Source organism: Panthera onca, chromosome C1, assembly GCF_046562875.1.
Source record: "Panthera onca isolate mPanOnc1 chromosome C1, mPanOnc1 haplotype 2, whole genome shotgun sequence".
In the NCBI taxonomy this organism is placed as follows: domain Eukaryota; kingdom Metazoa; phylum Chordata; class Mammalia; order Carnivora; family Felidae; genus Panthera; species Panthera onca.
Window position 1 is genome coordinate 147,215,240 of NC_138346.1, and position 144,179 is coordinate 147,359,418.

Sequence of the window (144,179 nt, forward strand, 5' to 3'; positions counted from 1 at the left end):
TTTGTTGTCTGATTGTTGTGGCTAGGACTTCCAGTACTATGTTGAATAAAAATGGTGAGAGTGGACCTCCTTGTTTTGCTCCTGACCTTAGGAGGAAAACTGAGAGTTTGATGTTGAGTATGATGTTAACTGTGAGTTTTTCATACATGGCCTTTATTATGTTGAGGTATATTCCCTCTATCCCTATTTTGTTGAGAGTTTTTATCATGAATGGATGTTATACTTTGTCAAATGTTTTTTTCTGCATCTATTGTAATGATCATATGGTTTTTATCCTTTATCTTGTTGAGGTAATGTATCCTGATGATTGATTTGTGAATATTGAACCACTGTTGCATTCCAGGAATAAATCCCACTTAATCATGGTGAATGATTTTTTTAATGTATTATTGTATGAGGTTTGCTAATATTTTGTTGAGGATTTTTGCATCTATGTTCATCAGAGATATTGGCCTGTAGTTTTCTTTTTTGATAGTGTCTTTATCTGTTATTAGGGTACTACTGGACTTATAGAATGAATTTGGAAGCTTTCCTTGCTCTTCCATTTTTTGGAATGATTTGAGAAGAATATGTATTAACTGTTCTTTAAATGTTTGGTAGAATTCACCTGTGAAGCCATCTGGTCCTATACTTTTGTTTCTTGGGAGTTTTTTGATTACTGACTCTATTACATTGCTAGTAATCTGTTCAAATTTTCTGTTTCTTTTTCAGTTTTGGTAGGTTATATGTTTCTAGGAATTTCTCCATTTTTTCTAGGTTGTTCGATTTGTTGGCATATAATTTTTCATAATATCTTATAATCCTTTGAATTTCTGTGTTGTTGGTTGTTATTTTTCCTCTTTAATTCCTCGTTTTGTTTATTTCAGTTCTCTCTCTCTCTCTCTCTGAGTCTGCCTAAAGGTTTATCAATTTTATTTATCTTTATCTTTTCAAAGATCCAGCTCCTAGTTTTATTGATCTATTCTATTGTTTTCTTTGCTTCTATTTTGTTTATTTCTGTTGTAATATTTATTATTTCCTTCTTTCTACTGATTTTGGGTTTTGTTGTTTTCTTCTTTTTCCAACCCCTTTCGGTGTACAGTCTGGTTATTTATTTGAGATTTTTCTTACATCTTGAGGTAGGTCTGTGTTGCTATGAACTTCTTTCTTAGGACAACTTTTGCTGCATCCCCAAGTTTTTGCACCACTGTGTTTCCATTATCATTTGTCCCCATGTATTTTTTTATTTCCCTTTTAATTTCTTAGTTGACTCATTCGTTGTTTACTAACATGTTATTAAACTTCTATGTATTTGTGTTTTTTCCAAAAATTTTCCTTGTGGTTGATTTCTTGTTTTTTAGCATTGTGGTTGGGAAAGATGCATGGTATGACCTTAATTTTTTTAAATTAGTTGAGACTTGTTTTGTGGCCTACCATGTGTTCTGTTCTGGAGAATGTTCCATGTGCACTTGAAAAGACTGTGTATTCTGCTGTTTTAGGATGGAATGTTCTGAATATATCTGTTAGATCCATCTGGTCCAACGTGTCATTCAAAGCCACTGTTTCCTTGTTGATTTTCTGTTTGGATGATATATCCATTGATGTAAGTGGGATGTTAAAGTTCCCTACTCTTATTGTATTACTGTTGGTTATTTCCTATATGTTTGTTATTAGCTGCTTTATGTATTTGGGTGCAGCCATGTTGGGTGCATAAATATTTACAAACATATCTTCTTGTTGGATTGTTCACTTTATGATTACATAGCATCCTTCTTTGTCTCTTGTTACAGTCTTTGTTTTAAAGTCTATTTTATATGATTTAAATATTACTACCGTGGCTTTCCCTTCACTTCCATTTGCATGATAAATTTTTATCCCTGCACTTTCAATCTGCATGTGTCTTTAGGTCTGAAATAAGTCTCTTCTAGGCACTGTATTGATGGGTGTTGCATTTTTATCCATTCCATCACCCTGTGTCTTTTGATTGGAGTGTTTAATTCATTTACATTCAAAGTAATTACTGAAAGATATGTACATATTGTCATTTTGCTACTTGTTTTATGGTTGTTTTGTAGCTTTTCTCTGTTCCTTTCTTCTTTTGCTCTCTTCTCCCAAGGTTTGCTGGCTTTCTTTAGTGATATAATTTATTTCCTTTCTTTTTATTTTTTTGCACTTCTCTTGTTTTTGATTTGTGGTTACCATTAGGTTTATACATAACATCTTCTACCTATAGCAGTCTATATTAAGTTGATGGTCCCATTCTTTACTCCTCCCCTGCCCTTCTTCATGTTTTAGGTATATGTTGTCATACTTTATATCCTTTTACTTTGTGTGTCCCTTGATTGATTTTTATAGATATACTTATTTTTACTGTTTTTATGTTTCTTACTTTCTTATTCTTTCTTATGGTCTTTCTTTTCCATTCAAAGAATCTCCTTTAATATTTTTCATAGGACGCATTTAATGGTGCTGAATTCCTTTAACTTCTGTTGGTCTGGGAAACTCTTTATCTTTTCTTCTATTCTGAATGATAGCCTCGCTGGATAGAGTATTCTTGGTTGCAGATTTTTTCTTTTAGCACTTTGACTATATCATGCTACTCCCTCTGGTCTGTAAATTTTCTGCTAAAAAATCAGCTGATAGCCTTATGGATTCCTTATATGTAAATGTTTCCTCTTTCTGTTTTTAAAATTCTCTCTTTATCACTACCTTTTGCCATTTTAATTACTGTATGTGTTGATATTACTGTATGATTGACTTCCTTGGGTTGATTTTGTTGGGGGACCTCTGTCCAGATCTGGATATCTGGTTCCTTCCCCAGATTCAGGAAGTTTTCAGCTATTATTTCTTCAAACAAGTTTTCTGCCCCCTTTTCTGTTTCTTCTCCTTCTGGGATCTCTATAATGCTTGATGGTGTCACTGAGTTCCCTGTATCCGTTTACATTTATTATTATTGTTATTATTTCCTCTGGTGTTCAGCTTGATTGCTTTCTGTTATGCGGTTCTCCAAGTCACAGATCTGTTCTTCTGCTTTCTCTAGTATTTGGTCCTTCTAGTGTATTTTTAATTTCAGTTATGGAGGTCTTCATCTCTGATTGGTTTTCTATCTCACTGGGGTCTTGCACTCTTTTCTCAAGTCCAGTGAGTGTGTTTATGACTGTTACTTTAAATTCTCTATCAGGCATGTTACTTAACTCTGTCATTTATCTCTCTCACTCAAAATCTCAGGATTTTGTCTTGTTTTGTCATTTGGTACATTTTCCTCTGTCTCCTCATTTTGTCTAACTCTCTGTGTCTGCTTCTGTGTTAGGAATGTCAGCTATGTCTCCTGCTCTTCAAATCAATGGGCTTGTGAAGAAGAGGTCCTATAGTGTCTTGTAGTGTAGTGTCCTCAGTTCACCAGAACCTGGCACTTCAAGGGTGTCTCCTATGTGTGTGCATGTTCCCTACTTTTGTGGCTGAGCCATGTTTCCCTTTAGTCCAGTCATCTGCAATGGCTCTCTTTGCCTATTGTGGGCAGGATTTGGTCCCTCTGTTATTAATGAGCCAGTCTGAGGCCACTTTGGGCTTGAGTTGAGTCAGACTAGGCATTTGCCAGAGTTGTGGTAGCATGATATGCAGGATGCTTTCCCTGTGTTGTCCCCTGAGAAGCTCTGTTGGTGTCTGGGGCCTGCAGTCAGACCACATGTCTTCCCCTAGCCCACTTCTGGGGCCACAGCTGGAGTAGTGTATGTGATTATCTTTCCCTTTCCCCAGGGCAGGAGTCACATTGGAGTGGTGATGGTCCCTTTTTGGGCTGCTTGCACACTTTGCCAGGCTTGTGCCACCACTTTGGATGGGCTCTGGCCAAAGACCAGAGGGCGTATTAGATGAGGCAAGTCTGCCAGAGAATGCAGGGGTGGGGTGCACAGTGTTAACGATATTTGTGGGATCTAGAGCCACTTTAGAAAACTCCTGCCACAGGAATAGAGGGAGGAAGTCCACAGGAGAATGTGGGGGTGGGCACACTGTGCCAGCAAGATTTGAACATGTCTGCTGCAGGAGGAGACCTATAATGGAGGCCTGGCTGGAGGGATTGTGTCAATCGGAGAATATGGGGGGAATGCACTATTAACAAGGTAGGTGGTAAGTGTCGCACTGTGCTGGTTCCTGCAAGTGTCCATGTGTTTTGGCTGGGGGATGGGAGGGAAATGGCACCGGCCATCTACTTTTTCTTGAAGAAGTGTCCTAAAGATCCCTGCCCCATCATCATAGCTCTGAGATTAGTAAATAAATCTCCTTCTCAAGTACCCCAGGCATTTTCTAAACTGCTGCTTCTATGCTGTATCTCTGCAGGGCTGTTTGTTGTTCTCTCTCATTAAGGGCAGGAACTCAGTTTCCCATCACCCTCTTGACTCTCCCAGAGCTGACCCCTCTGGTTTTCAAACCCAGCTGTTATGGGCATTTGTCTTTTCCATGTGGGTTCCCTATGCCTGGGGTGCTTGGTGTGAGGGTCTATTTTTGTTGTCTCTTCAGGCCTGTGATATCTCTCCCTTCCATGAACAGTCACATGGGTCCATTTAGGTCCTGTGTCTCTGCCCTTCCTACCCATGAGGCCTCTTCTCTCCATTTGGCTGTGGAGAATCTGTTCTGCCAATTTTCAGTCATATTCTGGGTAATTTACACTGGTGTGGGTGTTATCTAATTCTATCTGTGGGAGTGGGTGAGCTTAGGATCTTATTCTGCCATCTTCTCTGGAGGTCAAAAATTTTATTTTTTATTTCTGAGAGTGAGATAGGACAAGAGATAATATTATTTCCTTTTTGTTTTTTTTAAACTATATACATTTTTTTTCCTGATGTGCTTTTACTACTTTAAGAGGAAAAAAAATGGTACTTAACTATTGGTTTAAATTTGATAGGACTCTGTGACGAGATACTAATTGAGAGCAATTTTAGTCAGACTTTAGACACTTGGAAGGTGCTGCACCAGTCCTGGTGAGATGTGACCAGGCTTGAGTTAAGTAAGACAGTGGCAAAGGGGATGGATCCAGCAGGTTCTATTGGATTGACACTCAGGAAAAGTGAACAGGAATTGGTTAGCAATTAGATAGGGGACATGTCAAGGATGACTCTGAAGTTTCTAGCTCTCTGATATTTTACTTATCAGCTCCTAAATTTAGGTCTGAAATAACTATTATATATGCCCTTCTAAAGAAATGTTGTGATACAAAAGGCAGATATTTATACTGCATTTCCAGCAGCTCCTCTATGAAAGCACTTTTGAAGCTGATTTGTATGTACACGTACATTGTGAACTACAGATATCTTATTTTCAAGAAAAACATGTTCTACAAACTCTTTCCCCACCTGTGTCATTAAGCAAAAGCAATTGCTTTATTCACCACTAACCTCTGTCTGAGTTCTTTTGAATGCAGGTTCAAAGGCACATTCCATGAATATATCTTTTTTCCCATGTGTGTTGAAACCTGCTGGCAAATATTTCATACCCCTATGGAAAACTGGGCCAAGTACATGAATAGACAATTTACAATAGAAACACAACAAATGACAAGTATCCATAAGAAAAAAATGTTCTGTTACCTAAGTAATGAAAATTAAACCTAGTTTCAAATTAGCAAAAATAATCTCCTTAAAAAAATCTCTTAAAAAGATAATGTGCATTGGTTTCATGATGTTGGTGAGAAAAACATTTCCTTACATGGCTAGTACACTTTCTGGAAAAATTCACTACATGAGAAAATTAGGCATACAGTTAAAGATTAATTAATGTCTAAAATGGGCAACAATATGATAATGGCTAAATAAATTCTATATCTACTAAAGGCACATTTTCCAAAAAAATGTTTAATGACAGGATAATATTCATGCTACATAAGTGACAAACTTTATATGTCACAGAATTTCTATTTTTATCTATTTTTGTTTATTTAAAAAAATTATGTTTATTTATTTTTGAGAGAGAGAGTGTCAAGCAGGGAGGGGTAGAGAGAGAAGGAGACACAGAATCCAAAGAAGGCTTCAGCTTCTGAGCTGTTAGCACAGGACCCAGTGTGGGGCTCGAACTCAACAATGGTAGATCATGACCTGAGCAGAAGTCAGATGCTTAACTGAGCCACCCAGGTGCCCCGAGAATTCTTATTTTTAAAGAATTTATTTGTGCATTAAAAAAAAGGAGAGATGGAAAAAATAATCTGAAATATTGAGTATTTCAATATTCAAATAATCAGTATTAAGTATTTCAGTTATTGAGTGTCCCTAAATGGTGGTATTATTGACAATTTTTACTATCATTATTCTGCTTTTTTAAGTTTCTAAAATGAAGCACAAATATTTTTAAATCAGACAATTATTAAAAACAATCTATTTCTAATATAATTTCAGTTATGTTGAATATTCTTTTAAATTCATCTGGCATTTTTTTTCTTTGTATACATAGTACATACATAAATAGATAACCGGCACAGAAGCCAAAATCAGTTCAGTAATTTGGGAAAATTAGCACATGGCTATAGACATGTTTATTTAAGTACAGTGTTGTCTAGGAATTGCTCACCATTTAGTCAGAATTTACTGAAAGGCATAAATTCATAGCATATCAGAGATGGAAGGGACTGAGAAGTGATATAGTACAAACCCTCATTTTGTAAGTGGGTTTTGTGAAAATTTACTTTCATCGTGAGACACTGGGAAGCCATTGAAGGCTTTCAAATGCAATAGTGAGATCATTAGATAATTTTGGTAATAATGTGGATAGTTGATTGGTGAGGTAATAGTTGAGGGACAGGATATCCAGATAGAAGGCTACTTTAATAATGCAGGGAGGAAGTAATAAACCCTGAATTGGGAAAGTAAACGTGGAGCTGGAGAGCAGATGGGTTTGGGAATGTATTTAGGAAGTAGAAATGACATGTTAGAGTCAGATTAATTATCATGAAAAAGAGAGAGAAGAGTTAAATATAACTGGGTTTTGTAGGTTAGGGAAGGCAGTGCCATTGCCTGCGATAAGCTATCAAATGCTTGTCCCCAATGTCACCACATACTGGGCTTTTAATAAATATCAACTCATTGACTAATTAGGCTACATTTATGTCTTTTTTAAAGGAACCTGAGTATGAATTAATAGGTATTTACTTTTAGCTTTGTGCAGTTTTGAGAAATATTAGAGGAGACCTATAAATCAGTCACAGGACACGTGCACTGAGCTTTAAAGATGCATTAATAAAATTTACGCCAATATGTTCTGTGCCACTTTCGTCTAGGCCATCATTTTCATAGCAACAACACCAAAAGCAAGTCCTGGAGAAATAAGACTATTTTTAAGTTTTCTACTTTATATCAATTAGAAACTAATTTGAAATGTTTTAGTGTAAAGGTAGAAGATATTTCTGGTCCAGTCACCAGTTTTAATTAGTTGTTTTTAAAGCAATATATTTTCTTCCTTTCTTTGGGCTCCATATGTTCTTCTCCACTGAGATGTGGATTTATACCCTCACAGAGGCACAGTAAACAGGCATATTCATAGAGTGTGCTTTCTTGCAGGCATGTCCTGTTGACAGCCCCATGCATGTTAGAATGATCTTAGGAAAAGAAGATTAAAAAGTAGGAGACGTAAGAGTCCATTATTCTGTTTTACTGAAGCAGAGATTCAGCTACACATTAGAACAATCTCGAAAGTATTAGACCACAGCCATCTACCTACTGCTTCTGCCACATCCTTACCAGGTGGTCAAGTCCTTGTTTGAAAATCCCACAAAAGTCCTATCTGCTCCGTAAACATACTGTAAAAGCTGATCTTTTAACAAGTTGAAATTTGTCTTCTCGTAGCTTAATATTTATTGATCTTAGTACAATGAAGCCAAGTTCCCATTATGCATACCAGCTCTTTAACTGTTCTTTAACTGGTCCTTCTTAGTGATTTCTTCTTCATTCCCTTCACTTGCTCTTAATGTGCTTTAATCTTTTCATTATCCTGATTGCTCTGTTCTGAACATGCACTAGTTTTATCCATATCCCTATTTTTTGAAGTAAATTTATGTTTTAATTATGAAAATAAAAGCCTTATTAATACAATTCCTAAATTTGATAAATGACTATGTAAAACACATTTTTAAGAAAGGCCTTCTTATTGATCTCGTGGCTCCATTGTGTTTGTATTTAATTGAATTTCCAATCAGCCACTGGAGTTGTCTGTCTAAACTGCATTTCCAACTGCATGGGTTAAGGTCCCCAGATAAGCAACGTCAAATAGAATTATAAGTGCAAGAGAGCTATTAGAGGTATTTCCTGTCAAGTTGAAGTGGAGGGTGCTGGAGAAGGCAGTGAGAGCCTTCAGACTGAGAAGCAGGACTGACACTTGTGAAAGGAAGGGGGAACAGAAGGTGAGAAGTGAATAGGAGAAGTCTTAGGCTTTATGCTGCAAAAAAGCAAACAAAATAAACAGAATACATACAGTGTAGTAAAAATCTTGCTAATCTCAGGTTTCTACTTCCATAAAACAAAATGACAAAATATTTGGAATAATATCTACAGTGTTCTAGGGCAAAAAAAAAAATAAAATAAACTATTTGAACTAAGAATTAGTCAAAGATATATGTATTACTCAGGATTCATTTGGGAAAACAAAAATTCACTATAGATACATCCGATGAAGGGGATTTTATATAAAGAATTATTTATGAGTGTTGGAAGGGCTGGGATAGCTAACAGAAGGAAAGACGGTTTGAAGACCAAAGATATGAAAGGGTGATACTGAGAGAGTGGGAGCTGGAGTCAAAAAGCCTGTCTTTCCTGCTGCCTGTTGGAAATGCTGTTGCACTTGGGCCAAAGGAGTGCTGCTGAAGGAGTGCTACCTGGACCAAGGCTAAAGCCAAGGAAAAGAGGCTACCTGTGCCCAGTCTGCTTGAGTCTAGAATCATCCCATCCCTGCTGTTACCCATCTATAGCTACTGATGGCAATTGCCAACAACTGCCAGTATTGGAGCCAGAGGAAGAAACTTGCCCTTTTCTGCTGTCTTATCTCCCACTAGTATCTTCCATTAGTAGCACTCATTAGGAAGACAGCTGGCAAGAAGACTGAGAAATGTAGCTTGCAGACATCTAGCCTTTCTTAATGTACAGAAAAAGCACAGAAGGATGGGAAGAGGGGCTGAGGGCAAATAGGCAAATTATTGGCACAGTAGAAGGCCAGCATACTGGAAGTTATATTATAAATTACAAGTGACAATTTAGACTACATGAAAATACTTTTTTTGTATCATAGTAAGATTTTTTCCCTATAATTTTAATTTTTTTAAATAATGCGATTGTTTTGAGCTTTAGCATATGAATTTGATATATTTTTTTTAAAGAACTGATATCTTTTAAAAGAACTTTGCTTGTGGTGTACAAAAGATGCAAATCACAAACGCACACAAATTTATCTTTAATTCCCTTATTGCCTTCATCAATAATTGCTTTGCTTTGTCTAAGCAGAAACATAAATCACTATTTCCAAAGGAGGTCCTGGTCACTTGGGCTGGGTTGGAGGATGGAAATGAGTGAATCATGGGCTACAAAGCTTGTAGATCTTGGAAGATGTATCAAAGGAATAGCAGGTTCCTCTATCCTGAGTAACACCCTATTGGTCTCACCTCTGTTTGCATGGTTGTGACAGACAGTTCCTTGAACCTTTCATCCATCACATGCTGACGGTGACTTGCTCAAAGAAAGACGTGGAGTCTCCATGTCCTTCACTTTCTTCCTAGGTATCTCTCACTTTTTCAGAAGCTCATAGGAGTAACCCGCCTGTAAAACCAAGAGATATCAGAGTTAATGCCCTCAAGGGTATCTCCTGATCAATAGGAAACAGGGCTGATATATAGATAATTCTGGTACGTCCTCTGTAAAGGTATTGTGAGTTATTTTCTGTGCTCCTCTGAAAGTTCTGTTCGGAACGGAGCCCCATTTATCCTTCATGGAGGGCAGGACAAACATTACACTCTTATATTGTTTTTTCCCTCCTTTTTTTTTTGTTTCCCCTCCCTCATCTGTCCCTACTCTCTGAGATTACCTCATAAATGAACTATTTGCACAGAGGTCATTGTTTTAGATTTGGCTTTCTGGGGAAACCCAAAGGTAAGTTACAGGGCAATTCATAATAGACACCCAGGTAAGCAGCATTTTGAAGCATGTGGGCAAAGGATAAAATGCCAATTAGACATTAAATATAAAACAAAAGGCATTGGTAGATTTGGAATAGGGCAGAGAAAATGGGACCCAACAGAACCTTTCTAGGTTTCCTGCACCTTTCATATCAGAAGCAAGAGAGCTGCTAATGGGCTTCAGAAAACTGCTATTTTCTTTTTTTTTTTGCCTCCTTACTACTCTTCCACCTACAAAAGTCTTGAGTGACTATTCTGTAACTAAAAGCAATAACACATGCACACTCCATCTACCTATAAACATATGTAATATATGTACACACTATTTTTGTTATATATAGTTCATACATATATGCATGTATATTCTTTATTGTAGGCTACTTTTACAGTTAATATTTCACTTAGTGGATTTCAATATACTACTTTGAATTTTTAGCCTCACCTATTTTTTTCTCCATGGTGGTTGTCCTCTATGACTTTATTTGATTTTTAAATTACCAGTGAGCTTTTTAAAAAAATTTTTTTTAATGTTCATTTATTTTTGAGACAGAGACAGAGCATGAATGGGGGAGGGTCAGAGAGAGAGGGAGGCATAAAATCTGAAGCAGGTTCCAGGCTCTGAGCTGTCAGCACAGAGCCCGATGTGGGGCTCGAACTCACGGACCGCAAGATCATGACCTGAGCCAAAGTTGGGTGCTCAACCGACTGAGCCACCCAGGTGCCCCGAAGTGAGTTTTTTTTTTTTTTTAATGTCCATTTATTTTTGAGAGAGAGAGAGAGGGAGAGAGAGGGAGAGTGTGAGCAGGGAAGGAGCAGAGAAAGAGAGACAGACACAGAGTCTGAAGCAGGCTCTAGGCTCTGAGCTGGCAGCACAGAGCCCAACGCGGGCTCCAACTCACAACAGTGAGATCATGACCTGAGCTGTGAAGTCCGACACTTACCCAACTGAGCCACCCAGGCGCCCCACCAGTAAGTTTTTTTTTAACTGCTTTGTTTTCTTTCCTGACCTCTAATTTTGAGAAAATGTCTAAGATCTCCAAAGCACTTTTTTAAGCAATTTTTATGAGCTATAATTTCTTAGACTTTGAAAAAACTTGAGATTTGTTTCTGTTACTTTTGTGTACAAAAAGCAGGTTATTAGTGCAATCTTAGAGTCATAAAACATTTTTTTTAGCCATAGTGCTTTTTTTTTTAAATAGCATTTGTTGCAGAGGAGAACCTGAGAGCAACTTGATTTTAATTGTGTGGTTGAATATATATTTGGCTCTTACACCACCACCGTTCTCTCTCAATCCTGGGTTGGGTTTATTTTTTAATTAGTTAAAAATTAGATAGTTCATTCCATAGATAGTACATATACAATATTTATTTATCAGGCAGGATTTCAGGTGGTGGGGGATACAGCAGTGAATTAAAAAAAAATCCAGCTTTCCTAGAGCTTAACCTGTAATAGAGTGAAAAAAAGCAATATAAGATATGTAAATATATGTAATATAATCTAACATAAATGCTAATGATACACTTATTAAATTTAAATATATTATCAGGATATTCTGAAGTATAAGTCTCCTCTCACTGATCTACCTTTAATGCCACTTTTCATTTTAACTCTAAAGTCTTTTATAAAGTCTGGAAACCCTAATCCTTTAGTCTCTCTCTCTAATTTTAAATTTCTTTTCACTTTTTCTTCATTTTACAAAAAGTTTTTAAGAATGTCCTTTGAGTTATTTATTTTATTTTCTGCAGTATCAATTAGTGACTCCCAGATTCCAGTGGTGGTTTAATCTGTTAGTATTCATTCTCATATCATCTTAAAGTCATCTTTTTAAATAAATTTTGTTCATTCATTCATCCATTCAAAAGATACTTGAATTTATTTTGTGCCAGTTGCTAGAGAATGCTGAGATGAAAATACTCTGAATAATATACTCTTATAGTGACAACAGGAAGCAAAAAAAAAAGAAAGAAAGCAATTTTCCTTTTCTGTAATGGTCTACATCTAATTGTGGGAAGAATTTGCACTTCTGTACTGGACAGTTCTTTTTTATGGGTTATCTATTGGCATTTTGTGTTTACTTAACTTTGAACAAAAGATTTCTATTTAGTCTACAGGTTTGAGGATAGCCAGGATGGAGGGAGTAGACTCAGTTCATAACAGACCAAGATCCTGGCAGGCAACCCACCTGCTCATTGACACTGGAGGGCCCCTGAATTCATAAAGGGATGAGTTCCTGGCTTCACTAAATTATATTTATGTATTCATTTGTCCATATCTTTTAGTTATGTATTTGTTCATCCAACCAATTTTTGCCGTGGAGTCCAATTTGAAGAACACGAGAAAGAGTTGTTAAAGATTTATCAAGTTGCTTGTGGAACTTTGAAGCATATGGACCATGGGAACTGGTGGAAACCTAGGCAGAACACGTTGCTTGTGTTTTTACCTTTAAAATAGATATTTTCTTAAGGAAGTTTGTGATGCTGGCACACCCTGAATTTGTGGCTCAGTCTACATGAAGAAATGGTCTAAGTGAGGAAGAAATGAAGTGAGAAAAATGGAGAAGTCTCTGAATAGAAATCAGTTCTTAGTCCTGACCCATTGGAAAAGAATTTCGAAAGCATTTCTTCCAGAATCAAAATACTGATTTCTCATTTCATAGTGGAATTACATTGAATATAATTTATTTGTCAGGTAGTTTCATAATTATATTAATGTTCTATTGCTTATTGGCTCTCCAAATCTTTACATGAGAAATTTCCCAGTCTATTAGTTTGGAACTCCAAAATATTATTCATCACTTTATTATAAAAAATAACAAAGTAAAATTGAGACTTTGTAGTAAACAGTAAACTTTGCTGTATGTTTGAAATTAACATTTTACTCTACTTGGTTTATCACATATAAAGTCATTTGTCATCCCTTCATTCATTAACCCATCTTACTTTTTTATAATTGCAGAATTCCTTTTCTCCCTAAATACGTTAGCATTCATAACATTAACTAGGATTTAATATTTTTGCAGTTGTTAATGTAAAACTCACATACAATGAAATGCACAAATTTAAGTGTACATTTGGTGGGTTTTAACAAATGTTGTATAACTCAAGCCTCTGTCAAGATATGGAGCATTACCATCACAAAGTTCTTTCATGGGTTTCTCTGTCAGTTTCTCCCCTGGGCCTGTAGTTTTGTGTGGTTTTTTTGTTGTTCTTGTTGTTTTGGGGTGTGTGTGTGTGTGTGTGTGTGTGTGTGTGTGTGTGTGTGTGAAGTCTTTTGATGGCTGATTTAATTTATTAAACATAGGCTATGTCATATTTTCAGTTTCATTTAATCAGTTTGTTAAACTGTCCCGCTCTCCCCAGGATTTATCTATTTCATATATGTTGTCAATAATTTTTTTGACATAGAACTGATCATAACATTGTTTTATAATCCTTTTTAATGTCTGTGTGATCAGTAGTGATGATAATTTTTCATTCCTCTTATTTGTAATTTTGTGTTCTTTATGTTTTTTCTTGATCAGTCTAGCTAGAAAATTTTTATTTTGCTGAGCTTCTCAAAAAACAACTTTGGCTTTATTAACTTCTCTGTTGTATGTTTTAATATTTCATTAATATCTGCTGTTATTTTTTTTTAATTTTTTAAAAATTTATGTCCAAATTAGTTAGCATATAGTACAACAATGATTTCAGGAGTAGATTCCTTAGTGCCCCTTACCCATTTAGCCCATCCCCCCTCCCACACCCCCTCTAGTAACCCTCTGTTTGTTCTCCATATTTATGGAGTCTCTTCTGTTTTGTCCCCCTCCCTGTTTTTATATTATTTTTGCTTCCCTTCCCTTATGTTCATCTGGTTTGTCTCTTAAAGTCCTCATATGAGTGAAGTCATATGATATTTGTCTTTCTCTGACTGACTAATTTCGCTTAGCATAATACCCTCCAGTTCCATCCACATAGTTGCAAATGACAAGATTTCATTCTTTTTGATTGCTGAGTAATACTCCATTGTATGTATATACCACATCTTTTTTTTTTTTAATTTTTTTTAACGTTTATTTATTTTTGAGACAGAGAGAGACAGAGCATGAACGGGGGAGGGTCAGAGAGAGGGAGACACAGAATCTGAAACAGGCTCCAGACTCTGAGCTGTCAGCACACAGCCTGACGCGGGGCTCGAACTCACGGACCGCGAAATCATGACCTGAGCTGAAGTCGGCCGCTTAACTGACTGAGCCACCCAGGTGCCCCGAATACCACATCTTCTTTATCCATTCATCCATTGATGGACATTTGGGCTCTTTCCATACTTTGGCTATTGTTGATAGTGCTGCTATAAACATAGGGGTGCATGTGTCCTTAGAAACAGCACACCTGTATCCCTTGGATAAATACCTAGTAGTGCAATTGCTGGGTCATAGGGTAGTTCTATTTTTAGATTTTTGAGGAACCTCCATACTGCTTTCCAGATTGGCTGCATCAGTTTGCATTCCCACCAACGATGCAAAAGAGATCCTGTTTCTTTGCATCCTCGCCAACATCTGTTGTTGCCTGGGTTGTTAATGTTAGCCATTCTGACAGGTGTAAGGTGGTATCTCCTTGTGGTTTTAATTTGTATTTCCCCGATGATGAGTGATGTTGAGAATTTTTTCATGTGTCAGTTGGCCATCTGGATGTCTTCTTTGGAGAAGTGTCCATTCATGTCTTTTGCCCATTTCTTCACTGGATTATTTGTTTTTTTGGGTGTTGAATTGGATAAGTTCTTTATAGATTTTGGATACTAACCCTTTATCTGATATGTGGTTTGCAAATATCTTCTCCCATTCTGTTGGCTGCCTTTTAGTTTTGCTGATTGTTTTCTTCACTGTGCACAAGGTCCCTGTAGTTCATTTTTGCTTTTGTTTCACTTGCCTCCAGAGACATGTTGAGTAAGAAGTTGCTGTGGCTAAGATCACAGAGGTTTTTGCCTGCTTTCTCCTCGAGGATTTTGATGACTTCCTGTCTTACATTTAGGTCTTTCATCAATTTTGAGTTTATTTTTGTGTATGGTGTAAAAAAGTGGCCCAGGTTCATTCTTCTGCGTGTCGTTGTCCAGTTTTGCCAGCACCACTTGCTGAAGAGGCTGTCTTTATTCCATTGGATATTCTTTCCTGCTTTGTCAAAGATTAGTTGGCCATATGTTTCTGGGTCCATTTATGGGTTCTATATTCTGTTTCATTGATCTGAGTGTCTGTTCTTGTGCCAGTAGCATACTGTCTTGATGATTACAGCTCTGCAGTACAGCTTGAAGTCCGGAATTGTGATGCCTCCTGCTTTGGTATTCTTTTTCAAGATTGCTTTGGCTATTCGGGACCTTTTCTGGTTCCATACAAATTTTAGGATTATTTGTTCTAGCTCTGTGAAGAATAACACGCTGATGTTATTTTGATAGGGATTGTATTGAATATGTAGATTGCTTTGTGTAGTATCAACATTTTAACAATATTTGTTCTTCCTATCCAGGAGCATGGAATCTTTTCCCATTTTTTTGTGTCTTCTTCAATTTCTTTCATAGCTTTCTATGGTTTTCAGTGTATAGATTTTTCACCTCTTTGGTTAGATTTGTTCCTAGGTATTTTATGGTTTTTGGTGCAATTGTAAATGGGATCAATTCCTCTTTCTGTTGCTTCATTGTTGGTGTATAGGAATTTTCCTTCATTTTACTTCATTTTACTTACTTTGCTTTTATTTTCTCCTTCTTTGTGTAGCTTCTTTTTTTTTAAATGTTTGTTTACTTTTGGGAGAGAGACAGTACAAGTGGGGGAGGGGCAGAGAGAGAGAAGGAGACACAGAATCTCAAGCAGGCTCCAGGCTCAGAGCTGTCAGCAAAGAGCCTGACTCGGGACTAGAACTCAGGAACTGCGAGATCATGACCTAAGCCAAAGTCGGATGCTTAACCTACTGAGCCACCCAGGCGCCCCGTCTTTTTCTGGCTTCCTAAGGAGGACTCATGCTGTTGACTTTAGACCTCTTTCTTTTCAAATATAAGCATGTAAAGTTATAAATTTTCCCTCAGGTGTTGCTTTAGCTGTATCTCATGCATTTTGACATGTTGAATTTTCATCATTGTTCAGTTTGGCATATTGTTTAATTTCCCTTGTTATTTCTTTTTTGATTCATGGATTGTTTAGAAGTCTGTTGTTTAAATTCCAAATACTTGATTTTTTCCCTAAATATCTTATTTTTATGGCTCTCTAATTTAATTTCATTGTGATCAGAGAACATCCTTTGTGCGATTTCAGTTATGTTAAGTATATTTTATGGCCTGATTTGTGATGCATTATATGGTTGTCATATTGAATGTATAATTTGTGCTTGAAAAAAAGTGTTTATTCTCTTATTGTTAGATTTGATGTTCTATACCTATTCACTAGACTAAGATGTTGAACATATTGTTTAGATCATCTCTATCTTTACTGAATTTTTGTCTATCAATTACTAAAAGATCATTTTTTAAAATTTCCCACATTGTTTTTGGAATTGTATATTTCTCCCTTTAAATGTGTTTATTTCTGTTTCATGTATGTTAAAGTCCTTTTAGTAGGATTGCATACACTAATGATTGTTATTTATTCCTGATAATTTGATTTTATCATTATGAAATTTCTTTATTTTTGGTAGTACTTTTTGTCTTCAAATTATTTTATCTAATGTTAGTTAAACTAGTCTTATAATGCTTACTGTTTACATGGTATATCTTTTCCATTCATTTACTTTCAACCTATCTATATCTTTTTTTTTTTCAGTTTATTTATTTATTTTGAGAGAGAGAACGTGCAAGCAGAGGAGGAGCAAAGAGAAAGGGAGAGAGAGAATCTCAAGCAGGCTCCACATTGCCAGTGCAGAGTCTCACATGGGCCTCCAACTCAGGAACTGTGAGATCATGCCTTGAGTTGCGATCAAAAGTCAGATGCTTAACCAACTGAGGGTACCCCCTCAACCTATTTGTATCTCTATATTTAAAGTGAATTTCTTGAAGATAACAAATAGCCGAGTCTTAATTTTTTATTTATTTTTATAATCTCTGTCTGTATTTATTTATTTGTTTGTTTATTTATTTATTTATTTATTTATTTATTGAGAGTGAGAGAGGGAGAACACACTCAAGTTGGAGAAGGACAGAAGAAGGGAAAGAATCCCAAGCAGGCTCTACACTTAGCATGGAGCCTGACACAGGAGCTTGATTTCATGACTGACCTGAGTCAAAATCAAGTGTTAGATGCTTAACCAACTGAGTCACCCAGGCTCCCTGGTCTCTGACTTTTAATAGGAGAGTTTCATCATTTGTATTTAACACAATTATTGATAGGGTTAGATTTAGTTTTCCTGTTTTATAATGTGTTTTCCATTTATCTCCTCTGTGTTTCGTTCCTCTGTTTCTATATTTCTGTCTTCTTTTGGGGTTTTGAATATTGTCAGAATTCTATTTTAACATACCTATTGTTTTTTTAATATACCTCTTTGTGTTTTTTTAGTAGTTGCTCTAGGGATTAAAACATACATCTTTAAGTTTTCATAGTGAGCTTAGAGTTAACCTTGTGCCATTTCACATAAAATGCAGAATTTTGCACTTATGTAAATCCATATAATGCCCCTCACTTTATTCTGTCATGGACATATGTTTTACTTCTATACTCATTATAAACCCCATGAGACAGTATTATAATTTTTACTTTAAATAGTCATATGAAACTTAAATAAATTTAAAGGGAAAGAAAATATTCAAATGACTAATTAAACTTCTTATATTTGCCATTTTCAGTACTCTTCATTCTTCCTGAGAATATGAGTTTCCAGTTGGTATAATTTTTCTTCAGCCTCAGAACTTCCTTTGACAATTCTTCTAATTTATGTCCAATTTATCCTCTAAATTCTCTTATATTCTATCTGAAAATATATTTTCCCTAAATTCTAGAAGGATAATATTGATGGACATAGAATGCTTGATTGACAGTTTTACTTGATATTGCTTTCTTCACCTTAATGATATTTATTTACACTGCCTTCTGGGTTTTGTAGTTTCTGAAAAGTAGGTAATGTAATGATTTATTTTTCCCTCCTTATGTAACGTCTTGTTTTTCTTTGACTTCTTTTGAAATTTTTCTTTGGTTTTGTGCAGTTTTATCTTGACATTTCTAGGTGTGGTTCTCTTCCTATTTTTTCCTGCTTGGGGATTGCTAAGTTTCTTAAATCTTTAAATTTATGTCTTTCACTTAAACTTTGAAAAACATTCAGCCATTATTTTTTCAAAATATGTTCTGTTCTATTTTTTCTCTTTTCTTCTGAGACTCCAATTACACAAATAAATAGATCTCTTGATATTTCATAAACCAATAAAGCACTGTTAATTTATTTTTAAATGTTTTTTATTTCCCATAGATTGGATAATTACTATTGACCTCCCTTCAAGTTTACTGAATATTTTTTCTGTCTTCTCCATTCTCCTGTTAAACCCATACATTTTATATATCAAATATTTATAAGTTAGATATTTTCAACTCTATAATTGCCCTTTTTTGAATGATTATTTTGCTGGATATAGAATTCTTGATTTACATTATTTTTCTTTCAGCATTTTTGAGTATATTATCACACAGGCTCCTGCCCTTATTTTCTATTAAGTAAATTGTACCTCTTAGTAAAGACTTTTTGTACATGATGATTTGTTTTTTTTTTCTCTCTCTCCCTTACTGCTTTCAAGATTCTCTCTTTGTCTTATGAAAGTTTGACTGCTATGTGGATGGGTCTAGGTGTAGCTTTCTTTAGTTTATCCTATTAGGAGTGTTTTGAGATTCTTGGATGTGTAGCTTAATGCTGTTCATCAAATTTGGGAATTTTCAGCTATTCTTCAAATATTCTTTCTGCCCCTTTCTCTCTTTCTTCTTTTTGGGGATTCCCATTATACATATGTTGATATACTTGATGGTATACCACTGGTCTCTGAATCTCTGATCAGTTAAAACAATTTTTTTTCTTTCAACTGAATAATTTCAACTGAACTGCCTTCAGGTTTGCTTATTTTTCTTCTATTGGCTCTTATGTTTTCCCCTATAGTGAATGTTTCATTTTAGTTATCATATCTGTCATCTCCATTATTTTTACTTAGTTTCATTTTATAAGTTTAATCTTTTATTCATATATTCTATTTGGTGTGGTATTATCCTACTTCTCTTTAGTTTTTTAAGTGTAATTTTATTTTATTATTTGAACATATTTATGATATCTGATTCAAAATTTTTGTCTTGTAAGTACAGTATCTGGGCTCCTCAGGAACAGTTCTTATTGTCTGTTTTCTTTCTTATGTATTAGATGTATTTTTCTGCTTCTTCATGAGTCGTATAATTTTTTTTGTTGAAACTTGGACATTTTAGATAATATAGCATGGTAACTCTGGGTATAAATCTCTGCTTCCTCCCCCAGACCTTGTTGTTATTATTGTTGCTGTTTACCTGTCAGTAAAAAATTCTGTAATATCTGTATTCAGTGTTTTGTGCAGCCACTGAAGTCTCATCTCTGCTTAGCTATCTTAGTGGTCAGATAATGATTGCACAGAGATTTGCTTAAATTTCTTGAACCAGTAAGTCTCTCACTCTCTGCCAAAGGATGTAATGTGTGGGTTGGAATAGGCTTTCAGTGCTTCATTAATTTACAGTTGTGCCTTAATCTTCACTTCTTGCTTACACAGAGCCTCATGGTCAGCTATGGATAGAGATTAAAGCCTTTTCACGTCTTTTTGTGTCATATTCACAGCACTGCACATGCAGATAGTCTTCTAGATTCCCAAAAACTTGTTAGATCTTTTCAAAACCCCCTATCGAGATCTCATTCCACTTATTTTCCTGACTTTTTTTTTTGCCACTTAATTACCCCAACTGGCACTGATGCCCTAGATAAGCTATGATCTTAAGCAACTGCCTCTAACTTTTTTTTTTTTGGCAAATGCACTGTAGATACTGCTTTCCTTGTCCAGTGAGCTCTGAGTCAGTTGAAATAATGTCAAACTATCAGAATGGGATTTCCCCAAGGAATTCCAAGGTGGGTCAAATAATAAAAATTCTTAAGGGTTAGATTTTTAGGGGAGTTCCAAACCCATTCTACCCATTCCAGTGGCTTCTAGACTTCTGTTTCACTGTTACTACCATTCCAAAGTGGATGCTTTTCAAGGCTACTATAGAGATGGGAGTAATGGGATGAGAGTAGGGCAACTTAAAATGCCACAATTTTAATATTCTCATTCAGCCAATTTAAGTATTTTCTTGAGTAAACTCTCTTGAACAACCAATCCTTTGGTTAATTTTAGTAGCCCTTAAAATGATGACTTGACAATTATTTACCAGTGTTCTCATTGCCTTTATGGAAGAGTGGATTTTTGGAGGTCTTTACTTTGCGAATGCTGCTTTCTAATAAAGTGACTAATTTATTGAAATCATAAATATTTACATGTACTACAGTACTGATTCTTTAAGTATATCATAAATTACTTGAAAATATAAATTTAAAACAAATGTAATGAAAAGTAAATATAAATAAAAATTGTAATATTCCCTATTTTACTTCAGTAGATAATTTTCCTGGCATATGAGTTGTTTTTTTGAAGACTTTTGTAAAATTTTACTTCTGGTGTGAATGAGGGTGCAAAATGATACATCAGAGCTTATAAGTTCTATTGATAATGAATACTGATAATAAGTGTAACTATCAGTATATTTTAAAAGCTTTTAGTTTAAATTTTATAAGGAGTATATGTTTAAACCTTCAAACATTGAAAGGTATCCAGCAATTATATCTTTTTTAAAGCAAGAGCTTTAAAGAGCATAATACTCCATGGATTATTGGCTCTCACAGAGTAGATCAGGAATCAGCAAACTATAGTGTGTTGGCCAAATCCAGCCTGTTGGGGGACAAGTCTAGCCAAACCCATTTGCTTAAGCTGCTTTACTGCTACAAAGACAAAGTTAAGTAGTTGTAACAGACTGTATGTCCCAGAAAGCCTAAAATGTTTAATATCCCTTAACATAAAAAGTTTTCTGATTTTTGAAGTAGTTTTCACTGGATGTTAGTAGTTCTTGGGATGCATCCAAATCATTAGCCATATTTGTGAATAAGTACAGCTATCTGAATTCTACCTTAGGCATTATAACACCAATGAGTTACTTGTTCTCTGATTTTCAGTTGAGTTTGGTAGGTGGGAAACACTACTAGGAGACTGTTAGAAGGGAGGAAGAAAAGTGAAGTCAGGTGTTACTTCCCTTGTTTCTTCCCTCCAAGCTCCTCTCATTTAGATGGCTCTCTTCATGCATTCTTTGTGTATCAGTGGTTTCATAATCGGCCCCTCTCTTAACACCTTTAAGTTGTAGAGGGACTATTTGAGCACTTACTGTTTTGGGGGTATTTAATAATGCTTTTTAGTTTCTTTAATCCCTATTAATACTTTTGTGAATAATTCCTTTTTTAACTTTCATAAATTATATTCATTTTAATTTGCCTTCCCTTTCAAGCTGGAACTCTAACTAATACTGTAAATCTTTCTACTCTTCTTTTTTTAGATCAAAACTTCAGCCCATCATTTCTTCATATTGAACTCCTGTCTTCAAACATATCTCTTCCTCTTAGTTTTGTGCTATTTTAAATTAAAAATATCTACCTTCTATTTCTTTAATCAAGTTGTTAATAAAATTATAAACCATTTGGGGCTAAGAATGCTATCTGTGGATGGTTACTAGAACACTCCTTCCTGACTGATTTGATCCATTTATAACATTATTTGGTGTTATTCAACTGGTTTCTAATCTATTTTAAAAGCCCCTGGTCCTCATGCCTGCATTTTGGCCATTCTTTGATGTCCATGCTCTCTGACTCCTCTTAAGTCTCATATTCATAGGGAGTACATGATTTCAGTGATTATACATATCTGTTCTTGCTCCAGTCTCTGATCTTCAGTTTCTGACAGGTGGCAGACAGAAATTCAGATGTACTTGACAAATGGCAGTCTAATAAAGTATTTCAGTTTTCTAAAACTTGGCTTCCCTTTGAAGGATCCTATAGGAAGCCTTTGCTCTATGACACTGTTGATGTTCTTGTGACACTTGCTTCTTTACACTTGATCACACCTGTTAACATTGAGCATTTTAACAACAGACATTAAAATGTCTGTTAACCAGCATTTTAACAACAGACATTTCTTGGATTTCCCCATTTGACCAGTCTATATCACATAAGCACCCTAAACTAGAGAATTAAGATCGGTCCAAGGTACCTGATGAAACAGATCCATTTGATATGACGGCATACTACATAATATTTAAATTATGTAATACATGTATATCTCCTGTTTGGGAAGTTCTTTATATCTTTATTGGTGGTGAGCATAGCAAAGATAGGTTTTTCAAAATTTCTCCATATATAATATGCTCATAATTTCTTTTATGGAATTGCCCATCAGAAATCTGCCATTAAACCTCCTCCAGAGAGCATAACACAAGTGATCAGAAATAAATTGCTGTTATTATAGTGTGTATACAAAGATATTGTTCTTTTTTGTATAACTATTTTTGGTTTCTGAATACAATATTTTCATGAATCAAACTCAGCTTTAGTACTAATATCTCTTTATGAGAAGGACTCTGATATAAGAAGTAGAGAAAAGAATATGTAAATTTTATGGAAGAATGGCCAGGAAACACATGCAGGCTAATTTCACTGCTTGTATTTTCTCTTTTCTTTTCTTTTCTTTTCTTTTCTTTTCTTTTTTGAAGTGAACATAACTGCAAGATTATATTGTCTTCATAATGTAACAAAATATGAGGCTTAGAACTGGATCACTTGGCTCTTTCTCTTCTTATCTCCTCCCAGTTCAGAATGTTTGCATCCCTTAATAGCCAGCATTCTCTTAGATCTGCAGTTGGGCTCAACACATTCAAGCCTCAGCACAATCTTCTTTATAGTTTTAGCCTTTCTCCGGAAATTCAGCTTAGTTTGCCTACCATAACCACTCTGCTTCCTGTCATAACACCGCTTTCCCTGGGCATAAAGAGAATCTTTGCCTTTCTTTTACTGGGTAATTTTGTGGGGTTGGAGCTTGCCATACTTCTTGCAGAAAGTTTGGCGGGTTTTAGGAACATTCGCTGTGGTTGTGAAAGCACTATCGACGCGGAAAGACTGCTTGTATTTTCTTAAAAAATTGAGGCATGTTAGTAAGCTAATAACAAAAGAGAGCACTAGGGAACCACAAATGGAAGAGAATCATTAGTTCTAGCTAGTGATTCCTCTACCCTTACTTCTGGTGCCAAAATGTGATTATATAAAAAATGATAACATAGTGGATTGTGAAATATCTTTAAAAAGTTTTTCCTCTTAGACCATAAATAGTAATAATAAACATTTAATAATCACTTACTATAGGTGACCAAAAACTTGGAAACACAGGCAGATGGGCATAATAAGTAGCTATTGATATTACAATATATGATTTGTTCAGTGGGCTTTCTGATATACTCAGCATATTGTCTCTCATCGTGCTGGGTATCACCCTCAGATAAGCTCTGAAGAACTTACAACTTGTATGGTTAAAGGGCAGGTACTTTGGAAATCTTTTGAACGGTTCTACAAGGCACCTCCCATCCCTTGGGTGTTTGGCAAGGCCAGTTTGTACTGGCTACAACCTTGGCTATGACTGCTTCCTTCACCTTCTTGGAAATGGATCAGAGTCGACAAGAGTTTGTACAACAGACTGACTATATCTTTGAATGTTTAAACCACCTTTCTAAGTGTGCTATGAGAAATGGCAGCTCTTTCAAAGTAATATGCATTAAAAGGCTCTGCTATTTATTGTCAGGATCAGCCCTTCATCTGCTTAGCAGTATCAGCTCAACACATTCAGCTTTCATCAATCTGTAAAAAATATAAAATTATGGTATTTATATTTCCAGATTTTATGGATGCCCTGTATATATTGAGGAATCTTCTTTTTTCATGTAATTCTCATAACAAATCTATGAGTTGCCTTCTATTATTATTTCCATTTCACAGAGGGAAAAGTGGAAGAAGAGGGAGATTAAGTAACTTTTCCAAAATCACAGAATTGGTAAATAGAAAATTATAGGTCTTAGGTTTAGGGAATGAGAACAAATTAGAGGGAGAAAATTTGGTGAAGAAATACTATGTTAGCTAGTAGAACACAGATATTTTGCTGTATGTTTGTGTAATCTCTCTGGCTTGCACATCAGATATCAGATTTTAAGGTACACCAAAATGGCTTCCAGAGAGCTTTTCTGATAACCATACCTCAACATGGAAGTGCTAGGTGGCCTTTGACAAATTTTTAGCATCTCTGTGCCTTCAAAAATGGGGATGATTATTTTAGCTATCTACCTACCAGGTGAGTTGCTATTTGGGAATTCGAACACAAATTGTTTTTTGACTTCCTTGGAAGAAAGTCATACTATAAAAACAAATTTGGGCTATTATAATGACAAGTGTGTGAGTGTACATTAATTTCCCCCTTATGTTGTTATTGCCAGCAGATGGAGGTCGAAATTGAATTGCTGCTGACTGTTGTCCCTTGTTATGGCCTGTGGAGATATGACAATTGAGGAAGAACTTAGAGGAATGCCAAGTAGCAGAGCATGAAGCAGTGGGTGTGACCCACTGCCTTGGACATTTTATGGCTGATAGCACTTGGCGAGAAAAAAGTCTGCAGACTCTATAGTAGTCTTGCAAATAGATCTCAACATTAACCATGCCCTCACCCTCACCCCTACCCCTATTTGATTCGCCCTGTAATCTACACATTTGCCAAAATCCACTCTACTAATTGTCTGCTAACTCACTGGTCCCCTCACAAAATACCTAAAAACTGAATAAATCACGCTTGAAGGAATTTCTTTGTTGCATTGCAAATGTGGGCACAGAAAGTCGAGGCAATGCATATGAAACTTCCTGTTCTACTTTGATTCCTTTTGGGCTCGTCCTGGTTCTTCATTTTTTAAATCTTCTTGTTTGTCCAGAGATTATAACCTAGGGAGTCCTTGGATGATCTTCCAGTGGTGCCTGACTCAAGGGAATTAGAAGCACAATATCTGTGCATGCTATCATGCTCATTTTTGTTTTTTTCCTTTAGGAGAGTCTGTAGCTTTCACAAGATCCTCGAAGGGGCTTAGGACTTCAAAAAGCTTATGAATTCCTGCTTTGGATCTTTGGTTTATGGGGCAGTGAAACTTTGTATGTTTGCTTTAACGATTGAGACACAGCATTTTATGTGAATGAGAACAAGGGAGTGGTGGAGAAAAACAGCTTGGAGGGCATTATTACCTTTCCCAATCTTCATTTCTTGTCATGAATTATTAATCATGAGGTAACACTTCATCTGATGCTTTGAAAACTCTCCCCCTGGTAAGAACAGCCTAATTGAATTGGAGGAAGTGGAGCAGGAAGAACTAAACGTGGACGTTGATGGTTTCACCAAAAGCAATTATACACCCTGCAGCCTTCTCCACCTGTTTGAAAACCCAAGGCCCACTAATTCTCATGCCACAAGGGAACGGATGGGAAAGTAGAGGAAAAATTAAAATTGTGGAGTTTCAAACATATCTTCCTTGAGAGTACTTCATTTTGGCAAAGGGGTGTATGGGGGGATAAGGGAGGATAAGTGGTGTGGACAGGGGTCTGATATATGGGAGATAAGAGCATGAACCAGTTCAGTCTCTGTGGAGTGCGTTCTGGCGAGGTAACAAAAACTTTAATACAGGCATACGTCTACCCAGTAATTCCAACTGCAGCAATGCATATATCTCAAACTTTAAAATAAACATGCATAATGGAATATGAAGGAGTCATTAGAAATCACGATTAAATACATTTTGATATGAAACTATGTTTTTGATATTTTGTGTAAAAAAGGCAATAAACCAATATGAATGTATACGGAGTATAGTATAATACGCATTGAAGAGAAATGTAATACTTCGGAATTGAGGAATATGTACCTTAAGGCACATTTTTATGTAATATAAACATGGAGGAAGTCTGGTAGGATATGCACTAAATGATAAAAATGGCTCCCGATGAGTGCTCTGATTGCAGTTAATTTATTTTTGCTTATCTTTATTTTCATTTTATTTTCTGTAGTAAGCATGTACTTTTTTTGGTCATTAAATGTACTAATACAAATTCAGACATTATCTTCTTTTGAAAATACAGACTCCAGGTTGAAAATAGACGGTTATATCAGCAAAGGATCATTCTTGGCAACTCCCAGAAGTTGGGTCCCACCTATCAGAAATTGAAGCAGGGGTGTGGGTGCCTGCATGGCTCAGTTAGTTAAGCATCCAACTCTTGGTTTTGGCTCAGGTTATGATCTCATGATACATGGGTTTGAGCCCTGCTTTGGGCTCTGTGCTGACAGTATGGAGCCTGCTTGGGATTCTCTGTCTCTCCCTCTTTCTCTGCCCCTTCCCATTTCATGCTCTCTCTCTCTCAAAATAAATAAGTAAACTTAAAAAAGAAGAAAGAAAAGAGGCTGAAACAAACCGAGATGATGGAGAATGCCCTTTCTCCTTCCAAATGACTAGGAGAGGCCGGTCTGGGCTTTTTCCCTGGATCTGAACCACTCCTTCCTATCCACAACCAGGTCAAACCAAGGGAGTTTCCACATGTTAAATAGCAAACAGAAAGGCTTTTGAAGACATTTGAAAATAAAAGGAAAGAAAATAATCTCAGACCCTACCAGAATTTCCTACTTCATGCTGCCTTCACGCTGACTTCCCTTTACCCCGTGATTACTCTGATCGTAGCATCTTCCAAACTATGCCAGAATTACCCAGCTTGATTTCCTTACACAATGCACACTCTCTCTGTCTTGGTTTCCACTGTATCCCCAGTGCTGAGCACAACACTCCATCAGTAAGTGGTGAGTGAGCAAATGATTAAATGAATGCATGTGTGAAGAGTAGCAAAGAACCACCAACTTGACTACATTGGATTCCCCAAAAGCAAGTGCAGTGAAATCCCAGTCTGAGAAACAGATATTTTTCCAAAGATAGCCAGAGTGGAGCAGGCATCTCCAAGGGATAAGAAATGATGACTCAAAACAGCACTTGTGGGGATTTGGAAGGGCTAACAAGGAGAGAGGGGGTGCCACAAAAACCAGGCTGAAATGAACAGGCAAAGATGGGTTGTTGCAGTTATATTGTACAATTGTAAATGACATTACTCTAGGCATGGGGGAACAAAGGTTGTTGAGTTTGCAGAGAAGTGGATTCTTGAATGGGTGAAAATTAAATCTGCAGGATGATTTTACGTGGAGACAGCACACAGGACAATTTTAGCCACATAAACAAGAATGGCCGCGTGCAATGATTTCTATTCAACCCCCCTGGCTTCCTGGCCTAAGCTGATTATTATTAAGCATTTATGCGGCATTTCATATGTACAAGTGCTTTACAATCATTTATTATTTATTCCTCACAACGTGAGAAAGCCACAAATCAAGGGCAGGGATAAAGTTAATACAATTTTATTAAACAAGAGGGGTGTGCCTAGCAGCAGGCTCAGCTACAACCAGGGAGTGTGACCTCACAGGAAAGAAGCAACAAGACAATTCCTTTTTCTCTTTTTCTGTTGCAATTTACACTTTTAATCAGTATTAAGTCAGGTGACCCTGCACACCTGGGAGAACTCCTGGGAGCCTGGAAACCTGGTGTGCCAACTCAAGGGAAAGCCTGCCTCTGAATCTGTCCTTTCTATCGCCAGTTTCCTCCCTTTCTCCCCCTCCCTGCTGGCTCCATTTTATTTCGTGTATTTCATGGATTTTTTTTTCTTTTTTTCCATCATGCCCCATCTCTCCTTTTGTTTGTTCCTATTTCTTTGTCCCTCATCCCAGTCTTCTTCCCGCTTCCTCTCATCTTTCTCTGACTCTCCTTTCTCTTCTCTGCTTCTGTCTCTACTTCTCTGTCCTCCTCTCTCTTCCCACAGACACACAGAGACGCACGGACACTACAGACAGAGAAAGAAGCAAAATCTAATTGTAGGAGGTGCAGAAGGTCATTTCCTCTCTAAGACAGTACTCCTTCACTGCCTTCTTCTGAGACCTGACACATGGAAAATTTTAACTCGATTTGTACAGGGAGAATAATGCCAGTGTTAATCCAAGTTGCTTGGAAGGTCATTTAAAAACCATTCCAGGTTGTTTTACTCCCACTGCTAGTATTCTTCAGGCACTTCTCATAAATGCTAATGAATAATTCACCTTGGTAGTATAGACAAACACAGGCTGGTGGTGTTATTTGGAAATCATTCAAATTGACTAATTAGTCATTTCCTTTAGATTTTATTTAACGAAGGAAAAAACATTTTGAGATATTTGGTAAATCATTATGTTACTAAAATCTTAATAATGTATTAATTTGGGGAAGGGTTGATCACATTTAGTGAAAAAGCCTGAATGGTTGCAATTTTTAAAAAATTGTATATAAATTTATTACATTCTAGGCAGAATCTTATTAGTGAACAAAAATATCTTAGCTAGAGGTCTCACTGGTCTCATTTTGAGGAATAGATAAGAATCATTTGTTGTTAATGCACATATTGAAACAAAGGATAGTAGATGAACACTCTCCCAAAATCCCTTTAAGTACTAGTTTTCATCCATGACCCCCTACTATGTGTAGGATACACTGTTCTACATGCTAATGATAGAGCAGGGAACCGACAGGAAAAGCACTTGCTTTTATGGAATTTAGATCCTATTGGGGATATTTTATAAAGATTAAAAAAAGATAATTATTAGATGATTAGATAGATAAATAGATGATGGAAGGAAGGAAGGAAAGAAAGAAAGAAAGAAAGAAAAGAAAGAGAAAGAAATGGATGGATGTCATAAAATGACAAGTGCTAGGTAGAGAATAGAAAGTGATTGGGTATGTTTTGGGGTATATTGGATACTATTTTTGGAGCAGTCAGGAAAAGCCTTTAGGGATGGGGACAATAGAGCAGAGACTAAATATTGAAAAGGAATCACTGTGTTAAGATCCAAGCATTTCAAGGAGGTAGATAAGCAAGATGTAAAGACCTGAGGTGAGAACAAGCTTGGTGCATTGAAATCTCATGTGTTTGTAGCCTAGTGAAAAAAGAAAGAGTGGTGAGAGAAAAGCTCTAAGTCTGGTCAGGGACCAAACTGCATTGTTTCTTTCTTTTGCTCATTAAACTTTTCCTAGCTAATAAAGGGAAGTTTCATCCCAGTGACTAAATCATTGCAATTCTCCATTATGGTAGGAGCAGGATGAGTTTCTTCAGTGTGACAAATGTATTTCCCCTCTACACATTTCCTTTTAAACCTATAACAATCTCTTCTTCAGGCCAGTAGATATAAGGCTTCAATGTGCCAATGAAGAGGAACCACAGAGAACATAGAAGGAACTTTCTTGGTTTTTCAATTCAGTGAAAGGCAGAGCATAATTAAAATGTGTAATAATGCACATCTTTGGATTTTATTCTCAAGATTATATTAAGATCCTCTTAGTTGGATAGAAGGAAGATTTCTGCACTCTACTTACCCCCTTTTCAACCAAGACCAAGCTGAGGAGAGAGAAGATAGCTGCCTGACTTGACTAGCCAACATCTTTGGAGCCACAAGCCCTCTGCCAAAGCTCTTTTCCGTGCTTTACTCCTTCCCTAAGAAGTGAGGGCCTTCCCAGTTCAAATTGGGTCCCGTCTCTGCTCATCCAGTGGTCACCAGCCAGTGGCCTGAGTTATAACACATAGACTTAGTGGGAGATGTGGCTGAAAAGACATTTTGGAGTCAGATAGGGATGGATCTTAAAAATAATGTCAGATGGGGCGCCTGGGTGGCTCAGTCAGTTGAGCGTCCAACTTCAGCTCAGGTCACAATCTCACGTTCCGTGAGTTCAAGCCCTGCGTCGGGCTCTGGGCTGATGGCTCAGAGCCTGGAGCCTGCTTCCAGTTCTGTGTCTCCCTCTCTCTCTGCCCCTCCCCCGTTCATGCTCTGTCTCTCTCTGTCTCAAAATAAATAAACGTTAAAAAAAAATTAAGAAAAAAAAAATAATGTCAGATGATGTTGGCAGCCTAAATAAAGAGGTAAACTAAGGCAAGTTCAAAATTGTCAAAATTATGAGCTTATTCAGGAATAGCAGGGGAATTGCAATTCAGGCCATGAAAACTGTATCAAGCTACAGATGAGTCTGTTAAGGTCTGGGGCAGGCTATATTTATGGGAATATAAAAAGGAATGTAAAGAGGGGAGAGTTTAGTTAGGTCTGTTAAAAGAAAAAAAAAATCGTGGCCAGCTTTGAAAATTCTGCAAGCAGACAAAACCAGCCCAGTCATACAAACAAAGATCAATTTAGCTTACTTTGTGAGATCAGCCCAATCTGGATCATTTCTTGTTCATGTCTCTAAAAACCATAAGCAAAAATTTCCTGGGTTGATATGAAGCAACTCCTTGACCATCTCCATATTATTTAAGAAAATTCCAATACTATCAGTTTTCTATAAACAGGCATTTATAGGAAATTAGTTTCCCAGTCCTTAAATTTTGTTTTCCTGAGGGGACATATGTGAGATTTTACATTTTATATCCTCTGGTCCCATTTTACATTGAAATCCTTTCATGTTTTCTCCCTTCTCTGAAGATCCTTCGCACAAAGCGTTGCTGATCAATTATGGTATTCAGATGTTGTTCATTATTATTTTGTCAAAGGTATAATTCTTTATATGTGGATTTTTTTTTGTATGTTCTATGAAGCTGAGGAGGACCATCAGGTGTCTTTTTCCATGAAGCTGAGGAAGGCCATCCTCAAGAGTCTTGTCCCAGGAGGGGAAGGAAATGATATGGAATTTCACTGACCTCATTTGGGCGACACGAGGGTTGAAAATGAAGAATCTCATCTATGTCCCTCTAAGATGGACCATTTAGTTTCCATGATCAGTTGAGTTTCAGGAAAAGCCCTTGGCAGGACAATAATTTTATTTGTACATACACTCAGGAAGAAGGCATTTGTTTACTAATGCAAAACAGTAGAAATTTAGTTAAAAAGGTTAAACTGAGGACCAGAAGCTCAATGACACCTACTGATTGAAATACACCTCTCAACCAGTTTCCCCACTTGCCTATGTTAAATAGATCAACAGTGTCCTAAGTTCTGGGAGTTTGGCCACCTTCTGCTAGCATCTTGATGTTGTCCTTCATTATTTTTAGTTCTTATGTTACTTTCCCTGACTTATTGACATAAAAACAGCATTCTTCCCCAAGTAAGGTACAGCTTCCCCTTGTGGAGCAGTGAGGAGGTTTAGGGCTCTGTGGTTTTGTAGGGTTACTTCTGCAAGGCTGTCTATTTGGGTTTGTTGATATTCAGAAGCTTGGACAGAAATATTGAAAGTGGTAGACATGACTATAGAAATATTGTGAATTGCTTTTTCAAGGTTTGCTATTCCAATCCAAGGGAAAAAAGCTCTATCAAAAGTATGCCCCAAACCCTTTCTGTCTACTGCAGGGTTATATGTAGGCAGCCACCCAAATTATAGCATTCCCAGTTCCAAAGCATCCTTTTAAGTTGATAGGACAGACTCCAAATAAGCTATAAAAGCAGCAGAATGAAACATTTTTCTAATTTTTGTGTCAAGGGTGAGGACAATGATCCCACAACATTCCTTCCTATTAAGAGGAAGCATAAAATATATATATTTTTTCTCCTCAAAAAGAAATACCTAATGTCTTCCAAGGGTAACACATAGTTGGGTCTCTTTGCTCAGATTCTTTTCCCTGGAATGAAAGAGGAGATCTCATAATTAGAAATACAGGCTTTTATACAGAGCACATGATAATCAGTTTCACTAACATTGTGGAGATGGTTATGTGATGCCTTAAATTTCTAAGTAGAAACACTTATAGATCTAAAGTAACAAGTGAGCTGGTCTAGTATAAGTAGGATTTTGGTGGAAGTTTGGAAAATCTCTGGAGAAAAAGCAAATTAAGTTTCTCCATCATTTACCATATTTTTGGTCAATTCCTAATGGAGTACCATTGAGTGGGAGCACATAAGCTTTTCATTTCCTGGTCTTGTTATGGCTTTCATTGTTCCATTGTAGAGATACATTAATGGATGAGTTGATACAGTCTTCTGTATTTCAATGGGATGTGAATTCATGTTCATCTGGGTCATACAAAATAGTATCGTTACAAATATTAAGTGGGAGATATCCTAGAGTTTTGACATTCCCATCATCGATTTTGAAACAAAGAAAATTTTGGGGTAATATTCCAGAACTGACTGAGGGATAACCATTTATCCAAAAATGGAAAGCCATAATATTTGGTGCCTTTTTCCAGAAGGAAGGAAGGAAATGTGTGGCTCCAAAGTTACCAAAGGAAAATCCTACATGTTTATCAGATAAATTTTGCCATCCTTCTCAAGATAGTGACCAGGCCACCAATTCAAGTTTATCATGAGTAATATTTGCTCTGGCACAAATCTGACAGTATGTTTAGCAGAATCAAAGTTTTTGTAAGGTGGGGATAAAAGGATGTGTTGAAAACTAAAGTGAAGAACAATGGTAAAACTAGAAAAAGAACAGTTGAAGGCCTGAATTACCTAATTTAACTAAACACAGAGTAATTAAAAAAACCAACCAAACAGGAAAGTTATATAGGCTTGGCTCAGGTATTTTGAGTAAGCTGTCTACTTCAGATGCCATGAAATTTGGCCTAGAAATTTTCAGTTTCAGGTCACCAGTTGGTATATAGGTTCACTCAGGTTTGGGGGCTTTCTTTAGATGTGATGCATGAATCTAGGAGTTTATTCCTTTAAATTTGTCTTCCCAAGGGTTAGTTAACAGCACCTAGTAAAGGCCTTTCCAGTGATGTTGAAAAGAGTCACTGGAGATGTCTTTTCCATGAGAAGAAATCTCTGGGCTATAAGGTGTGATGTTTGATGCCTCTGTTTCCAGGGAGTGCTCTGTATAAAGATTGTTCTACCAGATGGTGACTATTTTCTATGGATTTGAACAGGCTTTTGCAAAATTGAAGTATATCCCTCTTTATTAGTTGTGGGTCAAAAAAAAATGGGGCTAAGTGTATCAGTCATTGTGTAATTATTTCAAAAGGTGAAAGTTTATGAATTCCGAAGGGAGTAGATCTAAGATTTAGAAGAACTGACAGTAATGTTTTTGGCCAGGGTACTTGAAGGGTTTCACCTAATTTAGCTGAGTCTTAATTCCATTTGTATGTTAGACAATCCCTGAAGATAATAAGCACAATAAAAGTGCCACAAAACTGGTCAGAAACCACAGACTTGTCTAAGTATCTGACCAGTAAAGTGAGTTCCCTGTTCACTATGAAGTTTAAGGTGGGGGTGGGGGGAGGGGGGAATATTTTCTAGTAGGATTTTAGCTACAGAGGAGGTAGTTCCTTATCTATACAGGAAAACTTCAGTCCAATGTGAATACATGCATACCATTACTTAGAACATATTTATATCCATGAGATGGAGGCAATTGTATGAAATTCATCTGCCAAACCTCAAATGGTCCACCGGGTAAACTAAAATGCCTCAGGGGCAGTATGGATAGTCTTCCCTGGGTTAAATTTAGCATGGTGAAATGACCAAGGTAAGTGCTTTTCGTGGCCTTGCAGATGCTTTCCACCAATGTTGATTCATGAACATTATTTTATCACTTGACCAGTGATTTCATCTATGAATGGTAGTTAATAATGGAAATTTTAGATTTCCTGACAGTACCAGTTTATTATTGGGTCAGAACCAAAGTTTCATTTCTTCATGATACCAACAGCTTTTAGCTCTCAAATTATCTTTTTCTCTTTCAGAAACCAATTGTTTGTATTTGCCTGGGTAATTTTCTTAGGTTATCACTAGGGGAAGTAGTTTTCTGGACCATGACAGAAGTGTGGTCTATGGATCCCATAGGAACAGCATTTTTTGTGGAGGCATCAGTGAGTGGTTTCCTTTGGCTTCAACAGACAGACTTAGAATGCTTAGGGATTTTAATAAGCTTTAAGAGCCGCTGATGGGAGTATAGCATCTAATAAACTTTGGACATAAGAACCATCTTAAATTCTGTTTCTACTGCAAGTAGGAAAACCTTGTTGCTTCCATAAAATCCAAAATCATGGGTTATTTCAAAGGCATATTGACTATTAGTATGGATGTTAGTAGCTTTAGCTTTAGCAAGAATACATGCTTGAATAAGAGCATGTAATTTGGCTTATTGGGCTGAAGTAGGCAAAAGTCATCATGAGGGGTTAATATGTGATTCATCAAAGTCAAACAGTCATGGAGATTTCATCCATGGAAGAAGTGAGAAAGGGAGCAGGTTTGAATTTGTTACAATAAATAAGAGTGATCTGAGGAGCAGTTAGCAAGAGAATTTCATAAGAAGTAAGATGGCTTCCTGAAAGGTGTTAGTTATGTTGTGAGTTCAAGAGAGCAACAATACCTTGAGTTACAAAGATGGTCAAAGAGGATCTCATAACTATTTCTTCAGTGATCTTTACCAGAAAGGCAGTAGCAGGGATAACCTTAAGGCATGGAATATGACCTCAGTCCATGGGATATAATTGTTGGCTGTCATAACCTAGAGATTGGTGGTAGACCCCATGTTTTGGGGTAAATACTTTAAAGAAATTTCCCTCTTTTTCATATACAAAAAGGAAAAGAGTTAGCTGATAGTTTGGATGTTCAAGAGTATGTGAATTTATTAAGCTTCCCTTCAAGGTTTTAAATGTCAAGTTATCTTGGTTTTCCCAGATAATAAGATTAGGTTTAGTGGTTTTTTAATAAGACATATAAGGGTTGTGCCATTAAGGAGAAAACTGGAATTCAGTTGTGACAATAACTCAGCTAGCCCAAGAAAAGCCTGTAATTGACATTTTGTTTTAGGTTTAGGAAATCTTAAGATGCCATGAAGCTTGTTGGGATCTAGGTATAACTCTTGTTTTGAGATTAAATGCACTAAATATCCAGTTTCAGTTTGAACAAATTGCAACTTTTCTTTTGAGATCTTGTATCCCTTACGGGCTAAGAATTTAACAGGTAAATACTATTTTCTTGTGAGGAGGCTTGGGACAGTGAACAGAGAGAAAAGTCATCTCCATATTGTAGTGAGATGGAGCCTCCAGAAATTTTTATATCATCTAGGTTTTAAAATTTGTGAGAACTTTCAGTAAAACCCTGGGCCATTGATGTCCATGTATATTGTTGTCCTTCCCAGGTAAAAGCAAAAATGTGTATCAATATTAACAACTTCAGTCTTATCAACTGAATGCACTGCATAAATCAATCACAATGAAAAATTTACTTTTGGTAAGGATAGATGCTTGTATGGGAATTAGGAACAACAGGATAGTGAGGAATAATAATGTTTTTTATTGCTTGAAGATCTTGGACAGTCTTCATCTGCAACCATTAGGGGGTTTTTTACAGGTAAAATAAGGGTGTTACAAGGATTGGTGCAGAGGATAACAACTCTATGTTGTATAGTCTTCTATGATAGGTCTTATGCCCTGTAAAGCTTCTTTGTCTATATGGTATTGATTAATTCTGGGGAGGGGTTTTAAGGGATCTATTTGGATCTTTTTTTTAAAAAAAAATTTTTTTTAACGTTTATTTATTTTTGAGACAGAGAGAGACAGAGCATGAACGGGGGAGGGTCAGAGAGAGGGAGACACAGAATCTGAAGCAGGCTCCAGGCTCTTAGCTGTCAGCACAGAGCCCGATGCAGGGCTCGAACTCATGGACCGCGAGATCATGACCTGAGCTGAAGTCGGCCGCTTAACCGACTGAGCCACCCAGGTGCCCCATGGGATCTATTTGGATCTTAATGCCAGGGGGAGTGAGTGCAGAATGAATTCTGCCTATGTTCTTGGAGGTTTTTCCCATAGAGTAGGGAACATTAAATCTAATAATGAGAATGAATCTGAAGTTTGATCTTCCCTGGTTTGTAAACTACATGTGAAAGAAAAAGAGTTTGGATTTTCCTGGTGGGTAGATTCAAGGGATTTAAATTTAGGGGATTCAAACTCAAGGGTTATTCTGTATTTTATTTTTTTTATTACTTATTTTAGAGAAACAGAGAGCAGGAGGGAAAGAGGCAGAAGGGGAGAGAGAAAGAATCCCAAGCAGGTTCCATGCTCAGCGCAGGGCCATATGCGGGGCTTGATCCCACAAACCTGGGATCATGACCTGAGCCGAATTCAAGAGTCAGGCATTCAAATGACTGAAACCACCCAGGCACCCTGAGGGTTATTCTCTTTTGGAAGAAAGAAACGACAGCGTACTTATTTTTTAAGGAAATCTTATCCTAGTAAGTGAATAGGTACTGCTTCACTGAGAAATGGGTGTTTGTTTTGCAAAGGTCTCAAACAAAAGTGTATAGATTTAGAATAGGAACCACTGTGGTTTATTTGACATGACTAATATTTGAATAAATGTATTGCTCTGAGGAGTAGCTCCTGTGTCAATTAATATTTCAAGGGATTGGCCCCCAATTTGGAGAATAGTTTCCCTCAGTCTATTTAACTGTAGAATGGGAAACAGACCTTGTGTTTCCTTAGAGCCCCATCATTAGGATGAGTCTGATCCTTAGCTCTTGGAAAACTCTAATTATCGTGATAATTAGATAAAATATTTTTTATTTCTAGCAGTCATTTCTCCAAAGGCCAGGTTTTTAACAATTATGACAGAGTCCAGTGGGGAGAGTTTGCTTAAGATATTCCATCTGTTGAAATTGAATCTTTAAAATTTTAGTTGCTTTTCTTTTGGATTCATTGTCTATGGTGCAGGCTCACTGATTAGCTAGATTGACAGATCAGGTGTGGACAATGTTCCCCATTCTATGTAGATTCTCCTGACTAACAGAGATAGATCTCTGTTTAAAACATTTATAAAGATTGACTTAAAGCCTACCCTGCTGGATTCAACATTTATAGGGAGCCCAGAATTTTCTCTAAAAACACTGTGGAGTCTGCTATGGTAATCATGAACAGATTTGGCAGGCTTTTGGGTGCATGCCTGAATTTTGTTCCAGTCTACTGATTTAGGGAAAGCCCTTGGGATGGCAAGATGCAGCCTTCTGGCTATGGCACAAGCTTGGTCATATAAAAGAAGTGTTGGTTGAATTATTTGGAATTCTAAAGATTTTTCAAGTCTTTCCCAGTTAACAGATTTCATCCAATGCTGGGCTTGACCTTCTCCAACAAGCATGTAGACTAATTGATAAATAGATAAGTTTGAATTAAAATATTGAATTCTTGAGGAAACGTGTGAGGATGCTCATTGTTACTTTGGGAAAAATCTTGTGTTATAGTCTAAGTTCAGCTTTGGTCCATGAGATGTAGGAAATTGATGATTTATCAGGATCTTCAGAAGACCTAATTTTAAAAGGGGGAGTTTTAATAGGTTCAGTTGGTATGTTTCAGCAATAGAGAAGACGGAGAGTTCAGATAAGGGAGAGGATTAGAAGAGGACACAGGTGGATCTAGAGGAGGTGGAGCAATAGATTTAGGGGAGATCTTGGCTGGTGTTGAGTTTTCTGCAAATGAAGCGTTTATGGGAAATCAGTCTCAATCCTTAAGTTTTGTTTTCCTGAGGGCACATGTATGAGATTTTCCATTTTATATCCTCCAGTTCCATTTTAGATTGAATTCTTTTGCAGTATAGTGTGCCTTTGATTTTAGAGAAGTTACCAAAATATGCGAGACTAAGGCACTGATAGGGATTGAAGCATAGCTCTTCTCCATTATTTCCCTTTTTATTTTCTTTAACTTTTTTCTCCTTTCTCTGCTCTCTCTTTTTTCTTTCCTATTGCATTCTAAGTGTAGGCTTTATTACATTCTAAGTGTAGGCTTTAGTGACCCACGTGGCATAATGAGAACTATAATGCCTGGGTCAAACTTTTGGATTTTTACAAATCCCCAGTTTGCAAAGATCACCTTATCCTTGTCCCACTGGTAATGGGACACTTAGCTTTTCCATCTTCCAACACCCCTGAAGAATCTTGGGCTTATCTTTTCTGTAGAAATTGCTGCTGCTTCTAAACTCCCAATCACTTCTCTGCATGTAATCACCTGTATACACTGTTTAGTTTTCATACTATATCACACTGCTGGACACTGATGTAATCTCTTTACTTTCCAAAATACCACCTACTGAAGGCTATGTATATAGTAGATTTTATTGAGGATTTGGAATCAATGGATGAGAGATGGGATAATGGAGTGATTAAAAGGTGGATAGGTCACAATGTGTACAGCAAGCTATGAAAGAAAATTAGATGACTTCTTCTTAAAAGCCTTCCTTTTGTTTGAAGGAGTTCACACTTTAATTTTACTTAGGCTTACAGCTTATTGGGTGAGATCCACCCACATCATCTGCTTTACTTGAAGTCTACTTATTTAAATGTTAATCTTGTCCAAAACGCCTTTATAGAACATTTAGAATAACATCTGACCAAATATCTAGGGCACTGTGGCCCATCAAATGGACACATAAAATTAATTATCTCCCTATACAAAACCTAAAGACATGGGAATGTTATATCTATTAAAGAAAGTTCTCTCCTCTGTGAGTTTCTTCAGCCAGTTCTTAAACTTATTTTCCTTCTCCTCAGTACAGAAAATTCCTTGTTTGTCACCACTTCTTGGTTGTCTCTCTCATTTGACAAATCAGGAGCATGGATGGTAAAGGGGCATGTGTATGTGTATGTGTATGTGTGTGCACATGCATGAATGCACATGTGTGTATTTCTGTGCATATAGTAAAAATGTAATTCTATTTGGAAGGGTCACTTTGACATAAACTAGGAAAGCACTGATATGTCATTCTGTACAAGCAGCTTTCCTAAAATTTTGAGTACGCTTAACCCAATGACCACTTTTTTTTTTAATGTTTAATTTTGAGAGTGAGAGAGACAGAGCACAAGCAGGGGAAGGGCAGAGAGAGAGAGGTAGACACGGAATGTGAAGTGAGCTTCAGGCTCTGAGCTGTCAGCACAGAGCCCAACACAAGGCTGTAACCCACGAACTGTGACATCATGACCTGAGCTAAAGCTGGACGCTTAACCGACTGAGCCACCCAGGTGCCCCACCCATCAACCACTTCTCTATTTTGATGTGAAGATCTTGTAGTCAAAGAATAAAGGAACTTTGCTCCTTTCTTTATCCTTACACCTTACTTCCCCAAAGAGAATTTATATGTGGTAGGTCCAAAGGAACTGTTGGACTCTTCTATCTTATGCTAAGAAAAGGATTTTCATGGCAAATGAATATGATTGAGCACTGGTAGATTTAAGAGTTTAAAAGTGTATTCTAAAGGCTAACATAGGTCTAGGAATTTGTTTTTAAAATAATGTGCTATGTTGGGGCTCCTGGGTGGCTCAGTCGGTTGAGTGTCCGACTTTGGCCCAGGTAATGATCCCGTGCTTCTTGGGTTCAAGCCTCGCATCAGGCTCTGTGCTGACAGCTCTGAGCCTGGAGCCTGCTTAAGCTTCTGTGTCTCCCTCTCTGCCCCTGCCCCACTCTGTCTCTCTGTCTCCCCAAAATAAATACACATTAAAAAATAATAAAATAATGTGCTATGCTGAAGAATTCATGAAAACAAAAAGAGTGGCTAAGTCTAAGTCTGAAGTTTCACAGAATAGCTCCCACTGTGAAGTGCCGCCATCTTAGCGAGTCACTCTCTTAGTGAGTGTGAAGGATAATGTGTGCTCCACTTGTACTTGACCTCATTGTTTTCATTATATGCAAATTCTCTGACCGAAGTTGGGTTAATAATATAAAAGTGTTTGTTGGAGATTCTTCTATTCTTATTTTCAAGGCCTAAACTTTTGTTTGTATGTGTATCTGAGTGTCTGTTATACAAGTGGGCATAACTTTTAAAATATACACATACATATATACACAAAAGTCTAAATTTACAAAACATAAATTGAGAAAGCAATTTCTTTTTGTAGCACAATCATGTAAATACAATATAGCTGAAAGGAGAGCTTTTCTTGCTGAAGAGGGAGCAGGTGTTGATGGAAAAGTTGAGGCGGAAAGTAGAAACTTCCTTGGTTTACATTTGCCCATTGGGGCAACCTCCTATAAATTCAGCTTACAAATTACTTAAGTAGAAGGGGCTAGTAGATACAGTATCCAGGAAAACAGTCCTCAATGTGGTTTTTAATAGCTGAATATGGAGTTCATTTAAAATAAATTTCGGTATCTGCTCATTCTGATTTCTACTCATTCTAATAAACTATCATCCCTGTGAAGCCCTTCCCAGTGTTTTCCTTGAAGGGAAGGAATCATTGCTACTCATAATGTTCCACTAGCATGTAATTCCTATATCTGTTAGTGCTACCCATGCAGCATTTTATTTAATTGTGGGCTTCTTAAGCCAGAGTCCTGTATCTTTATATCCAAGAACTTAATACAGTGCCTGGATCAGAGTTATGTGTGACCAGTGAACGTATCTATCCCATAGTTTTAGAATAAATATGTTTTGAACAAAAGCATTGGGTTGATCCATACAGCATAAAGTAGTCAACCTTGATTTTAGGTTTTCAACAGCATACTATTTCTTCCTTTCACATTCAGTTTGAGTAGCCAGATGTGTTATCAAATTAAATAAATGTTCTTCATTTACAGAATAAATTAAAATTAAGTTTTTTCTTAATGCTTAGAATTGTATGTGCTTCATTGAAATAAGTAAGATGTTTTGAGAGATTAGAATCTTAGACCTGTCAAATAATTAGTGTTAGAATCATTGAAATTTTTTTATTATTTTAATATGTTTCAAATTAGAAATTAAAGAGAAAAAGTGGATATGTAGAAGTAATGAGATTAAAACAATCCTGTAATCAAAATTGCAGCTTCTTTATTCTGGTATCTATGTAAAGTAATGGAGAAAATGTGAAGATAATTATAAGAACAAGAGGTTTAATAGATTCTAAAATCATAGGGTTGGAAATTGCTTCCCAAGATCCCTCTGCCATGAGTACTTTGAATGAAATATGGCTTTGATTTGCTTTTGGATCACAGAGGTACAAAACAATTATATTTCTGAGTGATTGGGGATCGGGGCATGGAAGATAGGATTGACCCACACTCCTCTCTCCTGGCTGCCGTCAGATAACCAGTTTTCAAATCCTCACATAATTTATTATAATTTTTTCTAATAGTATGTAGGTGTTAGCAAGAGAAGATCCATGTATAAGGGTAGGGAATCATCGCTAGGGTATTGCTAAAGGAAATGATATTCTGAGATGTATTGTTTTACTTTGCTAGATGCTTCCATTTGGGGATGAGACTGTGCTTTATAGACTACAACATGCCATGCTATTCCCATTTCCCATTATTCAAAAAGAAAAACTATGGAAAAGTTATGCTTCATTCTTGGTTAATAATTAAACAGAAAAGAACTTCTTTCAGATTCTTTTGAAGTAATCACAAGCAGTTTTTGAAATCTCAGCAAAGGGAATGCCCCATGTGTTTCTTCCCCTTCTTTTTTGATTCTATGTCATGGAAAGGATGAAAGAAGCACCTTAAGAAGAAGATGACTGAAACTTTTGACATTTTTAAGCAAATATGAAAGCTGAGTAGTCACAGGATTAGTTCCTTAAGAAGGTATAGTTACAATTTAAAAAGCTAGAGGAGCATTTGTGGGGAAGTGACCTGAAACACAAGAAGCATTCTAAAATTTTAGAAAGGGTAAAAACTAAAAATGTGAATTATTAAGAAATATATGATCAAACTTTGTATGTAACATTAGGACTGGAATGAATAAAAAAAAATAGTTAATATTTCCTGAGAAAGATACCAACCTATCTTGGGGTATCATCTCCTTTAAAAATCTTCCTTTAAAGTTATGTTCCTTACTCTACTTTATTTACATACTTAAATGGAAATGTAACATTTCTTAAAAAAAATAATTAGTATTTTCATATCAGCTATAATGAACCATTGCAAGCTCATGTACACACACACACACACACACACACACACACACAGAGTCTTTGACTTATAATTTTTGGCCATGATGAGCACCACTGCTAGCATACTAGCCGAATATGATCACAAGAAAATACGTAAGAGAGTAAAAGTGTTTCTTGAATGGCAGCACTGAAAACCCAATTTCTAGTGTAGTCATTTGGGTAGAAGGAACAAGCACAGCATACTGAATGCTTCTTCCTGGCATCTGCCCTGGCTCCTTTGTGCATCCTTGCTGATTGGTCCATGCCCATGTCATTCTGATTTTTGACATTTTTTGATGTCATTTATGATAATATGTACAAAGTGATAGGCAACACTTCAGAAGTGTTCACAAATTTTACATGTATGAGAGCTAGTAGAAGACCTGCTAGCATATTCTCAAGAACATTCACTGCAGTATTGTTTGTAATGGGAAAAAAATGGGAACAACGTAAATGCCCACTGGTAGGAGAATTAATAAAGTCCTCACTTTGGTATGCTGTACAACAATAAAAATAAATGAGGCAGATCTATTGACATTCTCATGTAAAATCTGTAAGGTTTAGTAGTCTTTATTGAAAAAACAAGTTTCCAAAAATATCCACAGAATAATATTATTTTTTTGTGTATAAAAAACAAAAGACCACAGAAATTAGAATGCTCATTTGTATATGTAAATTCAGAGAAAAAGGACCTGGAGAAAGCACATCAAATCAATGACAGTGATTGTCTCTATTGATGGTACATGCTATAGGGATACAGGGCTGGATGTCACAAGTGATTTTAATCTCCTGTCTACTGTCTTCATTTTTACAACGGGAATGCATGCCAGTGTTGTTTGATTAACTTAAAATGTTTTATAAATGTTCTAGGGGTATTGAAAAGAGTCGAGGGGTGGGGGTGGGGGGGATATTTGCCAATTTGCTATGTGGCTTTTCTCCTTCATGTCCAGGTAATAAACTTCAGATATGGCCCAATCTATCAAAACACAACAAAGCAACTGACCTAATGCCAAACCCTCCACTCATTGCTGAAGCAGAGTGTGCTGGGCAAGGAACATTATGCTTCTTTCCCAAACATAAACCCGTTTGAAAGTGTTTCACTCTGTGTATATAACATCCCATTTTGGGTGTATGTCTTCTTTTTTTTCCCCACCCCAGCAGTTACCTGGGGTTCTTACTAACTAATGAATGCAAAACATGTATTTTTCAGAAGACATGTAGGGTTTAATAAAACAAGGTATAAAGTGATATATTATAGAGCTAATTTGGGAGATTGGAACAAAGGATCTATTGAATATAAATGTCCTTATTCTAGTGAATCAGCATTCTGGATATTAGAAAGATGGATTGAATCATGGACATGGCAGAGAAGATATGTTAGTAAAAACCCTTGGCCTTTAAAGTTCTTCTGTGAAAACCCTGGCCTGCCTGCCCCTGTCAATAGGAGATAGACTTCTCGGTTATATGCTTGTGTGCTCTCATAGAACTGCTTTTTGTTGTTGTTGTGTTGTTTTCTTTTGTTTTTGTTTTGTTTTGCAGGTTACATAATAATTGTTCTTTTCTAATAGACAATAAGCTTTATGAAGTCAAGGACCATGTGTTTTCATTCACCTTTATATAGGCATAACTCCTGCTAAGCAACTGGCAAATGATTCAGTGAATGAAATCAATGAGTACAATAGCTGAATTTATACTGTGGGAGAAAGCAAAGACTTTTAAATTAAATTTTGCTTAACTCTTCTATTCTCTCAGAAAATAGGACTCCACTTTGTAAACTGCAGACCAATTTAATGTGATTATTACTGTTTTAGTGAAAATAATGAAAGTATCACTATCTGCCACTCATTAGTCTAGAAATGAAGGATATGAGGATGGTGAATAGGCTGTACCACAAAGAACTGAAATTTTACAAGAAATTTCACCTTGGACCTTCCATATATGTGACCAACTTAAAGACCTCCTTAAAGTGAAGGGGGCTGTGTGATTGTGATACTATTGCTGTGTCCCGGTTTTGATATATTATTTGGATAGCACTGGCAAAGCCGTAGTAACAAGTCATACTCTGAACAAACCCTTAAGTAGAGCTTACTCTGTGCCAGAGACTCTTTTGAGGTCTTAACATGCATTAACCTAATCCTTTGTTTCCCTAATTAAAGAGGTAATATCTACTTATTATGGAAAACTTGAAATTGTAAAAGACTGAATTTCTGATTATCTTTAATGAATCTTTCACTTTATCCTTATAAAGTTATTTGGTCTCTGGAGGATTATATCAATTTTTTTTTTTTTTTTTTTTTTTTTTTTAGTATCAATCTGAGAAGCCTTGTTTTCTTAACAGGATGCATAATGTATTTATTTTATATATTTTCATAACTAATAGATTTGGCCTTGCTTTTGCCATGCCTTATGAATTTTGTTTTTTTATTTGCTTTTATTTTCCCTGCTCTGCTGTTGCCTTAGTTTTCTATGTTTCACTTGTTTTTTTTTAATTTTTTTATTAATTTTTTTAACATATATTCATTTTTAGGAGACACAAAGAGATAGAGCATGAATGGGGGAGGGTCAGAGAGAGACAGAGACAGAATCTGAAGCAGGGTCCAGGCTCTGAGCTGTCAGCACAGAGCCTGATGAGGGGCTCAAACCGACACAAGATCATGACCTGAGCCAAAGTTGGACGCTTAACTGACTGAGCCACCCAGGCGCACCTCACTTAAGTTTTCTGTGTTTCACTATACCATGATCTTTTTAAACATATGTCTTTATTTTCTTATACTTATTTAGAAGATAAAATTCTTATTTTTAATTCTAATGTTTGCCTTTTAGTTTATGACACACATAATACGGTCTATATTTCTTTAATTTTCAGAGATAAGCACAAAGGGATAACATTCATTGTCCTTTTTGCCTATTAGAGAATTTAAGAGGTTAGCCAATGTCCTGCCATATCCTAGGCTTCATTAATTGTCTGTGGCTGTAGATTCAACACATTACTTTACAATTACTGTTTTTACCCTGTAAACTTTTTCCATTAGTTGTTTTTGGATTTGCCACTGAAACTCCTAACCAGTGCTACAAATGCAATTCATAACCAGACCTGTAAGCACAATTTATTATTTAGTAATAATATTGTTTAGTAACAACAAGAAATATATATATAATACTTTTATGTACTGGATACAGTGCTATATGAAATTTTTCATTGCATATTTGCTATAATTCTCTGAGGAAGTATCTATTTTTACCTCCATTTTCATAGAGAAGGACCTCAAATTCAAATAGATTAAGCAATTTATCCAAGGTCAGTAAGTTAAGCTGGTGGTTCCCAACCTGAGATTTGAATGTAGTTCTCTTGGTCCAAGGAAGCCTCAACTCCTAAAAACCACACTACCACTAGAATGTCTCATTCATCTACCTTCTCTAATGATGTGTTCATTTTTTCAACTCAAAGTTATGAAGTACATAATATGTGATAGGCATTTTTTGACAAAATGGTGAATCCTTGCCATCGTTGCCTAAGGTCTGATATTGAAGAGATTCAATAAAGGAAGCCATGATGCTAAAGTATAATAAATATTATGGTAGGAGAATTACAGTGTTCTAGGAAATCTGAAAAAGTCTGCACTTTCTCTGGACATCAGGGCAGGTAGCACAGACTGGGAGATTTGGGGGAGGGAGATAGGAAAGGCGAGGAGGAGTAAGAAACTGAAAGAAGGTGAATATGGCTAGAGAATCAGATTCTGTCATTTTGATAGGAAAAATGAAAATGGCAGATTTAAAAAGAAGAAGGAGGGTTGAGAAATAAGGCCAAAGAGATACCCCTAGGTTATTTAATAGAGCTTGTCTCTGCTGTGGAATTTTGCTTGTAGCTCATAGAATTTCCCTTTTTAGTTTATAGAGCTTTTGTTGGTTTGAGTCTTTGTGGATCTGTCCATGGTTATTAGCATGTGACGTTTAAAGCAGGCATACAGAGCACTGGACGTTTGCCGTCCTGTTATTTTGAAATTTAAAATAAAAATTTAGCTCCTGAAAGTACATGCTTTTGTTGAAAAGGAAATTCTAAGAAGGCAGCTCTGAATTTATGTTTGTTGAGCTATTGGAAATGATGAGAAGCTTAGTGGAGCTCGACCCCCCATCAAGTTATTAACATGTTCCTGTTAGTTTTTGAGGGATGGTCTCTGAAGAAACCATTGGAATATTAATGAAAGTTTTTGATGAGATAAAAATTCAACAACTGGAACAACAACCATGCATTAGCCAAAAGAAATGGCAGGATACAATTTCCATGGCTACTGAAATATTATTTTGGTTTTCACTAAGCTGAGAAGTAAAATAGTCATGGTATAAGGAGGTAAATTGAGTTTAGCCCAGATACTTTGGTTGAAAAGAAGCACAAATCTCACTTTTTTACTTTCTACCATCAAAAATGGTAAAGTATTTGAATCACACTTATGAGATTAAAACTCTAGTAAGAGCATTTGCCTTATAAATGTGATACAGGAAGAAATGATTGGTAAAGTTCAAATAGAGCACAATATGCATGAATATTCTATAAATATTATTATCTAATAAGAATAGAAATGGTAGACCCTAACATCTTAGAGATTCAGCTTGAACTAATGTAATAGATAGAGATCAACTTCTCCATTTCATATATTTTCAAAATAAATACACTTCAGCATAAAAGCAAGTCCATAGACATAAGTAATTGAAAGCCTGACTGCAGAGAAGTGATATAAACAAGGAAATATACATTACTTATGTAATGAAAAGCATAGATACACCTTCTCACCTGCCCAACCTCCACCAATAAAACAAAATAACACACACACACACACACACACACACACACAACAGCAAAATTCTCATACCTTAAGGAGAGAAATCCTGGGAATGAGAGTACTACCATGTAAAGTACTACCATGTAAAGTACTACCAGCTAAAGAGGGCATTTAAAACTTTTGGAATTAGATAAGGCATTATTCTGAGAGATGGATGAGGTAAGGGTTTATGAAAGATTTGCAAATACTTTTCCTTAGAATGTTGGGAAGGTCCTAGTATTTATTTTTCTGTATATGAAATAAAAGTTCTTTTCCTGAGAGTAAACCAGGCACATGGTAGTCACTAAATCAGGAGCAGAGGAATAGTTAAGAGCATAGACTCTGGATTTACATACACTGAGGTCTGAGCTCTGTCATGTATAAGCAAGCACTTTTCCCATCTGTCTCAGTTTTCTCAGGTATTAAGATAGAAACAGAAATATCTAACTCTCACATTTATTGTCAGGGTTACTACAAAGTGTATGGAAAGATCTTTGTTCAGTGGCACATTTGGACCCTACGAAAATGATGAGATAATTGAGACACCAACCATGAGTATAGCATGGTTGTAGCAAAGAGGATGTAGGGAGGAAGCCCCAATAAAATGAAGTTGTATAATCATCCTTAAATGGTTGCTTGGTATTCTTCTTGAGGTGGAGATAATTAGAAGCTAGAAGGTGTCATCAGCAAGATGTGCTGACATAAGAGCATAAGAGCAGGGGTAAGTCTGGGATGAGCCCCCAACATTAAGTAACTTTCAGTCACACCCCTGTTAGGCAGTCAGACCCCAGAGCCTTGCTTCAGTTACTTTAACTGAATTATGACCAAAGCTGGGAAGTTTTCTCTTCTTGTCTGCTCTTGGAGCCTGCTGTTCACCTGCTTCTCAATCCTCCTTCCTCCCAGAAATAATATATCCACTTGGTCTCTAGGACCCTTTTCTTTCTTGGTTCTCCTCCTGTCTCCGTGACTGCGATTTCTCAATCTCTTTTGCACAATTGTGTTTTATGCTTCCAACCTCTAAGTGATGGCATGCCTCAGGGCTCCTTTCTTGGAATTCTTCCTCTCTTTATTCTGCAGGTACTCCCTAGGTGAGCTTATATAGGCAGGTGTTCCACATAATACTGTACCCTGAAAATTCTCATATTTACATCTCAGTTCTGATTTGTCCCCTGAACTCTCATTTCCTGCATTTCATCTATTCCTCATTTCCACTTGTAATCAGCATTCTCAAACCTAATGCAAGAAAACATAGTTCCACCCTCCTGCCTTCTCCAGCTCTCCAAATTACAACTCCTTTCAATTACTCCAGTATCAAAACTTGGATTCATGCTAGATTTGTACCTTCCCCCACCCCAATACCCTAATCCAATCCACCAAAAATTGTCTATCAGTTCTGTGTTCTAATATATCTACAACATGACCTTTTTCACCACTTATATCCCCTGTGCTCCCCTCCCTCAGGTCCAGGCTATCATCTTTTCTCTCCCTTACTGCGTAGCCTACTAAATTGTTTCCCTGCTACATCCCTTGTGCCTCCACCATCTATTCTCAAAATAGCAACTGCAACTACCTTTAAAAAATAAGTTATATAATATCACTTCTCTGTTCAAGACACTCATAAGATTTTCAACATCATCTAGAGTAAAATTGACCCACATTGACCTGTTCCTCCATCTGCTATCTGACTCACTTTCTGTCTCTTTCTCTTTGATTACTGTTTGCAGGCCACAATGCCTTCTTTCTTGTTCTTCAAGCACTCCAAGCATCTGCCTCCCTTGGGCCCTTTGAACTTAACTCGTAGATCTGCCTAAAATGGCTTTCCCCCAAATAGCCAGAGGACTTGCCTGTTTACTTCATTCAGGTCACTTCACTTCTACTCAAATTTCATATCATCCTGGAGGAGGATTCCCCTGTACAGTCCACTCTAAGTAGCACCCCCTCCATGCCTCTATCCCCTTATCTTGAGTTATTCTGTTTTCTCAGACTGTAACATATTTTATATTATTTATTACTTTGCCTTTTTTTGGTTTACTGTTATATTACTAATACATAGAAAAATGATTGGCTCACGGTTAGAGAGAAATAAATATTTGTTAAAGGAGTGAATGCCTGGTGTTAGAATAGAAGAGGGCAGTTCTATTCTACCAGTGGGAATGGGTCTCTGTTCTTGCCTGGCATCATTGGAACCAAAGCTGAGTTGGACAGTAAGTATTTAAGATAGTACCTATGTCTAGTAAGGTTCTAATAAACATCTGATTTAAACTAGGCTGCCTTATGATTTGAAAACGTCAATGCCTCATGAGACATGAGTCTCTATTTTAATATACTCTAGGGATCTAGTCAATACCCTTTCAGTCAATACTCTTTCAGTCAAGAGCAGTTTAGTTTTTAGGATCATTTTTGTAAAGAAAAAGTATCCCCATATACTACCCCCAAAAGGCTGATAAAGTTTTCTTAAAAATGTATTCATGTCATTTCTGGGAAAGAAGACAATTTGACCACACATTAAAAATAAGATTTTTGGAGCCAGGGAACTCTCTTCTTCCCTTCTCCCTGCGGTCTCTCCTCTCCCTTCCAGTTAGATCTTTTGGTATAAGCCTGGCTAAACAAAGTAAACTGCACATATATTAATAGGAAAACAGCTGTTGAGCTGTTGCAAGAGCAATATCACCAACTAATATTAGGGCAATATATTTTAGTCTCTGAAGACAAAGAGCTTTCAGTTCACCTTTGCATTATAACATTTGCACATTCATAAAAAGGGGGGAGGGGAAGGTATTTCAAACCAAGAATTGGAGCCCTTCAGAGGAGAGTTTGAGTTAGGATTCAGATCATTCACTCTGGAAGGGAAAATAACAGAACCAAGATATCATTAACCTGTATTTGTAAAGCATTTTGCTTATTTGCTTGTTTTAACCAACGTTACTGGCCAGATAGCGACCCAGGGGACTTAAAAACAACTCTTGCCTGTTACCACCCTCCCTGGCTTGGCTTCTCTGTTCTCCCATATTGGAAGCTGTCTGTCTTTCCTTTCCCTGGGCCTGTCTCTGTTAATCCACCTATTCCAACTCCTCCTCAATCCGAGAAGCTTTCACTTACATCTCCAATATACGTTTAAATTTGGAATTCTGTGAAATACAAACTGTCAGTGCCCTTTACACCACGTCAGCTTACACACTGCTTTTTATGCGTGTGTGGTTAGTATGTGCTTGGGAGTGTATACGTTTCATCTCCCCCAACTAACTTGTCAGGTTGTTGAGAGCAGAGAGTAGGTTCTTGAAGCACCTTACGGTGCTGTGTTCATAGTCGGCCTTCATGAAGTCTCACTGGGGAAGTGGGTGTACGTGAGAGTGGGTGCTGCATGGTGTTAATGGTGAGGAGTCTACACTTTTTGCAATCTGGATCTGCTGCCCACTCGCTATGTGACTCTTGCCAAGTTTACCCTTAGTGGGAAATAAAAATGTCTTCCTCAAGGGTGGTTGAATTGATTGAGAGATAATACATATTAATTTGACTAGTTCAGAGTCCAGCAAATAGTAGATTCTTATTACCTGCTGACTTGAAAGTGAGTGATAGAATATAAAGTTAGTGATGGATTCTGTGTGGTTAATGTAGAGAAAGATGGGCTTGCTAACTCCATCCTTGTGGTATAGACTAAACAAAGAAGCTGGCTGTGGAATCGGACAGACTGAGTTCAACTCCACCATTCACTAGCTGTCTGACTTAGAGGTATTTTTAAAGACTTTCAGACCTGTATTTTCCCTATAGAAACACTAATACTTATCTCAGAAACATTAATGCTGATAACAGAGGTGTTATGTGGACCAAATGAGAGTGTTGTGAGAGATTTTCCAATGAGTTAATGAATGTGACCTTGTCAGTTTATTTTTGGAGCTGATCACTCCTTGAGCTACATGAATGGATTCCATTTCAGCTCGTTACCTTGACTCTTCAGTCTTGTGGCAGAGACTACTAGCCGACTGCCTAATTCTGCTCTCCTTCTTGGAACACACAGTTAGACTACATTTCCTAAGCTCTCCTATATTCAGTGATGCCAAATGACTGCAGCTTCTCCATTGGAATGTGAGTGGAAACGCTGCATGCTCATCCTCCACCTCTGCTTTTCACTGGATGAAGATGATGGAGAAAAAGATGACAGGGAGTGCGGTTTCTGGGATGACCAGATAAAAGCTGTTTTACCAACCCAAACACGTGCCCAAGACTCTTGTATTAAAAAATAAATAAACTTCCTTTTCTTTTTGTGATTGCAGGCTAGCTTATTCTGTTTTAATAGACTTCTTTCCGAGGGGTGCCTAGGGGCACTCCATGCCTAGGGGTAGCTCTGTTGATTAAGTCTCTAACTTTGGCTCAGGTCATGATCTCACAGTTTGTGAGTTCAAGCCCCACGTCGGGCTCTGTGCTGACAGCTCAGAGCCTGGAGCCTGCTTTGGATTCTGTCTCTCCCTGTCTCTCTCTGCCTCTCCCCACTCATGTGTGCTCACTCTCTCTCTCTCTCAAAAATAAACATTAAAAGCACAATGGTACTTGCTGAGTGTCATGCAAAAAAAAAAAATTAAATATACTCTTATCCTATTATCCAAATTCTCATGCCTGAAAGTTGTAATCTGATATTAAACACTCAGTGTGTGTTAGCTTTTAATACTATTCCTACTAGCAGAAAATAAAAAAATGTTTCATTTCTAGACCTGTTGATTCTCAAGGTCAAAAATGTCATATCTTTTTTTCCTTTTTTTTTCAGTAATAAGGGTAAGAACTTTCATTTATCATTGATGATTTATTTTTTGTCTTTTCAGTATTGTCATAGAATTTTTTTTTATTTTCTATTGGGTTATTTATCTTATACTTCAGGGACTTGAAGAACTTTAGATATAATCATTATTATCCCCTCATTGTGTTTTGTTGTTTTTAATAACAAATGCCTAATGACATTTAATCATTAAGTTGGCCAATCTCTTCTTTATGGATTCTTCTTTTGATTTCATGTCTTGAAACTCATTTCTAACCCTAAGATTAGATATGCATTCTCCCTATTAAAAAAAAAAACTGTGGGTCTGAATGCACACTATACTACCTATATTTGCTCTCTAGACTATCATGTCACCTTTCATGCCAAAGTATTTAGCACTGATCTCTAGCTTCTTTCTAAAATTAGACAACTTTATCTTACTTAGTCACTTTCCTTTTATTTCTAATTAAGCATGTGGGATCTAAGTGATCTGAGGAATATTTTCCCCTCTAATATACTAACTTTTATTCTGTCAGTATATCTCTCATATCTCTTCAAGTTCTTTGTTTAATTTATTAATGTTCTCACCAATGCTTTGAAGATTTCATTAACATGCTGTTTACCCCTTCAGATGCTATTAGTGATGATGGTCCAATAAAACAGAGTTAAACTGATCCCCTATTATCTGATTAGCCAGTCTGCACATGCTAACCTGACACCTTCTTATATTATATTCATCCCATGTTTGCTGTATTCAGATATTTAAGATCTACATATTCAGCCAATTTAAATTAATTTAGCTATCAAGATTTCATGAGATGCTGTACCCAGCACTTTACTATGTGCACTATCAAGATACAAGATCAAATAATCATCTACCACATTCCCTTTAGCTAATATAATCTTTGTGATTTCAGCCAAAAAGTTTCTAGTTAGTCTAATCTGTTTTATTCTTTGTGAATCTGGGCTATTTATTGCCAGTGGCTGTGTTCTCTTGGAGTTGGATTATCTCTTAGGAGCAGTCTGGATAAATTTTCTTCATTATAGGGCTCAGAATGAAATATTGAGAAGACCAGGAGCTCAGCAGTTACCAACTGAACAAAGAGTAATGTAATTCTAATATCAATCGATCAATCAACGAGCTTTTATTGAAACAATCATGTGCACAGTCCTGAGTGCTGAACGGGATATAGACATATAAAACAAAGATTGTTTTAGTCAGGGCTCTTTTGGTTGTAAGTCACAGAAGCACAACTCAATCTAGTTAAATCACCAAAGGAAACTTATTGGAAGATTCCAGGTTAGCTCACAGAATGAAAGGAAACAATGCTATAGCCATCTTAAAGAAAATTAAAACCTGTGTCTTGATGCTTTGAAATCATCTCCCTTTTTCTGTGCCTCTTGTCTCTGGATGTGAGTTTCATTCTCTTTCTCCACATACCAGGGAATGTGTACTAGAGTTCTCTAGAGAAACAGAACCAATAGGATGGATATGCAAATATATGTGTATGTATGTATAACTGTGTTTAGAGATACATATAATGTGAATAGATTTGTTATAAGGAATTGGCTTACATTATTATGGAGGCTTCCAAGACCCAAGATTTGCTGGGTGAGTTGGTAAAGTGGAGATCCAGGAGAGCTGATGACTCCAAAAGATGATAGGTTCAAGACCCAGGAAGAACAAAGGTTTCTGTTTGTGTCTGAAGGCAGGAAGAAAAGTCAGTGTAACAGTTTGAAGGCATTCAGGAAGGAATAATTCTCTCTTATCTGGAGGAGGGACAACCTTTTATTTTATGCAGGCCTTCAACTGATTGGACAAGGCCCACCCACACTAGGGAGGGCAATCTGCTTTCTCAGTCTATCAATTTAAATATTAACCTCATCCAAAAACACCCTACAGAAACACCTAGAATAATGTTTGACTAAATATCTGAGTGCCTTGTGGCCTAGTCAAGTTGGCACATAAATTTAACCATCACAGAATATACCTGTCATCAGCTAGGAAGTCTGACTCTAATCAGACTTCTTTTTCCTTTCAGCTCCCACTGGGAAAATCCTAGAGAAGAATTCCCATTAGTTAGTCTATAGATAAATCACTATGACTACCAGGATGTAGTATTATAAATGATCCAACCTTGGTCACCTGGCTATTTCTGTGATTAGAAAGATATGATGGAATATTGTGATAGATAGAGAAGCAATTTTGATCCCCAACAGAAACATATTATTAAAATTGGCAAGAAGCAGTTCCTCAAAAGAAATAGGGATGAGATGGTCAAGTGCAAATCACACAATAAAAAACCACCATGCAGATTCAAAGAGTTTGCGAGCTATTTTTAAAACCAAGCCAACACAGTGATTCATAAGCAGCATATAATGATGTACCCCACATTGACATATCCAAAAAGTACATAATGATTCATGGAATTGAGAAGTCCAGAAAAGCTGTTATAACCAGAGAAAGTTTCAAAAAAGAGGCAGGATTCACACTGGGCCTTGAAAGATTGACAGATAGGTAGAGAGATTAGTGAAGGCCTTTGAGGTGAGTGAGGAAAGAATGGCCATGACAAGCTACTGAGGAGATTTCCAAAGCAGAAAGAAGGGAGGGTAGCATCATGTGGTCAGTTACGGAGGGACTCAAGGAAGCACTTGTACAAACTTATCTCCAAAACATTCCCCCATTAACCTTCTTTGCTACATCATGTACCTAGACACAAAAAATTTTCCTCCTCTCTTCTCTTAGCTGAAACTTGAATGTTCCTTAAAGATCCATTTCTCCTTTAGCTAGAGTGACCATACTATATCATACAGGCTGGGGTGCCTCTGGTTTAAACTGGGAATGCACTCAGCCTTCTTCTTCTCATTTTTCATGGACTTCTAAATCAGCATTCCTTCACTCCCCAGTAAAACTCACTAGTCTTTTGAGATTCATGATGTTAGACCGTTGTTGTCTTTTTGCGAACTCGCTTCTCCCTAGCTTTGGGTCACTGGAGACTTTGAAACAGTCCCTGCAGTCCCCTTTTCCATCCGAAGTTCAGTGACATCATGAGCCTAGGGGTGATATCTGTGCCAGAGTTCTAAACTTGTGCTTTCTTGTCTTGTTCACCTCTAGAGACTTTGTCTACTAATTATTGCATCCTCCCATTACAATGACCAGTCTCTAAACGTTCAACTGCTCAGAATGCACTATGCTGTTTCTAGTCTTAAAAGTAATGAGGTGGTATCTTAAGCTTTCTCATCAGATTTTTCTCTAGCCACAACTTGATTTATCTCTTTTTCCAGTTGTATAGAATGGGTGTCTCTTCTGTTCAAGCCAGTCCTTCCCCCTTTATCCTTGACTCTTAATTCCTCATTTTCCCTCTGAGAGAATCTGTCTTTCTTCACTTTTGTCTTAAGTACCTTCTACCTTTTTGGGGGAGAGGGATTTCTTCTTTGTAGCTTATAAACTTATTTATATTTTTCTCCATTGCATACCTCTCTTGTTATCATACTTCTAAGAAATAAATAGATTCTTTTCCATTATTTCTAAGCCCCTCCTAAATCTACTGCAATCTTCCTTATCATCAAATTCAGTGGAAGTGTTTCAGAGCATATCACTCCGTGCCACCGTACTCTCTTTGGTTTTCCATGATCCTCTCTGATCCTTTTAGAGAAAATTTGTTAATTCCTTTCTTAATTTTGATTTTCTCCTAGGCTATGACTCTTCCAAAATTTCCTTAGTGACCTCACCTGCTTCCACAGTTTCAGCCACCAGTTACAGGCTGATGATTCTGAAATCTGTGAATCTATATGTTCAGTCTAGAACTCTGTTCTGAGTTTTAAACTTAGAGATCCATTTTTTCATACACACACACACACACATACACACACACACACACACACATACACACACACACACACACACACACCCTTATTGCTTCAACATCAATAAATACAAAACTGAATGGATTACCTTAATATGCTTCTATAATACCCTCAGCTTCAGGGATCTCCCCGACCCAGTCAGCCAAGTTAGAAACCTGAGACTCATTCTTGAATCCCCCATCCCCACCTTTCTCACTACCATGCTCAATTAATTGTTCAACAAGTATTATTGACTGAATATCTAGAATACTTTCAGAAGCCAGAGATTTGTTCCCTAATCTGATGTCCCCTACTCTCTCATTTAGGTTTTATTACCTTTCTCTGGGATTACCAAGATAGTATTTTAAATGCCATCCTAGTTTTATCTACTAATTCATCTCCCAAATGTAGCTTTCATGTAGCAGATGGAGGGGTTTATCTAAAATTCGTGTGTGACCACCTCCTCTTTCCCGTTTAGTATCCTTCAATGATTTTTTTCCATTGTTTTCATGTAATGTAACTTTATGCACCTTAATGTTAGACATAGGATCTTCCCTCTCCAATCATGTTAACTGAGTATACAATTTCTTATTTATCTCCCAACTTCATTTTCTAAAACATTGGCAGATGGAATTGAATATAGATCCCCATCATGCTATTCCTTGAGCCTCACCTTTGCTTGAATGCCCCCTTTAATGAACTGTCTTGAATGCCCCTTTTTCTTTTTTCACATATTCTATTCATTCTTTCAGACATAGTTCAGGCATCACTTTGAGCCAGAAGTCTTTCCCATCATCTCCTGATTGGGTTAGGTGCCTTTATCGGTTAGATCAGTTCAGGAAACGGAAGCCACTCTAGGTATTTCAAGCAGGAAGAAATTAACTACCAGGAATTTGATGATTTTAATATCACTACCAATTTCTGTGCTGGTCAGGAAAATCTAAGTTATGTTAAAGACACAAGTTAACCTCAAAACCTATGGCTTAGTATAACAAAGTGTTGCTCTACTAAGCTAGTTTATGATGCTATGATGGCTAGCTTGGGTCAGTACCTGGGAATTTATTCTGCTTTACATAGTCACTTAGAGACTCAAGCTGACAGGGACTCAAATACCTTATACCTGTGCCAATTGGAACTTCTGGTCTTCTTAGTTGCCTCAGCAGGTAAAAAGAGTCTGGAGAAATTCACATGGCTTACCACTGTCTCTGGAAATAACACTTATCTCTTCCGCTCATTTTATTGGCTGGGTCTGGTCACATGGTCCCTTTCAACTATGCGGTTTTTTATGTGCCTGGGAAAAGGGGGACTAGATATTGGTGAGCACTGCTTTAAAGATGGAGAAACTGAAGCTCAGAGAGGTTTATTTCCCCACATTTGCACAGTTAAGACTTGGCAGAACTGGAGTTAAGATTTCACTATTGTTAAGAAATCTCTGTTGCCCTTCTTTTGGTCTCTCCCTATTAGGTCTCTCCCTCATGGAGGAGAATTATTCTTCTAGTCTTTCTGACATTAGGCTTGCTTGGACCAAGTGAGGGTAAGTAACACATACCACTCCCAAGCAGAAGGTTTAGCAGGCATGATGCATTTTCCTCATGGTGCTCCTCTGTCTGTTACAAGAGTGGCAATTTCCCAAACAGGAGCTGTACCTCCAACCTGTTGTAGTGTGAAAAGTATATGGAGCAGAGCTTCAGGCAACCTGCAGGCAACACTTAACATGAGTAAAATATAAATTTGTGTTGTTGTAAGCCCGTGAGATTTCGAGGTCGTTCATTACGTTAGCATAAATGAGTAAAATCTAACGCAAATACTGAAGAACTTACAAAATCCAACCAAAGACTGAGCATCCAGGATTCAGAAAGGAGTGGAATCTAAGTATCTATAAAGAATTTTATGGGGCGCCCGGGTGGCTCATTCGGTTAAGCATCCTACTTCAGCTCAGGTCATGATCTCACAGATCATGGGTTTGAGCCCCATGTCAGGCTGTGTGCTGACAGCTCGGAGCCTGGAGCCTGTTTCAGATTCTGTGTCTCTCCCTCTCTCTCTCTGCCCCTCCCATGCTCATGCTTTGTCTCTCTCTCAAAAACATAAACATCAAAAAATATTTAAAAAAATAAAAAGAATTTCAGTAAATGCCTGAGGATAAACTCTACCTGGCCTTGAATTAGAATCATTTATATCAAACCCTTCTGATTATGTGTGTCTCTGTGATCAAGATCCACATCCCTAAGGGAGAGAGAGTGACAGTCTTACTGGTCCAGAATGGTCACGTGCCCATCTGCCCCTCTGCCAAGGAGAGCAGGGGCTGGTGGAGGGCAACCCGAAACAGCTGACCATCCCACTGGGACCATGTTGAATGAGGTGGTGGTAATTCCTCAAAGCAAATTGGATGCCGACATACAAAAAGAGGGGAAGAAATGGCCTCCCTAATAGCAATTCATTGAAATAACAGTAATTATTCATCATTGGCATATCCCCTGTATCCGTTTCTTTCTCTCTGCTTCATAACCACATGAAATCATCTTTCCAACCCCTGCTTCCCAAACCAAGCATCCTTAATAACCTTGTAGAAGTCTTTTATTTGGCTGTGCCCAGCTTCCCGTCCCCTCTGCTCAAATCAATAGGAAAAAATAAAGATAATCTACATTAATTTGGTTGTAGTTGTTTTAACATCCCCTGAAACCTTGAAGTTCAGCAGTACTGGGCCAGCTTGAAGAAAACCTTTCTGACAGGAAAGCGAGTTTCAAAAAAAATGTTCCCCAGTTTGCTAGGCTTATAAGCCTAGGGCAAGTTTAATTAAACTCAATGGAGCATTTTAAAGTGAAGAAAAAATTAGGACAGCAAGAAAAACGTGTTGATTGTTTCCTAATTATGCTGTGGACTTTCTCTCTAATGCATCCCCCCTCCTTTCCCTCCCTAAATAAAACAACTGGCACGTTAAGTTTGCACACAGAAGATTACATCTCAACCATGCGTTCTGCACCAGCCAGGCACGCTGCTTCCCATTCCGCTGTTGGGCTTGCTTTTTGGAGACATTCATGCTTTTGTTATTTCATGGAGATACTTAATCAAATACAGAGAGACAGAGAGACAGAGACAGAGAGGGAGAGAGAGAGGAATTCAGGGAACACATTAGACTCCAGCAGTTTCCACCCTTTATGTTGGAAGCCCAACATTGATTAGCCTCTCCCTACTAGCATGAACTCCTTACTTTATAATATTTAGTCCACTGAACAGTCTGTATTTTTAAAGACATGATGAATTTACTTTCTCATTTTTATTCATGAGACATGCATTAACACAAAGTGATCTTTTCAGGATAACCACACTACTGATAGAATTATATCCAAAAGCAAAAAAACAAAAACAACAACAACAAAAAACAAAACAAGCAAACAAAAACAACAAGACCAGAGCTTGTAATCCGTTCATTTCACTAATAGTGTCCTGCTCTGTGCCAGGCAGCATACATGTAGCCTTGGTATGAGCATGTAGACCGTCTCCATTAGAATTTGAGATGTAATAAAGAAACTCATAGATCTTGGGGACTCTAGAGCCCCTGGCTGGGAACCTGAGTGCTGGAACTGTGTGACTGTTCAGGTGTTCAAGACTCCTAGACCACTGCTGATGAGAAGACTGTAGGTGTGGACATGAAGAAAAAAGATGGCTTCAGGTAAAAGCCTCAAGCCAGACACTGGTAGCACATAAAAGAAAATCAATTTTTGTCTCAAATGGTGCCTCAAAATTATTTTAAAAGAAATAAGAGTAGTTAGTGCTTTAATAGCACTTACTGTGAATCCGCTATTGCTGTGAGCAATTTACATGTATTAACAGATTTTAATAAGCATTAAATGGCATTCTAATAAGGCACAGAGAAGTGACGCGGTGGGCCTGAGGTCACACAGCTAATTAGTGCCAGGACCAAAATTTGAAGTGATGCAATCTGGTTGTTAACCTAGTGGTTAAGTTTGCACATATAAGATGGTTATCATACGTGGCCTAATAGAGAAAAAACATCGGAATCCCACTAAACTCAGCAGTTCTAAACTGTTTTGACACCAAGAACCTCTTTCCTTTTCCTTTTCCTTTTCCTTTTCCTTTTCCTTTTCCTTTTCCTTTTCCTTTTCCTTTTCCTTCCCCTCCTCCTCCTCCTCCTCCTTCTCCTTCTTTCCTTTCCTTTCCTTTCCTTTCCTTTCCTTTCCTTTCCTTTTTTCCCTTCCCTTTCCTTCTTTCTTTGCTTTTCTTTCCCCACATGGACTCCTGTGCTTTGAAAGATATTGTCTACTGCCTCATGAAAAGAGGGAGAGCTCAAAATGAAATGAATTTAAAAGTAAATATGTCATGTAGAATTTTGGAAGGGTGTATGTCAGAAAATTACATTAATGGTAATACAGAGCTAGAGCACCAGCCTGGCATGTGACTCTTGATCTCAGGACTGAGTTCAAGCCCCACATTGGGCATAGAGCCTGCTTAAAAAAAATAGTACAGAGCTAAAATTGTCCCCAAATTTATGAATCCAGTTAAGTTGAACTCTAAAGTCACCTTGGAGTCTGATAGATTAGATGAAATTCCCTGTTAAAACCAATAGTAAAGTTTCTCAACCTTTTTCCCCACTCAACAATGGTCCTCTAAAGCAATACCTTTCAGGGGCACCTGGGTGGCTCAGTTGGTTGAGCATCCGACTTCAGCTCGGGTCATGGTCTCATGGTTCATGAGTTTGAGCCCTGCATCAGGCTCTCTGCTGTCAGCACAGAGCCCGCTTTGGATCCTCTGTCCCACCTCTCTGTCTCTGTCTCTCCCCCACTTGTGCTCTCTGCTCTCTCAAAAAATAAGTAAAACATTAAAAAATATAAAGCAACAATTTTCAGAAGTTTTGGGGTAGACAACTTGGAATACCCGTTGGTAGTGTATTAGAATCTCTAGGGGAATATGCTGAATTTGAAGAAAACCTCCAAGTGATTCTGAAATGTCTACAACTGTACGTGGGGGTGAAGTTGTTTCCTACATCCTGCTGCACGGCACTCAGAGCCCAGTGGAGAGTGACCGAACTCCACTCACCAGACAGTTATCAGCTATCCTTCCTCTCCATCTAGCCCGTGTAGAGTCCTGCATGTGAATACCAACCAAGTGACCCGACCCAAATTATAGCCCTAAAAATGCATGCAGCAGCACCTTCCAGAGCCTGCATGGAGCGGTGGTGAAGAATTAGGCTGAGAACAAATGGCAGTTGGGCGCTGGCATGACTGACTGCACGTGTGCTCAGTTCCCAGGGCCTCCCTGGGCTGCAGCTTCCTCACCTGTCAAACATGCACACGTTTGACCCAAACTTGTCTACAATCCAGTCTCCACCCTAGATGTGGTTGACTCGGAAATAACAGAACACCAGGGCCTAAGATAAAATATAGTAACATTTGCCAGGTCTGGTGCTTCAGATGCATAGTCCCTGACAATAAAGCAAATTCTCTAACCTGCTATTTGAGGCCTTGGGAATGTCATCACCTTCTTCTTCTGGTCTTTCTGTCTTGCTCTTCAAATGATTCTAGCTGTTCTTTTACTATTAGAACTCCCCTTAGACCTTAACACATTAAAAAACATATACTGTTTTCCCCTTTGTTAGAAGTCTATTTTTGATTTTCTAGAACTCTGTAATCACCATCTTTCAAAATCTCATCCAAATTTCATGGCATAGTCAAATGTTACCTTCTTTAGATCTTTAGACTAGATTGGATTAGACTTCTGGACAGAAGGGACTCAGTGTTCCAGTTTTTTCCTTCTCTTTCTCTCATATGAATGTAGGTTGTAATGCCTGATAGTAAAGTAAAGTTCACGTTTCTAAACCCCAGCAGTCTGTATTTGGGGCCAGATGTTCCTTCACTATGGGTGCCTGTCCTCTGTTTTGTGGGATGTTTGGTGCAGCCTACACCTCCTGACCTCTACTCCCCAGAAGCCAGTAGCACCCTTCCACCAAAATTTTCTCTGGAAATTGCCAAAACTTACCTCCCCCGGGGGTAAAATTGCACTCAGGTAAGAGCCACTGGTCTAGATACTTGTGTATATATCCTTGCTTCTCTTCCCCCACAGGATTTAGCTCAGTACCTGCTAACATAAATATTTATAGAAGAATAAATTAATAAATCATTGTTGAATAATTATTTGTATAATGAATGGATTTCTGTCACATCATTGCAATCCAGCTATCTGCTCTGTTAGGTCTCGAGTCAAAAGAAGAGGCAAACATTTGTGGTGGTGGTCAGCTGGAAAGGCTGCTTGGCAGGACTGAGATTTACCTAAAGTTTCTCTTAAACTTGTACTCTGATTACCTCTCTTCTAAGGAATGAGAAGCTTGAAATTGTCCTATAGTTTTCCATCTGATTGATACTAACACTTTCCTCTTTTCTAATTGTCCATCCATGTAGTGGAAGAAAATTGGCCCTTTTTTCAAGAGACAGTGCTTTTGTGTTTATTATGCTAGCCGGGTCTGAGAACCCTCTCAGGGAATAACAGCAGTGGTGCAGGGGAAGAGCAGAGGGGTAAAGGCTGTCACTTGAGAAATCAGAGATTTAGAAGAAAGTCCAGGCCTGGAGTGACTGTATTTGCTAATGCAAATTCACTAGTCTCCATGTAGGTTGCTAGGATATGGTAAAGTGCTTCAAAGTAGGACTCGTTCTTGGATGAGTGGATATTTGGGCTTAAAAAAAAATAAATTAGGTTGCTGACATGGGAAAGGTTTGGGGTACAGAGTGATTGAACAATGCATGGGTGTTGAGGCCCAGTGAGTCTCTTCCATGGTCAGAGCTCATGGGGTGCAGGTCCTTGGGAAGGTAAAGTTCTCTCTCAAAAAGGCAATAGCATTTCGGGCACTTGCCAGCAACTGGAACCAAGAGCAGAGTCGGGAGGGAGCAAAAGCTGACAGGGTGTATGTCCGTATGTCTGATGGGCTATCAACTTTAAAAACGCCAGCTGGTTGAGTCTGCTTTTGTTTTGGATTATTTTCACCCTTCTATTAGCCAAACTAATTGAAAGCTGACTTAGAAGTCTACCCAGCAAGACTGATGCCTGTTCTAAACCCATTGCCTCCTTTCTTTTCAGCTTAAAGCTCAGTCACTATTAGTTTCTTCCACTGCTTCTCTCAACTAAGAATTTTATGAGTTGGTCCTGGGAATCATTTAATATTCTTCTATATTAATAATATAACAACAACACAATAACAATAACAGTAATTACACCATCAAAGGTACAGGTAAAGATTTCGGAGCACTTACTATGTGCAGGTATCACGCAAAGCTTTTGCACATGTTGTTAATAACCCTCCCCATGATAGCCCTGTGAGCCATTACTCTTCTTTTGAAGATAAGAGAGCTGGGGCTTAAATAGTTTAATACAGCAACACAGCTGATAATTGGGTAGGTCTCGCATTTGAATCCAAATCTGTCTGGTTCTAGAAACTGTGTTCACAACCAGGAGATTATACTTTCCTTCATGGTTCCTAACATAGAACTTTTGATAGGAAATTATTCCAGTAAGAGTAGAATAGCAATAACGGACAGGTACCCAGCCAGTATGTCAGAATCATGCTACTGAGGCCTCCCTGATGCTGTCCTATTCTCTCTGTCAGTCCGGAACATACACTGCAGACAGGAGTAGACGTTCCATAGGTGCCTATGGACTTCATCATGGGTCCTGAAGTTCATGTGTTAATGCTTTGAGATTTGACAAGCGAATGAGTCGGTAGAGCGCAACAAACCTGGTCTGTTGTATTTGTTCTTTGTTTCAGTTTCAGATATTGTTATTAGTTGTGCAAAAGTGAAAAATAAATGTCATTGGTGTTTTGAGGTTGAATGACTTCTGGGAAAGAGAAGAGAGACCTTTAAAGAATTTAAATCCTACCTGAATAGATGGTTAGGGGTAGCAGCTCCCATAAACTATGCCTGTCTCAAGCCTGACCTTTGTCCCAGTCTCAGAATCAAAGTCCGTGGAGCCTCTCTTTGGTTCCTACTTTGAATCTGCCCAGGTCAATAGCCAGTAAAAGGAAATTGTGCTGAATTATCACAATTTTTATTTGTGCTGACTTATTGGAAATCAGGCAAGACAGATGAGTTGCAGTATCTACACACTTGATTACCCCCTTCCCCAATTTTTCTGTGGTTTCATTTTGGATCTCTTTGCTACAGCATTTTAGCTCCAACTTTGGGCACTGAATCATGCTCCACTGTCCCATCAAGCATCTCGGTAATGTGATAAATTCATCCAAAGTCTCACAGTGCCATCCTGCACGTGACAAATGCAATAACACGTCAGGCTCAGAATGATACCCATATTAGGCAGATACTCCCTCTGCTGACAGCAGGTGTTTCTGCTTTATCTGAAAATAATTCACTGAATAGATAATTGGTGAATCCCCAGTGGGAACAAAACTTGATTCTGTCTGAGCATAGGTTACCAAGTGTACCACCATAAAATAATTGATTTTGTGATATATTAAGTGGGGACGTACTCAAGACTACTGAACTTTTCACTTAGGGCCTGGGGCTGAAGTTGAACTAGGCTCCCAAAGGTGAAGAACCCATGCATGACACGGGCAGGGCTTCACACTCCGACAGCCAATTTAACTTTCATTTTCTTTATTAATCTAATATGTTCTACCTTTCACCAGGACGTGATGTGCAGGGAGTTTCATTAAAACGGTTGAGTTGTTATTGGAGATAATCACGGAAGGAATGTATCACAAAAGTCAAGAAAGTCTGAATCATTTTTCATGCTGTTGTTTTAGAGAAGAGGTTTCGGATGCTGATAGGGAAGTTACTCTAGCTATAGGGCGAATTTAATTGCGTTTTTAGAAACTTCTTTTAATCCTATAATAACAAAAAAATTAAATCAGTGCTGACATTTTTTGTTGCCAGAAGAAGGTAGTAAAAGGGTAAAGAAATAATTGTTAGTTCTGAGAATATAATTAGCGACTTTAATGCTTTAATCTAAAAAATGAATATTTTGAGCCTAGGTGAATGATTAAAGAAAAGATATTGAAAGTCTTTGAAATTTCTAACTGTGTGTGTTTTTAATTGTGAGTTATGATCACTATAATTAGCTCTTTAGTACATTTATAATGTAAACAAATATAAATTTCTACAAGTTCAGGGGTATTTCAGGGCAGATAAGATTGGCATCCTGACCTCTGGCTCTGCGCATTAAGCCTTTCTTATAATGTTTGGCAGAAGTTTATTCTTTGCTTTGGGGGGAGGAAAGGAGGTTAAAGAAATGAGGATCAAACAATGGGAGACTAGAGTCAAGATTGGGCTGTATTTGGAAATTTATTCCAAAGGGGTGATAAGGTTGTTCCCATGAGTAGCCTGGGCTCCCCTCTGGCCCATCAAGGAAGGGCCGTGCTTCCGCTGCCCCTGTCCCTTCAGATGGAGCCTCAGGTTGGGTCTAAGTTAGAAGCACTGGAGGAAGGGCCAGGTTACAGATAAAAGAAAGCTCTCTGATGCTGAGCCTCTTCGAATGTGCAACCTGACTATCCTGCTCTACCTCTTTCCTGCTCCACCTTGACAGAACCACGAAACCTCATTACTATGCACTAGAAAAGGGAAAAGGAAAAAAAAAACCCAGAGGGATCTGGGGAATGAACTTTTTGGGGGTCTTATTTCTCTCAGAGGTGCACATTAAAATTCTCTCTTTCATTCATTAATGTGAATACAAGCTGCCTGAGAAAATAGCTGGTGGGACCTCCCTTAATGAATAGTGGGGCTTTTCTATGCTCTAGAGGCTTAAAATTGGGTTTCATCCCACTGAGGATTTTTTTTTTCCTTCTCCTTCTGTCTTCTTAACACCACATGTTTGGTTAGATTTCTAGGACTCACCTAGGCTGTGACCTGCCACATCTAGTTCTAATCGCTCATATGATTAGATCGGGCCACCCACAGACAGGCAGGAGGGGGCTGGTGTCAGAGACTCCCAGAAGTTCAGGTATCTTTCCAACATTATTTGAAAGTTTCTACTCTGTCAATCATGTGCAATCAAACTTGTTCTTGTGAAGTTCCTTATACTGCTTGGTTTAGAATAGGCCAGGTATGGATATAAAAATCTTTACTCTCTTGCTTTCAGGGCTTTTACTTTGGTTTGAAATGGAATTAACCCTTTTTTGGAACTTCATGGCTTAGTTTCTTTAGATTTTCACTTCAACTTACTTAATTTTCTCCTGTATCTTCCAGATGGGCTCAGCTACTGCATCCCACTGTATTTGGGATGTATTGGGACAACTCCAACAGATGTCCTCCAAATCATTCATCTGGGGCATTTTCTGGAGTTACATTGTCAGTTCTCTTCCTAAGTACATCTCTAAGTTTCCTAAGGAAACATCATGTGTTTTCTACTTGTCTCTGTCTCTGGGGTCAACAAATAGTGGGTGCTCAATTAATGTTTTCATGACGATCATTGGCAGAAAGCTATGTCTTCATCAATTTGCTCCTCACTCTCATCATAGGGAAACTTAGGATGGCCAAGAGTCCTTGGTCATAATTCCAGATCCTTACCCCAATTTGTCTGGACTTGGTAGGGAAAATGGCAATGGAGAGAGCTTATGTAAGCTAGAGAAGATTGTGGTAGCAAGAGAAATGCTGAGATGTATCTTTCTCCCTGTGCAATTCAAGAATGAGATGACAATGTGACAGCAAGTTACAGAGGAGCTCATGGGTCAGCCCCAAGAAGGTGCCATAATACCTCACACGGGGAACCACAGAGACACTTTGCAGTGAACGGTCACTCCATCCCATGCCATTTGAGAAACACGAAGCTGTTTTTCTGATGGGAAAATTATTTGGAAGTCTAGTTAAGATGTTGTTTGCTTTAGTTTCTCTTTGATAATTATTTCAATTCATGGTATTTTATTTACTTTTATTGCGCCCTGTATATTTTAAACACAAACAAATAAAACCAGTGTATCATATTATTTAGAGCAAGATTAATTAGGAAGCATTTATAGAGAAAGGTAAAATGGTGTTTAAGTTTAGTAAAAGAGTGACATAAGTGAAAAATGCTTAAGAGCAATGATACAGTTACCTAAAGCTCCAGAAACAGCTCTGGATCACTCACTATTCATTTGTTTAAAGTTTACTGAGTGCCAGGTATTATGCTAACACAGTTTTATTTTTTTATTGTTTAATATTGTAAAGCTACTCTCTCTATATTATAAATCAATGGAATTTATGGTCTCATAGACCATCCAGTGTATTGGACCACTTAAAAATTCTGTGGCATATTTTATAATCATGATATTCTGGACTTCATATTGTTGATAGAGCTACTTTGTCAATAATTGTCTACCAATTTGCCAGTAGGCTTCCAAAGAGGCCAGATAACTTTTCTCAGTGGAACCCAAGGAGAATTTGGTGCTTAGAAGGTCAGGATAAAATTCTTTTGAAAACATTATCTACCAAAAGCCTACCTTCAGCATCATGGGCTCTATTTTGTATCTTAAGGAAACACTTGACTGCTTAAGATTTAGCGCATATGGTATAAGAAGTTAATATCGTACAGCCAAAGTGAGCAAACTAATAAAGGAAAGGCGGTGCTTCCTTTGCAGGATCAGATCTGTTACCCATTATTTTGTTCTGCTGCTGAAGGAGAAAAATAAGTCTTGGATATTACAGCTGTCACTGTGACATCTGTTGTTCCAGGATCCGTGACTGCTTCAGTCACCACCTGACCCAGATCATCACCATAACATTCTGTCCACTATTAAACTGTGAAAGGCCCTCGCCCTCCAGGTGGTACTTCAAGGTTGACATACCAAGGTGTTCGTCTCTGTCCCCCCCGAATGCCTCTCAGCTGAAAAATACAGCCTCACTTTGTGCAGAATTGATGGCAAACCAAGTCTCCCAGGGTTCAAGGGGAGCAGCGGAGAGCAAGAGTTCTTGAGGCGTAGCCCGGTTCTGTGCTTAATCACTTGTCACTACTACTGGAGGGCCTCAGAGCATTCAGAGGTGTCGCTTTTTTTTTTCTTTGTTGTCGGTTCCCCTTTTCTCTTGAACAGATGAGTCCAGCTCTTCAAACAACAATAACAAAGCTGCATACACAGCCAGGCTCACAAAATGGATAAGTAAGGGGCTATGAGTCCTCCCTAACACATAAAGAATACTTTACTTTTAGAAAGTTCCTCTAAATAGAGCCCCACTTCTGGTTGTATGTGGTTGGTTCAAATAATTAATGATTTAAAAGAAAAGCAACTGTTAATTTAGATGCAAACTTGACACATCGCAAGAAGTATATCACGTGAGTTACCAAAATCAGGCGTGCACATACATTTACAGGAATGTAATAAATATGTAAAGTAAGGCACATCTCTGCTGTAAAGAGCTTTCCTTCCACGAGCTTATTCACTTATTCGTTCATTTATCCATTCTTTCATTTGGAACCTATTTATTGAGACTCCACAAAGGCACTGTGCTGGCAACTAGGGTACAGCAGCATTAGAAAGAGATACATTATCTGTTCTCGTGAAGTTGAGCATGACAAGAAAAAGCAGGGTTCACATCTGTATTTGTGATACAGATTTCTCTTATGTGTTGAAAGGCAGAAAAACCCAACCTCTCCCAGCCACAGAGCCATTTGAGAGTCAGCAAGAAGCGGTTTACTTGCGTTACACAATGAAGGCACCAGATAATCTAAATCACAGAAGAAAACACAAGAGCCGGAAGCTGCTCCTCACATGCTATATGTCAATTTCCTTTCCTTCCATTTCCCTACAATTTCTAGCACTAATTCTGATGCTACTAGTTAAATGTATATGATCTTAAAGCACTTAACTTCTTTTAACCTTCTCTCACATGTAAGATTCCTTTAGTTGATGTCTAAGATTTTTTAATTTTTTTTTTAAGTTTATTTATTGTTAGAGAGCGTGAGCAGGGGAGGGGCAGAGAGAGAGGGAGAGAGAATCCCAAGCAGGCTCTGTGCCTTCAGCACAGAACCCAACAGGGAGCTCGATCCCATGAACCCTAAATTCATGACCTGAGCTGAAATCAAGAGTCTGACACTCAACTGACTGAGCTACCCAGACATCCCTAAGATTTTTTTTAACCTGGAAAATAGGCTATTCCCTTTCAGACAAGCTGAATTCTTAAACTCACTGTCTTCATAGTGCCTCAGGACATTGGCAGCCTAAGCATTGTGTTTGAGCAGGCAGGATGGGAAAATCCAGGGTCCCCACTGCCTAAGCAGCCTCTGCATCCTGGATCCTCTGCTCACCTGGAGAGCACCTGGAGTCTGAGCCTGAACAAAGACACCTTATCCAGACCTGGTAATATTTACCCAGCTCAGAACACGGCAGAAGGCTTGGCAAGGGAGAAGCTTGGGACTACACATTATAGCATTTGCTGTTGCTTTAGTTGCTTTATAGGTTTGCATTTGTGGTGCTAGATCTTTTCTTTTCTTTTTGCTATTGACACAGTGCCTGAAGATTTAAGTAGTTGCTCCCAGGTTAAGTGTTCTCATCTTGTATGATGGCTATACTGGTTTATAATGGCAGGTACCCAGACCTGGGTAACTGAGACAGAGGAAGAATGCACTAAAAATTAAACCTCATATTTTATGTTTTCTCTATAAAAAAAATTAGCTTAAGTATCTATTTAAGTAGTCACCATCAATTATTGTATAACAACTGAAAGGACAATAAAATGTTGGATAAAATTGAAAAGTCAATATAGACACCTAAGAACTCTTAAATACTCTTCCTACTGAACCTAAATTTTAGACCTATGCTTTAGTTATTCTTGGCAAAGAATTACATGCATTTTCTCTTACAAACAGCTAGTATTCTGGGGCCTATGCTGGGCAGATCAAGCACTTCGAGAAATAGGGTATCAAAAGGCTCTATTTAGACTAATGGCTTCTGAAGTAGCATAACTATGAACACAACGTGAGGTTGGTGGCATGACAGAATATTTTAGAATCTAGAATATTTTTTAGGATTTTTGTTTTCTGAGAATAGAAATTTGGGAATGAGATGCTCAAAAGTCCATTTGCCCACTGGCTGAACGGGTCCTCTACCTCATCGTTCCTTCTCAGAAACTTTCAGGCTCTCTAACACTATAATGATAGGAAAACACATTCATTTACACTGACAAGGATTTTAAAGATGGTGTTAGTGGCCTATCAAGGGTCTTTTCTAGGAAAACAATTACCAAAGTATTTTTTATGCCCTTGTGATGCGGGGCAGGGTGGGGCGGTGAGAAAAAGGAAGAAACAGGTTTGTGGAATTTAATATATTTTTTTAAAGTTTGTACTTAAAAGCTAAACCCAGGACACCTGAGTGGCTCAGTTGCCTAAGCATCCGACTTCGACTCAGGTCATGATCTCACAGTTCGTGGGTTCAAGCCCCGTGTCGGGCTCTGTGCTGATAGCTCGGAGCCTGGAGCCTGCTTCAGATTCTGTGTCTCCCTCTCTCTCTGCCCTTCCCCTGCTTGTGCTCTCTCTCTCTCTCTCTCAAAAATAAATAAACATTTAAAAATTAAAAAAAAAAAAAACAAAAAACAAAACTAAGCCCTGAGCTCTTGACTATCTCAGAGTAAAGAAAGTGTTACGTTACTTATTCATGGTGGCAGTCTGTCAGATTAAACATGTAACAGGAGGATAAGGGGAGTATTGGCACATCGAAAAATGGATTCAGTTCAGGGCGAGCGTGGGGTTTGAGACTTCCTTGAAAGAGCAAGGCAGAGATGGGTGGGGGTGGAACCCGGTGTCCTGCCTCAGTAAAAACCCCAGCTGTAGAATGGGGATGGTTTTCTTCAGGATTCTCTTGTTAGGAGCCACTTTACCCTCTGGTGGTTTGCACGTGCGGGTTGGCACTCTTGTGAACATACATGAAGAAAACAGCCATCTTCACAGATGAGGACGTTATGTTCCCAGAGTAAACATTGGGAAGTATCAGGTTCATGTCACTGAAACCACAAGGGTCTGTTGTTACATGATAGGTACCTGGGTTTACTCAGAACTTGTAGGACGTATGAGTTTTAAAGCAGATGCCGTTGGTAGGAAGAGGATAGCATTGATATACACCAAAGCTAACAGAGGAAAGGATAGAATCAGATAAACTCTTTAAAGAATTGGAAATTCTTGAGTTGAGGGCTACGCTGCCTGATACAGTAGCCATTATTACGGTAGTGACTATTGGGCATTTGAGATGTGGCTGGTACAAATCGAGATGTGCTTTCAGTGTAAAATGCAAAATGGGCTTCGAAGACTTAGCATGATGAATAATATAAAATGTCTCATTAATAAATTTTTGTACTGATTACATATGAAAATAACAAGGGTGTGGATAAGTTGGGCTAAATAACATATTATTAGAATTGATATCACCTGTTTCTTGTTAAGTTTTTTTTTTATATAGCCAGTGGGAAATTTAAAATTACCCATGTGACTTGTGTTTGTGGTACACACTATATTTCTGTTGGGCAGCAGTGGCCTAGAGGCTGTTCCCATGAGCAAGCTGAGTGTATATGAATGTGGGGGAACCCAGGATGGATACTTGTGTTAAGGGAGTTAAAAACCCATGTTTCTGAAATAAATCCTATAGGATACTAGTTTACATATCTTCTGATTATGCAGATCTGGCTATGCCATGGATCAAGTAGTGTATCATATCCTAAACCTGAATAACACTATTCAACAAAATCTCATCTACATATCGGCTTGGGATAGAAGCATCATCCACCTACCAACAAGAAGGAAGAGAAGAAAGGAGTGTAAGGAAACAGTGTTAAAGTTGGGGAACAAAAGCAATTCATTCAATACCTAAAAGTGCTTTTCAGCAGCTCCCACAATTAGAGAAATTCCAGAAACAATTAAAGGATTTGGAAGTCCCCAAGGATTCACTATAAGAAAGCCTATTGTCTTATAGAAACCCTCAGGAGAATCAAAGAAATGTGTTGCTTTAATGGGACTTTGCTGTTCTAGGTAATTTTCAACATGCTGAGCATTTCTTCCCCATCTTACTCCAGAAGAGTTCTGTATGAATGGGTCTCCGAAGAGAAAATGTTTTGTTTCCTTATGAAGCCACTCGAAGACTCCTCCAGCTTAACCCCTCCTGAAATGAAGGACGCCTTCTCAGAAGACTGTTCTATCACTCGAGCCCTCATTGCTCACTGCGCCCGAGATGTTTTTCAATCCCAGTGTAATTATCTCCATGATGGAGGAGGCTCCAGATGCATTTATTTGCCCCTCTCTGTGACTGGAAAATGTATTCCATATTCAGTTAAACTCAGTAATTAAAATGGCCTAATCTGCATTCACTTTGTAACCACAGGCTGAAACTCCCCCTCCCTCAACCCCAGAGGTGGGAGGGCTGCTACTCTCAAACCCACCACGAAGAGCTCTGATTGGCCAGTGTGTAGTTAGAACAGGTGAAATAATCTAATCTGGAATATTGCTCTCCTCACCTTTTTTAATAAACATTTTGCCTCACCACAGACCTTAATATAACAGCAGTAAAGGCAAGAGAGGAAATTGGAAACATGGCCAGGAGTGTGCCTTATGGTTCATAACAGCGCCAAATTGTGACTGTTTATTAAAACTAACACCCTTTTGTGAGGGTGTGGATCAAAATATCCAGTGGTTTCTCTTCTTTGATATTTCCTTTTTTTTTTTTTTTTATAGCACTCAGTTTAAGTTTCAGTTTTAGGGTTTAATTAAGTTTCTAAAATTGTTTCTGACTAAAACATTGACATAAAAAAGCAACTTGTCCGTAATTTGGCTCCATCAAATATTACCATCATTTATTTCAGTCAGTGGGAGACGTGTGTGGATGGATTACCTCTTGGGCCACCAGGACAAGAAAGAGTTAAGGCAGGTGAAGGAAGGGAGGAGTGAGGAGGCCAGAGAACTGCCTCACAAAACACAATTAAGGGCCTTTCCCAGGCCTGGGGCGCTTGGTGCTGCCAGGGGAAGGGAGCTCAGAGCACAATGTTCTCCTTGTCCACATACCTCCCTTTTGTTTCAGCAGCACTTTGGATCCCACACACGCGAAAGTTTGAATTTCCTGTTGGCTCTGAGGTGAGATTTATAACATTTATTAAGGTTACTATTCATTGTGAATTTACTGGGCAATAAGCCTAAGAGCTTTTAGGGGTTTAATTGCCTGTGTTTACAGGGGTTGCAAAGCTCCCCACAGTTCACTGACAGTCAGGTTGGCCCAATGTGGACTTCTCAGAGCCTCCAGGGTGCATGTCCTAGTCCAAGGAGAGGGTCCAGGGAAGAGCTAAAGGAAGGGCTCAAAAGGACACAGTTATCTTGGAGCATGAATTGGTTTTCTGCTCTGGCTATTTTGGTTCACTTTTCTCTGGCTCCTCTACCTCATTGTGGCCATGTTGGAAGACATTTGAATTTTCCATTTTTTTCCAGGAAGAAAAGAAATAATTTGAAATAATGGGGTTGGGGGAGAGGGAAGGACGGTATGGAAATAGGGGTAGTGAATACACGGTACAGACATAACATGGGCTAACTAGACATGTTCACTGTCCCGTTCACGACAGTCCTGGCAGGCAGAGACCATCATTCCCACTTTACAAATAAGGAAATTGAGGCTGAGAGAAATGAAATAATTTGCCACAGTTGAAACTAATAGTAAACAGAAGAGGTGAGATTTGAACTCCATTTTGCTGTGGCTTCCCAGTCCCCATGCGGAGCCCTCCATACTCCACTGACTCCTCTTTTACAGCTGGCTGATGTTCATTTAACCTAAGCAATCAGTTCCCCTATGTCATCAGGCCATTGGAAAGTAGAAGGTTAAAATGTTTTGTTTTTTTAAGACCTTGGGGTTTGCTTTGTTGCAGAAAGAGAACTTGTCCACAATGGTCTCATCCCTTGGCCTCGTCAGAGCCTTCTAGGATGGAATGGGCAAAAGCGAAATAAAGCACATTGAACAGTGGTGGGGGCTACACAGGAAAAATGGGCAGATGTTGGTCAGTCCCCGAGAGCGAAAGCTACTCAGGCAGCTCTCTAATTTGACAAAAGAGGTAGAAAGGGAAAAGTCCAGTCTGAGGGTCCATTTCCTTCTTTCATTCATTTGTTTATTCAACACATATTTAATAAGCACCCTCTGTGCCAGGAACTGCGGTGGGCACTGGAGATGCTAGATACGTGCACACTTTACCTGCTCCCTTCGTGCGCTGCAGAGGCAGGCAGGATGCTGTTCGTGCCCTGTGTCTTAAAGGCTCTCCCAGCTCTGCCCAAGGTCTGCCACGGAGACAAACTTCCCAAGCTACTTACATACAGTTTTACCACATGAAAGAATCAAAGGCATAAAGAAATAAAGAATAAAAGAGCTGATGAGCAGACAGTGTACTCTTTATATGAAATAAATAAACATATATGTGTATGTGAGTATACATACATAGTATAATCTTCATATAGAATAAATAAATGAACAAATGTATACATACATATGTTTGTGTGTGTGTGTGTGTGTAATCAGACGTCCAGTCCAAATTGCGAAATTGCCATTGCAAATTTGTGATTGGAATTCTAACAGGCAGTGAACCTAAAGGCACAGAGGACTAAGCAGTTGAGCCATCGTTGTTGGAAATGTATTGTTCAGGATGTTTGCTAATTTATTGATGCAGCCAAGGTAGAATCGGATTCAGTAATTCAGCTGAAGAATAAATTGGAATATTTTGGTGCATTTCTTTTAAAAAAAAAAAGCCACTTTAAAGCCTATGTATTAAAATGACAAAGTCTTAAATAGGGGTCTCTTTTTCTAAACAAAAGATATGCAAATTGCAATTCAAGATTTATATTATGATAAAAACTGAAATACAAAAGAGTCATTATCCTGCGGAATGTAAAAGTGCGTTGCTTCTTGAGTCTATAATGATATAATGGGATGTTGATGTAGTAAAAGGTGTCAGAAGGGAGACAATGACCTTAAAATTTTAAGTCAGAAACATCAGAATTGAACAGCAAGTATCTATCTACCCACCTAACTCCCCATCGATTTATTGCATATTGCATATTTTGAAAATTTGAGATGAAGAGAAGCACATTTTTGTTTTCCAGTGTTGTAGCCATAAAAAACGGGTCGGGGAGGTTGGGGAAATACTTTTCACAAAGCCATTCCAAGTCTGAAGTTGGGAAAAGATTTGCCTTGAATTTTAGATTCATAGAACTGTTTCTCTGAAGAATGAGCAGAGTGTTATTCCTGGCCTGGCCACGGGGTCAGTGCCTTCACATCAAATGTCAGGAACCCCAGTGCTCTCTGCATAAGAAAGACTTGAAAGTTAGTTGCAGGGATTCCCCAGGTTCAAGACAATGGGAACAATTTCCGGTTGATCACTGTGTGTCACTGAAAGAGCTAAGAGAGTGAGTCAACTTCAAGATACTTCATGAGAACGCAATAGAATTGTTCTGTCAAACCCGGGAGAGACTGCAGCAAACTGATATTTAGATTTGAGGTGGTTCTACTTGGCTTATTCTAAAAAATGGAGGCTAGAATGTGTGTGTGTGTGTGTGTGTGTGTGTGTGTGTGTGTGTGTGTGTGTGTGTGTTTCCAGTGGAGACGTAGTTTAAGTAATCAAGTGATACACCACATGTGAAGCAGATGTACAGGCTTGTTCCCACTACCAAGCAGAGCAGAAGGCCTGCTTTAGCTTTATTTGGCAGGAATTTATATACTCGCTTCACTATTTGATCTTACTTTAAACAAAGGACGTTGGTCCCAGCCACCACCGATTTCTCTGCCTTTTTTCTGAAAGGCTGCAGAATTGTGACACCTCAGAAATCAGATGGTGGCACAGTATGGAAGTATCTTAAATGTTTATTTATTGTTTTAGCGAGCCAAACCCTCACTGTCTTGTTTCTGAGCATATGCAGTTGATTGCACTGAATGTTGTAGGCGGAAGGACCTCACTCTTATACAAATGTCAGAACCTTGGCAAAGCCATTCCCAGAACTTCAGAACAAGCCCAAACAAGCCGGAGCCTCTAAATGAGGCCTGAGATAATACTCTCAGACCAAACTCCTGATAATTTTCCAGTTCAGAAAGTTGCTGAGGGTCTTCTGTCAGGGCGAGCTCATGGTTTATGATTTTTGAGCCTGTGTGACGCTCCTTTCTATTTCATCTTGACTTAATGTCATTAGTTTTCCTTCACAGAAACCTGAGTGTTCATTTTCTAATCTATCTAGATGATACGCTGACAGTATTTCCCCTGATCGAGACTTTACCATTTATGTCTCTGCCTCTGTTAATCATTTTCAGAAATGAGATTTATAGTAAAAAGGATTAAATCAATTCTGACTACTTCCAAATTTCCAGGTTTTCGGGGATTCTTGATGAGCACAGAAACCATGGCCCCTCAGAGATGCTTTACTAAGAAGATCTTTCTTACCTGTGTTAGTTGGCCTTTCAGAGCTGGCCGCCTCTCTATGGATTAGAGCAAGTCAACTTCTCTATGTTTTGTTTGCCAACCATACCACAGAGGCCGCCCTCTGAGCAACTCAAGCTATTTTTGATTGGAAATAGATTAGTGAGCTATCAATTCTCCTCTCCTTCATTCTCCATCTTTCCTTCTTTCCCTTCTTCCTAGTCCTAAAATGAGTACCCTTAGGAAACGTGTCAGCCTATTTCAATTAAGTGTTTATCTTTTGAGTTTCTCATCATGGGGTAAATTATGACATTTTTAACAGCCAGGGGTTGAAGAGAAAAATTGCACTGGTCCAAACTAAATCACAGCTTATTTTCTTCCTCTCTAATTTCTCTAATCTTCGGCGGACTTGAAATACCATTACTATTATGCATCAGGCCTTATGCAAGGCAAGGGACTTTCACAAATACAATCACTTTCTCTCCTTCTTTTCCTTCTTTTGTTCCTTCCTTCCCACAGCCCTTCCTTTTCTTTTTCCAGATTTACTCTCATTATTTTGCCTCATTGAAGAGATTTTTTACATTCTCTCTTAGCTTGGATTTCCTCCTTTTCATATTCTTGATGATTAAGTACAGGGTTAGCATTCCCTGACTTTTTTTTTTTTCTTTCCTTCCCTAAATGCTGCCTATCCCATGAGGTCTGCTATCTCAGCAAAAGGACAGTGATCCTATCCTTGGTCGTGTGTCTAGGCCAGCAGACTCAGTGCCTTTAAATTCACTGAACCAGCTCTCCTCCAGCAGCAGTTGTTTAAACCATCTGCCCCATGTCATCCCATGGGCTGTCTGCCCTAATGTGGAACACACCTGGATTATAATCTTCCTGGGCTGGTTTTCTTTCTCTGGTCCTGTGCTCATCCCCTTGGTCCAGGGAGACGTTTTGGCTTCTCTGGCTTTTTCCCTCATTACTACATAGATTCTAGGTCCTAAGATACAACCTGAAAATCAACTGGACTCTCTCCTTTTTGGGTTACTCTGGGAAACTACTAGAGATATAATTAACTTATACCCCAAGAACCCTTCTCCAGTACCATTTTTCTTGGTTACTAAAGAGCTTGTCACAGTCCCCAGGTTTGAAGGCATGGAGGTGGGTAATGTGTCAAAACATTTTTGCTTCAATTCAGAATCTTTTTTGCCACGGTGAGCTGGCCCTTGCCTGTATATTCTAACGTCATTGTGTCATCTCTCCGGTTTTCTGGTGATGGTTAAGTATTTGTACATATAAGATTTGTATCTTATACGAAGATTTCAGTGTCCAGGATCCTTGCCATGGATGCCTTCTACTGCTTCTCCATGGTGATTATTCTTGGAGGTGCTAGAAATACCCTATAGGTCTTTGGACTGAGATAGTATAGCTACCTGCACACTTACCATCACCATTTTCCTATGCTAGTATTCAGGGACTAAGAAAGAACCAGAAAGTGAATTTCTGGCAATTCTTCAGAATATTGTAGGTTACAAGGGACATGAAAAGCAATAGCATAAGCATCTTACTCCTTTGTTTGTTGATAATAAGGGATTTAGCAAGCAGGAGTAGAATAACAAATATTACTAATTCATAGCCTCAGGAATTCCATGAGCCACATCATGTAGGGTGCTCCCCACCATCACCACCCACAACAAGCACCTGATGTATACACAGGACCTTCTGATTCATGGACGATGCAAAATGTTCTAAAATAGAGCTATTTTTCCCCTAGGGACTTAATGATGAATCTAAGCAAGACACCTGTACACTTTTAAAGGATAGACACTACCACATAACACTTGTTTGGACATTAGCACTGAAGGCGTTCCCAAGACAGTATAATGACTGGAACTGAAACAAAGTAAAATTTTACCTAGAGACATGGGTGGCTTCATGGGTGTGTGACCTGTGCAGTCTCCCGGGACTTCACACTTGGTTTAATTCTCTGCTGCCTCTATCTCAAAATTCTTCATAATTTAATCTTTGAATTTGTGTTTTGTAAGAGAAGTCCTGAGGGCCAGTGGATCATGTGCGTGGGGAGAGGGTAGATGTGCAACATGCACGTCCATCTTTCCTCGTTGCCCTGCTCACATGCGGAATTTAGTGTCCATTGAGCACGGGCTTGCGGATCCAAGCACTGTGCTGGAAGTGATGACACGGAAAGAAAGGAAATGATAGGATGACCTATGGTTCATTTTCCTGTCAGTCCTTCCTTATTCATCAGTACTGAAAGTAGCAGTTGGTAGAATGTGTATCAAGAAGTACAATAAAAACAGTTGAGTTCGTTTTATGCAGCATTGCCATTGGTTTGATAACAAAATACCTATGCGTGTACAAACTACCACAAAATAAAAATTGTGCAATTTCAGTAAATCTGCATATAATTTAAATGCTTTATATTTAAAACTGTCATTGCACAGTATAAACAGTAAAATTCAGGCTAATAATTTAAAATTTCAATTTTATTTACTTAGAGGAACATTAAATAGCAAATAAAAACCATCATGGCAGTTCAAGAGAGAGACAACAGAAGAAAGGGAAAAAAAGTTTTATAATTTACTATGTCTAATGGCACTTGTTTCCTGTTCTTTGAGCAAGGATTTCTACATTTTCATTCATCACAGGGCACTACAGATTATGTAGTACCTCACTGAGAGTCCTGATAAAAAGATGAAACCAAGAGAAGCAAAGAGCTTCTATTGGAAGTGCTACCTGTGTGCCCTGAAATTGATTTCCCTGATTTGGGGGAATCATGAGTACCAAAATGAAAGTGTGAACGAACACTCAAAAACATCTGTTCTATTGATTCTAAGCTTGGAAAATTAAACCTACCCCCCTCCCATGCTTGGTAAATTCTCATTTTTTCTTTTCTTCTGCTTACTCTATGCTTTTTCATTTTTTATATATTCAACTCTTAAATCCTCATCTATGATTGACTTGGGGTAAGGTGCAGGACCAGGGCATTTAAATTTTTCTAAAAGTGCTAAATAGCTACTTGTGATCTTAATTGTGTCCTGAATTCTATGTAATTGCCTGATTTTTATTTCTAAGCTTCTTATAAACATTTCTTGCACCTTCCAGCCATTTCTATACATTTGCTGTCTGCACCCCTGAACACTGCCTGTGTTTCCACTACGCTTCTGTTGGGTTCTTGGTTCCAACCCAGCAACCATCTCAATATCCTCTTTATAGAATTTGCCTTTGCCACCTATTAAGTCATACCACCACTTCTGCCTGGAATAGTATTATACAACCATCTGATTACTCCTATTTATCCTTTCTCCAATTATGAAAAATGGAGATTTCTCAGTTTCCACCTCATCTTGGCTGCAGATTCACCAAAAAAGAGATGAAAGTACTTTATAGCTATAAAGCACTCTACAAAGATAGAGCATAATTGTTAAAGACATTTTAATTATATTGATAATAGTTAATACTTGCTTAGGGCTTATTAAATGCCGGGCAGGTAGTATTCAAAACCTATCCATGTATTAATTTCTTTATATTCTCACAACAGAGAGGTTAAGTAACTTGTTAAACAGCTAATCGGTGGGAACCCAGACACTCGCTTGTTCTACCTTCCTGAGGAGATATTCTGGAAAGTCTTATAATATCGTTCATTAGTATGCAATAATACTGATCCATTAGCATGCATTTATGAAGACTCTATTTCTATATGCCCAAGAGGAAGGGGGAAGCAGAACTCCCAAATTTTCATATCAAGAATTGCCTGCCAGAAAATCTGCCCACTCTTTGCCTCTATGGTTTTGTCTTGTTCAGTTTTGTTTTGTTGGGTTTTTTTCCCCTTAGTTTTGGAGAACAGACCTTCTCTGGGAAGTTAGTTTTTACTTTGATTGTCCACCCAAGACCGGAGCATGGAGAGCATACGTGCCTTTGCAGCCTCCCACGAATGCTTGCTAGAGCTGTGTGACCACCAGCCTACAAGCTTGCACTGCAATCCACTGGGAACTTCTTAGCGGGACCACCCAGAAGCTGCAGCTGGTGCTGAGTAAGGTGGCCGCCTGTTTACATGAGAATGTGAGCTGAAGGAAGTGGACAGTACCTGCTTTCTGTTGTCAGCCAGAGCCTGGATTCCTGTGGAAAGATCTGATGTGTAATCTAGAAATATTCATAGATTTTTGGCTCTAACTATTTTCCAGACATAGGCTATTCCATTCCCAGAACTGGGGCAGAATGGAGCTTCTGTGGAGCCAGCTGCGGGTCTGGGAACGTGGGTCAGGCAGACTCCAAATGTACTGATCCACAGATAGGCCATGTTGAAAGAACCATTTTCTTGTACAAAGACTTTCCATTGAATCATATCCTATGCACTATCTCTGGCTTGTCTGAGAGAAACAACACTGAATTGTAGGGAAAAAAGAGGCATCCTCAAAAACCTGTATCTTTTGTGGACAGCCCCGTTCATGTCTAGCTGCTCCATGAGGGCATCTGGCAATAGCTGCAGAAGAACGTTTTTCTGCCCAATGAACACCAGTGTCTGGACAAGCTGACTTGTGGGTGGGGGATGGTGTATAGAAAAAAGGAAGAGTTTTTTTAGAGCTGTTAGCAATGCCTTTATAACACAATTTAGGTGATAGGCTTTCGCTGGACAGGTTATTGTACCTCTGTGTTTTTGTAAATCACACCCTTTGCAATTCTGTTTTGGCACTCTTTAGAGGGCTCACAAGTTAAGAATTTCTAACATCTGCTTCCAAAGTAAATTCAAATCTTCAAACATCAATTTGCCATGAGTTGAGGGGGATCTATGTTAAAAGCTCTGTCCCTTTGGCTTTGGCCTTTTAACGAGGCCACTCTGCACCCTCGGGGGCCATGCTGCAAACAGGCCCTGGGAAGGAGAACAGAGAAGGAAGGCCATCTAGAGACAAACACTGCGAGTAGGTGAGGCTTTTCCTCCCTTGTTAGCACAGAGTACATTCTTCTGAGGCTGAGCCTAGAGAGGAAAAACTCACTAAAAGCTATTGAATTGGTACTGTGTACCAGGCGTTTAATCATACAACAGCCCCATGAGAGAAGAAGAAAGTGAGATAACACTTAATGAGCACCCACTATCCAATGGGCATGGAGCTAGTAGCTTTATAATGTATTGTTTCATTTAGTCTTTACAATTAGGGTTGCCATAGTTAGCAAATTAAAATCTAGTTAACATCCAATTAAATTTGAATTTTAGATAAGCAGCAAATATTTCTCAGTATAAGTATGTCCCATACAATATTTGGGATATACTTATAGTAAAAAAAAAAAAAAAGTTATCTAAAATTCATATTTAAAAGGAGGTCTTGTGTTTTACTGGCAACCCTATTTATAGTGATCTTAAGAAGTAAGAATTATTATTTCTATCTTATAATCGAGAGAACTGAGACTTGAAAACATCAAGAAATTTGCCCAAGATGGTAAATAATGGCTGAGATGGAATACCAATCTGGTTTTGTTTGATTCTAAATCCTATAGATTTAGTGTCAGCAACTAGACCATACAGTCTCCTCATCCTAGATTATAAACAGGGTCAGTTTTTATTCAGTTAAATAAGCTGCCTCAAGAGAGCTAACTTCAATTGTATTTTTTATTTTTTCAATTTTGTTTTAATGTTTATTTTTGAGAGAGACAAAGAGCAAGAGCAGGAGAGGGACAGAGAGAGAGAGGGAGACACAGAATGTGAAGCAGGCTCCAGGCCCTCAGCTGTCAGCACAGAGCCCAACGTGGGGCTTGAGCTCATGAACCATGAGATCATGACCTGAGCTGAAGTCGGACGCTTAGAGGACGGAGCCACCCAGGCACCCCACTAACTTCAGTTTTAAATACTAGGTATTTATTAATGGTCTACCTGGCCCCAAACCTTGTGTTAGAACTGGAGAGAAGAAGGGATGCATGACCAAGATAATTAAAGACCCAGGGCCTGCTGTCACAGGAAAGTATAATGTAGTCAAGAAACTAAGAGGGAGAGAAATGCCAAATGTGTTACAAGTCAGCTTCAAGTTTTTAAACAGGTACATTGGTGTTACAGAATTTAACATTTGCGTTAAGATCTAGCACTAATGGCGAGCTCCTCCGTAGAAAGTCTGGGGTGCATGTTGCTGACTGAGGAAAATTGATGAACATCCTCAGTGACCCCCAAGGAGCAAGATTCCCCTTGTAGGAGATCAGCAGCTACGTCTTCGTGGTCTCCTCAATGCCTTTGGTCCACTGCTCCAGGTTATATAGTGACATTCAGGGTTTGCCAGTGGTGTGGCTGCACCATGGCTTGCTTCACTGATGACCAGGACGACTGTGGCAAATCCGTCCAGCGTGGAGGCTGCCCCTTCCCTCCTTCAGCACTTAATGTGAAACCTGCCTATCGTTGTCAGCTTGAGTGAAGAAGATGATCAAGAAAGACTCAAAAGCACGCAGAATCCAAGATAGCAAGTATTAGCAGCTCAAAGACATTAGAATCTTCATAAAATAACCCTTGAGGACCTCCTTTGTATCAAGCACCATGTCAAATACTTTTTATAAGTATTATTGCTAAACATTGCAAGCAAACAGTAAGATGACAATTTCTATCTCTAGCTTACAGATGAGAATACGGAAGCTCAAAGATATAGGGGACATGCTGAAGTTCATACAGCTAATATGAAGGTCTGTCTGCTCTGAACCCTGCTTTTCATATAGTCATGGAGTCCCTTCCTTGAAACAGAGGGAGCTGAACCTTCTTCCCTTCAGACAGGCAGGAAAATTCACCACTGAACAGCAAACAAAAAGAGATGCTTTTTAGGGCCTTAGTGAAAAGAAGCAGGGCTGAGGCTAATACCATTCACTCTTATCTCTTAATTGAAGCCAGGGGTACACAGGACCGTTTTTGTAGCTAACATCAAAAATAGAAATCAACACTGTGCAAATGTATATCTAATAGTATAGCTTATGGTGTGATTCCTTTTCCCCATATCATTTTACAAAATAGAAAAGATTCGGGCAGAGAAACTTAGAAGTGGACATAGAAAAAGCTTATATTTTGATAGTAAGGTGCTTTTTAAAGTTGAAGTTCTGTTTTTGATAAGAAAAAGCTTTTAAGAATGCTTTTTATATAGTATTGTATATCTGTATTTATACTCCATTTCTTCCTTGAGCTTCTTCTATGCTCAATGCTAAGTTCCCCTCCATATTTTCCCAATGGCTAACATTCTGCTTCTGAAAATTATCCATTAAAATTTTATCCATTTTGTATTTTGGTGAGACAGTATGAGGAAATGCCATTGTGAAATTAGATTTTCCTTTGACATCAGGCGCCCAGTCAGCAATCCAATCCCATGTGTTTCTATTGAGACATTAGGGTTTGATATAATTTTGGGCAGAAAACATTTTAAAAATGAAACAATTGAATTTTCTAGATGGTCTTGGGGACCACTTAGCTTAAGAGAATACACTTCCAAATCAAAAGCCTTTCAATCATTTTAAATATTATTTGGATGATATTTGCTCTGCGTGTAGTAGCAGTTTGAATTTGTATTGAATGTTTGACCGGCTCATGCACACATAGATGATGTATGAAATTATTATTTCATATTTTTCTAGTGTTTGCATTGCAAGTGACATCTGGCTGACAGGAACTTGGAGAAATGGGATACGAAGTGAATGCTGCAGTTACCACAAGCATCATATTTATCAAAAGGTTTAAGGTTGGTCTGTCTTTGTTTAACATATGAAACTTGGAGCAAGGACCAAGAAGCACTGTGTTTTTGTGTTGCGTGCGTTTTCTTAACTGAGTTGTTTACTAAAAGAGTAGTCAAAGAATAAACACTAATTGTATTATTTGTTCTGCTCATGAAACTAAATATCATACACCCTAAGTTTAAGAAAACACACTTAAATTGGATTTGATATAATTTCCATACATTTTGCCTGTGTTCAGAGAATTTACAGATTTCATGTTAGAAAAGCATGCATGTTGAACACTGTTCATCATTACTTAGAAAAGGCAATGTGGGAGAAAAAAAAAGCTCATCTGCATTTTTAGTTTTATTTTTTAATTTGTGAATGTGCAAAATATAAGCAAGACACATGAAAACATGAAGTATGGTGTTTGTAAGCTCTGATGCTATTGAAATATACACCTACAAATATAAACATTGGCTTATCATCCTTTTCAGGAAGGTCACGGTGCAAACTATTAATTCAGTCATGAGAATTATCATTCATTTAACAAAAATGTATGAGTCTACTAGGGGACTGCAGACTAGCCAAGTGCTGGAATTCTGCAGAGAAGTCAGACAATCCCAGCTCTTAATAAACTCATAGGCAGCAGAGAAGGTCAGTATGAAACAACTAAGTGTAATACAGGAGTACAGATGTCATGATAAGGTTTAGGATCATTCAAAAAGTAGGAACAAAATGGTGACAGTGGTCCATCTCCCAAAGTAGGTTGGTAAACAAAAAAGGCAGGCTGGCCATGGTGAAAACCTTTCAGTGAGTGCATCAAAGTGAGCCATGTGCATTTTTTTTGAAACTTGAAAATTTCAGGAAAACAGAAGGATGGCAAAAGTCATCCTTGTTCTTAACATCTAAAAATAAATACTGCCAACCCCCTTCTAACATGTCCTTTGTATCGTTTCTCAATAACTATTTTTTGAAAGCATTGTGATCGCACTGCAAATAAACTGCATGTATTAAAAAAATAGTTTGCTGTTTAAAAAAAAAACAGTGTCATTGTTGAATGCATTTCCCTGTTGTTTTAAACTCTTCCATACATAGTTATTAATGACTCTATAATAGTTCGATTGATATTCCTTGCCATACATTAAGATATCCGGGTTGTTTTTCATCTCCCTTAACCAATAATAAATTTCTAACTTGTAAGAAAAAAGGAATGTAGGAGAAGAGAGGTAAATCTCCAATGGTGGGATTCCCGGCACCAGAATAAAACATGAAAAAGGTAAGTAACATTTATTCAGCATCTGTTACTGTGCTGCATACTTTACATATGCTACTTTTTTTATTGCCATGGGAATCCTGATTCAAGGGTGCTGTAGAATAGACTGGATTCACCCAGAGCTGGGCTCAAATTTAATTGCCAGCTTTGTCCAGCTGTGTGGTTTCCAGAAAATTAGTTCATCTCTCTGACTCTCAGCTTCCTCATTTCTGAATCGGGGCAGTATTATCATCCATTCACTTAACAATAGTATATTAAGCTTATTTTATGCATAAGGCATCTTGCCAGGCATTAGAGACCAGAGATAAGTGTGGTGTGCCTCATGTCTTTGAGGAGTTTAAAGCCTAGTGGCAGAATCAGACATGGAAAGAAACAGGCCTGACAGGTCCCAGGAGAACTCAGATGAGAAAGGAATACATTCTTCCTGGTGGAGTAACATTTGGTCTGGGTCCTAAGGAACGAGGAGCAGGTTCTAACTTGCCGTTCCCGACAAGAGCATTCATCTTCTGCTAATCAAGTAACTCTATGGCTGCGTTGTGCATTTTTGCCCTTGTCCCTGCCCTGAAGAAGCTTACCAGCTACTTTCAGTCCTGCCAGAAGAATGTGGCTTCTTGTTTTATAGACTAGCACACTAATTTATTTAACAAATGATTATACTGGTTTGGAGGTGATTGGTTTCTTCCAGTGTCCTTCCTTCTAAGAGATGTGTCTAACTGTGAAATGAGAGAAAAATATATATTGGTCTGTGCCCCAGTTCCTGACACAGAGCTCATGAACTGACAAAGGTTTGGGGGGGGTGTCTTTTGTTTAAGGAGGGGACTCTGGGTGGGCTCTGGACTCCTGGATGACACCTGGATGAGGGCCAGTCACCAGAAAGGCCAGGCCATGATGAGAAGCTTGGAAGTTTTAGTCTCACCCTTCCATCCTCCAGTGAGGGGAGAAGGGCTGAAAATGGAGTTAATGGATGGATATGCTTATGGGACAAAGCCTCCGCGAAAGTCCTAGAAGTATGGGGTTCAGGGAGTATCCAGGTTGGTAAAAAGGTAGCCATGCTGCGGGAGTAGCAAGCTCAAAGAGGGCGTGGAAGCCCCATGCCTTGCCCTGTGCGTCTCTTCCATCTGTATGGTCATCTGTATCCTTTTATAATAAACTGGTAAATTCAAGTAAATGTTTCTCTGAGTTCTGTGAGCTGCTCTGGCAAATTAATGGAACCCAAGGAGGGGATCATTGGGACCTTTGATCCAATGGTATCTGAAGTGGGTGAGGGGCAGTCGTGTGGAGCTGGCTTTAAACCTTATGGGATTTGACACTGTCTCGTGGTAGACAGTATCAGAATTCAGTTCAGTGTAGGATGCCCAGCTAGTGTTACAGAGAATTTCTTGTGATGGGGAAAAAAACCTCCATGCATTTGGTGACCAGAAGTGTGAGTCCCATGTGAGTAGACAAGGAAACTCAAAGGAGAGAGACGCAGCAGGGAAGAACTGGGGTTTTTCCCTACACAGAAGGTGGAAAGTGAATTTCTTCTTTATGCTAACCTTGTAAACAAAGGGTCCTGTTGACCCAAGGGTCACCTTTTGACACTGTTATTTTAAAGCCTCGTTAATGTGAATAAAACTGTTACTAAAATGTGTAAGTTTTACAAAAGGACAATGGCATGAAGCAACATACAGACGTGCTCAGTAATCAGATTTGGGCCTGTGTGTATTAAGTCCCTCTCTACTAAAAGTTCCCAAATCTTAAATTAAAGCTTGAATACTCAGACCTAACGGCAAGTTTTCAAACATTCATAATTTAGCAAATTAAAATGTTTCAGATAGCATTAAAGTTGTCATTTGAACCAGAAAGATAATTTTAGTAATTTTTTTTCTCCTTCCAAAATTTTATCTAGAAGTATATCTGAATGTTTGCCAATATATGGGAAGGTAAATATATTTGCAAATTTTACTAATGAACTCCAATTTTAAAATAAAACAATCTTCATCTCCTGTCCTCTGTTATAAACCAAAGGGTGGCTCAGTCAGTTGAGTGTCCGACTTCAGCTCAGGTCATGATCTTGCGGTCTGTGAGTTCGAGGCCTGCATTGGACTCTGTGCTGACAGCTCAGAGCCTGGAGCCTTCTTCGGATTCTGTGTGTGTCTCCCTCTCTCTCTGCCCCTCCCCTGCTCACACTCTATCTCTCTGTCTCTGAAAAATGAATAAATGTCAAAAAAAGAAATTTAAACCAATGGTGCATCAGTTAGCTGTGGCTATCAAACTACAGCATGATAATCCACTCCACAATTCAGTGGCTCGAAACAGTCATTCATTTAGCTTCTGAGGGTTGAGTTAACCGGGATTTGACTGACCTTGACTGGTCATGCCTAGTGGTGGCTCTGTTCCATGTGCCGTCGTTTTCTTAGGACCTTTGGGTTAGTTTAGGCCTATCCTTCTCATGACAATGGCAGAGTCACAAAAAGCAGTCTGAATGCTTTTCATACCTCTGCTTGCAGCCTTTCTGCCAATATCCTACTGGCCAGACAAGTCACTTAGCTGAGTCAAGGTTTGGGAGAGCCCTGCAGAGTTACACCAAACAGCACAGATACAGCAAGGAATGGGGGCTGTTAGCACGCTCTACCCCAAATGGCCATAGCACTGTTCTACAAAGAAGAACGGGCTTTAAGTAGGTTTATTATTTTTTAATTACCGTTTATTTAAAGCCTTCTATAATTTGGGCACTGACTTATTCTCTCATTATTGTCCTGCAGGCCTACAAAATACATTTTACCATCCCTGTTTGCAGATGAAGCAATTGAGGCTCAGAGATGCCGCGTAACACGCTTAGGCTTTCATGGCTGGTCAGTGGCAGAGTCTGGACTTAAATCCCGCCTGCCTGTGGGCTCTGGGCTTTGCGTTCTGTTCCTTCTCCTGTGTAACACTGCCTCTATGTAAAATTTCACTTGTGAAATTTAAGAACAGGAAGGAATTTTGGAACTCCTCTCTCATCTAATCTTTTTTTGTTTTGTAGAGGAAACAACTGAGCCCCAGAGGGAGGATTTCCACATTTTTGTCATATTAATTAATAGAAAACCAAGGGACCAGACACTGACTTTTTTGCTTCCTTATTTTCTCCATCGTTTCATACCTTTTTTATTATTATTATCGTACACAAATTTTCTGAATGCCTGCTATGTGTCAGGCATTGTGTCAATTCAATTCTCTATTGCTAACATCATATTCTTATTATGGAAATAAAGAGAAGAGAAGCTCGTTTGAGTGTCTACTGTGTGACCCAATGGATGACCATGTTTTCCTGAAATTTACCGTAAACTGAAAGTCCGAACTGCTGCATCAGTCTGTTTCCTCCAAAGCGCAGGACAGATTTTCTCTCTGGCACTCACCCACTGCACATTCCCCAGTGGCCAGGTGGGCCTGGGAGGCTGAGAACTGTGCAGGCAGCCTGGTGCTCCCTGCTCATGGCGAAGCTGAGCACCTAGCTCAACGTTGGCAGCGGTGTAACAACGCTGAAATCATACAGCTGCCAGGCCCCAACTTAATTAGAGCTGACCTTAAGATGAATTTTGCAAGCCACTTAAATAGATCTCTCTTTTTGGAAAGTTTTCAGAGTGAAAAGGAGAAAACAATAAAATGCCTCCAATTTGCAGTCCCTCCCTCTGAGATCTGCTTCATGCGCCCCCATGCTCTCCCCGGCACTGAGTCATTATCCCTGGTGGGTCCTGCAAGCCTAAGACTGATGGAAAACAAGGTTTAGAGTGGTTTGCATGGGGTCAAAGCCGCCCTCCCCATGTGTCTGGGCCCATTGTATTAGCTGTGGGGGACAAAGAGGGTGGGGAGGAAAGTTGGAGGCAAGCCTGCCTGTGTATGGGAGGTGTTGGGGTGAGTCCCCATAGCCTTTCCTCTCTTGAAAAAGAAAGTGCCACCTGTACCCAGGCTGGGGCCTGGCACATAGTACGTGCTCCATAACATTTGGTGAATGAATGATGACGGAGTGAACGACTCTCCCTAGTGCTGTTGCTTTCTGGTTGTGTTTCACTTGATTTGGGGGAAAGTCTCTTTGCTCAGGGCCTGGGTACTGCATAGAGGATAATGGTTTAGGCTGTGTCTTCAATCATTCAACCGTCATGTATGAGAGTTTACTGTGATCTGGGCACTGAGGATGTGACAGTTCACAAATCTATGCAGTTGCTACTCTTGAAGAAATTGCAGCCTGATGAGATCAATTAGACCTGAGTTTTTAACCCCGACCTTGCCACTTACCAGTTCTTTGTGGGCACGTTATTTATATCTTTGTGCCTCAGGGTCCTCCTATGTAAAAAAATAAAAAAACAAAAGTGTAGTAATAGTACCTAATTCAATTTCAATTAATGTATATATAAAGCATTGAGAATATTGTCTGACGTCCAAAAAGCACTAAGTAAATGTTTGTGACCGCTTCATATATCGCTGTGAGGATTCCATGTGAAAATGCATGTGAAGAGCTGCTGACCATGATGCTGGCATATAGATTAAGAACTTCATAAACCATAGATATTATTATTACCTGTTACGAGTAACTTTATTTTTTTTAATTTTATTTTTTTATTTTTTTAAATTTACATCCAAATTAGTTAGCATATAGTGCAACAATGATTTCAGGAGTAGATTCCTTAGTGCCCCTTACCCATTTAGCCCATCCCCCCTCCCACAACCCCTTCAGTAACCCTCAGTTTGTTCTCCATATTTATGAGTTTCTTCTGTGTTGTTCTCCTCCCTGTTTTTATATTATTTTTGTTTCCCTTCCCTTATGTTCATCTGTTTTATCTCTTAAAGTCCTCATATGAGTGAAGTCATGATTTTTGTCTTTCTCTGACTAATTTCGCTTAGCATAATACCCTCCAGTTCCATCCACGTAATTGCAAATGGCAAGATTTCATTCTTTTTGATTGCCGAGTAATACTCCATTGTATATATATATACCACATCTTCTTTATCCATTCATCCATCGATGGACATTTGGGCTCTTTCCATACTTTGGCTATTGTTGATAGTGCTGCTATAAACATGGGGGTGCAACCTGTTACAAGTAACTTTAAACCCTATAGCCATTCTAACTTGATGTGGAGGAGGTGGGAAGTGGTAGGGGTGTAGATTAGGAGGAGAGTGAAGCTGGGTCTCAGGCAACTAAAATTTGACCTGTTCTCAGATTCTCAGGCAAATATTTTGAAATTTACAGCACTTTTAAGGTTATATTTTAGAGGAGGAGTGCCTGTTTCTCTAACTTAAATCTTCCTAAAAGTTGAAATCCCTTATTCTGGAGTCACTCCCATCTTAAGGACCATTATTCTACTTGGACACTTATTCTAGAATGCAGCTTCAGGGAATTTCCCAGCAAGACCAGAAGAAGCCAGTCCGGCCAGGGTACATTTGTGTGTGTGTGTGTGGAGGAGGGGGGAGGGCAGCTCCTTTCTGTTCTTGAGGGATTCTTCCCCATCCTCAGAGACTGTCAGCATCTGTAGAATGATGTATTTTCCTCCACACTTATGCCCCTTTCCTGCATCAAGTGTTTCTTACGTGGTATTGCCCTGTTCCTTTGGATCCAATGAAACCATTAGAGACCCGCCATTAATCATTCTTAATTTTATCCCCTTCTTCCTTTCCCCCCCAGACTTCCACTAGGGCCTCTCCTCCTGTACATAATCACTCCAACCTGTTATTTTTTCCTTCTCTGAGGGTTTCTCCTTCCATTTGAATAGCTCACTCATAAACAGCATCATTGAGACTCAACATAAGTAGATGTACAAGTGCCTCTGTACTTGAGGCTTCCCATCTGGGCAAATCCTCATCCTCCACTGAAGCATGTCTACGACTTAAGTTTCCACAGCCCTCTTCATCAGCAGCGGAACGTCTGCTCTCTCTTCTTCCTTCTCATCGCACACCCACAAACGTGGCACCCACAGAATCATGCCCAGCCCTCCAAACAGCCCCAACCCAGCGTACACCTGTGTCAGCAAAGCAGGAGAGTGGTGACCATGGTTATCGGCATAGGAGGAGGAGAAAGGGACATGAGGACGTTAGAACACACATCTCAGAGGCCACAGCATAGAGTGACTTAGGAAGAGTCCGCGGGAATAAGAGAAGTTATTATAAGCAGGATTCCCAACAAGTTGCTCTGTGCTCTCACAGGAAATAGAAGAAGAGAAACATGGCCTTATATTGCAGCAGGAGAGAGTTTTGCTAAACATAAAGAAGAGCCACTTGACATTAGAGGTGAATAATCCCGAAACAAGCAACCAAGTAAGTTCCTGAAAGCTGTGTTACAAAATGAAAGATAATCATGTATTTTGAGTAGTTTAGAAAGAGATTTTCCTGGAGGTGAGGTTGGGAGTGGGGTGGGATTGCACTAGACAAATACATATCATCTTAGAACTAGAAAGGGCATTAAGGGCCCACACCATCTGCTTCACAGAAAAGGCACAGAATACATTTACCCAAGGTTTCAAGGCTAGCTACTGTTTGATCCTCCAGGCTTTCTGACTCCTGGTCCAGTGCTCTCTCTGGAGCCCCAATTTAACTTAGAGACTGCATCCACTTTCAGGTTTTTTTTTTTCCTTTTGTAAAAGGAAGAGAAGGAAGAAGAGGAAGATAAAGAGAAACAAAAATGACGGGTGCTTGGTTTACCATTATGGATCCTGGTCGGTTCAGGATGTGTAAAGGGTGATCCCCCCTTCCCAGGGAGAAACAACAATTAACAGTAACAGTAACCATTAACCCCGAAGCTGAATACTAAACCCGTGCCTGTGAAGATGTGCAGTTATGTCTTCATTTTGTTGTTTAAAGGACTGGGTTCCATAGGCAGAGAAGGAGCTGTGCTGAATAGCGACACTTACCATTTGCTCCTCCAAACACATTCTGTAGGAGGGCGTGGGATTTCACAGCAGTGAGAGCAAAACTATTCACAGCAGTACCATATGCTCCCCACCATCAGGAGCGGCGGTACTGGTCACTGGACTTGGCAGGCGAACCAACTGAATGGAAATTCTGGAGACCACAGTAGGAGTTTTCTCTTTGTGGGTTTTGGATGGTAAAATCTTCAATCTGTTCCACAGGCAGAAATCAGAGTGAAGAATAATTCTACACAAATTGTGTGCGCGTGTACGTGTGTGTGTGCGTGTGTGTGTGTGTGTGAAAGAACATGACTACGTGTTATTTCTAGAAAAGTTAAAGGAGAAGCAGAGGCTCAGGATTTATCTCGTGCTGTCCTACAGAGGTAGGAGACCGAACCTTGTATGCAAAAGGAGAGAAGATTGAGAAAGATGGAGAAGGATTATTTTTAGTATAAACTCCATGTTTTCTGTTTTTTTGTCTAAGAAAAAAAGTAAGATTGAGAAGAATTTCCCAAATGCCAAGACCGTTTAATAGCAGAATTACAACTGACGATAAATGCAGCACTTTTTAAAGCTTGTCCTTTCTCTGTTATTAACTTTGTTCTTTCGGTTGTGCCAGAGAAAGCACAAGAGACAGAAATTGGCAGAAATATGGGTCTGAAGAACAGAAATTCAACTCAAATGAAAATACCGTGAAAACCTCTAGTAAAAAAAAAGTCTTTAGTTTAATAGCACAACTTTCATCATCAGGAAAAGGTTTATTTGAATTAAAAGTAAAATTTAGGACGCTCTATTATCTAATCATTAGTAATTCTGTACACGTATGGGCTATTTTCTGTTTCCAAAGTGGTTTGCAATCATTAGTTAATCCACTCAGCATGCTTAGTCTAAATTGTGTTATATGCATATAATAGATAAGGACGGTTGTTGGGGAGCGGCCGCATGACACGGCAGGCTGAGGAGCACACTGCTAAGTCAGGGGCTGTGACTTCTCGTCTGAACCACCCCGTTCGTCCGCCATGGGAGCCAGGCCTCTACCGCGGGAGGTCAAAACAAGGATTCAACTTGTCTGAAAAATAAATGCGTATATTCTAGAGAATATCTTTTCCAACAGTCATTGGAATGGCCTGCAGTTTTCATTTCCCTTTGGTGTCATGTGGGCCCCGTCTCAGCTGTCCTCATAGGTAAGAGAGATTTTAAAGGGCCAGTCTCTGAAGTCTCTCCCTTGAGGGACCGCTCAGCGGTTCCCAAGGATACATGTAGATGCTGACCAATACCCTTTTCCACATGAGGACACAGTCCTGAGAGTTTAAATGCATTGGAATGAGTCAGTGGGATAATGTGACGTTCTTTTCTTTTTGGCCATCAATAATGCTAGTCTGTATTGTTATCTGAGGCTTGCCAACTTCAATTTTTCTCTTGATAAGAAGAATGCTCTAAGCAAGATGTTGCTTTTAAGTGTTCTAAAGTAAGTGTATCGAAGATGGACCAAGGCTTGTGCCCAGCACAGCTTGTCCACATCGTGTTTAGCTTACAACTGCATGGCTTCCCTTTATTTTCATTTGTTTGCTCCCACCCGAACCAAACACATGAATGTGTGGCTCCGATAATGTATTCGGTATGTTTAATTAGCCGTTACATAACATGTAGGAAGGTGTGGCTTTTGAAACATGTTCTTCATTTTCTCCCAGTTTTTTTCTAATTCACAGTGTCTGGTGGCTTTTTTGCTTGTTTTTCTTGTTTGTTTGCTTCTTTGTTTTCATTCTTTCCAGAGTAAGAGTCTGTCCAGACTAAACTTACCTAACTGCTTCGGGGTTTAGATTTTCTTTAGTTTAATGGGTCGATAAACCCATTAAATTCTGTCCTGGGGTGCCTGAGTGTCTCAGCCGGTTAAGCATCCAACTTCGGCTCAGGTCATGATCTAATGGATTGTGAGTTCAAGCCCCACGTAGGGCTCTGTGCTGACAGCTCAGAGCCTGGACCCTGCTTCAGAATCTGTGACTCCCTTCTCCCTGCCCCGCTCCCACTCACACCCCCTCTCTCTCTGTCTCTCAAAAAATAAGTGTTAAAAAAATTTTTACAAAAATTAATTCTGCCTACCTTGCATTATGTGTATAATGCAGTCACCACTCGATAAGTGGATATGCATGATAAAATATTACTTAAGCTTGTGTTAAGGAGTTCCCTTTTGTGAAGTTTCAGGATTTTAAACTTGCATTTCAATGTCCATAATTTCACGATTTCTTTCTGAGTAGTTCGCTTGGTAAGAGTTTAAGTTTTTGAAAGATATCTAATAAGTCTTAACTGTGTCCTGATAATGAAAAAAAAATGACCAGCACTTCATCATTTCATTTAGAGACTATTGAAAAACTCTTTTACTTGTATGAACTGATTCCCAGTGACAACTGCCCCCAAAACACCCCCACAGAGTGCACGGCCAGCCGTGGGTGATTCACTATGGCGTCACTGGGAGAGATCGCGAAACCCACGGCTGTGATGGTGCCAGTCCATGCCTTTTCAGTGAGAAAGCATTCAGGCTCCACAGAGTGTTAATCTGGCCACAAAATGGGAGACGGCTAAGTCTGCCTGGAATGTCTGGCTGCTGGTTGGCAGACGCAGCCCTTTCTTCACCTTGGATCTGCTGGGCTAAGGATGCTTTCATAGTAATTTTCCAATGTCTTCCTTGATCAGTAGACTGCAGCATTTTATCATTTTGCAGATTTTGTTTTCTTCATGGGTTATTACTTCCACTGAACTGCACTTAACATCTATTAGCTTAGGTCTCCAGAAGATCAAAGTCCCTCTGTATCTGATTATTCTGCTCTTTGCAATTTGTGTCTCCCCCTCACTCCATCCCCTCCCCACCAATCCAGGAGCCTTGCACGTTTACAGATTTGGTTTCAGTGTCTTCCCCTAAGTCGTTTATAGACATAAAAGCATCATAAAGAGGGCATTGTGTCTTTAGCAAGAGGATAGGAGAGAAAAAAAGTGAAGACAGCAGTAGTAATTCCTGTATTATTTCTATCTCAATATGCATCATTGAAAATTCATGTGTAAAATCTCTTAAAACTCATGTTTAAATATTTTTCTTTTTGAAACGGGGTGGGCGAGGGAGGGAGAAAGAAGTGCTAATGTCATAGAATTATGCTAATGTTATAAAAGTTAAATTCCTGTGAGGTTTTTTCTTTTTCTAAGTCACTCACTGTACTCCCCTCCTTTTTTTCCAAAGCTCTGTCCAGTCTCCCCACGTTTTAGTTAAAAACATTTGTGTTGTCTTTTTTAGGAACCTGTCCACAGGGCCAACATTCCATTCATTTTATGGTTTACTGTTAACCTTAATGACTGGGTTCTAATGGAGGATTTTATTTCCTTTCTGAACGTTTAGTAAATAAGAATCATCCTCTAAATTTGGTCTCTTAGCTGTGATGTACCAAAGATCCTCTATCATATGTCAACCCAGTCTCAACAATAGACCAAAGTTGGCCCGGTCAGGGCATTTGCACTAGCCCTAAAAAAGAATATTTTTAGAAACAACGTAAGAGGACCGGTACAAACCCATCCGCAGACATGAAGTGGGTGCTTGTGAGTTGACACAGGTATTAAAAACTCAAACTACATCTGGCAGCCAAAAAAATAGCTCTAAGGAGATTTGAATCTGAAGAAATTATTGAAACAAAGACCAGGAGCTTTTTTTGTAAGGATATTTCCTTGTCAGAAATGCTTAACACTATTCTCCATCATGAATAAAAGAAGCCAAAGCAAGAGGGACAAGAAACAGTGTGAGCTAGAGCAGGGCTTTTCTTGAATGTGTTTACAGAACATAGGAGAACCTTGTTAAAATGAAGACTCTAATCCAATAGGATTGGAATGGGACCTGGGGGTTTAACATGTCTCCAAGTGATTCAGCTACTGCTGATCCAGGGACCCCTCGTTGGCAGAGGTAGAAGGTTTCTCCGTGCCCCATAGCTAGTCTGACACTTTTCCTCTCACTTTTTTGTTTAATATTTATTTATTTTGGAGAAAGCGTAAGCAGGGGAGGGGCAGAGAGAGAGAGAGAGAGACAGAGGATCTGAAGCAGGCTCCGTGCTGACAGACTGACTGACAGCAGCAAGCCTGATGTGGGGCTCGAACCCACGCACCATGAGATCATAACCTGAGCAGAAGTTGGATGCTTAACCTACTGAGCCATGAAGGTGCCCCTCCTCTCACTTTACCTAGCACAGGAGACCATCTCCTTGTGAGACATTAGTCTCTGAGGATGGATGCTTAGAAGTCCTAGATCAGTGAATCTCAGATTTGTCTATGTATTTCAATTCTCTAGGGTCTTTAAAAACCCTAATGCTATGGCCACACCCCTTATCAATTAACCAGAATCTCTGTGAATAGAACCCAGGCATCAGTATTTTTAAAAATTCTCCAGATGATCCCAGTGCACAGCCAAGTTTGAGAAGCAGTAGCTTAAACAAAGTACGTTAACTAGAATAATAACAGCAGCTAACATGTGTTGTCTGCTTTTATACAAATACCAGGTATTATGATAAATATATACATTTTTAAAATTGAATCATCAGATAAACCCCTTTTGCAGATCGGGAAACAGGCAGAGGTTATGTAGCTGAATAGTTGGTGGTACTGATACTAGAAGGCAAAAAGAGCAATGTCAACTGGAAGTAAGCATTTGATGTAGGAGGAGAGAACTTGCTCATTAATGAACATTTGCGCCTGAATCTAAGGTTTTCTTTTACTTGTATTTTTGACTTTTACGTAACAGTTGGTAGCTCCATGTTTAAATTTCCATCCCCCTCTCTTGCTGCACACCCATCCTCAAAGACCCAAGCCTGTCCTAGACTCTTGACCTGAGATAAATTGCCTTCTGGAGCCTTGACTCCCAGTAGGCTTTGTTTTTGTCTCATTTCACATTACTGTGGCCTCTCTTACCCCTAACTGGGCAGCAGGGGGAGCTATGGCTACCAGAAAAAAAAAAAAGCCTGTATAACTGCCCCCAAAGGATACGCCTAAAAGAAAAATTTCCTAGCAGTTCTTCATCCAAAAGCTAATACCTACTGCCCCAAACCCCAGAGTATAGACAAATAGCTTGTGTGGGCGTGTTGTCAGCAGAAGAGTCTCAGGACTTCTCATGCGGCCCAGGAGAAGAGGCTGCACCAGTACAATAGTCAGTGTAGTCAAGATGGCTGATAAGTCCAGAAAGGGGCCATAAATAAGCAACTGACCTTTCCTGAATGATGTTCCTCATTCAGGGAGTACCGAATAACTATAATAAAATGTGTAAAATGTAAACGTGAGCATTCTTTTTGAACTCTGATCAATGATTTGCATAGAAAGTTTTGTATCAGTTTCCCTGACTTTAAATGGGTGTATATTAGGTCAATATATGTTCATTTAACTCAGGTCGTACCTCTGTTAGATGACATAGGGTTGGCAAGGAGTTGGAATCCCCAAAACAACACTATCAAAAAAAGTTTGAAGGAAATCTGAAAAATCCTAGAGAGAGATAATTCTCTCTCAGTTCACTGCAGAGCAGGGTACTGATTTACCCACAACCATAAATTCAGAAAGGCTGCTTCCCAAACCTGAGAACCTTTTTAGAATTGCTGTGGCTCAGACCCTTAGATGGTGATAGTCTCAGAGGAGATTAAGGCCTGATACTGTGAACACATTAGGATGTCTAAGTAGAACTAGAAGCTAAATAGATCAGCTCATTCCATAAGAAACCCCTGCTTTCTTAACTACTCTTTCTTTACCTGGCTTCCACTTCATCCTCCCTCCTTGACCCTGATATAGAAAATCACAAGGGAAATGGTGATGGGTATCCAATGCCATATTCCATTCACCAAGACAATCTCGTTAGAATTCCTGTTCTACCCTTAATTCTGAGGTATTCATGTGTCATCTCTGGAAGAATTTAAGGATAATGGAACTAGAACCTATACTGTCAAATAGATTTTGGCCAATATGATGTTAGGGGCCTTTAATATGCTGCCATGAGTTGATAAAGCTCTTGGAAATTGATATGTAAACTTCATGAAGGGCATCATTGTCTGTTCAATGGAGTTTCAGAGTGTGATCTCTCTGACTTCGAGTCACTGGAGCAATTGTTAGCAGAATGATATGAAAATGTATCCAGTTAGGTTAATGCTTATTAACCTTAATTTCACTCATTGTAGTCTTCACAAATGTGTCTTAATTATGTGTGAGCTTCCTTCTCTTCTCCTGGATATACTCAGTCTAGTAAAAGAACCGGGCTATTGCATTGCAGGCTGACAGATTAGTAGTGGCACAAATGCATGCAAAAATACACAGACAAGTCTTTGCTCTGTAGTGGAAGCCTCCCTGGTAATTCTCCTGGGTCCTTGAAATTAAGTTGCCAATTTACTTACACCAGCTAAGGAGTCTGCTTCTCCTCACTGAGCTCTGTCTGAGAGCCCCTCTGTTACTTGACTAGCATGTGAGAGTTACATGCTCTACCCCTGCCCTGCTGAATCTACTTGGGATCATGAGCCAGACCAGGGATATTTGGAAATACTCACAATCCCCTCTGCAGGAAAATATTTCACATGAAAAAAGGAGAAGTGACAATTTTATTAAGAAAGCTAACTCTTTAAACAGGATTTCTTTTTTTAATCTCACTGACTATGGAAGCTTACATGCTGGTAAAGGCTTAAAGGAAAGATGGTCTGTAGTTGGAGAGACTTCCCAGCCACAGTACAAATCAAGCTCACCAGATTGTGGGATCACAAACCAAGGAAAGAAGGAGGTATAGGTGGGTGGTCAGACCTGGGAACTGTCCCTTCTCTCTAGGAATAGAAATTGCAGTTCTGCATGTTTTGTTTCTGGGTGAAAAAAAAAAAAAAAAAAAAAAAAAAAAACAGAAAAAAGAAAGTGGTGGGCAGTTTTTCCCTAATGTCCTAATAGACTGCCTGAGGCATATAAGCATGAACAATAAGCTTTGTTAAATGACCATCTGAAAAGGAAAATTGAGACTTTATTCAAAGTTGATGGAGAAAACACACTCATACACTCCCTGCCATCTTGTTATAAGCAGAGGAGGGCTCTCTCCAGGGAAACAGTGGAGGATCGATGCACCTCGGAAGGCCAACCGCTATGAGAATTGGGAACACGTTCAACTGTATTGACCCTTCAACCCCTGTGACCCCAAATGCTGGGTCAATAACTCTTTCAGGGGCATCACACAGGTGAGGGTTTTGATTTTTCTTTCCTTCTCTGCTATCACAGCCCACAATGAACAAATCTGAAGGGTCAGAGATAAACGAGGCTTCTTTAGGAATTGGCCCCCATCTAACTTTCATGGATACCACTTTCTTTCTTTTCCTTTCTCTACTTGTGCTTTTTATTCATTGTTGGGTCTACCTCCTCGATAAAGAATTCAGGTTTCCCTATAATTTGCCTTCTTGGGTGAGCCAGATTTTCACAAATTTGGACCAAAGAAATCACTAAAGTCCCACCAAATTTGAAGCAAGCTCCCAAGTAGGGGCTTCCCTTTGAAAGTCTCCTCTCTGGCTTAACCTTCGATACTTTTCTTCCTGAGAAATGATTCACTCTCCTGCTTTTGATGGTGCCCTGTTTAGCAGGTGTGACAGATGCTGTTGATTTGCTCACTCAACACCTCTTTCCAACCCCCTCCTTTCTTGCCCCCCTTCACTGTGGAAGCAGGAAAAGCTCCATAGTGCTTTCCCACTCACTTTCCCAGCCTCCTTTAGATCAGGCAGAGAGAGGGTGGGTGTGGGGTTTGCAGTTCTGTTAATGGGAGTCCGAGGCAATCATAGTGCTGCTTTTGGGAAAGTGGTTTTCTTCCTAACAAATGGCAGAAATAAAGCCAGCACCAACCATCTTACTTTTTCCACTGAATATAGGTGATGCTTGAAGGTACAGTCACTATCTGGCAATAAGAAATACGAAGGCTATCAGACTGGAGATAAAGAAGGAACTCGGTTCTTGTTGACTTGGTTGAGTTACCATAGCTCCATCCATCTTGTATGGATATCCTAGATTATCTGTTTTCCAATTTCTTGTTAGGTTACAAAAAAAAAAAAAAATTGAAGTCAGAAATATCAGGTATTCTGTTACTTACAGATTATTATGTCCCTAAATAGAATAAATAACATAAAAACCAAACCCAAATTAACCTTCCCACCCCTCAAAAAGCCCTATCCCACTGAGTTCCAAGCCCTGTGTTAGAGGAAGTTATTAACATGATCAGTCATGTTGCCTTATTCTTATTTTTGCCATTTTACAGATATGGCAACTAAAGGCTAGGGATCTAAAGCAGCTTTACCAAGGTCACACAGTAAGCTGCTAAAAGCTGGGGAATAGAGCCAAGAGCTCTATAATCCCAGGCGAGGCCTCCTCTGCTCTGTCTCTCCCCCTCAGCTGGGAAAATGTCAAAGGATTTATCAAAAACAGCCTGAAGCTAGATTAGGTATTTTAATACCCAAAGCACTTAATTACTAATACAGTTTAAGGTACATTAACCTAATTGGAAACTTTCTACATATGGCATAGGTTTTTTTTTTTCCCCTGAAAAAATTAATAGTATTTTTTCCAACTTTTCTACTAGCCCGCCTCATCTTTATGTGTTACTACTGCTTTTCAAAGTTAGAAAAATATCACAGCCAAGACCTGAATTAATGTTATTTTCTCCTATAAAAGCACAAATAGTATAAAAAGAATAAAATGCGAGAAAAAGTAAGGAGGAAACTGTACCTGATGATTGCATATCTCACCTACTTAGCCTGCTGGGAAGCTGGCAGGACTCCATCATTGGAACCCAGAGGTCATCCTTGGCTGTGCTTCTCCCTCACATTCCCCCATTCCGTCCACACCACATCCTGTTGTGTCTAGCAATCCCCACCACCCTCTAGCAAGCCCCTTAGGCCAGGCCCTCCACATTCTCCTCTGGATTACTGTGATGGCCATCCAGCCAGTCTCTTAGATCATTCCACTCTCTTCCCCACACTGCAGTTGGAGAGATCCGTATAAAATGCAAACCAGATTGGTCAGTCCCCCATTTTAAACGCTTCGGTGATTCCCCATGGCCCTCAGGATAAGTTCAAACTCCTTGCCATGGCTCCTTCCTGTGGCCTTCATTGCCTGTTGTATGTCTCATTTCCCAGTCTTAATTCGATGCTCCAGCCATATTGAGCCATTTGCATTTCCTCAGGCTGGCTATGCTTTTCCTCCCTTCCAGGCTCTTGCAGAAGCTGACCACTGCTGGGAACATACACATCTTGCTCTTCCCTTCTCTTCCTCCCAACAATTCCCAAGCTAACTCCTAATCATCTGCTGCCCAAGCATCCTCTTCCTCCCAACAATTCCCAAGCTAACTCCTAATCATCTGCTGCCCAAGCATCACTATCTTTGGAATCTTACCTGGACCACCTCCTCCCCAGACTGGGGTAAAGGCCTCTCTAATGTGTTCCCATAGCAACCTGGCATAAAACACACTGAGATAATGCTGAAATTATTTGCTTGTGTGTCTGTCTTCCCGGGGGGGCATCCTGAGTGCAGGGACTCTATTCTGTTCACCTTTGCTTCATCAGCACCTAGCACAGTGATGCTTACAAAATAGATACTCAGTAAAAACAATTGTTCAGTGAACGGAAGAAAAAGCAAACTCACCTTGCATCAAGGACTGTGCAAAAGACTAGTAAACAGGTGGGCAGGAAGGATGATTTTACTGTTTGTGAAGTCACAGAGAGCTTATTCACCCTGCACTTAGGAAAGTATCCATCCTTGATGAAGGACTGGCATCCAACACACTGGGTCATGGGTTGTTTAAAAAAAATCCAAATGGAGAAAGCTGGCAGGTCGAGAAGCTGACCACACTCTGAGAGGGAATGGATGTAGGGGATTCTTGCAGACCCTTACAAGCGTCATGGAGGTTGAATGTGGGGCAGAGGGATTTGGGGCTTCTAACTGTACATGCAAAGTTATAGACTCTCTTCTCTCTTGACCCCTTCCTCACCTCCCCACCACTCCTTTCTGCTGATGCCATTATCCTGGTGTTTTCAGCCACAAAACCAGAGGTGCCTCCAGAATCCACTTTTCTTTTTAAGGCAGATCACTTCATAAATTATCCACACACAGATAACCTGTAGAAGCTAAAGCTGACATTTCACACTAGAACATTATGTATGAAGAAGCGCTAAGTGGGGAACTGATGGCATTTCCCTGCACTCTCTCTTAATGCACCTTGTTACCTTTAAGTAACAGAGTAGTCCATGTAGTCTGCACTGATGTCAGCCTGCAGCCCAAAGTGTAGCTGAAGTGTAGCCCAAAGTGTAGCCACAAATGGGTGGCCTGTGTGGAAATGCCACGCCTCTTAGGACCTTCAGGGTCTGTGGCCTTTATTCATCACATAAGCACAACAGCTGATGAGACCACCCTTGTTTCTTTCCATGCCTGTGGGTATGGCAGCTCATGGGCATGGTAGCCTGTGGTCATCATACTTCTGAGAGGTCAACCCCAATGTCAGGAAAGCTATGCATGGAACTTCCAAAGAGAAAAGGCAAACCACCTTTGAGAGATCTACTATCTGGAGCTGGCTCTGCACCTAAGGGAAGTACCCATGTAAGAGTGAGTCAATGAACACAAGAAGCAGGCCACCTATGTGTTTGGGGCAGCCATCTTCTGTGTGTGCCCAAATTAGCCACAGTGGCTCCTGACTTGAGTTGCCACAGCAGAGCTGGGACCATAGTTGGGGTTGTGGGTAGGTCATCTCCTACAAATGTCCCAAAAGACTGTGACATGATCAAAAGGACTAGAAGGCCTTTAAAAGCAATGGGGGAAAAAGGGACAGGAGTGAGAGCTTCAGGGGTGCACAAAGTCCTCTTGTCTGGAACTTTGTGAGGTCTTAAATTTCCATTGGATAAATAAATATTGAGGGTTTAATATATGTAGGACAGGACACTGTGCTGTGGATGCTATGACATAAATAACACAGTTCCTGTCTTCAAGGAGCTGTCCCTTTAATGTGGGGAATAAGAAATTGACTTAATAAGCTCATATACTGAGTGAAAAAATGGCATCAGTGAAACAAATAAAAAAGGAGTCAGGAAAAGGGGAAATTGCTGCCAGCCAGGATTACCTAGAAGGCTCCCTGGAAGCCTAGCCAGTTGACCAGATGTTGCTGGAGTGATAGGGTTATCAGGAGACTTATCTGTTCACTGCCTGACACCCACGCCACCCTCTACACACTTAGGACTGAGGTCTGAGTGGCTGTCATGTTGAAAATCCCCTGGTAGACACTAAAGAACATGTGGAAACAATAACCAACTTTTACTAACTTACTTAGTGGGATTTGGGGCCTCTGGGAACTCTGTCTTTTATTTTCCTATAGGACCAAAACATTACCATTCCCCACTCCCACCTGAGGAAGAGTTTCAGTCTTCTGTCACATGAGGCTTTTCTGTCTCCCTGAAAATGGTTTCTCAAAGGACACCTAGACACTCAGATGCTTCTTCCAAAGGACACTTGTAGCACTTGCATGCACAAAGGATAAATTGATAGATCCTCATCATAACCATCGATCAGCCTCATGTGAGTCCTTTTCCCATTACCTTCTCCCTCCTCTTAGCTCTAAGATGAAGATAACTTCTTCTCCTTCCTTTTCTGACTGCGGAAGCATTTAAACTTTTGACCAACCTGGGAACCCTTTGTACCCAAATCCTAAGGCTTTGTTCTTCCTCCCTGGCTTGTAACACAGCCTCCTAAAAACCTGTTCGCATGTGAGCCTCCCTGCCTTCAAATCCCTTCCCACTCTCCTCTTCATTCCGCAGCCCAATTATTTTAAAAGTTTTGCCCCATGGCAGAGGATTTTAACCTCCTGAATTTTACTGTAATACTCATGTGTGTATAAGAACGAGAGCTTAAGGCCACCTTTTGACTGTTATTATTTTAACCAGGATGAAGGACAGGCAAACAAGGTGCAGGAGTAAAGGAGAAGAAACTGCTTTTTGGCATTTTATGCAAATTGGCTTTTTTTCTAGGCTTGTGTTGGCAGGATTCTTATACTCTGTCTTTCCCGCCACTGTAGTGAGTGGGTACGTGTTGGACATACGCATTTATACACACACACCCTCATGTACACATGCGTGTGCATACACACGCACACACAGGCAAACAGCCTTGACAAGGTCGGAAGTTGAACTAGAATCAATGCCGAAATGCCCTTATTAAGAGACATAGATGGGAACCAAGGGGAAGTACTAAACTAGCAGAGCATAACACTGAAGAATATTTCCTTTGTTGTTTCTTATCTCCTAGATCTCTTAATTTCTTCTCCATTAAAAGGGGGCTAACAGTCTCGCCTGCCTCATCAGTGACATGAATGAACATCTGTAAAGCACTAAGAACAGGGCTTGGCATACTGTGAGTACCTTAAGTGTTCAGTAAATACATAAAATGAACATGTAAGTCCAGACCCCAGCATACAGTACATCCTCTATATGTTATTGAAGAAGCTCGGTTCTTAACTATTGCTTTAAATTTCCCCCAACCACCTTAGAGGAGCCATCCATGCAGGTTTCTTTCCATGAAGAGCTGCTAGGTAGTTCTGGGTCCCCACTTACCAACTTATCCACTTATACCAACTTACAACGTATGGTGTAGCTTTAAGAAAACTTTAAGGGATTACATATATTGAAGCAAGTTTAATCTGCATCAAAAATGGGTAGCATTTTTTCTAACCTGAAGTTGGGTTAAGACTTGAATGGGTCTAGCCTATGAAAGTATAGACATCTGCCTTTTTCCTGAAGCCAATAGACCAGTGGTTGCAAACTTTTTTTTAAATAGTGACCTATAGTAATACAAACATTTTCTGTTGTGACCCAGTACAGAGGCATGTATGTTGATGGCTGAAACAAAAGCTCCTTAAAGCGATACTCTTGCTATATACAACACACTTGGATATTTTCTCTTCCTCCTATTTCATTTTTTAAAATACTGTTTATGACTACTAAATTGATTTCAGAACCCACCAATGGGTCATGATCTGTAGTTTGACAAACATCAAGTCAGACCAAAAGTATCTTTAGGAACAGGCTAATGATAAGAAATGGAATCCTATAAACGACTCTAAAAGTTCTTTAGTGGAAGAAAGATGACTATTGATTTGGGTCTGTGTACCCATGTTTCTTTCTCCTTGAGAATTTAAATTGCAAAGATAAATTCTCAGCTTCAGGTGTGTTTCTTTAAAAAATGGCGTTGCTTTACAAAGCAGAAGTAATAGCACACCAGGTGGCATTCTGGGACACATAGGTTTCTCTAGGACTAGTAATTATGCTGAGCGTTATCCAATTGAACTCTGAAGAATTGAACCACGTAATAGAGTGTGGTAGAAACAGGGATATCAACTAGTTCTCTTTGTCCCTGATTTACAAAAATCTTTGACATACGCTGATACCTTAAAATCTGCAAGTTCTTTTGGCAACTGATATCAAAATAAATTGAGATGAGATCCCATTCCTTCTGGACAAATTGCCATGGCATTCTGCTTTCCTACATAACAAACATCAGTAATGCCTTTACTTCTGCATAGTACTTGGCAATTTGCAAAGTGTTTAAATGCATATTACCTCCACCTCATAACATTTCTGTGAGGTATACTGGCCAGGTGTGTATATATATATATATATATATATATATATATACACACACACACACACACACACACATATATATATACACACACACATATATATATATATACACACATACATACATATCTATATATACCTATATATACCTATATATATATGTATATATACATATATATGTATATATACATATATATATACACACATATATATATATATACACACACACACATTGTATTTGAGACTGCAGTGGCATTTAAGAGTTAATGGTTTACATTTTCATCATAAAGAGGAAGCATTTTGAAACGTGTTGTTTGCTAATAACAAGAGGCAGTGCAATGTGGAAAGAACACTAGATTGGGCCTCAAAGACATGTGTTAAGATTCACAGTGTGCCACTTACCAGGTGTGTGCTCTGGGGAAGGTCTCCTAAGTGCTAGCCTAGTGTTACATTTAGCAAGTAGAGAGGCAGGAGTCATGCCAAGTGGGATTGATGTGGTGGAAAGTAACATGAACTTGAGTGTCAGACCTGAATTCAGATCTTTGAATTTGACTCAAGCTATGTCAACTTAGGCAAGCAGTGTCTCTAAACTTTAGTTTCTTCAGCTGTAAAATAGGCATTACAGTGAAATATCACTGGCCAGTTAAAATGTCCTTCTAATTAATAGAACATACCTGCTTCCAAGTGCCTCCAATTTTTTTATTCCATGTAAGTGTCAATTTAAAAAAGCAAATCTAAGTCATTGCTTAACAACTTTCCATGGTTTTCCATTACACTTCAAATAGACCAAAACCTTTGCCCTGCACCACAAGGCACCACATGATATGATCTTAGACCATCTCTCCAACCTTACTCTGTTCCTTTCTTTCCTTCTGTTAAACACATTTAGCCAAAAATGATACTGTACTGGTCTTCACTGAATTCTTTATGGCTCCAGGCATTATGTTGTTTATAGCCTGCGCCCCCTGCTCTTTCTTCTGTCTGAAATGATCTCCCCCCATCCTGACCCCCATTCCACTCATTCTCATCCTTTATGTTTCAATGTAAATGCCACCATGTTGAGGAAGACTTCCTCAACTCCATCAGGTCAGGTCCTTATGTTCTATACCATCATGGGAGCCTGTTCTTGGTCTTTAGAGCCCACAGATGTAATCCAATAATTGTTGATATAATTATTTGCATAATATGGGCTCCTCCTGCTGGAGTTTAAATTCCAGGAAGGCAGGAACTATGACTATCTTGTTCATTACTATTACCTCAGGGCATGGCCTTTGGAATTACACTCCCTTCATTTGAATCCCTCTAGCTGGGTAATCTTGAAAAGCTACTTGCTGTCTCCATAAAGGGTGAGGGTGGAGAATTAATAGTATTTATTCCCATAGAACTATGTGCAGGTAAAATGAGAAAACATGATAAAATGCTATAGTACACTGCTCAACACAGAATATGTAACAGATGTTAGCTACTGTAGGTAATAAATATTAGTTGAATTAACAAACAAATTAGTTAATTAAATGAGATAAAGCTTGTAAAGAAGCACATACAAAGCCTGGAATAATAGTATACCATAATTTTTAGAACCATCCTTCCTTCAGTATTGAGGGGATCCCCAGTGGGAGCTATCATCAAAAGAGTTGAAGGAAATACTGAGTGGACAAAGCTACAAGAAAAAGATATAGAAATATGTTATGATCTAAGTAGCCAACTCCTAAGCTGCTTGTTGGTCATTTCTGAGAGAGATGATTCTATGGACTCTTACCACTGAGTGTAAATTCTGGCAATAGATTGGGAAGGGAAGGGAGCATGTGGTGAGCGGAGGGTTTAGGGCCAGGTTCTTGGAACAGCAGTGGAAGAGGGACTCTGTGTGAAGGCGTGAAGGGCCACTGGAGCTTCATTACTGATGCAAATGAGGACTTAGGACAAAAATAGTAGGAAGACTTCAGGAGACCTTGGAAGACTGCAGGTAGGATGCAGGAAGAAGAGAAGCAAGTTCCTAAGGGAGTTTGAAGAGTAAGAAGCAGAGGAAATGGAAAGTCTTTCTCTCTGGCAGGATCCATAAAAGGGAAAATCTTGTGACAAAACGCACAGAATGAGGAATGAAACCAGTTTTGCCTGGGCTACTGGAGACCTTGCTTTGCAACGTGAACTAGCAGCCAGTGTGTGCAGGAATTAAAAGAAAATTGGATGACTTTCACAGGTGTTAAGATGCTCTGAGTTTGCCTGGTGTATTGACATGGATAGGGTTTGACAGCAGGACTCATTGGGGGTTTGAGCTGAAGATCATGAAAGATCATAGCTCATCAAGGCAAGATAGAAACGTGAAGGTGGAGCTGAAGAATTGCCAGTAGGGACTGAATACAGATAACAGCTTTAAGGAGGCAGTTGATGCCTAAGTAAATAAAGAAATAAATGTTTAAAAATCAGTTGAGAATACATACGAGATCAAGGGAAAAGATCTTTGATGTTGTTGCCCAAGATTGAAGATAAAAATGCTCATGTTTGCCTCAACCTTAGAGACTGGAACAGAGGTGTTTCTATGACATGGCTTTGGATCTGGTTAAGATTCACGTGTTCTCTTGCGAATCAAATCTCCCCACCTGCAATTAGTTCTCATTGCTACCAAAAGCCCACACTGGGAGCTTGATTTCTCAAAGACAGAACACCATTTGGCAGCCAGGAAGGAAGGGGTTAAAGAAGCATAGTTGTGGCACAGCTGGGAGCCATTAACAATTAAGTTCTTGGACAGAAACCCAGCAGGAAGCTGACAAGGGGCTGCAGAGACACAATGGCCTCTAAAAAGTAAAAACTTGATTCAGAAATGAATGAGCTGCCTTTACCAGTGAACCTTCAGCAAAACCTAAATCCCCTAATTAAAAATGAAAAGTAGATATTGGTTAAAGGTTTTATATTATGCCCAGCCATAAATCAGCATTTTTAATAAGGAAGATAATGAGTAAGTTCATAACATCTAGAGATATATTTTTAAACTACATGAGATACAGGAGTGATCCTGACCTGACGTCAAAATTGGTAAGTGGACATAAGGTCCCTAGTACCTTCCTTCATTTGCCTCTCAGTTCTGTTTCTCTTTTGATGGCAAGAGGTTTGATTTTGGAGATATAGTAATAAATCCAGTAGTTCAGGGTTATATTATCTCAAACAGAGTTCCCAGGCCCCATGCTTTTCAGTTTACTTTCTCCCTGCCTCTGATCACCTCAAGACCCCATCTTCCTACTGATTTCTCTTATTTCTCTTATAAATATAAATCCATCAAAATCCATGCCAGACATTCATGGTTCCCTAATATCCTCTGATAAACTGAAATGCACCAATTCATGACAAATTGGCAGAAACCTATGGGTTATTTTATGTAGTGCCCCACAATATTCTGTGAGAATCTTTTGAAAACTTCCAGCCAATCACCATTTCTTCCTTCCCCTTGCTTTTATATTCCATCTCCACCATCCCTATTGATCCAATCTGATCATATTCAGTTTGGCACTTTATTTCATGTTGTCTTTGAGCCATTCAGTTGTCTAATGTATAAAGTGTTACCTTCTACCAAAGATTACAAACCGCTTGACAAGCAGGGGCATGCCTCGTGATTCATTTTCTTCGCTACTGCTTCGTACGGTGCTATTTACACAATAAAACTTAAAGGGTAATAAGGCCTTTTAGAGCTGAACAGAGCATCTCCATGTCACTGAAAACTGCCCAGGATGCTTCAGAAGGTACTGGTAGAGAGGGAGCGGAAGAGTGTGTTGATGCACAAAATAGGCCTAGTCACAAAGCCTTCTCTGCATAGGACGTTTAAGGAGCATATAATATAAAAGTCAATATAAAAAGTCAGATGGAGGGGTATACAGCCAACATAATTGATACTGTTTGTATAAGTGTTGAGACAAATCGAAGCTGAGAGAGAATCATTTCCTTACTTGATCACCATCGCTACTGGCTAGCCCAAAACCCAACACAGTAGAGGAACTCAATCATATGTGCTGAATGAATAAACAGATGAAAAAGGTTAGGCAGGAATCAGTGATAATATTAGTAATTGGCTAGATTAATGAGGGAATATTTCCCAGATAAATTGGGAACTATATTGATTTAATTGTAAGAAGGGATATAGTTTGAGGTTTCACAGGGAAGGAGACTGCTTAGGCAAAAGCTATAAGAAATCGTAGGGAAGAGAAAGCAGTAGAATGCTTTTTATTTTTAAGAGAGAGGGTTAAGAGATAATGCAGGAAGGGAGATCATGTGCCCCCCAGAGAGTGGTGAGCATGGGAGAAGTGAGTATGAAAAGAGGTTGGGTAGAGAATAATTTAAATTGGTGGTGTTAGAAATTTGAGAGGCCATCAGGAAGTTATGGCAGTTCGGAGGGATTAACCCAAACAGAGTATTTGAATAGTCTATCATGAACAGGAAGATATGGGGGGAAACTGCAAGGGGGTGGGGGCTTGCTTTGGCTACATGTTATCAAGGAGTATCATCTTCTGGGACCCAGTCATACAGACTTCTGTGATGTTAAACTCAAGCTGATAAGTCCCTGGAGGACTTAGAAGGCATTTTACTGGCCTCATTTGGAAGGTGAAGCCATTGAACTCAAATCCTAGGAATGTGTTACTTTGTTCTGTTAATAACAATAATGAATTTTCCCAGAACTAGCAATATACAAATTCAAGATGCCTGGACTGAGTTGAAAGTGTCCTGCAAAATGGACCGTTCAAATGATGATTGGACTCAGAAATGTGTGCCAACGAGACCAGCTTCTACAAGCCCAATGAAGTCATCTGACCAGTTTTCACAGCTGAGTAAGAGCTGAAAAGTTCAGACACATGGTTCCCTGATGATTAGGTTGCATATGAGCAAAAACCTAGATAAGGAGCCACATTTCATTGGTGCCGAGAATCACCCTCACCCTTTACCTCTTTGAAATGTCAGGTGGAATTTTGTAAGTGGACATAAGGGAGGAGGCAGCTATGCCAGGCACCATCAAGTGATGATCAATGGTCAAGATACTCTGGAAGAGGTGTAAGTAGTGCTGATACACACCACTTCTGTGATAAGATTTTTATCTTTTTTTGAGAGATAGTCCCCAATTTTAGCAGAATCCTTGGCTAGAAGGAAAATACAACCTCACATCTCTATCAATTTTGATTTATATTCGTTTTTCTGTGTGAATATGACACACATTTGTCAAGGAAAAAATATTTCATAGGAGCGTTTTTTTTAATGCTGTAGGTAGAAATTGCCTGTGCTTTCTAATTAGACCCTATAAAAAGCCAGTTCCCACGTGCACAAAAGTTCCCTTGGGTTACCAATAGCAAGCCTCGTAGGAATGTCGGGAAATTCAGGCAGAATCGTTGGGGCCAATCTCATGCCATCTGCTCAGCATCCTCAAAAATGCTATTCCAGAAGGCAGTTCTTCGAGTTCTTAAGCGTCTTTTTGACTTGACTCAGTGTGGCTGATAAAAATAACCTTCATATTTTGAATCACAATCCCATGCACACTTTCCTAAAAAAATTGGGCAAAAATTTGTCAGTCTCTCTAGTCTCACTCATTGTCTGTCTCACAAACTGTGCTTAGCTCTAAGAACCACTCTCCTTTCTTAATGGCTGTATGTTAAGAGATGTTGTCATCTTGTTAAAGAGTGTGCCAAGCGGATGTCTCCTTTTGATCACCTGTCCTCTGTTTCTGTGGACTTCGCATTTAAGCAGCCTCTATTGTTTGAGTGATAAGCCCATATCTGGTGAACAGAGTCTTGCTAGTAGGGTGAGAGGAATGTCTTTAACTATTTATTATCACTTTCTGTAAACTCAACTCAAATATAGAAGGAGGCAAGCAGAAACCAAAAAAGATGTCTCCTTAAGATTCATAGTGTTTCCTCTGAAAAGAGCATTTTCTTTATCAAGGACTGAAAAAGTGTCTTTTTCCCTTTTTCCTTCAGCATATGAAATATTTACTTGTTAGGCTGCCTCTGAAATAACCGTTTTCCATAGAGCTATACTGGCCCAGCCCATCAGTGTGCTGGTTAATTAAGTGTGACCTAAACCAACTTGACTTGAGCTCTGCATTAAATGCACAAAACCCATTTGAGCTGACCAGCAGCAGAAGTGGTACTCAGAGAAATTGGAAAGGATTTCTCCCAAATGCTTTCTACTTACTTACAGCACTCAAGTAATGGTTGAAGATTAGCATATGACATGACAGATTACATTAAGTCATGTCTTTCCAGTGCTTTATGACAGCACTATCACATTAGCTTCTTAGCACTGGCACATCGAGGCATGCAAATGTTTTCAGACCCTCTTATTCAAATCTACAAGCTGACATGGCAGCCCTGATATGATTATTAGTCATTTGAGAGACTTTAATTCACGTCATCAGATAACAGGTTCTGCTAAAAGGTTAGAGAAACTGTCTGCTTTTAATGAAGCTCTCAAAAAAGACCCTCAAAAACCCTGTTACACACCAAGAGCCTGGTTTGACTTTATTGACAAGACCCCCGCCCCCCAAGAATGAACTTGAGTGGAATAACTAAATAGGCATCCAGACATCAGAAATATTGTCTACTTTTCAGAGAAGACCATGTTGGATGATTGTGATTTGCTCCTTCCTCACTACACCCCCCTCAGCCCATGCTAATTTGACTCAGGTGGCCTCCAGTGCATGGCATGGATGACCCTAAGACATTTTTAGAAGCTGATATGTGATATGAGTCTAAAAGGCATAAGGATAATTATTCCTAGAACATTCATTACACTTCGGGCATAAGCATTGTTGTAGCTCACAGTAATGGGTTAATGGTGTCTGGCCAAGCATGGCATGACTAAGTGGTGATGTGATTGAAGATCATTGGAGTTTGTAAGCCATAGTTTGTTTGCTGTAAATCGGTTTTGTAGTCAAATGTTTTGTTTTATAATGCGGTGATCTGCACTTAGACCCCCATAGAAACCGTCTTTTCAGAATGTTTCTGCATAGATCAATGGAGTCTGGCACCAATGATGATCTTGTTAGAATAAAGGAAGATGGCACTAGGAAGCTGAGCTGGTGTACTGTGACGAGCAGAGAGCCAGGCAGATACCTCTGCATGTGGAAGAGGTTTTTGATGAAAGAGCAGAGTGAAAACCCAACATTCTCTGAAACATGGAAAAGTGAATGCAAATGCACTGCTTTTTCTTTCCTTGTTTTGTTTTGTTTTGCTTTGCTTTGCGTTGTTTTGTTTTTAAGGTACAAAATAGTAGATACTAGAAAACCATTGCTGGAGAGCTTCGAAAGAGCAGACAATGAAAGTGTTGAGCAGTCTCGAAAACCTATCTTTTGTTCTTTGGTATTTTTTTTTAAATGTTCAGTGTCAACTTGTTCACTCAGATTTCTGAAGGAAAGAAAGATATATTTACAGTTCATAATACAGTTTATAATAAAAATTTACAATCATTCTATTACTTATGAAAATATGCAAAATGACTTGATTTGTGGTTGATTTCATTTCTTTCTATGCACGGGTGTTAACATAGATTGCCTTAAGTGAATTATGGACTTAGTGCAATTCATCTTACCTTTTTCTCCAACTTTCTTTCCATTCTTTCTCATCAATTTGACCACTGTGTTTGAGACCTTCTTTTATATGCTCTATCTGTGTCCTTCTTTGTAGCTTTTCTTCCAACCTAATTTATAATTTTTTCTGAAATAATCTTGGCTGAAAGGGTGAGTAAGCTACTAAATATGGGGAACACAATGGGGCATTGATAAACTATAGCGTGAACAAGTTCTGATTTAACTGAGAGCTGCTCTAAAGAAATGGTCCAACAAGAGCAAAGAAATAAAGGAAAAGGCATTAGATTATATAAGTTAGACCATTCCCTTCCCTTTTTTTCCCCATCATCCTCTTTTGCCCCTTTTGCACCTTTATCCTGTCAGTGTGAACCTACCCACTAGCAGAAGGTATAAATGCATACCGTGCATCTGACAGAAGATGTCTCTCTGGAGAATTTCGGTGGCCATCAGAAAAATGCTTCTGACCCTCCCCTCCTCACCCATTGCCTCCTGCCACTCTGACCTACAAAGCAAGATCTAGGTGGACATTTCAGTTGTGCAGCATGTAGTGAGTATCTGCCCTAAGCTATACTCCGTTCAATGCTAGAAACTCAAATGCTGTGCATTTGGCCCCTATTATACCCTTCCACGTAGATGGCTAAGCAGGGAAGGTGAGCAGCTCTTTTTTTCTGCAGGCTGATTCAATTTTGTGAACATTCTGCTTTCTCCATATAATAAAAGCAATAGCAGGCCCATCCTCAGGACCCCTAAATTCACTTTCCATTTTGGTCGATGTCTCCGCCTGCCTTTTAAGGTTTTCAAAACCCATTTTATTTTTCTTCTTTCAATTAGAGCTGACCTCCCTTCATTTTCAAGCACACCATTAAAAAAAAAAAAAGCCTTCCTTTCCTCCTTTTCATGCTTTTCTCCTGAAAATAACTCCTCTAAATTCTGAGTCTCCCAAGGATGGTGGCCCCTTATTCATCTTTGTGTGCCCACTCCCTAACACAGTGCCGGATATGTGGCAGATGAGCAATAAGTATTTAGTGGCTGAATGAATGAGTAAATGGAGAAATAACTTTGGAAACTGTCATAAGTATGAGACAGAGAGCTCTAGTATGATTTCTGGCACAGTTCTCCTTTGCCCCCGCAACAGGACAGTGTTTCTCTGATCACAGCCCTCCTGCCTCCCTGTGATCCTCACTTTATGCGTGTGTGTATTATGTGTGTATGCACGTATGTGCGTACGACATATTTGACTTCACTTTTAATGCTTCTCCATATCACAGGTTAGGAATTTAGTAATATATTGGTTCATAGACACTTGCCCAAGAATTGTAGTACAATTATCAGCCATGCCTCCTTGGTGTAACAGCCCCTGCTGAAACTTAGAGCTGGTCACCTGCACAAACTCCCCTTTGATACTGGTGCCTGATACTCCCAATATTTTTTAAATAAAGCATTTAACAAATGTCCTGAGTGTGTTCTTGGCTCACCTGCCTGTTCTGGAGGCCCCAAAAACCAAATCCTGGCTCTCTGGTCTCCAAAACATATAAAGAGTATACAAATAATTTAAGAATATCATTTGGACGCCAACATTTAACATCCCACAAAATTTGCACTGGCTTAAGCCAATTTCCCAGCACAGCGTTCTCCCATTTCTATTCCTCTCCATCTCAGGGTTTTAAAAGAAAACAAACATCTGCATGCATAGATTAGAACCCTCCCATAAACACATGTTCCTATCAAAACCAATCAAAATGGAAAAAAGAAAGAACAGAATATTACACATTTTTCTTTAGATCTGATGTCTGATTTTCATTAGGTTTAACCTTATTTCTTTTAGATCCTAGGCAGTGACCCAGTATTTATTTTCCTGGCTGGGCCCTGTTCTTGCCAATATTTCACTCTGGCTCCTGGAGGCCTTGCTGGGGAGTTCAAGGCTCTCACACTCCCTTTTCTCTTCTGCTGCCCCTCGGAGACACACATTTGTCACGTGTATCCTTCGTTTCATCTCTGAGTTAATTCCAAGCCCTTTCTTTCCCCCTATTCACTGCTTCTTAATTTCTCCCTTTCTTATTGGATTTATGACTGAATACTTTAATTTATTCATCATATAATGTCTTTGTAACTCGTTTTTTCTAGTAATTTACACTGGACCATATGCTTTCTGCTGCTGCGTCCTATTATATTGATCTGTAAAGCTTCTGGGGGCAGTGATTAGCATGAAAGAAGCTCTGGAAATGAAAGTTATATTGTATCTTATTTGTTCTCTTTTGAACAAAATATATTTCAGAGTTCTCCAAGTGGTATCAGATGTTCTCTAATTTTGCTGGGCTTTATATGATGTTAGTGATATATGTATGTGTGTGTGTGTGCGTGTATACATTATGTATGCATGTTATTTCTGAAAAAATTATATATATACCTTTTCCGCAACTCAAAACAAGCATTATTTTTTTAAGTTGGACATTGACTTGAAATTAATACAGTCTTCAGATTTCAGATCACTAGTTATATTTTGTAGACAGTGCTGATCTGGGAAGTCAAAACTTCTAAAATTTCTTATAAAAGGAGTCTGAACCACATAGCAATTAGCTTGTGTGCAGAGGGCATTCTCTGTTTGATATGCCTGATCTGTTTGCACAGGTCACATGAGATAACATAGAGGCTAGTACTTAGTTAATTGTAAAGAGAGTGCAAATACCAACATAGAAATTGTTCCCCAGAGGTGGCACTTACCTCTTTGAGTCGTGATCTCCTCATGCATACAACAAAGGTGACATCCCTAGCAGTGTCCTGACCATCAAGGGAGAAATGTATGTGAAAATATTTTGTCAATACAAAAGAATTTTATGAATATTGATAAATATTATTTAAAAGGCAAATATTCATATTCTTTGTTCTTTGTTCATATTCTTTGTTCTTCAAGTTTCATTGGGACTAAAGCATGTTCATTTGAATTCTATAAACAAAGCTTTGACCAAGGGTATTTGTGCTAACAAGTAGCATGACGTGACAACTTAAAGATGTCAATCAACCCAAATTACACAGTGCCATTATTTCTAAACAAAATCTTAAAAAAAAAAATCTGTGACTTTCCATAATCAGTAAGATGATACAATCAGTAAGTAGTCATGCAGGCCCTAAGAGGTCTTCCATGGGCCACGACATACTGAGTGCTGGGAATTGTGCATTTCCTGCTCCTTGTAGGAATTTACCAAGGCTCAATCCATAAATCTGAGGATTCACTTACTCAAACCAGAGGGGAGCCAGAAACATTAAGCCCTGAAGAAGCTTGGGACACCAGTTTAACTGGGCCTCTGAGACCAGCTTTCAACATTACCTTGAGCCAGTTTCCACCATGAATCTGAGAGAGTTGGGCTGGGCCATAGCATCTAAGTCTTTATCTGAGTTCAAAGGCAGTGTACCTGGAAGCCCATTTTACACAACAGATACTGATGGAACTGTTGGAATTGAAATGTGGATAGGTGTCCAAAGCTCCACTTGCCTGACTTCTGTGCATCCTATGTCACCCCCCTCCTTCTGAATCCACAGGCACCTCAGAAAACCATTGGTTGAAATGACTTGCCCTACTCCTTCCAGCTTCTTCCTAGGAAGGTTTTTATCCTCTGTCTTCTGTCACCCAAGGTCTTGCCCAGAGTTTTTTCTGTTGTGTTTCCTCCAGTCTCCTCCATTCTTTTTTATTTTGAGAAATTTCAGAGATATTAAAAAAAAAGAAAAACAATAAAACAAACGCTCATATTCATAACACCTAATATTGGTAACATTTTGTCTTATTTGTTTTTAATATTTTTAAGAAATAGAACTTTACTGGGGTACCTGGGTGGCTCAGTCAGTTAAGTGTCCGACTTCGGCTCAGGTCATGATCTCACAGTTTGTGGGTTCTAGCCCCACATGGAGGCCTGGAGCCTGCTTTGGATTCTGTGTCTCCCTCTCTCTCTGCTCCTCCATGCTTACTCTCTCTCTCTCTCTCTCTCTCTCTCTCTCCCCCCCACCACTTCCCTCTCTCAAAAATAAATAAACATTAAAAATTTTCAAAAAAAGAAACAAAACTCTACTTATACAGTATATATTTGAAGATATATATTGCACAAAAATATATAATATTGTACATATTTATTAAGCAATAAATTATTTAATTAAATATTTAATATTATTTATTTATTTATTTCTCTCTTCCCAGAGGCAGTCATTATCATGAATTTGTTGTGCATCCTTTTCATCTATATTTTAAGACAAAAATGAAACAAAACGTACATATGCTTCCATAAATAATGTATGGCATTTTTTGCTATGATTTTGTAATAGATGTAATGTTCTGTTTCTTGGAGTTTTTTGTCTGTTTGTTTGTTTTAATTTCTGCTTAGGATCATGTAAATGAGATGTGGCCAGGTTGATTTTTTTTTAACTGTTGTATAGTTTTTCTTCATATGAAGAGTCCACATTTTATTTGTTTCCCTATTTATGAGCTTTTAGGCAGTTTTTTCCCTCCATAAAATGTATACTTGTATCGCTTTTCATAGTTGGGTCTCCACCTGTCTGTAGCTGTAAGCCCCTCTCTAAATGTGCATCTAAAAGTGGCTTGGGGCGCCTGGGTGGCACAGTCGGTTAAGCGTCCGACTTCAGCCAGGTCACGATCTCGCGGTCCGTGAGTTCGAGCCCCGCGTCGGGCTCTGGGCTGATGGCTCGGAGCCTGGAGCCTGTTTCCGATTCTGTGTCTCCCTCTCTCTCTGCCCCTCCCCCGTTCATGCTCTGTCTCTCTCTGTCCCAAAAATAAATTTAAAAAGTTGAAAAAATAATTAAAAAATAAATAAATAAAAGTGGCTTGTTGGACCCTAAGGCATTTAAACAGTTTACTGTAGAATGCCAAATTCTGTCCAAAATGATGGTAACAACTCATCTCTTAGCGCTCTCGTTGTCAGTATTTCATATTCCTGAATTTTTAAATTGTTAAACATTTTGATTTTAAAAAACTACAAAAGAGTTCCTAATATTGGTGGGTTACCACTTTTTGGGGGGGATAATAATTTGTATTTCCTTATCACTGAGTTTGAGCATTTTAGGGCCATTAGAATTTTCTGTGAATTGCAATTCAATATCTTGACTATTTTCTGATTTGTTGTTGTTGTTTTTTTCCTCACTGTTTTAAAAAGTTCTTTGTATGTATTCTGGAAGTTAATTGTTAATCAGTTATCTACTGCATGTTGCAAATATCTCCTACGGTGTGTCATCATTATTTCTGTATTATCATCATGTTCATTTTACAGGCGAAAGTATGGGATACAGAAAACTTGAAAATGAATTCTAAAAATTCATGTGGGAGAGTAAAAGTATATGAATAACAGAGAAAATTGAAAATAGATGAGCAAAGAGGTGGTGTGGCTGTGGCAGCTTCTCGTAGCTGTAGTACTGAGGTCCCCGTATTTTTGGTGGCTATCAGACCCAGGGGCTAAACTCAGTGTCTAGAAGACACCCATGCATGGTCCTCACTACATGGCCACATCCAGGTTCAAAGACAGTAATGGAGACTCTACCTTGCATCAAATTCTCCTCACTTCAAAATCTCTGACTTCCAGAATTGCCCAGTCCCTTTTAAAAGTTCACCTGATTAGGTCAGGTCCATACAGAAAATCTCCCTATTTTAAGGTCAACTGATTTGAAACCTTAATTACATCTGCAAATCCCTTCAACAATACCTAGATTAGTGTTTGACTAAATGACAGGGAAAAGACGTATGTATAGCAAGGGGCCAGAATCTTTGGTCACCTTTGAATTCTGTCCACTATAGAAGGTCCTTTTTTCCCTCCCTTTCAGTACACTTCCCTTTAAATCTGTGGTTGTCTGACAGAGATAAATTTACTTCCTGGGGATATTTGGCAATGTCTAAAAACGTTTTAAGTTGTCAGGACTAGGGAAGATGGTGGAACTGGTATCTAGTGACATAGATACCACAATTCACTGGACAGCCTCCCACAACAAAGAACATCTCCCTAAAATGTCACGAGTGCTGAGGTGGAGAAACCCTGTTTTATGTTTGCATTGCTTTGCTAGTAGGCTTTTTGATGATATTTACCTGATCCGTCTTCTTCCATACCTTTGTTTTCTCTGTCATTTGCTTTCAGACTCATCTCTTCAAAATAGCTATATCTAGCTATTATTTTATCTAATCTGGGAGTCTCTGTCTCTATCCTATGAGTTTGCTGCTCACATGAGTTGTTATTACTTATAAATTTGTTCTCTCACAATCTTGGCTTCTCACCCCTTTGTTCTTGTTTTCTAGTGGGTAATAAGCTTTGCTTGTTTCTTTTTTTCCCTCTTGCCTCCTTTGAAAGTTAGATATTCCAAGCTTATTCTTTTACTGATAAACTTTTACTTAAATTGATGTGTTTTAGGTAAGTTAGAATTAATCAGTATTTTTCTTTTCTTCCTGAGTAAAATTCCAGCATATTTCAAACTTTCCTCTAAATTAGCATCATTTTGATGCGCACGTTGTTACTTATTGTTTCTTATTTTCTAACGAATGTTATTAACTCTTGTTTTAAAATATTAACTCCGGTTTTATCATGATTATCATGCCTGATTATTTACAAATATTAGTAGTAAAGGTATGTTTAATATATTTATAGTCATTTCTGCTGTAGATTTACCACCTCACAATACCAATGTCCTGGTTCATCTTTTTCTTGCATCCCACACTTTCCTTTTAATGTATTTTTATCTCACGGAAGCAATTTTAAAGTAGTTCCTTGAATGAGGCCCTGTGGGTAGAAAACTTTATAATCTCTAGGATGTCTGTTAATACATCTGTTTTAATCTCATCTGAAGCAATAGCTTGGCTTGTTTTTGAATTCTAGGCTAATGGCAAATTTTGCTCAAATTTTCAAATATATTTTCAATTATTTTCAGACATACATGTTTGCTGATGATGTGTCTGTTGCTAAATTTGTTGTCATTCCTTTGGGATAATCTCTCTTTTCACTAGTGGTTTTTATGATTTTTTTTCTTTATCCATGATATTCTATAAATTCCCTACAGTGTTTCTAAGTGTGGTCTTATTTTTAATTCTACCAAGCACTCAATGTGTCTTTTCCATTTAAATTCCTGTTTTTGTCATATCTGAAATGTTCTCAACTATTTCTCATCAAACGTCATCTACCGACCATTCTTTCTGTGCTCTACTTTCAAAACTCTTATCAGAAATAGATGCACCTAGGGCTCCTGGGTGGCTCAATCTGTTGAGCGTCCGACGTTGGCTCAGGTCATGATCTCACGGCTCATGAGTTCGAGCCCCGCGTTGGGCTCTATGCTGGCAGCTCAGAGCCTGGAGCCTGCTTCGGATTCTGTGTCTCCCTCTCTCTCTGCCCCTCCCTCGCTTGCACTCTGTCTCTTTCTATCTCTCTCAAAAATAAATAAACAGTAAAAAAAAATTTTTTTTAAAGAAATAGATGCACCTCTACTTGTTTCTCCTACTAAGTACAGCTAAGAAATCTTGGACATCACATATAAAATAAACAGTGAGAAGAACAAAAGGCAATGAGAAACAGGCAGACTGTTTAGGGACCACAGAACCTTCGACAACATGGTGGTGAATCCCATGGGCCTTATTTTTACCACATATATCCCAGAGTGGGTCCTGGAGGGGGCAGCAACCCAGAAACACCTAGGGCATAAACAGAAAAAGCCCAAGAAAAGCTGACTCTTTCTATCCAAAAGACAAGGAAAAGAGAAAGCTAGAAAAACAGAAAACTTACAAAAAGTAACTACTCCAGCCAGACACCATGGAAAAAATCTATGGTCCCACCCACACCTTTCCCAGCAAAGGCCTAGTGAGGAGTCCAGACTTCCATCCCTGCCTGTTTAGAATTTAGTGTTTCCAGCCCCCACCCACCAGGGTGATAGCAGAGAAGCCTGAGTGGGAAGCCAGGATTTTTAACCCAGGGAAAGTAACAAGAAAACTCCCTCCTCTGTGATTTCAGTGGAGACCATTGGAGAGCCTAGACTTCCCCTACTACCTGATGGTGGTGTCAGAGGAAACCTAGTGGAGAGCCAGGGCTTCCACCACCTGTCAAAGATAACAAAGTATCCCCACCACTACGGTGTCAGCAGAAGTGATGTGGGGAGTCTGAACACTTACCCCTTACTGGCAGTAATGAGAACCCCTACACCTCAGAGGCCCAGCAGGGAACCTGGACCCACACCCTAATCTGGCAGTAATAACATGGTGGTGCTTATGCGGCATCAGAAAAGCTCTGCCAAAACAGAAGATTTAGATAAAATCTAGAGTCACGAAACATAATACCTTAAATTTCCAGGGTACAATTGAAAATCATTCATCATACCAGGAATGAGGGAAATCTCAATTTGAATGAGAAAAGAGAATCAACAGATGCCAACACTGGGATGATACAGATATTAAAATTATCTGACAAGGATTTTAAAGCAGTCATCATAAAAATGCTTTGAGTGAGCAATTACAAAGAAGCTTGACACAAATGAAAAAAATAGAAATTCTCAGAAATAGAAGATATGAAGAAGAACCAAAGGGAAATTTTTTAATTGAAATATGCAAAACTAAAAAAAACTCTGTGGATGATCTCAGCAGAAGAATGGCGAGGACAAAGGAAAAAAAGAGTGAACTTGAAGATATAACAATAGAAATCACCCAATCTAAACACAGAGAAATAGACTGGGGGCAGGGTGGGGAAGAGAGGGAGAAAACATTAGAACCTCAGGAACTATAATCTAACATATGTATAATCCAAATCCAAAGGATGGAGATAAGACAGGATTGAAAAAAAATTTGAGAAAATAGATGAAAATTTCCCAGATTTAGAAAAACAAACAAGAAACCATAAATCTATAGATTCAAGAATCCAACAAAATTCAGAATAAACTCAAGGAAATCTACTCTAAGACATATAATAATCAATCTTCTGAAAACTAAAGGCAAAGAAAGAATCCTGAAAGCAGCAAGAAATGGCAGTTTACCTACAGGGGGGAAACTATTTGGATGGCAGTGATTTTAGATCAGCCAAATGATCAAGGTCAAAATCAACAGGGAGAAGTCATATTGATAGTATGTACCCTTAATATGATGTGATGAAATGGCACTTTACTTCTGTGGATTTCTTCCTAAAATTCACAATCCCAGTCTAATCATGAGAAAAAGAATAGACAAATCCCAAGAAGGGGACATTCTATAAAATACCTGACCATTACTTCTCAAAACTGTTAAGAACATGAAAAACAAGGAAAGCCTGATATACTGTCATAGCCAAGAGGAGCCGTGACAGGTAATGTAATGTAGTATCCTGTATAAGATCCTGGAATAGAGAAAGGATATTAGATAAAAACCAAGAAAATATGAATGAAGTGTGGACTTTAGTTAGTAATAATGCCTCAATATTGATTAATTAATTACAACAAATGTACCATCCAGTTTAAGATGTTAATAATAGGGGAAAATGAGTATGTAGTAGATAGGCACTCTCCTGTACTGCCTTTGCAATTTTTCTGTAACTCCAGAATTGTTCTAAAAACTAAAGTTTATTTCAGAAATAAGTAAATGATCTAAATATACCAATTAAAAGACAACTTGACAAAGTGGGTTAAAAACATAACTCCAAAAAAAAAAAAAAAACATAAGTACATGCTGCTGTGAGAAACTCATTTCAAACACAGGTTTCCTTCGCTATCCAAAAATAGAAGATTCCTCTGAAACCTTTTGTAAGCTGAAAGGTACAAAGGGAAAAATATCCTGTTTTCTGAAAGTTCACATTACACCACTTTGCTTTTATGAAAGGTTTAAATTAGTATAGATAGTATTGACATTTTTCATAGAAGCAAAAATCCTCCTCAGATTTCTTTCACATAATGAAAACAGGCATTAATGTAGATCTTTCATAAAAGCAAAGTGGTGTAATGTGAACTTTTGGAAAGCAGGGGATACCTGTGTATATATTTAGGCAAGCTGAAACTAAAAGATTGGAAAAATATAAGACATGCAAATATTAATCCAAAAAAAGCAGGTGTGGCTATTTTATTATCAGAATAAGTAGACTTCAGAGCAAAGAAAATGATGAGGAGCAAGGAGACATTCACACAATTATACATACATATTGTACCAATGTTAATTTCTTAGTAATTATATTAAATGTAATGTGTCAGATGTAACCATTGGAGAAAACTGGGTAAAGGGGTATGAGACCTCAGTTTACTATTTTTACAAATTCCTGTGAATATATAACTATTCTAAAATAAAACATTTTTTAAAATGATTGGATATTTATTGGAGCTTTGCATGCTATTTTTCATATTTCTTGCCTTTCATTGCTTCCATTTCTAATTTCTTTGTGTTCTTTTAGGGGCGATTTCCTCTGTTCTTTCTTCCAATTCTCTCTTTAGCTGTATCTTTTTACCTATTTAGATTTTTTCTTTTCTTTTCCAGTTTTTCTTTTAAGTTTATTTATTTATTTTGAGAGAGAGAGAATGTGAATGGGAAAGGGGCAGAGAAAGAGGGAGAATCTCAGTCAGGCTCCGCCCTGTCAGCACAGAATCCATGTGGGGCTCGAACTCATAAAACCATGAGATCATGACCTGAAGCCAAAATCAAGAGTAGAACACTTAATCAACTGAGCCACACAGATGCCCCTTCTTTTTCCAGTTTTATTGAGAAACAATTGACATGCAATACTATATAAGTTTAAGTTGAACAGCAAATGGTTTCATTTACATATATTGTGAAATGATTGCCACAATAGGTTCAGCTAACATCTGTCTTCTCATATAGATACAATAAAATACAACATCCTCCTTATGATGAGAACTGTTGGGATTAACGCTCTTAACTTTCCTATATGTCACACAGCAGTGCTAAGTATAGTTATTCTGTTGTACATTATATCCCTAGTGATTATTTATCTTATAACTGGAAATTTGTACCTTTGACCACCTTTCTCCAATTCCCCTCCCCCATCCTTCACCTCTGGTACCACCAGTCTAATAATCTCTTTTCCTATGAGGTTTTTTTTGTTGTTCATTTTATTTTGTCTTAGATTCCACATATAAGTGAGATCATGCAGTGTTTGTCTTTCTCTGACTTATTTCACTTAGCATAATGCCTCCAAGGTCCATCCATTCTACTGCAGTTGGTAGGATTTCTTCATTTTTTAGGGCTGAATACTATTTCATTGTATGTATATAGAACAATTTCTTTATCCGTTCATCTACTGATGGACATCTTTTTGCTTCTCTGGGTAGTTTCCAATATCCCATACTCCAGGTGGCTGATTATTTCTTCTGCATGGTCAAGTCTATTTTTGAAGCTCTTTTGAATGTTTTAGTTCAGTTATTATGTTTTCCCACTCTAGGATTTCTGTTTTTTATTTGTTTGTTTTTGATGGTTGCCATTTTCTTGTTGAGCTTCACCTTTTGTTCAAGCATTGCTCTAATTTTGTTTAGTTGTCTATATTTTCTTGTAGCTCACTAATCTTAAGAGGATTATTCTGAATTCTTTGGCAGTTCACAAAACTCATTTCTTTAGGGGTCAGTTATTAGACCTTTATTAGTTTTCATTGGTGGTATCATCATTACTCAAAATTTTGTGATCCTTGATTCCTTATGTTGGTATCTGTGCATTTGAGTAATAGGGCTCCTCTGTGAGACTTTGCAGGTTTGCTTCGACAAAGGCAGTTTTTCACCAGTCAGCTCAGTTTGGGTTTTTGGGTGTGTCGGCTGGCACTATCCTAGGACAGGTGGGGTTTGGGGGTGAGGCAACTATTCAAGCTCTGAGGATGGAGTTATTCCACCGCTAAGAATAGTTGGATAGGACTGCTGACTTGGTTTCCTACCCATGTGAGGCTGTGGGATGGGCTCCGTGGTTGCCTGGATTCACAGGTCAGGCTTACTAGATGGTTGGAACTGAGTACTATATTCACTAGTAAACAGGGCCATGAATTAGCTTCCCATCCCCGACACCGCAGTAGGATAGGACCCAGGACCTGTAGAATTCGTTGTTTGTGGACCTGAATCAGGCCAGAGTGTGCACTGTGTTCCCTGGTCAGATTAGGACACCGATTTTGCTCTGCAGACAAGGAAGCCACAGTCTGTGCTCTCTCTCTTTTCAAGTGTCACTATACAGAGGGCTGTTGAATGGGCTATGCTGCCTCCCATGTGCTCTGGTTAGGTTCCCTGGTCAGACAGGCTGAAGGCTGTCTTCAGCAATGAGCGGGGCTATGAATTAGACACCCTACCAAAGGGTGAAGCAGCTCTAAAGCTGGTAAAGCTCTTTGTCTTAACTCAAGCCGATCCACACCCTGGGTTCCCTGACTGAACAAGGCCACTGGCTTTGTTCTGCAAACTATCAGCTCTGCCTGCCAGCCTTTGGCTCAAGTGCTGCTGGGCTCTGAGGAATTTTCTTTAGCTTTTCTAGTCAGATGAGGGAGGCACTGATTAGATGAGAAGACACTCCACAGCAGGTGGGGCTAGGTATCAATTCTTTTGCCTGGGTGGGAAAGGGAGGGGCTGCTCCAGGCTTTACTCAGTTTCCCGTGAGGCGCAGGGAGCTTCAGCTTTGGCTATGAACTAATCACCCTGGCTGCATATATCATGGGGATATTCTACACCTGGTCCTGGTTTTGCTCTGGGGGGTGATCAGCTGTTCCTGCTTACCTTTCAAGTAGAGCAGCACTGGGCCCACTGCTTCCAGAAGTTGTTACCAACAATTCTGGTCAGATTGGAGCAGAAGACCCCTCCACAGTAAGGGGGCTGTGATGCAGCTCCTGGCCTGGGCTTGGGCAAACTGGGCTCTAGGGCTAGTAAAATTCCTTGTTTGAGGATCTGAATTGGGCAGATCTGCACCTCACCTGGTTTCCTGGTCAAAGTGCGCCCCCGACTTGCTTCTGCAAGTGAGCAAAGCCACTTGTTTAGGCACTACAGGTATGAACTTGGTCTGCCAAGACCCGTGTCCTGGTTGTTGCAAGCCTGTCCTCCTTCTTCGTCATAGATCCCCTGTGGTTGATCCCCACAGATTCCCTTGCAATCCCTGTGGTATGAGTAAGGGGTCTTGCAAAATAATCCACAATGCAGGGGTGGGGGGGTGGCTCGTTGTTTCCCTTGGGTTCCCAACTGGAAGAACTGGAGGCTTGGGGGAGACCGCTTCACGTGGTGCTGTGCTGGCGTGGGGGAAGGTCAATGTCATTAATGTGCAGCAGCTTCTCTTGCCCTCCTAATGCAGCCTGTGTTGGTCTCTGTGGTACAGGGGGAGTGCTTCAACCTCATCCCCGTGTTTTTGGATTCTCTCCGTGGTGTCTTGTTCTTGAATATTTGTTAGTCATTCTTCTTATGAGAGGCAGCAAATTGAGGAATGACCTATGCTGCCATCTTGGTGACCTAAGGTTTTTTTTAAGCTGGCCACATTTCTTTTTGGCTTTTTCATGTCTGCCTAATTGCATATGCTTACTTCATAACCTCATGGTAATCATATATCTCTCTTATCTCTCATTCCCTAGGAGTAGATTTTTCCTTTCGTTGCTCATTGTCTCCCACTGATAGCAGAATTCCTCATTTTCCATGCTTGCTTTCTTCCACGTGTGGCCTAGCTGTGGTGGCCCGCTATAAGGGGGTTTTGTAGTTGTTATGTAATTAAGCTCTACGGTTTTCTAATTAATGTCTCTGCTCTTTACATTCCCACACCACATGGCTCAAATTCAAACCCAGTCCCTGAACATGGATTTCCATCCATCACAGATTATTATTTATATTTGTGGGCCAAGGTGGGCTGCTGGCTTTAAGCTTCAACCCTGCCAGCGGGCATATCTATTCCAGTTCCCTTTTATGGAAGTCATCTTGTTCTTGATTCCCAACTTTAGGCAGTGATCCCACTTTCACTTCCTTTTATACGCAGTTTGCATTTTAAACTATTATCACCATGTGGTTGTTAAAACTCTACTCCTAAGATTTTCTTTCATAAGTCATAAATCATCCCAGTTACTACCATGGATTTTTTTTAATGTTTTATTTATTTTGGGGAGAGAGCGCACCAGTGGGGGAGGAGCAGAGAGGGATGTACAGAGGATCCAAAGCTGGCTCTATGCTGACAGCAGTGAGCCCGCTGTGGGGCTTAAACTCAGGAACCATGAGATCATGGCCTGAGCCAAAGTCAGATGTTCAACTGACCGAGCCACCCAGGTGTCTCTGGACTTTTTTTTTTTTTTTTAATGTATCTGGTACCTAAAGTTTTCTCTTTCTTGCATTCAAGATCAGCTATATATTTGGGGGTTGGGGGGGAGACAACAGTTTTATCTGGTATTTCTAAGCACTTAGAACAGAAGAGGTGGATGTTAAATATATTCTTAATATCACTGGTTTACCCCAGAATGCTTCTATATACATTATTACCTTCTACCATGTATTCCTGGGTTTATGTGAGGGTCTCTTTCCTATTTTAAGGAAGGAACCATAGCTCATCAAAATTTGTGTCCTTATGACACCTATAATATTTCCTGGCCCAGAGTAAATCCTTGTTGAATAAATGCATTAATTAAGGGATAAGATGACTGGACAAGCATTTTCTTGCCACACCCTACTTTTGATGAATACCTCTGTTTAGACATAAAGCTCATACAAGATTTATTATCACTAGATGTCTGAGATTCTGTTAATCAACTTGTCTAAGATCACAGAGGGATAGAGCTGAATAAAAAGAACACAACAAAACATTCACAAAGTCATTAATTCTATCCACTCACAAGTTTATACCATGGTTCAAACTGGCTCCATGCTTTCCACCTGACAGCAGCCTAGAGAAAATTGTCCTTACCTAAATGGCAGAGGGACATTAGGTTTCACAATTAGGAAGGGACCTCCAGACTCAGGAAGAGGCACCTGAAAAAAATAAAGGAGACACGGAAAGCAATAAAACAAAGAACTAATTCTGTTTATTTTTAGCAGTTGTGAAATATAATTTGAACAGATATCTGTCAATATGCTAGATTCCCTGTAACCTTCTTTTCTCCTCTCAAATATTCATTGTCAGGAATTTTACTAAAACCCAGGAATTTGGTTTTGACAGCATGCTGAGATCCTCATCCCCTTCAGTCATTTTATTACATAAAATAATTCTTAGTTGGCTCAAGATTATTCTGGCCTGTACAAGGCTGTCCTCACCTGACTCAGGTCCTTTCCAGCCTCATCTGCCATTATAAAATATACTCTGTTCTCACATCTGACTCCTCAGAATTGGCTGGACAAGTCAGGCATCCTTCATGTCTCTGTCCTCAAGCATTTCACTCTGGAAAAAGAGATGGCCTCCCCCTTGTCTGCCTGGCAAGTACCTACCCAAATTTCAAAGCCAGGCTCTAAACCTGTCCTTTGTTGCTTCCTTCTTAGGCAAAGTTAAATATTCCTTAGAAATCCTCCCATTTGACCTTTATTAAAAACTCTAATTTTATAATGTGAAATAACATTATGAGTCTTTCTTGGGCAGTAGAATAGATAGACATTAAAAAAATTTTTTAATGTTTATTTATTTTTGAGAGACAGAGTATGAGCAGGGAGGGGCAGAGAGAGAGGGAGACACAGAATCTGAAGCGGGCTCCAGGCTCTGAGCTGTCAGCATAGAGCCTGATGCAGGGCTCAAACATGAGCTGTGAGATCATGACCTGAGCTGAAGTCAGACATTTAACCGGCTGAGCCACTCAGGTGCCTCAGGAATAGACACTTTTATTTTTTTTTTTATTTTTTTTTATTTTTTTATTTTTTTATTTATTTTTTTTTTTTGTCTTTTCCAATCCTTTATTATGGTGACATATATTATTTACCACTAGGAAGAAAATATTATGCATGAGATTTCCCAAAATCTTTTTTTTTTTTTTAATTTTATTTTTTTATTTTTTATTTTTTTTTAATTTTTTAATATATGAAATTTACTGTCAAATTGGTTTCCATACAACACCCAGTGCTCATCCCAAAAGGTGCCCTCCTCAATACCCATCACCCACCCTGCTCTCCCTCCCACCCCCCATCAACCCTCAGTTTGTTCTCAGTTTTTAACAGTCTCTTATGCTTTGGCTCTCTCCCACTCTAACCTCTTTTTTTTTTTTTTTTTCCTTCCCCTCCCCCATGGGTTTCTGTTACGTTTCTCAGGATCCACATAAGAGTGAAACCATATGGTATCTGTCTTTCTCTGTATGGCTTATTTCACTTAGCATCACACTCTCCAGTTCCATCCATGTTGCTACAAAAGGCCATATTTCATTTTTTCTCATTGCCACGTAGTATTCCATTGTGTATATAAACCACAATTTCTTTATCCATTCATCAGTTGATGGACATTTCGGCTCTTTCCATAATTTGGCTATTGTTGAGAGTGCCGCTATAAACATTGGGGTACAGGTGCCCCTATGCATCAGTACTCCTGTATCCCTTGGATAAATTCCTAGCAGTGCTATTGCTGGGTCATAGGGTAGGTCTATTTTTAATTTTCTGAGGAACCTCCACACTGCTTTCCAGAGCGGCTGCACCAATTTGCATTCCCACCAACAGTGCAAGAGGGTTCCTGTTTCTCCACATCCTCTCCAGCATCTATAGTCTCCTGATTTGTTCATTTTGGCCACTCTGACTGGCGTGAGGTGGTATCTGAGTGTGGTTTTGATTTGTATTTCCCTGATAAGGAGCGACGTTGAACATCTTTTCATGTGCCTGTTGGCCATCCGGATGTCTTCTTTAGAGAAGTGTCTAAGGAATAGACACTTTTAAAAGACAGATACTCTTAAGGTAATACTCGGCACCTAGTGTCAACCCAACAATATTTGGTAAAACAAAAGATTTCCAAAAATCTGTATGCATAAGGACATTTTCTCCCTGGAATCTGACTGTCTAATGAATAAGTGACCTAGGTTGAGAGCTCAACAGCAGATCCCCTTGGTTTGCTAGGACCCCTCTGTTCTTTCATTAGGACTCTTGGTTGCCTCATTCCTGCACCTGCTCATTTCTGCCTTAGCTGACCAGTGAATACTTGGCCCATTACCAGAATAACCATATTATCTGTCACAGAATGAAAGGAAGCACTGTTAATAATTATACCAAGACAACAGGTATAAACTGGGATTGTCCTGAGCAAGCTGGAATGTATGACCAGTCTACTGTTGACTGCTTAACTTCGTGTTTGCCAGAGATTTACAGACCAGTATTTTTTTTAATGTTTGTTTATTCCTGAGAGAGAGCGAGCACATGAGCACACTTATGCAGAGAGAGAGAGAGAGAGAGAGTATGAGCATACTTGAGCAGAGAGACAGAGAATCCCAAGCAGGCTCCTCACTGTCAGCACAGAGCCCAACACGGGACTCAAGCCCATGAACCATGAGATCATGAACTGGCCAGAATCAAGAGTCAGATGCTTAACCAACTGAGACACCCAGGTGCTCTTGGCTCAGTATTTTTCTAACTGAAGGTCATATTCTTTTATAATAACCACTACTTCTAGTACACCCATTAGAGACTAGACTGTGCATAAACTACTTCTTTTTGACAGATGAGGAAATTAAGGCTGTAGACTAAGTGATTTGGCCAAGACCACCCAGATATGAATTGGTAGATACACGATTTGAACATGGGTCTGTCTGACCCCAACACACCTTTCCTCTTTGCCATGCAGTCCTTATTTTATACCACACCAAAGGCTCATATAAATTCCATTGCTGTAGGCAATTTTTACTGTGTAAAATCTCCCTTAACATAAGTGAGGCATTTGCTAGGACTTGGGAACATTTGGAGGATTGAACATTTTCTTTGTTATGGTAAGACTTAACTTGAATAGTTTAGATTTTCATTTCTCACCATGCCATTTTCTAGGGGCTCCACACCTGTCTCTCCCTTCTTTCTCTCTCTGTCATCTGAACACCTTTAATCCTTTATCCACTTTTGTTCACCCCTCACTATTAAAAGTCCTTTGCATGACTGAGATTCCATGAATTTCTTATTCAGAGAAACAAGCTTAGGTGTTGGTTCAGCTCTTCAGTATGTTAATATATGGAGCTCACAGCAATTTGACACTCCAAACCCCGATGAACTAGAGGTTGGGTGAATTGTAGTTGTTATGTTTCCCTAGGTTGTTATAAGGTTTAACACTTGCAGACAAGAGTGCAGCTCCAGGGATAAGACCAGTTTTTCCAAGGGTTAGAGAACCCCTGGGCTTAGTTTAGATTAATCCCCCCCCTGTTAGCAGCACTTCTTACTCTTACAGCCAGGACAGCCTCAGTGCCAGAGCCTCCCACCCACAATGAAAAGCTCCGGGGCCTGACTCAGTGACCACAAATTCCAGGTGTGATGTGGGAGAATGTCTGCGATAAGAGACAATAAAAGTAGTAGGAACTGTGAAAAATCTATTGTACAGGAGGTGAAAGGGGAGAGATTAACTCAGTAAGTTGTCAGCTCATTTTCTTACTGTGCTATCATGAGCTTTAACTAAAAATAAAAAAAAAATCTGTTTGATCTCCTGTATTGGAGATGTATTTCAAGGCCTGTATCTGTCACTGAAATCTACAAAGTGTGCTTCAGCTATAAATCTCTATCCTTGAATGTACACATGCAATTATCTTAGAGAGATCTGGCTTCCATAAAAATGACAATTGTCATTCCTGGTCTTGCTTTCCTTCATACAAATATAATGTTTATGTTTAAAAAATAACCTTCAATTGATAGGTAACAGAGAAATTTATGCCATTATCATATTAAATGCTGTATCCTTAAACATCTTTTAGTAGACAGGAAAAAAAATCCTTTTACTTAAACTTTATTTCTTCCAGTGGGCCAGTACTAAAAAGTCATCAGTAAAATTACTTTACAAATTAAATGTTGTGGGATTCCATAGGTTAGAAACAGTTTGGATTTGCATGCATCCTGACTGTGATGTTTCTAATTATGAATATAATACTCGTTTCAGACAATGAGCTGTTTCCTCCAAGCTGCCATGCTGTTGTCCAAAAATTGTATAAACTCTGTCATTGCCAGACTCAGTTTTCCAAAGCACCCCAAGTCCTTACTGACTAATATCTGTGTTCTGTATTTGAGAACTGTTCGTGCCTTCAAATATAAGAGCTTAAACTAAAAATAAACTTAAGAAAAATAAAGTGTAAGTCAATATGGTAGGAATGAATAGTCATTCAAACTCTCATGAGGTTTGCACTCATATAAGTCAGGCCGTCATTCTGTGAGGCAGGGATTGTGCCTAGCAGACTATGTGGCACATTGTAGGTATTAATAGACATTTGTTAAGGAGATAAGAATGTTATAACAGGGGGACTTGGGTGGCTCAGTTGGTTGATTGTCTGACTCTTGATTTCAGTGCAGGTCATGATCTCATGTTCATGAGATTGAGCCCCGGGTCGGCTCCATGCTGAGCGTGGAGCCTGATTCAGATTCTCTCCCTCTCTCTCTGCTGCTCCACTGCTTATGCTCACTCACTCTACCTCTGTCTCAAAATATATAAATACAGACTTTAAAGAAAAGCATATTATAACAGTAATAATGATAGGTTGCATATACTGAGAGATTCCAAGACACAGAACCCGGTTCTCATTGTTGCACATATATCATCTTGGCTTTTTTTCTCATTAAAACTATGAGAGGGGGCGCTTGGGTAGCCCAGTTGATTAAGCATCTGCCTCTTGATTTCAGCCTAGGTAATGATCCCAGCGTCATTGGATCGAGCTCCTTGTCAGGCTCTGCACTGGGCATGGAGCCTAAGATTCATTCTCTCTCTCTCTCTCTCTCTCTCTCTCTCTCTCTCTCTCAAAAACAAAACAAAAAGAAAAAAAACAAAAACAAAAAAACCCCACCACTCTATGAGACAGATTTTACAAATGAGAAGCTAGGAGCACAGAGAAGTGTAGAAACCAGCCCAGAACATCCAGTGACATAGAGTAGAGCAAACACACAGACACCGTGGCTTAAATCCAAAGCCCATGGTCTCAGTTACTACATTATGCTGAATGCAGTTTTGATGTTTCTATGTGAACTAACTTCCAGCTCAATAGATTTTGTCCCAGTGTTAAAGGTAAAATAATACGTGTTTGAAGTTGTTATTCAGCGTCAAACTCAGTACAATATACTTGCCATCCTTTATCCCACTTTAATCCTTCACCGGCTCCAAGGCTGTTACTATTCTGATGATACTGACAGAAGTAATGAACTGTTGAAGAAGTCCAGAACTAGCCCCAGGTCATATAGCATAAATGCCAAACAGAGGGTCTGATATATATAATAACATATATATAATTTTATTTGTAACATTTTAACATTATTTAGAAGTATATATATCATATATATGTGAATATATCATAATATTATTTATGATAAGTATATATATCACATATATATTATACACTTATCATAAATAATATGATATATTCACATATATATGATATATATACTTATCATAAATAATATTAAAATATTACAAATAAAAGTATATATATTAGAATTTATTTTAAGGAATGAATTGTCTCATTGCTGTTATGGGGTTGGCAAATCCAGAACCTGTGAGGCAGGGAGGCAGGCAGGCTGGAGACTCAGCAGGGGCTGATGCTGCAGTCCTGAGGCATAGACGATGGGATTGGTTGTGATGAACTACCTTTGATGTCCACTGAATATCCTACCTGAAGGCAACAGAGCCTTCAGACCGAGGTTCTGCTCTTCAGAGCACCTTGCCTTGGTGTTTGTAACCTTCCCCATGAATTACAACCTGGGGTCTGTGGGGCTGATGGGAATGTCCCTCCAGGACCTTATTCCTGCTGTCTAGACCATGGTCTAGGTACCCCAGACTTTGGATTTATTTGCTCTGATGACCTGAACTTGAACAGTTGTCTCCTCCAAGCTTTACCATCTAAGGATGTACCACAGGCAAATTTGCGTAGGCTGTGGACAGGGTGTCTGGTTGTGGGCTTGGTGCTCCCAGAGTTCATGTGAAGTCCTCCTGTAGGAGATGCAACTAGGAATGGTAAGAAACTGTGAGCAGACTATATAGGCTGAGTACCAGGGGCAGAGAGCCAGGAGTTGGCCTAACTTCATTCTAGAAGTTTTCATTACAAACTCAGAAGTCCAAGAATTCTAGATTGGATCATGTTCTTCTCAATCCTTATGAATATATATTTGACAAAGTAAAAGGATAGAATATGTTTTATTTGGTGATCATTTAGTTTTATTTATAATGGTTCATTTAAAATATTTAGATGTATGTTCTCCATTTATACTCTTGTCCTGGGCTCCACAAATGTCAAGGATGAGTTTTTCCTTAGGACCCCTTGATGATCCCTCAGGGTTTCCTTAGGAGATAAAGAGGCTGAGCATGTAGGGTTTGGGCTTCCCAATCCCATCTTTAGTCAGAATAGTGCTTTTATTTGTTTCTCATGTCAGATTTTATTGGAAATAAAAAATTCTGCTGGCTTACAGTAAATGTTTAAGAACACATAAGCAATTATAGTATTAACATGTAAATTGACTTTGGAAGTCTTCTACTAAAATTGCCTGATTTTACTAACAAGAAAACCAAGAATTACAGATGGTGAGAAAACTCTCGAGTCCTTGCCTAGTGCTCTTTGCTCTCTTGGTTATGGTTATGTCTCTGCTTTGCCAGGCTTGTTGAAGATGCAGTCTGGGATCAAATATAGCACAGCTCAGTTTTCTTTAAGATACCCAGCACACCTTGTCAGGTATCCCCTATTTTAGTAGCTTGGTTGTCTAGAGTTCTCTCCCCTTGCACCAATATTTATTGAAATATAAACACAACAAGGCTCAACCATTTAGTAAGAATGAACATTTTATGGTACTGTTCCCAAGGGCAATGGCATTTTAAACCCATTTTCTAATTGTAAAATGAAGTATTTCATAGAAAATAAGGGAGGCATTTTGTGTATACACTGGACTTAAATCAGGAGGAGCTTTAGGGTTTGAGATCTTATATAATATTTGTACCCATTGGGCTTCTTCTGGAGGTAAAGGGTTATTAATAATATAGGCTACCTAGAAGGAGTTAACGTTTCTCACTTCTTTCTCTCTCTTCAGGTTGTAGAGAGAATCTAAGGGCAATAATCCCACCTAGCAGTGATCTCAGATTTACCATCCCTCTACCCATGAAACAGTAGAATATCCTTGGAAGATTTCTGGAGACTAGGGGTGGACCTGTTCTGCAATAGGAGAACCTTCAGCTTCCTGCTAGAGAGACCAAACACTCTTGAGTTCATCCTCCCTGGACTGAGCATACTTGCACAGGTACTACTTTTCTCAGTCCTCCCAGCCCACCTCCCTTTCTGATGCCAGATATTGTTTCTCCTAGTCCTGCTCCCTTCCATAGCTTTCAGCTCCCCTCTCCTCCCACTGCCAACCTCCACAGGTGGCTGAGGTCTACCTTCAGCAAGGCTCTGGGGCACTCATTCCCACGGCGTCCACCCTATCAAGTTTCCATCATCACACATGCAGTAACTCAGTTCACAGTCCCTCAGGATGGTGACTGAGCTATGGTGGTGGGTGCTGCTGGCATGGTCTAAAGCTTCCATCTCTATACCTATAGTTCAGAATCCCCCTGTCCTGAGGCTTAGGGGGACACAGAGCCCTCAGTGGATGACTTTTACAATCCAGGCAGGAAGCCACTCCATATTTGGCTCTAGACAGCACGCAATGTGAGGCCTGGAAGGACAGTGGGCAGAGCAATGTGCCCAGAGAACGTGGACATGAACCCTAGATACTAGTTTGTGAGGTTCGGGACATCATCTTCGAATATGTATGTCAGTGTGAGTAGGTAACCAGGCTCTCATGAGATATGCTAAAAAATCTGCTGCTGCTGATACTTATAGATTGATTGATTACATACTATTTTCTCTTTATGTTCAGGTTTCAGAGTTTGTTGCTTGAGTATTATAATTTTTTTAAAGGAGGAGCGTGATTAATTGTCCTCAACTTTCAAAACAAACAATTAACAAAACCTGAATACATACCCAAAGCGTAGTAGTAATGAAAGATATTCTTAACAAAACCACATATGTATTTTATATACATACTTTGAAACTCTATGATATTTTGCCTACATGTATTATAAAATATATAATATTAATAATATATGATTTGAAATAATGCATAATTTATTAAATAGAGTATAGGTTTGCTCTCTGAATTTGAAGTAAGGTTAAGAATAAGCTAGGGGACAATAAAGCTACCAAATAATTGGATTTTTCCCCACATTTCAGGTAGAAGAGAATAGAACACTGCTCCCTCCTAGAGAATCACCTGGCTTGTTAGAGAGGTTTTAAATGTTGTGGTAAAGAACCTGGACTCTGCAGCCCTATTGTATGGGTTCATTTCTCAGATCTATTACCTACTGAACAAATTACTTAACCTTTCTGGGCCTTAGTCTCCTCAAGTGTAAAATGGGAATAACAACAGGGGTGCCTGGGTGGCTCAGTCAGTTGAGCATTTGACTCTTTGTTTTGGCTCAGGTCATGATCTCATAGTTTGTGAGTTTGAGCCCCTCTCGGGCTCTGCGATGATAGCGCAGAGTCTGCTTGGGATTCTCTCTTTCTCTGTCTGCCCCTCTCCTGATCACACACTCTAAATAAATAAATAAATAAATAAATAAGCAAGCAAAACCTTAAAAAAAGGGGGGGGGGAATAACAACAAACCTGTAAAGCTAAATCTCTTACATATTTTTTACTAAATCAGTTTTCCCTTTGTCAAAATGATAGCAGAGTTGGGAACTCAGATCATAAGAAAGTTGTTTGAAGTTTTTGCCAGGGAATGCCATATCTTATTTGTGATGAGTTATGAACAGAGATCATTGAAAGCCCATGGAAATATTAAATATCGTTAACTGAAGACTTGCAGATTCTAGACTCAGTAGTTGTCTATTTACCCCAGTTGACTTTCAGATTAAGTTCAAAGTTATTGTAAATATTGTTTTCTATTTGAACCGAAAGTCAAGATTGGATTTAGCTGGGACTGTTAACATGTGAAGATTGTATTTATTCGTACCTAAAGCATGATGTTTAAGTTTCACATTATATATTTATATTTATATTTATATTTATATTTATATTTATATTTATATTTATACTTATATTTATATTTTTATGTATTTATATTTATATATAAACTTAAACATCATATATATACACACACACGTAGTAAGTGTTAAAAAGGTTAAAATAGTAAAAGTGGGGTGTGTGTGTGTGTGTGTGTGTGTGTGTGTGTGTGTATAAATGGAAGCAAGTAGTAAAATTGAATACTCAGTCTATCTGGGAAAACTGAAAAGTGAAAACTTCTACAGAAGACTGCAGCCTGGGCACCATTATTCACCTGGTGACAGGTACCCGAGCTGTAGATATGGTATCTGAAAGGAAATAAACAGTCTTACACATGCAAACCTTGCAAACAAAATACTAAAAGTGATAGCTCTTGTCACTTCTCTAGCAACTTTAACAAAATTCTTGCATTCCACTGAACTAAGTGGGAAGAACACTGGGAATTCTAGATTCTAACCCTGCCTTTGCCTCTAAGCATCTTTGTGGCTTTAGGCTGGTTACTTCATCTGTTGAAGCCTCAGTTTCCTTATGGAGAGATTTGACTAGATGATTTACAAAGTATCTTCTATCTCTAATATTATGTGACTCTGAATTCCATACATGTGAGGTGTTTGAAGGAAGATGGAGACAAATCAATTTTAATAGGAAATAGAATGTGTATGACTTTGAAATAAAAGTGCCAAAAGAATTGAAATAAAAATATAAACTCCAGATAAAATTTCTTAGAAATATGTAATTATGTAACATCTTTTTTAGGATGCTATGTACTCTTGCCCAGTAATTTCTAGTTTTATACGTATTTTTCAGCAACACCTGAAAAATTTAGAGAGCTTTGCTAACCACTAACAATTGTCACTTCTCATATCATGTTTCCACTTCTCTCTCTTTTTGAATGTGAATATAAAGTGGAGAGAGAGGGACGTTCCTTTTCATGGGGTGCTGTGGTTTGACAACAAGTCCCAGGATATGTCACAAAAAAAAAGCAAAATTTATGGTTTGGGTTAATCTTTAAACTTGGCATTTATTGTTTGAATCTCTAAAGTTTCTAGAATTTTGATGTTTTTAGAATCTTATTTCTTGATAACTAGACAAGATATTGAAATTTTATGGCTAAAAATGCTTTATGGCCTCCTAATTGAAAAAAATAATCTCCATATTATTGCATGATCACTATATGTCAGACACCGTGCTAAGCACTTCCTTAGTCCTTACAACTGTAGGAAGTGCTGTAAAAACCCATTTTTACAGAGGAGGAAATGAGAATGTAGAAGTTTTCATCACATAAATTGTAAATGTGAGAATTGGAAATCAAAACCTTTGTCGCTTTGGCTTTAATAAAACTCTATCAATGTCTTTAACATCATTAACAAGGCTGCGAATGCTTAGTTTCCTAAAGTTTATTTTAATTTAAATATGTGCCATGTTACTGCAGTGCTTTATAGCTGATAGATGTAGTTCTTCTGAGAAGTATATGTATTCTTTCCTTTTATGGTGCTAAATCAGACAAGGAAATATCTCCCGATCAATGACTACATCTTGATAATACAGTCTTCCATTTAACAAATAGTACATAAATGCACTTACTGTGTACCAAGCACCAACATTTTACAGATAGCAACTTAACTAATTTTCATTCTAATAAGATGACTAAATACTATTATTATACCCAGTGTTACAGATGAGGAAAAAAAAACTAAGCCACACAAAAGTCAGGACGCTGGCCCAACATCATACAGCCAATAAATGGCCAGAACTGAAACTCAAGCAGTCTGGCTCCAGTCTGGGATTCTAACTAGTTTATTGCACTTGATCATTTAAACAGTTTTCAATACTGTCTTCTCACTACACAGTTTTAAATGTTTAAGCTTAAATTAACTGCTCTGGCTACGGACAGCACTCATAGGACTGAGTAGTGAGCTCACGCAGGAATAACCAGAAACAATCCCCAGCACTTGAGAATCTGCTGCGTACCAGGTACTGGACAAATACCACAGGCAGCACAAGTTACAGAAAACAAATACAGCTCTACCGGTCTTTTATTACATCTGATTAACACCACAGCCAGTTTGGTGGTGATCTTTTTCAATAGTTCTGCAGTGACAAGAATTTGGGGGAGGAAGATGGCAGTGGCATAGAGTTCACCACTGAAATTTGTCTGTGCTTGTTATTAAGAGTTCATTTTCCCCACCATGGCAGCCTTTCCCAAAGGCTTATACTTCAAGTTTGAGTTCTTGGCTCCAATCTATAGATGAGCTTCTGATTTTAGAAAGTTCAGCAAATGTGAAGGCCATTGGCTCACTGTTGGGTGGGGGGTCCTGAAAGGTGGGTAAATTTGGCAATGTACCAACTATATCAATTGCACACCCCCACTTTTTCTTCCCTCTACGTTCCTTATTCCCCACAGGGTGCCTAAGAAAACAATCATGTTATATTAGCTTAGCTTTATGGAAAAACTCAACTAACATATTTAACACACTGGCTACAGATTCATTAAAAACTGCCTTGCAAAGTTGGCCCCGATACTAAGCAATATGAAGAGGAAGAAGCAAATTGTATTGAAAATCAGGAATTTCCAGCTGTTAGAATGAAACACCCCAAAGGCTGCGGAAGATGTAATGCCTCAAGAATGGAAGGAAAGTGCTGACGATTTTGCATTTCTGATGGCACCCACAGTTGGTAGATATGCAGGTGATCCTGATGAGCTAAGGCTTCCTTTGCAGTTGGGGGACAGATGCTGTAACTGTAGTAATAGTGGGTGCGTAAAGAGACCCCAGCAAGAGGGTACGTGACAGGGATGGAGCTTTCCCAAAGACATGAATATCAAAGGCGGATGCTGGTAGAGGACGTAGTCAATCAGCTTAGCTGGTGATGGCAGGCTCCTGCTGTGATAAAAAATATGAGGCAAAATATGAGGAAAATCTGATAAAAAGCATATTTTTAAACTGCTGTGTCTGAGACAGCATGGTTTAGTGCTCGCACTCTCTCCATAGCTCAGTTGCAAACTGAGCTGGCTCTGAGTACCTCTCCCTGCTTGGGAAGCCTGCTCCTCCAAGTCGGGGCTGACATTTTTGGCGCGGTCGTCTGCAGAAGTTTGCGTTGGCACCCTCTGGATTGAAACTGGACTCTGGATAAACAAAGTTCTGCCGTTCCCAGTGCTGCCAGACCCTTAAACTCCATAAACATCAGTATTCATCCCCCCCCACCCCCACCTCCCGTGAAAATGAAAAGAAAATGAAACTGTATTGGAGATTGTTTCCCTTGAATAAACACCAAACATACTCTAAAAACCAAAGCTGCTCTCCTCTCTGATATTAAACCCGGTAATTACACTATGAAACCTAAGCCTATAAATTCAAGCTTGGGAAGGTAAAATTGTGGAGAGGGAGAAAGCCAGTAAAATGTGTCCACTCTGCACATGTATAGACCTTTTTTTTCTTTCAGATGCTCATCAGTATGATATAAACCTTACTCTAGTGCCGTGAAAATCATTACACCCCACTGTTTTGACGATGTACCTTCCTTGTGTACTCAGAATGCTGTACTCAAAAACGTAAGCGTTCTAGATACAAGGAAATCGATGCCCTTCGATACATTTAGAGTTTGTGTGTATGGGAATGTGTGTTCTCTCCATATCTGAATTGATGAAATCTTTTAAAATAGATGCTGAAGCTGTGGCATCCTGTCTAACAGGTAGCTGGCTTAGCAAGAGGCTAAGTGTGTGAAGAGAAGCGATGTTGTTTTAAATCAGGCCCAGTTTTTGGTTGGTTTGCTCAGATGGCCACCATCCTCCACAATGAAATAATATCACTCAGGCCTCCTTAGCACTCTGGTTACAGTGACATTCCTCCTCGGGCTATGCAGGATGGCATTCGGGCAACAGTGCTTTAGAACAATTAGCTGGAAACACAGGGAAGAAGATTTTTTGGTCCTAATGCTTTATCTTTACTCTGCCTCATTCTGAAAGTGGCATTACTTGCTAATGATAAGACCCTTGACTTTCAGTTCAGAATCCATTTAATTTATTTAATGTTTTTTTTTTGTTTTCAATTTTTAGGTTTATTTATTTTGAGAGAGCACAAGCAAGGGAGGGGTAGAGAGAGAGGGAGAGAGAGAATCTGAAGTAGGCTCCGTGCCCTTTCGCACAGAGCCCAATGTGGGGCTCAAACCCACAGAACTGTGAGATCCTGACCTGAGCTGAAATCAAGAGTCTGACACTCAACCGACTGAGCCACCCAGGTGCCCCTTAATTCATTTAATGTTTTCATATAGAGACAGGTTTGGAATAGTTTGGACCATTAAAAGTAAACTTTTTAAGATAAAATTTTTCTTGTGCTCAAAACAGGAAAGACCTCATCCTCTTTAGTGGCATGTTTGATATACCAGAGAGGATAAAGCTAATATAGCAGCAAAATAAATGTACTCTTGGCCCACTTGGCCAGATTTATCCTTTAGAACTAGATTCCTCAATTTTGTATTTGAAGGGAATTTGTCTACTCGTCAGGATATTTCTTTGTACTTTTGTCCTTTCTCCCCAATCTATTCTATTAACAATATCTTTCGCTCTCTTTCCAGAAAGATGCGATTAGGTTCTTATCTTGCTTTTTTAATGTGGCTTTCTGCTTCCTTAATTTAGGTCACAGCTGCATTTGTGCCAACCAGGGCCTTGTACTGGACCATCTTGCCACGTCTACAGCTGCACTTGGTGGATTACAAGGTCAATGCCTCCCAGCTCTATATGGGGCATACCCCTTCTGCTGACCCAAATTGGAAACAATTTAAACTTTGCTTGTGGCCTTTTCTTTCTCTTCCATGTTCTATTTCTATGTGTTCTCAAGCCTTCTTATCCTCAGGCAAAGATAGATGAGAGTCACCACTTTTTATTGTCATGGTGCCACAGGGTGTTTTATTCTGCAGATGATAGTCTTTCACACACCTGTGAACACACAGATAAGCAGGATGGTGCATAAAAACTCTTTTATTAAAGGCTAAGATATGCCAGAGATGCAGCTATGTGGGGCTGTGGGCTCCCATGCCAGGAAGGCTTCCTTCACTCTTTCCTCCAACTTCTTGTGTAGTAAAGCATTACTTTAATGTTTAATTTTGACAATTGTCTGTTAAATCCTCTGCCAAAATGACATACTACAGGATCTATCCTAAGAGCAAATGTAGAGCAAAATTATAAGCCCAAGCAGATATAAACCACATTTCTGAGTCGAATGGTAAAAATAGGGTCCCAACTTTCAGGCAGGAAGCTGTTTATAAATTGATTAACAATTAAAACAAGAGCTTGTCATGCAAGAGTGGAACAATAGTGATGTGAGGTGCAATTTTCAAAAACTATGCCAGCCAAATGACAATTTCACATTCAGGTAATGGCAGGGGGTGAGTTTATCACAGAGAACAGGAATTAGGTAAAACAGGAAGATGAGGCAGAAAATGAATTATTAGAAAGGCCCACAGGCTAGCTAAGGCTTTGGGGTCTCTATGTCACAGTGTAGGCAGTCAGAAAATGAATCCTGAAAAATTAGATGATTATTTGATGGGGTTAATAGGTATGTTGGGTCTCAGACACAACCAAGAACACAGTATAATCAGTTCACTTACATATTTTAATTAGATTGGGCAGAGCAAAATAGGAATGAGCCCTAATTATTGTCATCCACATTCACAATGGATAGATTAGTATATCAGAATGCTCGCTCATCTGTTAATCTAAAACAGCAGATATATCTGATAAAAAAATGCCTCTATTAGCTGTATGGAATTGTCTGCATCATAAAAACATCTATTCGGGAAATAAAGAAATGAGGAAATAAAGGAACGAACATTCTACGTTCCAATGAGGAGTGGATTTAGATTATCTTAAAGGTTATTGTCACCAAGTACTGATCAGGTGACATATGTTTTCCAACAGAATCCTAAACAAGTAGAACAGACCATAACAATGAGCCACTAACTAGAGGCAGAATGTACTCACGCTAATGGATGATGCTGGATCACGATGCATCTACATTTACAAAACTTTGCAGTGTTGAAATGACTATAGCACGGGTTATAGTTAGATTTTTAAAGTATTTTATATTATTACTCTTTAATTTCTTTATTAAGACTTAGGAGTCACCTTGGAATCATTAATGGACAATTAACAAATTACAGAGGAATATCTTCTAACAACCTGTTTCCAGAACTCTATTTGTACATGTTGGTTTTGTTAAGATAAATTAAAGGGTGAATACAGACTTGTAAACTATGAATTCGTGAAAAAGTAATTGTTAAGAATCAAAGGAAGAATTAGAGAAACATTACAACAAAATCCTTCTTCCCTTGCTTCACAGAGAAAGTAGTGGGGAAGAGGCACAATTTGCTCAGTTACTCTGAATCTTTCTTCAACTCATTCCCCTGACGTTGACCCCTCCCACTCACCTGCTCTTAAAATATATGACCCTAAACTTGGACACTTTTTTAGATGAAAAGGCCTACTCTTATTTCTAGTATTTCAAGCTGTGGATTTCCCTCTAATACTTTACTGGTCAGTCCAACACCATCTTATGTCTAATTTCCTGACTTTTCTCAGTTGTTTTTTTTTTTTTTTTTTCTGATCTATTTCTGCTCCCTTTTTATGTTTTACTATCGCTTTGTGGTATATGTGTATATACCTCTTCTACACTAAGGGGAACCATGCGAGGGAAGGTAGATTCACAGACTAAGTCTGCCATTTTGAAACAGGTTCTTGTAAGAAAGATCCCTTGGACAAAGATAATCTCAGTGTTGGGATAAAATGTGGCAAAGAGATTAAAGGACAGTGTTGTACATTTTCTGAGAAGTTCTATATATTTTCTATTTTAACCTTTTTTTCTGTTTTTCTTATATTAAACCATTTTCTGATTTTTACACCTTTCTTTTACTCTTTCTTATCTGCTAATACAAGTTCCTTTCATTCTCCTTCTTTATTTTTGACTTAATAGTGGTTATTTTTTCTCTAAATGATCTTGATCTTTCTTTTTCCATCGATACAATTTTATTAACTCTGGGTACACATGTAACTGGTCTTTGACATGTAAAGATAGCGATCAAATAATTTTATCATCATTTCAAGTCATCCATATTTTAAGTTAATAAACTAGTTTTATAAGAGATACAATAATATTCCACAGCCTTGGGAAGACACAGTCATGGTACTTAATTATAAGGAGGGATAGAGGATATGTTAGAGAGATTTTTCAA

General features: G+C 38.8%; 1 pseudogene; it reads right to left on the reverse strand.

Annotated features, from left to right (window-relative positions):
* Positions 1-22,960: 22,960 nt before the first annotated feature.
* On the reverse strand, positions 22,961-90,665 carry LOC132670881 (large ribosomal subunit protein eL42-like; annotated as a pseudogene).
* Between the last annotated feature and the right edge of the window lie 53,514 nt (positions 90,666-144,179).